Below are 105,283 nucleotides of genomic sequence, written 5' to 3'. Positions count from 1 at the left end.
TCCAACCATCAGATCCTCCGTATCAGCATAAGGAAAGAAAAGCAATTATGATCAAAATGCTATTTAATGGCTCAAGGTGCAATCATTACGTCCCCACTGACTGTTGCCGGCTTAGCATCTCAAAACAGCATCAAAGGACTTCGGAGGCATTAGCAGGCTAATGAAACGCCAAAACTCCTTTTCCCTGAGCTGGGCTTTGAACAAGCTGGTCATTGGCCCAGGAGCCTCCCAAGGAGTCTGCTGACCTCTCGGTTTTATGCTGAGATAGGTGAGAGGGTTTGATTGATTTCTCGCACTGCCCCGTATGGGACAATTTAGCATCCCTAAAAACAATCAGCCGCAGCATCCATCAGGCCCCATCCCAGGTTGATTTTAGGCAGGCAGTAAAGATGACTGTGGCTTTTAATGGCTTTTAATATGCAGCTGAAAGTTTAAACTCTGCTTCACTTTAAGGCTCCGGCTGGGTGCGGTTTGTATGAAAGGTAAGGCTCAAAGCAGGGGTCAGCAAACTTTTTTAGCAGGGGGCCGGTCCACTGTCCCTCAGACCTTGTGGGGGGCCGGACTATATTTTGAAGGGGGGAAATAAACGAATTCCTATGCCCCACAAATAACCCAGAGGTGCATTTTAAATAAAAGGACACATTCTACTCATGTAAAAACACCAGGCAGGCCCCACAAATAACCCAGAGATGCATTTTAAATAAAAGGACACATTTCACTCATGTAAAAACACCAGGCAGGCCCCACAAATAACCCAGAGATGCATTTTAAATAAAAGGACACATTCTACTCATGTAAAAACACCAGGCAGGCCCCACAAATAACCCAGAGATGCATTTTAAATGAAAGGACACATTTCACTCATGTAAAAACACACTGATTCTTGGACCATCCGTGAGCCGGATTGAGAAGGCGATTGGGCCGCATCTGGCCCCCGGGCCTTAGTTTGCCTACCCATGGCTTAGAGATACCCCCTGTATGAAACCCGGGAGCGCTGCTGCCAATCTGTGTAGACAATAGAATCGTAGAATTGTAGAGTTGGAAGAGACCCAAGGGTCATCTAGTCCAACCCCCTGCAAGGCAGGAATCTCAGCTGAAGCATCCATGACAGATGTCCATCCAACCTCTGCTTAAAAGGAAGGAGAGTCCACCACCTTCCAAGGGAGACCGTTCCCTTCTCAAACAGCTCTTACTGTCTGAAAGTTTTTCCTGGTGTTTAGCTGGAATCTCCATTCTTGTAACTTGAAGCCACGGGTTCGAGTCCTACCCTTTGGAGCACAAAGGGGAAGGGAAGGAGATGCAGCTGAAGGTTATAACGATATAGGATGAGGAACAAGCTGCAAAGTTTCAAATCATTTCCAAGCCCTCCTGTTCGGGGAATCTCTTCTTTTCCTTCCGTAGACATGCTGGGCATATATAAATACTGGCAGTCATAATAAGGTAGTTAAGGTAAAATCTGGGTGCGAGGCCACCCAGCTCGTCGGACTAAGTCCGCGGGTCCCTGCAGAGGAAAATGAGCTCAGCCGGAGACAGGAGCAAGCTGCAGAAGATCCAAGTTTATTGCGCAACAGGTTCAAGGCGAGATTGAACCCTGAGGAAGGGGTGACATGAACTTTTGAAACTTCCCTCCATGTCCCAGGATACAGTGCAAAATACATCACGGTTACATCATGAATACATTAAGAAGAGGTTGGGTTACCCAGGATTCACATATGGAGGAGGGAGGGGGGAATATGCAGAGCTGGAGATATGCACAGATAAGCACATCCTGAGTACCAGTGATGAAAGGACAATAGTCAGGTATGCATCGTCTGCCACCTGGCCCTGCCCGGAGGAAGGGCTTGGCAGGGTGATTTGAGAAGATTAGGGTCTTCCTGAGTTTACCTGACACCTCGTTTGAGGGATTATGGAGGACACTGGAGGTGTCATGGAGTCCTAGAGAAATTGAGCAAATTGGCACGTTGATTTTCTATGAATTTTATACAGTGGTGCCTCGCAAGACGAAAAGAATCCGTTCCGCGAGTCTCTTCGTCTAGCGGTTTTTTCGTCTTGCGAAGCAACCCTATTAGCGGCTTAGCGGATTAGCGCTATTAGCGGCTTAGCGGCTATTAGCGGCTTAGCGGCAAAGCGGCTATTAGCGGCTTAGCGGCTTAGAAAAAGGGGGGGAAAGCGGGAAAAAATTGCAAGACTTGCAAGACGTTTTCGTCTTGCGAAGCAAGCCCATAGAGAAATTCGTCTTGCGGAGCGCCTCAAAAACGGAAAACCCTTTCGTCTAGCAGGTTTTTCGTCTTGCGAGGCATTCGTCTTGCGGGGCACCACTGTAGATTTTAGTCCCTTTTGATATTGACAATTGGACTCGGAAATAAATGGATATATTGTAGCGAAGAAGAAGGTGAAGAAGACATGCCCCCCCCTCTTCCGTATCAAGGTAGAAGAAACTCATCCTGCAGAATTGCTTCTGTGGCTCTTGTCCAAGCCACAAGGAAGCACAGCCAGGACATGGCAGTCCATTTAGAGGCGACATTCGGAGACTCCTTAAGAATGTCAACAGCCTCTTGGCTGTTGCCATTGTGACTGCTTTTGGGGGACGTCAACCTAGTCTTCCTTTTAGCATTGTTATCCGTTTGTATTGAAACACTGTGTAAGGATTTAGTTTAACAAAACAATTTTTCCTGTACATCAGGAGTCACAAAACCCTGGGTCTCCAGGTGGTGTTATTAATTCCAGCCACGACCTGGTGGAATGCTCTGTCCCAGGAGACCAGAGCCCTGCAGGATTTAACTTCCTTCCGCAGGGCCTGTAAGACAGAGCTATTCCGCCTGGCTTTCAATCTGAACTTAGCCTGATCTTTTATTCCCCTTCCTTCCCTCCCCCTCCCCTTTTTATGAAGATTACCCACTCTGGGATCCCACAGTTGGTCTCCTCGCTGGTCCAAACAGGACTAATTTAGTCAGCTAGCCCTGGTGATCATCTAATGTTTATTGGATGGATTTCCCCCCTAAACTAATTTTTGAATTTTTGAATTTATTGTTATTCACGTTTTATACTGTATTTTATGCTGTTTTTTGTTGCATCAATTAAGTGTTTTAAATTTGTTGTTAGCTGCCCTGAGCCACATTTTCTGAACCAGGAAGGGCGGGGTATAAATAAAAATATATTATTATTATTATTATTATTATTATTATTATTATTATTATTATCATTATTGCAGCCAATGACCGGAGATGGTGGGAGCTGTGCTCCAGAAAAAACTGGAAGGATCAGACAAATGGATGGTGCCACGGACTGGCTGGATGACAAGAAGTGCCTGCGCAGCACCAGCCGGGGAACCCCCAAGGGAAACCCTAGAGGAACAAGGCTCAGAACTAGGGGGTTGGTGGTGGGACACCGAGGAGAGGTCAGAGGGGTCAGATTGGGAGAGGTGCCGGATTCCAAAGGGGCAACAGGGTTTGGTGAGCAGGAAGAGCTGGTGACAGGGAGCGGTTCCGACTCTAAGGATGAAGCAGAGGAGAGGGGTTGAGAGACTGCTGAAGAATCCAGGGGGGTGTCCCTCTCCTGCTGCAGCAAGCTCCCGTCCCCACTGGTCTCCAAGAATTTGCAGAGTCATGAGAACGGCAGAACAGAGGCCCGGAGGTATGCAGATGCAATTTGGGAAGAATAAGAATAAGAATAAGAGGAGGAGGAGGAGTTTGATTTGATAGGCAGCCCTGTTTAGGGAAGTTTTTAATATTTAATGCTGTGTTGTTTTTAACACTCGATTGGGAGCTGTCCAGAGTGGCTGGGGAAACTCAGCCAGATGGGCGGGGTATAAATAATAAATTGTTATTGTTGTTATTATTGATATTCTGCTTTATCACTACCCTAAGGAGTCTCAAAGCGGCTAACGTTCTCCTTTCCCTTCTCCCCCCCCCACAACAAACACTCTGTGAGGTGAGTGGGGCTGAGAGACTTCAAAGAAGTGTGACTGGCCCAAGGTCACCCAGCAGCTGCATGTGGAGGAGTGGGGAAGCGAACCCGGTTCCCCAGATTACTAGTCCACTGGTCTTAACCACTACACCCTACTGACTGCTTGGGAGAGGAAGAGCCTTGGAGAGGGTGGAAGACAGGGACCTTCAGCCCTGGCAACTGCTCCATAGGGGCAAGACCCACTGGGGAATGTGTTGCTGAGACCACTAGGCCACGTTGTATGTTCATTAACTGGCAATGCAGTTCTGCTTCCTTACTGCTGACCTGCATCTGACTCTTGACAGTGGGTAACCTATTAACGGCTATTGGTTATGACTAAGGCATCCTGTCTCCCGTAGATGGAAGCCGTATCCCTTTGAATACCAGTTCCTGGGATCACAAATCGGGAGAATGCTGTTCCGCTCAGGTCCTGCTTTCAGGCTTTCCGTAGGCTAGGTGGGCCTTCTTCTCCCATTCTAGGCCCATAGCTCAGTGGCAGAGCATGTGCCTTGCATGTAGAAGGTCCCAGGTTCAAATCCTGGCATGTCCGTAGGGGACTAGGAGGGTTCCCCGCCTGAACCTTTGTAGAGCTACTGCCCGTCAGTGGGGACAATGCTATAGGAGACGGAAGACTCCTACGTTCATGAACCAATGGGGCTGTGAACTTTCTCTTGTCTCTGAAAGAACCAAATTGAGGAACATATTCGGGGCTGCTCCCCTCGAAGAAGCTCCGCGTAAGCAGAATGAGGGACTCGTGCAAATGGAACCAATCCAAGTGACTGACATCTCCACTAAGCAGGAGAGTCAGAAATGTTAGCAGAAGCAGTTTTCATGCCGCGGGTGGGCAAAGGGCCAAGCGCAGGGAAGGGAGGGACTCTTTTGCTACGTTCTGTTGCAAAGGGGAGCAGAATTATCCACAGTAGCATGGCCAGCGTGTAGCAAGCAACCCAGGTGAATAATATCATTGCCTTTTAACAGGACGCAGTTGCTGAAGAATATGCGCGGTGTGCGCTTGATAGCCAAGTGAAATGCTACAAGGACCTCAACGTGGTTATCGCATTTCCAGAAACACGAGCATTTCCCCATGAGCTAAGGAATGCAACCTCATTCTGTGAACAAATCATTGCCTGCTCTCTTTCATTTTTAATGCACGTTGTAAGTTTTGGCAAGGCAGGGGAAAGGGCTGCGGCTCAGCGGCTCAGCCCCTGCTTCGTGTGGAGAAGGTTGACCATTCCTTCACGTTGGAGAAGGTCTTCTGGAGCTCACAGCAGCCTGATTCAGTGCTCACCGCCTTGGTGTCACCCTCAAACATGGCCTCCTAACTGCCCACTGTTGACTCCAGGTCATTTAGGAACAAGGAATCGTCAAATTGTAGAATTGTGTCCAGTTCTGGGCACCACAGTTCAAGAAGGACACTGACAAACTGGAACGTGTCCAGAGGGGGGCAACCAAAATGGTCAAAGGCCTGGAAACGATGCCTTATGAGGAACGGCTAAGGGAGCTGGGCATGTTTAGCCTGGAGAAGAGGAGGTTAAGGGGTGATATGATAGCCATGTTCAAATATATAAAAGGATGTCACATAGAGGAGGGAGAAAGGTTGTTTTCTGCTGCTCCAGAGAAGCGGACACGGAGCAATGGATCCAAACTACAAGAAAAAAGATTCCACCTAAACATTAGGAAGAACTTCCTGACAGTAAGAGCTGTTTGACAGTGGAATTTGCTGCCAAGGAGTGTGGTGGAGTCTCCTTCTTTGGAGGTCTTTAAGCAGAGGCTTGACAACCATATGTCAGGAGTGCTCTGATGGTGTTTCCTGCTTAGCAGGGGGTTGGACTCGATGGCCCTTGTGGTCTCTTCCAACTCTATGATTCTATGATTCTATGGGTCATCTAGTCCAATGTCCAGCTATGCAGGAATCTCAGCTAAAGCATCCATGACAGGTGGCCATCCAACCTCTGGAGCTGAAAGTCCACTTCTTTGTTTTCTTCATTGCAAAAACTGCCCGTTTACACTGATCTGTGCTTCAATGAGAGCCTTTGCTCTTGGAACTTCCAGGCCCAAATATGTGGCCTTACAGGACTCCTCCAGTTTGGAGGACATCCCATAACTCATCCTTTACTGGCCTTCTCCTGTAAGAGCCAGATACAGAGCAGGGCAGTTGTCCTTTAAAAGAGCAAGCAGCTCCTCAGAGGGGCCAGCTAGCCCTCCTAAGACCTGAGAAAACTTGCCTGGCCACACCTGGTACATATCTCCACATGTGGTGGGAATGCACAAAAACCCGGCCTTTCTAGAATTCGATATTCAATATATAAAATAACAGAACAAATATATTCGATATATAAAATAACAGAACAAGAAGTCAAACCAGAATTCGCTTTACTAAATATATTTCACGACAAGAAGCAGGATTTACATAATAAAGAATTAATAAACCATTTATTGCAAGTGTTAAGATGCAACATAACCAGACCCTAGAAAGACCTTTGCAGCATAATGGTAGACAACTGGTACAAAGCAGTTTGGGAGACAGCCTTCCTTGAGAGATTAACAAATAAACTATGCTTCCCTTTGTTTTTGTTTAAACTAGTTCACGAACCAAAAACTTACACATTGACCTTCAATAAGGAGTTATATGTCATGGACATTACTGCAAACGTATTGTGCTATTTTTGTGACAGACAAGTGACATGGGAAGACCTGGTGCATTTGTTTGTATCATCTACTATCCCTATGATCCTTGTTTATAAAAACCCAATAATAAGTTATTCCAAAAAAGGAGATGATTTGCCTTGCTGGATTTAACTACTTGAGAGGCACACCAGCTCCTATCCAGTCTACTCTGTGCATGTGTAGACAGAGCCTATTGGATCCAGCAGCCTACAAAATCTGGAAAGCCCAACAAATATGCATGGATCCAGAGGGGTTTGGAAGCAGGCCTCCTTGCTGCCATTCTGAGAAACGAGACAGCTTTTAATAAACTTTTCTCGCTAGCTTTGCTCGTAAGGAATGATTTGCACACAGTTGTCCTTGCAAGCCCTGCGTGTGTTTTGCAAAGGCCATTAATCGAGGGCTGCTGGTAACTCTTCCAGCAAAAGGAGCGCCACAGACATTTGTTGTGGCTGAATCTTCTCTGCTGTGCCTGTAACATTTTATACCCTGTCTGGCCTGGATCTGTGCTTTCGTGAAACAGATTGCTTTGCACATGTGCGTGACAAGGAGGAGAGCCAAGATGCCTGAAAACCAGCTGCAGCAATAGCCGCTATGACATTTTTCAGCAACCGATAAAACATCTCCCCACCAGCCTGCCTGGGAGATAGCTCCTTATCCCAGGTCGTACCAGTTTAGCTTTCTCTTCCATGGGCTGGTAACCTCCAGGCTGGATTACTGCAATGTGTTCTGTGTGGGGCTGCCCTTGAAGTTGGCCTGGAAGCTGTAACAAGCTCAACTCCTCACCAAGGCAGACTGTCACCTCCATGTTACGCCACTGCTGAAAGAAGTGCACCGGCTGCAGATTCGCTACCAAGCTAAAGTGAAGATGCTGGTTCTAGCATACACCTCTGGACCACTTATATGCCCAGTCCATTGCTGCCCTCTACAGGTGAGGGCCTCCAGCAGATACCCTCTGCTGGGCCTTTGGTGTGGTGGCACCTACCCCTGCCTTGGAGCTATCTCTGGTTACACATCAAGCAGGCACTGTCTCATTGCCATTGGACATCTGATTACCCGCGGTGAAAACCAGGTGCTGAACTAGATAGGCCCCTGGCCTGATCCCACAGGGCTCTTCTAATGAGCTGTTCTGTTATTTTATTAATTCTTGGAATACTGAATTCTAGAAAGGCCGGGTTTTTGTGCATTCCCACCACATGTGGAGATATGTACCAGATGTGGCCAGGCAAGTTTTCTCAGGCCTTAGGAGGACTAGCTGGCCCCTCTGAGGAGCTGCTTGCTCTTTTAAAGGACAATTGCCCTGTTCTGTATCTGGCTCTTACAGGAGAAGGCCAGTAAAGGATGAGTTATGGGGTGTCCTCCAAACTGGAGGAGTCCTGTAAGGCCACATATTTGGGCCTGGATGTTCCAAGAGCAAAGGCTCTCATTGAAGCACAGGACCAATGTAAACGGGCAGTTTTAGCAATGGAGAAAGAAAGACATGGACTTTCACCTCCAGAGATTGGATGGGCACCTGTCATGGATGCTTTAGCTGAGGGCAGTCCAGCATTCTGAGGCCTTGGGCAACCAGGTGAAATTTTCAGGAATGAGAGATCCTAGGGTCTCCCAAGGACATGTGCGTTTGTTGTAAGTTCAATGGGAATATACCAGCCTTCTCTGACGCTTTTGCCAGAGTGCAACCTTTTGGGCTAAGGTGCAGATCAGGGATTCTGCTAAACAGCTCTAACGATGTGTGGAATGGAAACCAAGAGAACAGAGAGCGTGAGCTGCTCCCCGGGGTGGTGGAGCCCATAGGAGACCTGTTCATTTATTTACAGCGTGTTTATCGGTTCCTCTTCATCCTGGAGAAGAGTGACTAGTGGGGTGCCACAGGGTTATGTCTTGGGCCCGGTCTTATTCAACATCTTTATCAACGACTTGGATGATGGACTCAAGGGCATCCTGATCAAATTTGCAGATGACACCAAACTGGGAGGGGTGGCTAACACCCCAGAGGACAGGATCACACTTCAAAACGACCTTGACAGATTAGAGAACTGGGCCAAAACAAACAAGATGAATTTTAACAGGGAGAAATGTAAAGTATTGCACTTGGGCAAAGAAAATGAGAGGCACAAATACAAGATGGGTGACACCTGGCTTGAGAGCAGTACATGTGAAAAGGATCTAGGAGTCTTGGTTGACCACAAACTTGACATGAGCCAACAGTGTGACGCGGCAGCTAAAAAAGCCAATGCAATTCTGGGCTGCATCAATAGGAGTATAGCATCTAGATCAAGGGAAGTAATAGTGCCACTGTATTCTGCTCTGGTCAGACCTCACCTGGAGTACTGTGTCCAGTTCTGGGCACCACAGTTCAAGAAGGACACTGACAAACTGGAACGTGTCCAGAGGAGGGCAACCAAAATGGTCCAAGGCCTGGAAACGATGCCTTATGAGGAACGGCTAAGGGAGCTGGGCATGTTTAGCCTGGAGAAGAGGAGGTTAAGGGGTGATATGATAGCCATGTTCAAATATATAAAAGGATGTCACATAGAGGAGGGAGAAAGGTTGTTTTCTGCTGCTCCAGAGAAGCGGACACGGAGCAATGGTTCCAAACTACAAGAAAGAAGATTCCACCTAAACATTAGGAAGAACTTCCTGACAGTAAGAGCTGTTTGACAGTGGAATTTGCTGCCAAGGAGTGTGGTGGAGTCTCCTTCTTTGGAGGTCTTTAAGCAGAGGCTTGACAACCATATGTCAGGAGTGCTCTGATGGTGTTTCCTGCTTGGCTGGGGGTTGGACTCGATGGCCCTTGTGGTCTCTTCCAACTCTATGATTCTATAATTCTATGATTCTATGATTCTACCTTGTTCTTTAATCAAGAAGGAGCAACTCACAAGCACAGCAGTCAGACAGTCCCTGCACTCAGGCTTAACAGTCTGAACAGACTGTACCGCTAGCCAGGTTGGATGCTGTGCTCTGCCTCCACAATTAGAAGCAGCAATGCTTCTGAACACCAGTTGCTGGAAACCATAGAAGTGGAGAGTTGCTCTTCTATTCGAATCCTGCTTTCGGGTTTCCCACAGGAATCTGGTTGGCCACTTTGAGAACAGGATACTGGACTTGATGGTCCTGATCCAGCAGGGTTCTAAGGTTCTTTTCTTAGAGACAAAGCAGATACCTTAATTCTGAATTGCTGTTGTTGCAAAACTGCCACACATGCAATTGTGCAAACTTGCAACGAGTGAAGCAGTAGCAGCCAGCTTAACAGAGCAAGATCTGTCCGTTCCCTTGTCTGCTCTGTATCTCAGCAGAAAAACTGGGATCCTGCTCCTCCTGGTGGCGAAACGTTCACCTGCCCTGCACTTGGCTTCAGATCCCTGCACCAAATTACAGGAGATGCTAACTGGAAGCAGGCAGGATGTGTGCCTGGCACCACAACAAACCAACATCGGCGGTCATGTAGGAAAACAGGTGGCTGCATTAGACTGAGTCTGACCATTGGCCCATCTGGCTCAGCCTTGCTTACACTGACTGGCAGCAGTTGCAAGCTCTGTGTGCTGGTCCCGGGGGCTAACCGAGAGGCAAGGTCCGAGTCCAGTCCGAGGTCAAGGGTGCGGAATGGAGGCTGTCCGTCAGAGCTGAAGCTGGGTCCAAGGCAGGGAGTCGGGTGAGGTCAGGAACTCTGGAAGGAGGGCAGGACAGAGTTCAGGCAGGACCAGGCTACTAACAATGTTGCTCCCGCAACTTGGGACTGGGGCTGGCCGGCTTTTATCTGCCCCGAGGCATAGGGCGGCCACGATCCTCTGGTGACTCACCTCTCCTGGCCTGGAGGCAAGCACTCCTCCTGCGGGAACTTAGTTCCCTCCGCCTCTCTGCCCTGAGCCTCTGCAGCTCAGGAGAGGCTGGAGGGTTACTGGACCCAGAGGCAACCTCAGCTTCCTCTGACGGGGCTGAGAGTGGAGCACCTGCAGGCAATGGGTCCTCCATCACCTCAGGGGCCAGAGCAGACTCAGCTGGTGTCTGCACCTGAGGACCCAGCACAGGTGAGGACCCTTCAGGCTCAAGCCCCAGCCCCGGCTCAGCTGGTTCTGGAGGCGGGGAATCCTATGCAGGCTGGGATTCCTCAGGTTCAGCCTCCGAGTCTGAATCCCAGGCCGTCACACTCTGTGTGCAGATGCTGGGGACTGACCCTGCATTTACAGGAGAGAAGCAGCAGCAATCTGAGAGCAGAATGGAGGAAGAGGAGTGAGTCCTTATTTTCTGAAGAGTCCAAGACTACAATGGTGGCCTCGGTCAGACTATAACCAACTCTGGGCACCCCGGTTTAAGAAGGATGTTGACACACTGGAAGGTGTGCAGAGGAGGGTGACCAAGATAATCAAGGGTCTGGAAACTGTTTTTTTTTAAAAAAAAAATAATGATATTTATTGAACTTTCCAATAAAAACATACAAATACAAAACAACTACAATAAAAACAAACACAAACAAAAAACAACAAGTATAATTCCAAAACTTATTTTCTCAACCTAATTTCCCCGACTTCCTCATACCTCACCGTTTTGTATTCTAGTTTCATTATCCCATCAGCAACTCCATTCCCTTATTTCCCAAAGGTTTTTTACGAATTCCATTCCTTTTCTTACTCTAATGTCTCTGAAAACCACAATATTTTTAGGTCCATGTCAATCTAACATTCTTAAATCTTATAGTATTTGTTGAGATAGTCCTTAAATTTCTTCCAATCTTCTTCCACTGTCTCTTTCTCCTGGTCTCGGATTCTGCCCGTCATCTCTGCGAGTCCCATGTAGTCTGTCATCTTCATCTGCCATTCTTCCAGAGTGGGTAGGTCTGATGTCTTCCAATACTTTGCAATAAGGATCCTTGCTGCTGTTGTGGCATATAAAAACAAAGTTCTGTCCTTCTTTAACACCACATGGCTGACCATACCCAGGAGAAAGGCCTCTGGTTTCTTCAAGAAAGTGTATTTAAACATCTTTTTCATTTCATTATATATCATTTCCCAGAAAGCCTTAATCCTTGGGCACGTCCACCAGAGGTGAAAGAATGAGCCTTCATTTTCTTTGCACTTCCAACATTTGTTATTTGGCAAGTGGTAAATTTTTGCAAGCTTGACTGGGGTCATGTACCACCTATAAGGGTCTGGAAACTGTTAAGGGAGAAATCTGAGGGCTCCCTTGGACAAAACAAAAAACAAAAAAACAAGGACACCAGCCAGGAATACCAGAGCAAAACAGCAGCCAGTAGGCTTGGTCTTTATTGAAGACTGTCGCGACAGGACTCCCACCTACCACAAGGTGGAACAAGATGGAAGCCCCGAACAAAAGAGCACCCGAACTTTTATTAGCTGCTAATCCCCATGGTACACCCCCCAAACTACATCACTCATACACCATGGTTACATCATGAAAGGGGAGGTCTGGTGGCAGTAATCTGAGCATCCTGGACCCTGCCCCATGGTTCTCCTTGCCCTCCACCAAACACCCATCAAGTGGAACAAAAGAGATCTTTACATTTCCCTGTTTCCCAGCCAAGTGAATCACACCCTTTTGTCTTCATCTGGGTTTGTTATTTCTGGAATGGCTACCTGTCTGGCACTCAGGTATCAGAATGCCAGGGATTATCACTCAGGCAGAGGGGCTGCTGAGTAGCTGAGCTCACATGTCTATATGAATTTCTGAAGTTTTCCCAGTGAGCCAGTACATAGAGACATTTATCAGTGAATTCTTACATTTGGTATTGTGCACCAGAGGCCCTTTGAACAGATAGGAAGAAAGTGTGACGAAGTGTTTTGTGGGGACAAATCACAAAAGTGATTGTGGTGATTTTGGTAGTGGGCTGCATGTGCATGATATCTGCTGGAGGGGCAACCTCCCCCCCCAAAAAAAAACCTATACATAAATTCCTGCAACAAAACCAAGCCTTATGAGGAACAGTTGAGGGAGTTGGGCATGTTTAGGCTGCAAAGGAGGAGACAGAGAGGAGCTACAATAGCCATCTTCAGATATCTGAAGGGTATGGAGCAAGCTTCTTTTCTCCTGCTCCGGAGGGTAGGACTCGAACCCATGGCTTCAAGTTGCAGGGAAGGATATTCCAACTAAAGAGCAGGAAGAACTTTCTGAGAGCGAGAGCTGTTTGAGAATGGAATGCCCCCCCAGGGAGGTGGTGGACTCTCCTTCCTTTTAAGCAGAGGTTGGATAGTCATCTGACACGGAGACTTTAGCTGAGTTTCCTGCATTGCAGGGGGTTGGACTAGATGACCCCTGGGTGTCCCTTCCAACTCTACAATTCTGTGATTCTATGACATGCCAGTCGGGTCAGGTTGATAAAGGCTAGGCTTATATGGACAGATATGGACTTGATATAAGGAAGTGCCTTACGTTTCTTAATCCAACCGACCTTTTTTTTTTTTAAAAAAATAATCTTTATTAACTGGCCAATCACATCAAATTAAATCACATCACATAAATTCTGAATTACCCCCTCCTGGGGGTCCTTGCTCCTTATCAGGTCCCCAGGTTTCTGGAAGAGCACCCACCTCTCTCCTACTCACGGAAAACGCAGCTGCGTTACAGGAATTAAATAAAATTCATTGGGATTCCTTCCCCGCCAGTCCAAGAGGGAATCTCTGGCGGTGATTTAAAGCTTTCCGTAGCCACGGGCCTTCTTCCCCCCTCAGAGACATTTTAATCAAGGTTCCTGTTACCATAATCTCTTCGCAAAATGTGTTCCCCTGATCTTGGAGGGGACGGCTTCGTTATTGTAAATCACCGGGCAATAACTCAATTATATCAGTGCCGACGTTGTCGGGCCGGTAATAAATTGCTGCCTTGCCAGGAATTTAATTATAGCATAAATCAGCAGCAGGCCAGTTTCACAAGGGAGAGCTGACTCCAAGCTTGTGCACAAGCACACACAATGAATGGGGAATTGTTGTTGTTTAGTCGTTTAGTCGTGTCCGACTCTTCGTGACCCCATGGACCAGAGCATGCCAGGCACTTCTGTCTTCCACTGCAACAGTAACCATTTTCTGTAACTATCCAATCACTGAACGTCACTTTCAATCCCTTATTTGCATATGTGGACCTGAGTGAGAACTATCTACAGTATCCCCCTGCTGGCCCAGGGTGAGAACTTCAGAGAAAGAAAGAAAGAAAGAAAGAAAGAAAGAAAGAAAGAAAGAAAGAAAGAAAGAAAGAAGCAGGCCTTTTTCTACCTGGCCTGGAAGGGCAGGGCCCTGACTGACTCCATTTCGTTTAATTAATGTTTAGGGAAACTTTTAATGTTTGATGCATTACTGTATTTTAATATTTTGTTGGAAGCTGCCCAGAGTGGCTGACGAAGCCCAGCCAGATGGGTGGGGTATAAATAAATTTTTTATTATTATTATTATTATTATTATTATTATTATTATTATTATTATACAGAACTGATGAACTTGATCCAGCTTTGCAAAGTCTGATAGCAATGTGTTATTGCCACCCCCTGCCAGTCCCTTGTTTCTTAGCATTCCTCCTGGAGGTGCGACTGTCCATTGGGAACCACTGATCTACGTGATCTTACAAACAGTGGCGTAGCATGGGGGGTGCAGGGGGAGCCGGCCGCAGGTTAGAGGTTAGGGGCGCAAATTACTTGCCTTGCCCCGGGTGCTGACAACCCACGCTACGCCGCTGCTTACAAAGTCTAGGCAGGGCTATCCAGGCCAATGCAGGAATCCCAACTAAAAAAAACCATCCCTGACGGATTCCCACCCACATCTTCCCCTGAGCAAATTCTCTCCTTCTCCATCTCTTCTTTCACTCACCACTCCTTCCCAGAGAGGACCTCTCTCCCATCCTAAAGCAGGATTGCCATATTTCAAAAAACCCGGACGCAAAAGTTGTTGATATGCCTGGGCTTCCCCGGACATTTTAGCTGTTTTATGAAAATTCTGCCCAGATGCCATTTTTGACGGACGAATCCCGGCTATGCCCGGGAAATTCTGGACATATGGCAGTCCTATCCTAAAGCCATGTGAAATGGTTCTAAGGGGGTTGCTCGTGCGTAAGTTGCCACCACTCCTGGCTAGGTTGCCTGGGTGAACCCTTTCTCTCTGGACAGCCACTCACCCGTGGCTGTCTCAGTCGCTGGCAGAATCCGTCAGTGGGCGTTTCTTGAACTTCTTCCAGCAAAGAAGCTCTTTGACGCCAAGTCTCCTCCTACTCTCCCTGCGCGGAAGCCTTCTGCGCAGGGAGGGTGTGGGCAGCGGAGGACCCGTGCTCTCCCCGCTGGTCTCCGGTGCGGAGTCCAGGAGCCTTCTCTCCGATTCCCCCATCTGCCCCCCTTCTCCACTGGTGCTACGCTGATTTCCTTCCCCAGCGGATGGACTGCCTCTCTTCCTACTGGGACCCTCTCCGGCATCCCTCTGGAGCCCTCTCTCCTCCTTTGGCTCCGATGGCAGTTCCCTGACACCATGTGATCCCCTTAAGAATCTGGGCTGCACCAGCTGCACCTTCTAGATCAGGGGTCCCCAAACTAAGGCCTGCAGGCCGGATAAGGCCTGAGGGACTCGTTTATCCGGCCCATGGCGACCCCTGCTGCCTGCTGCCACTGCCCACTCTTACTGGCGCTACACTGCACGGCTCCCCACTTCCGGGTCGGAGGAGCACCGGGAATACCGTATTTTTTGCTCTATAAGACGCACTATTTCCCCCTCCTAAAAAGTAAGGGGAAATGTGTGTGTGTCTTATGGAGCGAATGCAGGCTGCGCAGCTATCGCTGAAGCCAGAACAGCAAGAGGGATTAAGGTAAAGGTAAAGGGACCCCTGACCATTAGGTCTAGTCGTGACCGACTCTGGGGTTGTGGTACTCATCTCGCTTTAATTGGCCGAGGGAGCCGGCGTTTGTCCGCAGACAGCTTCCGGGTCATGTGGCCAGCATGACTAAGCTGCTTCTGGCGAACCAGAGCAGCACACGGAAATGCCGTTTACCTTCCCACTGGAGTGGTACCTATTTATCTACTTGCACTTTGATGTGCTTTTGAACTGCTAGGTTGGCAGGAGCAGGGACCGAGCAACGAGAGCTCACCCCGTCATGGAGATTCAAACTGCCAACCTTCTGATCGGCAAGTCCTAGGCTCTGTGGTTTAACCCAGAGCGCCACCCGCATCCCTGTAAGCCTGGCTTACAACACCCTAAATTTGTTCGTCTTTATTTATTTATTTTTAATGATATTTATTAGAAGTTTCAACAATTACAGAGAAAGAAAAAAGAAGAAAGCAACAACAACAAAAGAAAATTTTCAAAGCATATATAACAATACTTAAAAGAGGGGGAAAAGAAAAAAAAACATAAAAATCAATACAACAATAACAATAAAAACACAATATTCCATATCTTTATCTTTCATTAACTTGTTTCATCGACCTCCTCACACCTCCCTTTTTGTATTCTAGTTTAGTTATTTATTTCAGCAAATTCTTTCCATCCTTCTCAATTTTTTTTAAATAGTTTGTCTTAACAGTCTAACCTATTAATTAACTCAGCAAATCCTTTCCATCTTTCACTATATTCTGTCATTCAGTTTACCTTAGTTTATTTTAACCTTATCTTCCCAAAAATACCTTAAGACTTAAAACTTAATATTTATTTATACATAATTCCTTATAACATTTCTGCTAAAGCCAAATATTTTCATTCCAACATTTTTCCTAATACTCATTAATTTTACACTAATTCCCAAAATAAATTTTTAAAAGTTTTCTTCCAATCTTCCTCCAGCGTCTCTTCTTCCTGGTCTCGGGTTATGTCAGTCCTTACTGTCCATTCCATCTAGTCCATCAACCTGGTAATCTTATATCCGAGGCTCTTAAGTCTTTTCCATGTCCCTTCTGCAGGTCTTCTTCTTGTTTGTACTTGCACTTTACCTTGTCTTTTGTAGATCTCTTTCTTAATTTCTTTCCTTTCTCATTGAGGAGTAGGTCTCGGGGATGTTCCAACTCAAAAATATCTCTGTCTCTCCTCAGCAGATCGGCCCATTCCCCACAGTCCCATTCCCCACAGTCAACAGTGTAGTCCAGGAAATATTTAAAAGCATGTTTCAAAGTCCCTCCAAACTTAAGGGGCCCCACAACTCCAGACCCCCCTTGGCCCACTTCAAATTCAGCCTTCAACAACAATAGCTTATGCTCCTGTAGGGCCTCGGGCCTCTCCATTTGTGTTACTTGAGGTTCAACAGCAGCCTCCTCCATTATCTTCTGCGTTTGCACTTGCTCTATCAAAACAGATTCCTGAGTTGGCTCCTGGATGGTTTCTGTATACATATTCACTGTTTGTCCAAAGTTTCTGACTGCAACAGTCATCAAATCCATCTTCTCATGCATCTGCTCCAACAAAGTGCTTGTCTTGCAAAAAGCAAGCACCAAAACTTCTTCCAAACACATTTTTGTTCAAGGTCACAGTCTGGTCCCACGATCCTAATCTCCACAGCTGTAAAATCCCCAGAACGACTCCAGCAACAATTTAACAAGCTCCCTCTAGAGGAGGCAATTTCTATTTGTATCCATCTTTTAAAAGCAGATCCAACAAAGAAAAATTACTTTCATTTTCGGATTTTTTGTTTCTTTTAAATGCAAAAGGCAACATTGGAATCAATTTGTTTCTCTTCTTCAACTACTGTATTTTTCCTTCTATAACACGCAGATTTTTTCTCCTAAAAAGGAAGGGGAAATGTCTGTGCGTGTTATTGAGCGAATGTGTGGTCCCTGGAGCTAAATAGTGCAAGGGGAGGCAAAAAAAAGCAGGCAAAAATCAAACCGCGAGTCTCCTAGAAGGGAAACTTGAAAAGAGGAAGCGGCTGCTTTCCAGCATTCTGCCTCAGGGTCTTACTGCCCACCCACCTCTGTTTCCTTGCTGTGTTTGCTCAAACGGAACAAAGAGCAGGGAAAGCCCCTCCCCTCCAGGCAAGCAGAGGGGAAAGCTGAAAACATGCAGAAGGGAGAGAGAGAGAGAGCGTGCGAGCTGGCTGGCTTGGGTGGGTAGGTGAGGGAAAACTTTTGCCTTCCTTTCCTCCCTCCTCCTGTTATACCCCTCTCCTGCATTCTTAGCCAGCTGCTTCTCTGCACACCCCTCTCCTGCTCCTTGTCCCTTCTGTGTTTTTCCTTCCCTCCCCACTTAAAATGTGGTTAAAAAGCATGGATCCACATGGATCCTCAGGATCTTTGCATTGGGTCAGCCCAAATTCACCATCAGATCACATAGCATGTCCATGGCTACAGCCTGCCCCCCCAAAATCACGCACCCACTGTTGCCTGGGGCTGCAATGGTGCAAAAATGTGGTTAAAAAGCATGGATCCACATGGATCCTAAGGATCTTTGCATTGGGTCAGCCCAAATTCACCATCAGATCACATAACATGTCCATGGCTACAGCCTGCCCCCCCAAAACCACACACCCACTGTTGCCTGGGGCTGCAATGGTGCAAAAACGTGGTTAAAAAGCATGGATCTACATGGATCCTCAGGATCTTTGCATTCAGTCACCCCAAATTCACCATCAGATCACATAGCATGTCCATGGTTACAGCCTGCCCCCCCAAAATCACGCACCCACTGTTGCCTGGGGCTGCAATGGTGCAAAAACGTGGTTACAAAACATGGATCCACATGGATCCTCAGGATCTTTGCATTGGGTCAGCCCAAATTCACCATCAGAGCACATAGCATGTCCATGGCTACAGCCTGCCCCCAAAAAATCACGCACCCACTGTTGCCTGGGGCTGCAATGGTGCAAAAACGTGGTTACAAAGCATGGATCCACAGGGATTCTCAGGATTTTTGCATTGGGTCACCCCAAATTCACCATCAGATCACATGTCTGTGGCCACAGCATGAAGCACAAAAATGATACATCCACTGTTTCATTCAGAATGTTTTTTCCCTTGTTTTCCTCCTCTAAAAACGATGTGCGTGTTATGGTCAGGTGCGTGTTATAGAGCGAAAAATACGGTAACTGTCAAAAGATGTTCCATTCACAGTCAATGAACTTCACCAAAGATCTCCGTCTCTGACACCCCGTTCCCAGGTTTGAGACGGTGGAAATTTATCTTTCTTTACTCTCTCTCCTGCAGGCTTGAACAGTCAAATTTCCCCTCTTTACTCCTGCTTCCAAGAGGGGTTTAGATGATCAAAACAGGAGGAATTAAAAACCTTTATGTACAACTTTCCAGACTTTGGCTTGCACGATTTTTGCTTCAGACTATTTACAAAAGCGGAAGGCGGACTTCCTGTTTAGGACCTTCCCGCTGAGTGCCAAATTAAAGTGTTTCTTAGCCCAATTTTCCGTTCTACTCACGGGTACTTGTTTAGAGTCCAATTGTCCCCAGGAAAAAGTCAGTGCTCTCCGGCAACGGCTGTGCGGCTTCACTCCGTAAAAATAGTGGTCGATTCAAAACACCGCGCCGCTCACCCCACGTCGCTTCAGGTCCCCGAAAAAGGGGTTTCCTTGCGTGTAGGTGTCCTTGCTCCTGGTGTCAGCCGAATCCCACGTTCCCAGGCTTCCTCCGCCTGGGATTTTTAAAGGGTCTCCGCCTTCGCCGCGGCGGCAAGACCCAATTTTCGCGGAGCGGGTTCCTCTGGATCAGAGGAATTCCGCCATTGCCAATGGCGCTAACCCGGAAGTCCTAAATTTGTTCGTCTTTAAGGTGCCACAAGAGACTCTGTGTTTTGCTTCTTGCTACAACAGACTTAAAACAGCAACCGTTCCGGGAATTCTTCCAGCGCATTGGATCTGTGCCTGTGCTCCACCACACGGAGAGCAATCAATAGAAATATTTCATTTAGGTAGTAAATAATATGACAAGAGTAACCCAGGCTGTCAAGCAATAGATTGTCTATAGTCTAATGAAAAGACTCTCTGGGCAGCAACAATGCCCAATATTAAAAGCTCTCATTTCTGAGCTGCAGCTGGGCTTTAGCCATCTATCAAACACAGTGAAGTACATGACCGCATCCTTTCAGCCTCTCACCATCCCTGCAAGGTAGGTTAGGCCAGGAGAGAGATGGACTGAGCTATAGTCCGTTAGCCCTTATCCCAGTGCTCCACGGAGCCATTACGACTCTTAAAAAAAGTAATTTTTCTTAAATTTTCTGTTTTACAATTTAGAGTATTCGTTTAAACAACCTTAAAATGTCAGATGTCAAGGAAATAAAGAACTACCTGACTTTTCCAAGACATCTGAAGGCAGCCCTGTTTAGGGAAGTTTTTTATGTCTGATGTTTTGCTGTATTTTTTATATTTTGTTGGAAGCCGCCCAAAGCAGCTGGGGAAACCCAGCCAGTGGGCAGGGTATAAATCTATTATTATTATTATTATTATTATTATTATTATTATTAATGACTTCCCTTTTTTCTCTCTCCATGGTTCATTTTGGATAACATAAATCCCTGCATATTTTACATAAACTAAACCATTCAGTATTCCATTATTACATCCATCAAAACTTATTACACTGTTGAATTCATGCTGCCACCGTTTTCAAGTGTACACAATTCCCCCCCCCCATATATTCAATAAACATTTTCCAATCTTCTTTAAACTTATGAATTTATCTAATCCCCCCCTTAAATAGGAATGTGTGGTCGCCGTTTCCCTTTCGAGCAGCGCTTTGTTTGAGAAGGGAGGGATAAGGTTTCAGATGTCTTTTTGCCAAAAGCTCTCTGGGCCTCTGCGCACGATTGTGAAAAGGTGGAGGTAATTGTTAATCCGGCCAAGAAGCAATCGCTTTGAATGTGCTGCCACAAAGGGAAAAGCAAGTGGGGTGTTCTCTCTTTTGCAAATCTAGACTCACGGGTGCATCCAGCGGATAAAGCTTGAATCCGGGGGCAAGGACCACAGACAGACTTGTGGCTATACCTTGGACCGAATAAACAGTTCATTGGGGCACAAAGGAAAACGGACAAAACAGATGAACTTAAGTTGGCTGCATAAGGACATAAAAGGAAATCCATTAAAGCCAGGACGACGTGATAAAAATGTGGCAGTACAGCATAACTAAAAGAATAACAGCAGTTTGAACAAGAATAATTGGCACAGTGCTGGTCATAGGAATATAAGCAGTTGCCATGTATCAAGGCAGACCCTATTGTTGGGGAAATATTGGGGTTCAATACCCAATACCCTCTGGATTCAGTTCAGATGCCAAAAGAACCCAGACAGCAATTGTCAGTCAAACGCAGGGCCGGCCCACCCATGAGGCAAGGTGAGAAGACCACCTCAGGCGGAAGGATCCACAAGGACAGCAGATCCCAATGTAGATTGTTATTCCCTGCCTTGTTCCCAATGTAGATCTTCACTCGCCCCTTCTTCCCTGGCTGGAAGGGAAGGGACGCCATTTTGTGGTTCGCCTCAGGCGCCAAAATGTCTTGGGCCGGCCCTGGTCAAGCAGGATGTTGCCAGAGCAACACCATCTTAAGCAAGGAGCTGAGAGGGGGCACACCAAATACAGACACACATACCCCCAAGCTGTCCCAGGTTCTGATTTGATCCTGGAATGTCCCACTTATCCTTAGGATGTCCCTATTTTCATCGGAGAAACGTTGGAGGGTATGGAGTTATGCGAGCCCCCCTATCACCTTTAGAAGACATCTGAAGGCAGCCCTGGATAGGGAAGTTTTTAAAAGTTGAATGTTTTATTATGTTTTTATATATGTTGGAAGCCACCCAGAGTGGCTGGGGCAACTCAATCAGATGGATGGGGTATATTATTATTATTATTATTATTATTATTATTATTATTCCCATTTTCATCAGAGAAATGTTGGAGGGTATGCAAATATGGGGGGGGGCAAGCAAGCGTGTGTGTATATGTGTGTGTGTGTGTGTATACGGTATATATATACTTACAAGCAAAAGGAAAAACAAAACAAATTCCTTCCAGTAGCACCTTAAAGACCAACTAAGTCAGTTCTTGGTATGAGCTTTCGTGTGCATGCACACTTCTTCAGATACACCTGAAAGCATGCACACGAAAGCTCATACCAAGAACTGACTTAGTTGGTCTTTAAGGTGCTACTGGAAGGAATTTGTTTTGTTTTGACTATGGCAGACCAACACGGCTAGCTATCTGTAAGCAAAAGGAAGTTCCTGTTTTGTTTTTGTAAGGTTGATGTTGCTTAAATGTTTAGTTGGGGTTGGCAATTATCTTAATTTGGGTAAAAGTGTAAACTGTTTATTATTGCTAATATTGTTGTTGTTGTTGTTGTCGTTTTGTAATGTTTGATGCTTTGTTGAGTCGTAAGCCACCCAGAGTGGCTGTGGAAACACAGCAGATGGGTGGGAAATACATTAAAAAAAAAATTATTATTATTATTATTATTATTATTATTATTATTATTATTATTATTTAAAAGGGCAGTTATGTACCAAAATGGCAGCACTTTCTTCTCCTAGTTTCTACTGGCTTAATCACAAGGAATAGCAACTTTCTTATCTTTCCCTCCTTCCTCTTGCAAACTCAACCTTTGCGTTCCAAACTTCCCTTGCTCAGGCCTTCTTGTGCGTATTTTGAGTACCGTATTTTTTGCTCTATAAGACTCACTTTTCCCCTCCTAAAAAGCAAGGGAAAATGTGTGTGCGTCTTATGGAGCGAATGCAGGCTGCGCAGCTATCCCAGAAGCCATAACAGCAAGAGGGATCACTGCTTTCGCTGCGCAGCGATCCCTCTTGTTGTTCTGGCTTCCGAGATTCAGAATATATTTTTTCTTGTTTTCCTCCTCCCAAAACTAGGTGCGTCTTATGGTCTGGTGCGTCTTATAGAGCGAAAAATACGATACCTATAATTCCTAGGGCACTATTCCCGCAACTGCCATTCACTTTAACTGTTTCCAATATTGAAATTTAAGCAGCTGTAGCCCACCCTGGGACCTGATGGCGGATAATAAATTGAAGCACGATTATTGCTCCTACAAATGATAATCCAACTGGTTCAATATCCCCTGCACTGACTGGCAGCAGCTGTTCAGAGTTTCAGGCAGAGGCTATCGCCAGCCCTATTTGCGGATGATGCTGTGCTAGATTTGGTCTGACTCAACCTAAGGCATCCGCCCGTGTTTGACAGAGCCAAGCGCATCCCCTAATTGTCAGGTCTCCAAGCTTGGTACCCGCTGAAGAAACCTGCTGACTAGAGACAATGTCCTCCTAACTCAGGACAATGAGACAGTAAAACTGACAGGAAGCTAACTCAGTGTCTCTGCTTCAGCAAATGGGCCGATAGCATCAGTCGTCTTCCGTCTATCTATCCGAACGTGCGACAGGTTGCCTTGGAAAATGGGGGAGTTGATGAACAGCCCATCGTTGCTCTGCCTGGTTTCGCGGCTGCAATTTGTAATTTTTGCCCCAAAGAAATGCCTTGTTATTTATTTGCTTTGGGAGAGTTATCCATCTTTTTTAAAAAAAATAATACTTATTAGCAGTTTAAGAATTACAAAAGAAAAGAAAAGAAAGAAAGAAAAAGAAATTTAACAAAACAATACAATACAATACAAAAACCCTAACCCTAACCCTAACCCAAACACAAACACCACACAACACAAACCCTAAAACATTGAATCAACCAAACAAGACAAAAACAATTAAAAACACGTCCAATAATTACAATATCTTAACTTTCATTCACTTGTGTCAGCAACCTCCTCACACCTCCCTTTTTGTATTCCACTTCAATTAAATGTTTCAGCAATTCCTTTCCATCTTCCTCTATTTTCTGTCCTGTAACTTATCTTAACATATTCTAACATATTCCATTCTATTTTTCCCTTTAATACATTAATAATCTATATGTACTTAATTTCTTATAACATTTCTACTAAAGCCATATAACTTCATTCCAACGTTTTTCTAACATTCATTAATTTTACAATATTTCTGGAGAGTCATCCGTCAATCAGGCATCATTTAATGTCCAGGGAGCCTTAGTCTCACAGGACAAATATAACCCACCAGACCTCTTTTTACCTGGCTGCCTGGGGATAGGGGAAAAACCCAAGCCACACCCCTCTGGTTTTTTGCTTGCCTTCCTTGGAGGGTTCCCCCCCCCCAATAATTTTTTTTTTTTCCAAATACCTTAAACACAATATAGCTTAACAATATTATTGTCCTTTAAATCTATACAGTATCTTATTCAAATTAACTGGCTTGTCTACATTGCTCATGCTTAAGCGTGATTACTATATATACGTTCTATAAATGTCTATAATTCCTTAATAAATTTTTGTATTATACTTTAGACATACATTCCTTATTATATTATGGCATTGCATCTTGTGGTCTAACTAAATGCTTACAATAAACGTTATGAGTTTTATTTCAGTCCTGTGAGTGTCTTTATTGATGTACGGTTTTCTCCAAGTATGCCATAAATCTGAAGCATTCTTTTTGGATTTTCTCATTTCCTTGGAGGTTTTTAAGCAGAAGTTGGATGGGCATCTGTCATGGATCCTTTAGTTTTAGATGAGATTCCTGTGTTGTACCTTCCAGCTTGACGGTTCCATGATTCTATGAACGATGCCTCTTGAATGCTTGGAGGGAGAGAGGTGTAGAATAGAAACCCCTGACTTTTGCATGGGTAGGTTGTAGCCTACTATGCAAAGGTAAGAGTCGCTACCTGTTGAACTTCTGGCAGCTGCCGAAAACCTGAAACAAATATTCATGCAGGCATTTTAACCGAATTTTTATTTTACAGTTTTAACTGCTGGTTTGAATTTTTGTTGTATTAAGCCACTTATACACTGCTTAGTGTACGCGGGCGGTGCTGTGGGTTAAACCACAGAGCCTAGGACTTGCCAATCAGAAGGTCAGCGGTTCGAATCCCCATGATGGGGTGAGCTCCCGTTGCTCGGTCCCTGCTCCTGCCAACCTAGCAGTTCAAAAGCACGTCAAAGTGCAAGTAGATAAATAGGTACCGCTCCGGTGGGAAGGTAAACAGCGTTTCCGTGCGCTGCTCTGGTTTGCCAGAAGCGGCTTAGTCCTGCTGGCCACATGACCCGGAAGCTGTACGCCGGCTCCCTCAGCCAATAAAGCGAGATGAGCGCCGCAACCCCAGAGTGTCCGCGACTGGACCTAACGGTCAGGGGTCCCTTTACCTTTACACTGCTTAGAGATTATTTTAAGTGGTATGTTATTGTTATTGTTGTTGTTGCTGTTGTTGTTGTTGTTGTTGTTACAGTGGTACCTCAGGTTAAGTACTTAATTCATTCTGGAGGTCCGTTCTTAACCTGAAACTGTTCTTAACCTGAAGCACCACTTTAGCTAATGGGGCCTCTCGGTGCCAACGCACGATTTCTGTTCTCATCCTGAAGCAAAGTTCTTAAGCCGAGGTAATATTTCTAGGTTAGCAGAGTCTGTAACCTGAAGCATCTGTAACCTGAAGTGTATGTAACCTGAGGTACCACTGTATTATTATTATTATTATTATTATTATTATTATTATTATTATTATTAAAATTATTAGCTGCCCCACCCACCATTGGCATGTAGCCCTAAGAAAGCTGCCCACTGGGAAGAAGAAGGCCTCCAGGTTTAAAAACTCAACCCCCCCACTGCTTTAAAAGAAGCAAGATCTCCCCTTCTGCCAGAAGGTTCATGCTAGTTTAGCCTGATCCAGCAGAACTCTCCTAATGTTCTTATGTTAAATTGATTTTGCATAACAAATATGTCACCCTCCAAAACAGAAATCAGACTTTTTGCAGTAAGAAAAGTGTCCTGGAAATGTGTGGGGTGACACTTGTTTTTCACAACGTTTTGCAACCTCCCCGCAAACAAATCAACCTTGGGAACTTGTTGAAAGGCAGAGCATAAATCCCTAAAATAAATACAGTCAATAAATTATGGGGTATAACCTGTTATAGATTAGATTGTCTCTGTGTGTAGTTCCCCAGAGGAATGCCTGTGCAAAGTTTACATGGAGAATGGATTATACACGGATTATTCCTACTAATTTGTTTGTGGGGAGTTGATACGGCAAAGAGCATCCGTCGAGATTTGCTTGCATGGTGTTTACATGTCTTCCTGCTGATCATTCATTCATCCCACACTTTTCAGTTCATTTCCCCTTCTCTTCCCTATTTTCAAAAAGTCTGTTATGTCTTTCTCCATTGGATCGGTTGCACCACTTTAATTGCAAAAACCTAAAGTCTGGCAATGCATCTGAAAGCACAGATAGTCTGTGATTTGCCATTCTGGAGTGCAACCCTGGTGCTTCAGTGGGGGGTGTTGTTATTGTAAGTATCCTGGCAGCCGTTTGCAGGAAGCATCGCAGTCCAAGGAAATATCTACAAGCAGGTGAGCATCGGGCATTTGGGACATCTCTGAAAGCCAGGAGCTGGTCGGAAGCAAAGGGCCTCCGTTGTCAAAATGCCTGACACACAAAGTCTGCACGTTTCTCCCTTTGGAGGTGAAGCGTCACCTTGCCAGCTTCCTTTTTCCATCCTGAGACAAAACCGAGGCTCTACAAGATATCCTTAATGCCAGGTGGAGATGTCAACAAATAACAGACGGCCCTTTTCTGAGTCAGTAGATTATTGCTGCTGCAGCAACAGCAACACTCATCAGTTTCAGAAAGGTTGCAGCATAAGAGCCCAATCTGCAGGTTCACAGGGAAAATGTTCCTGGGGTTTAAGACTCTATCATCAACTGCAACGGCAACTGAGTAGCAAGGAGACCACCCTCCCAAGAGATTATTTTGGAAGGGAGCTCTATTCACCCTCACCTAGGGGTGGGAGAGTTTGCTTTCATATTTTTTAACTGCACAATAGAAAAATATTTTATTTTAAGCAAAGGGGACTGATTTATCTGCACCTAATGTTCAGAGCTTGCTTTCCTTTGAACCCACCTCATTCCCAGTTCCCAAACCAGTTTGTGCATCAAAATGCAGCCGTCCCTCAAAAATTCACACTTCTCCAGGCTTCGCAGTGGAGATTTCCAAGGAAAATTGTGTATTTTAAAAGAAAGTGTTGAGATATGTCTTCTTCTTTGGCGATCCCTCCTAGCCCAGTAAGATTGTCTTCCATAAATACGGTCTTAAAAGTAAGTCCATGAGTGACTGTGGAGGCCAGTTCTGAATCCATGCGTCCTTCCACAGTGGGGACATAGGTTTCTGGGCGGGAGCTGATCATGGTGGTTTGCTAAACGTGCCTTCCCTTTAGCTCGTTTCTCCCTTGCGTCCTGGGTTCGAGTGTCTTCAAAGCCCATGACACCTTTGGCAAAGGCTGTTCTCCAGTTGGAGTACTCACAGGCCAGTGTTTCCCAGTTGTCAGTATTTATACTACATTCTTTAAAAGATTTGTCTTGAGAGAGTCCTTAAACCTCTTTTGTTGACCACCAGCATTACGCTTTCCATTCTTAAGTTCGGAATAGAGTAGTTGCTTTGGAAGACAATAATCAGGCATCCGCACAACATGACCAGTCCAATGAAGTTGATGTTGAAGAATCATTGCTTCGACACTGGTGACCTTTGCTTCTTCCAGTACACTGGCATTAGTTCACCTGTCTTCCCAAGTGATGTGTAAAAATTTTCAGAGACACCGTTGATGGAATCTTTCGAGGAGTTGGAGATGGCGTTTAGAAGTGGTCCACGTTTCAGAAACATACGGTAAGGTTGGTAGTACAATAGCTTTGTACACAAGCATTTTGGTTTCCATGCGAATGTACAGTACATAGTGAGATATGTACATTAGGAGGACTTTTTCATGTGAACTTAAAAATAAATAAATCCACAAACTGATGAGAACGTAACATCGTAAGTTAGAGTCTGCCGGATCAAGCCATCCGTTCCAACATTCTGTTCTCATAGGGGCCATTCAGATGCTTCTGGCAAACTAGCAAACAGCACTGAAGGACTCCTACATGAATGTGTCAAATCCTTTTTCAAAGTGTTAACGGAAAAATCCGAGGGCTCCCTTGGACAAAAAACAAAGACACCAACCAGGATTACTTGGAGCAAAACAGCAGCCTGTAGGTTTGGCCTTTATTGATCTGTTGCAACAGTGTGCTCCCCTCACCTGCAGGAGAGAGGAAGGACCTAGAAAAATGGTGTGCAAGGCCTAATAAAGACTTTTGAAATTGTCACCCTGTAGATCAAGACCACCCCCAGAAACATGATACATACATGACAGAAGGGGTGTAACCTAAGACCACCCCCCAGATACCTCATATCTACATCACAGAAAAGGCGTTCTAAAACAGAAATTTTAATATTGTTTTTCTCCTGTTGTTGTTTATCTCCTGTCTGGCAGGTTACTTGATTGGATTTCCTGGGTAGCCTGGCCAGTCTTTTGTAATGATAAATACTTAGTTCCTGGGCCAGGACACAGGCTCACACCCTATTAAAATGCAGACATACCCTTAAGACAGAATTTGTGATGGAAAAGACAATGGGGAGGCTTTTCCAGTTTGACCTTGCAGAGAAAACATTTGCTTAGTTTAGGAATCAAAATGGTTCCAGGTTGGCCTTCCTCTGCTGATCTATGTATGTGCTTGGTTGGTACACTTATGAACATTACCATATATCTAAGACCATAAAATTCCTATCACAATTGCCATCCAAGTTGGTGGCTGTCACTGCCTCTTGTGGCGGGGAGTTCCAAAGTATAACTGTGTTTTCTTGTGAAGAAACACAGCACCAAGGGGATGCCCAGTTCTCCTCTCTTCCTGCCATCACTGTTAGCATATTGATGTTCCGTTCCACCTAAACAGATGTGTGGAGCTGTCATATGTCACATGTCTGTTTACATTCCAGCACAGCTTGCTGGGAACTTCCATTTGTGTATAGCTTTTGCCTTATGCCTTCTTGCTTGGACATGAAGGGGAGCAGACATGTTCTCTTTGTCCTGATCTATGCTGAATAAACTGCTTGTAAATATGCTTTACATATGCCTCTGTCCGCCCTTCCGTCGCGAAGAGTTTGTTATCTCTGCTGACTTGTGTGCTCAGCTTCTTCAAGGCTTCTGATCGCTGAGTCACTGATTGATGCAGAACCGAGAACTGGAGTTCGACCAGCCGGTGGGCTGGTGACAGCTGTGTGCTGGGCCAGGGGGGAGGTTACCGTGGGGCGAGGTTCAGGACCTGAGTTGAGGATCGGCAGACAGTCCTCCTCGGGCGAAGCGGGGTCCACAGAGGGAAGCAGGGCAAGGACAGGAACTCTGGGGGAAACAGGACTGGATGCTGGCCGAAACAGCTCATCAACGACAACATTGCTCCCGCAACCTGGGACCGGGCTGACTAGCCTTTATCTTCTCTGAGGCCAGGGGCGGTCCCGGCCCCCAGGAGACCCGCCTCTCCTGGCCTTAAGGCGAGCACTCCTCCTGGGAGAAACCAGTTCCCTTCGCCTCTCTGCCCTGAGCCTCTGCAGTTCAGGAGAGGCTGAAGGGTTACTGGGCCCAGGGGGAGACTCACCTGCAGGCACTGAGTCCTCAACCACCTCTGGAGCCAGAGTGGATTCACCTGGTGCCTGCTCCTGAGGATCCGGCACAGGTGCAGGCACTTCAGAATCAAGGCCCTGCCCCAGTTCAGCCGGCCCTGGAGGCGGGGACTCCTGTGCAGGCTGGGATTCCTCCGGTTCAGCCTCTGAATCGGATTCCCAGGCCATCACAAGCTGGGGGCCTGCCAATTGCCCCCGTTCCCCTGGACACATCACAACAGTCACTGCTCAAATGGGAGTGATAAGAGGTGTGCCTACACCCCTGGGTGTAAGCACTCTTGGCGTGCCACCTTGAAAGAGCGAGCCTCCGCCTTCCATCGATTTCTTCAGTTTTGGATTCCCTGCATTGCAGTCTCTTCCCATGTCTCTGCGCTCCTTCCTTGGCCAACAGCCAGCCCTTTTCACCTTTGCAAAGAATTCAATCCTCTCCCGCAATCAGATTCTCAAAACCCTTTATCTCTTCTGCCTCCCTCAGAGCCAGAGGGATTTAAGTAGCTAAATGAGCAGCCTCACTTCATTTGATTAAGGCTGTCTTGCCAGTGAACAGTTGCATTTAAGGGGGGGGGGCTGCCTTGATTCCCTGTAAGAGAGAGAAACTACTTTCTTGCTTGAAAGCCTGCAGCTGTGATGGCCTGGGATTCGGACTCCTCTCTTCCTGATGCTGAACCTGAGGGATCCCAGCCTGCACAGGATTCCCCGCCTCCAGAACCAGCTGTGCCGGGGCTGGGGCTTGAGCCTGAAGCGTCAAAAGTTATAGCCAAATAACCAGAAAAAGGAAGCACAACTTGCTTAGGTTGATATGCAGTAGTTTTCCTTCATTTGAATGTAGCCAATGAGCATGAGTGTTTAGGGAGCCAATCAGGTGTTATGAGCCATCAAACCTCACAAATACACTTTTCCCACAAGGTTTCCACAGTTTTGGCCACTAATGTATCTGCTTTCTCCGTGCCATGTATGATTTTATAAACTTCTGTAATGATGCCTCTCACTCGCCTTTTCTCTAAACTAAAAAGCCCGAAACGCTGCAACATTTCCTCGCTGGAATCATATAGAATTGTAGAATTGGAAGGGACCCAATGGATCCTCTAGTTCAGGGATCAGCAACCTTTTTCAGCAGGGGGCCGGTCCACTGTCCCCCAGACCTTGTGGGGGGCTGGACTACATTTTGAAAAAAAATATGAACGAATTCCTATGCCCCACAAATAACCCAGGGATGCATTTTAAATAAAAGCACACATTCTACTCATGTAAAAACATGGTAATTCCTGGACCGTTCGCAGGCCGGGTTGAGAAGGCGATTGGGCCGCATCTGGCCCCCGGGCCTTAGGTTGCCTACCCATGGTCTAGTCCAACCCCCTGCAATGCAGGAATCTCAGCTAAAGCATCCCTGAGAGATGGCCAGCCAACCTCTGCTTAAAAACCTTCAAAGAAAGAGACTCCACAACCTCTCGTGGGAGTCTGTTCCACTGCCAAACAGCTCTTGATGCCCGAAAGTTTTTCTGAAAGTTCAGCTGGAACCTCCTTTCTTGCAACTTGAAGCCATGGGTTCGAGTTCTCCCCTCCGGAGCAGGAGAAGACAAGCTTGCTCCATCTTCCATGTGACAGCCCTTGAAATATTTGAAGGTGCCTCTCCTGTCTCCTCTTTTCCAGGCTAAACATACCCAGCTCCTTCAACCGTTCCTCATCAGGCTTCAATTCCAGATCAAGGATGGATAGCTGTTCCATCCTGTTAGATCATTCTGGTCCAGCTCCCATCATCCCTGCCCAGTGCCCATGCTCAGTGGGACGACGGGAGCTGGAATTGAACAGCCTTCCGAGGGGCACAGTTTTCTCATCCTTGTTAGAAAACGTATTCCACTTTGGTTTGTGGGTTCCAGTGTAGTTCCCTCACTGAGGGGAGGGACACCTGAAAGGGCCCCTTTTAAAAAATATATATTTTTAAATGTGCTTGGAGAGAAAGATGTTCCCCTCCGCCTGGCTGTTTCCTCCCCACCCCACCTCACTAGGTTTTCATGCCTGCCTTGTCTCTGTCCCACAGGTTGACAGACAGGTTGGAAGCTGCTGCGCTCAGGCAGAAGCAAGGGCTTGCAAAATGGAAAGAGCAAGGTATCTGGGGAGGAAACCTCACAAGAGCCCAACTTGCTTTTTGCCAGATTCTCAAGGGGAACAAAAAATAAAAGGCAGCTGTGAGGAGGGGCAGGAGGAGTCAGTGGCCATGAGCTTTGTCTCTAGGTATTATATTTTAAGGCTGCTGTTTCTTTAAAGGTCAACCAACCAACCTGGGTGAGGTCTACAAACACAGGGAAGAAGAAATAGTCGCATTCAGGGCAGAATTCATCATGCGAAAGGCTGGACTGGATGAATCCCAAACCGGAATTAAGATTTCCAGAAGAAATATCAACAACCTCAGATATGCAGATGACACAACCTTGATGGCAGAAAGTGAGGAGGAATTAAAGAACCTTTTAATGAAGGTGAAAGAGGAGAGCGCAAAATATGGTCTGAAGCTCAGCATCAAAAAAACGAAGATCCATTCAAACAAGAACCTAGGAACCTGCCTTAACCACCTTCCGCACCATTGCAAAGGCTCCCAGGGGCTCCCAGTCCTTTGCTAACCTGGCGGTTGTGCCTCGCTGGCTTTTGGGGTGCCCCATACCAAATCAGATGGTGACAGCAGTCACGAAATTAAAAGACGCCTGCTTCTTGGGAGAAAAGCCATGACAAACCTAGACAGCATCTTAAAAAGCAGAGACATCACCTTGCTAACAAAGGTCCGTATAGTTAAAGCTATGGTTTTCCCAGTAGTGATGTATGGAAGTGAGAGCTGGACCATAAAGAAGGCTGATCGCCGAAGAATGGATGCTTTTGAATTCTGGTGCTGGAGGAGACTCTTGAGAGTCCCGTGGACTGCAAGAAGATCAAACCTATCCATTCTGAAGGGAATCAGCCCTGAGTGCTCACTGGAAGGACAGATCCTGAAGCTGAGGCTCCAAGACTTTGGCCACCTCATGAGAAGAGAAGACTCCCTGGAAAAGACCCTGATGTTGGGAAAGATGGAGGGCACAAGGAGAAGGGGACGCCGGAGGACGAGATGGCTGGACAGTGTTCTTGAAGCTACCAGCATGAGTTTGACCAAACTGCGGGAGGCAGTGGAAGACAGGAGTGCCTGGCGTGCTCTGGTCCATGGGGTCACGAAGAGTCGGACACGACTAAACAACAACAACAACAGCAACTGTACGGGGGGTATTCCCTCTTCCATAACACCAGAACTCCTGGACACCCTGCGAAGCAGAGCCTGGGAAGATTCAGGAATGGATAAAAGCAAGTCCTTCTTCACCCTATGAAACTTGCAGTGACGGCCACCAATTTGGATGGCTTTTTAAAAGGATTAGACAAATTCACAGGCACATTCCTGCATTGGAAGACTGGCAGATAAAGATGGTAGAATATGTGGAGATGGCAAAGCTGACGGGAAGATCCGGAATAGGCGAGATGAACTGTTTCAAAAAGACTGGAGCAAATTTATATTCTATATTAAAGAAAATTGTAACATTTGAAAACGTTTGTAGGTTTGAATTGAAATGCTTTGTAACGTGAAAATAAGGAACTGATTTACATATAAAGAGGTAATTTTTATTTAAAAAAATATTATTTGAGGTAAAAAAAAGTGGTTATAGAAATGCGAGAATTTAGTAAAAGATGTTTGGAAGTCAGAAAGATGGAAGGAAGGAAGGAAGGAAGGAAGGAAGGAAGGAAGGAAGGAAGGAAGGGGAGAAGAAGAAGAAGAAGAAGAAGAAGAAGAAGAAGAAGAAGAAGAAGAGGAGGAGGAGGAGGAGGAGGAGGAGGAGGAAGAGGAAGAGGAAGAGGAAGAGGAGGAGTTTGGATTTGATATCCCACTTCATCACTACCCGAAGGAGTCTCATAGCGGCTCACATTCTCCTTTCCCTTCCTCCCCCACAACAAACACTCTGTGAGATGAGTGGGGCTGAGAGACTTCAGAGAAGTGTGACTGGCCCAAGGTCACCCAGCAGCTGCACGTGGAGGAGCGGGGAAGCGAACCCGGTTCACCAGATTACGAGTCCACTGCTCTTAACCACTGCACCACACTAGCTCTGTCTGAGCAATGCTTCATCTTATAGATTTGTGTAATGAGATGTAATTAAATATGGAAAACTCAATATGGAAACCACAGGAGGGGAGAGTTGCCCTTCTGCTCAATTCCTACTTGCAGATCTCTCACAGGAATCTGGTTGGTCACTGTGAGAACAGGATCCTGAATTAGACGGATCCAGCCAGCTCTTAGGAGTCCAACAACATCTGTAGAGTCACCGTTTCCATATCGCTCAGGAGGAGCAGGTGGTTTTCTTCACAACAGAAATGAGGAAATCTCATTTTTGCCCTTCAGGTGTTAGTTGAACTGCAACTCCCATCATCCCTGGCTGCCTATTGAGTCTGATGGGATCTGGAGTCCAAACAACATCTCTAGAGCAGTGTTTCCCAAACGTGAGTCTCCAGCTGCTTTGGGACTACAATCCCCATCATCCTTGACCACTGTTCTTGCTAGCTAGGGATGATGGGAGTTGTAGTCCAAAAACAGTTGGAGACTCAAATATGGGAAACACTGATCTTATGGGTCTCAGGTTCCCTAGCCCTGCATTTGAAAGCTTCCAGGGCCTGGTCAGAGAAATAGAAGTATCCCCAGGAACAGAAACCACCTAGTTAATTTTCCACACCCTCTTCCTGCTCACTGGAACAGATTGTTCCTTGTTGTTTTGTGTTCACATAACTGGCTGTAGCCAGACCAGCTCACGTAGCCCCCTTAAACTGCGCCTTCCAAGTAGCGTTCCCCTCGGTGTCCATTTCCACACGTGATATTGTGATAGGAATTTTATGGTCTTAGATATACAGTAATGTTCATAACCGCACGTACATAGATCAACACAGGAAGACCGACCTGAAGCCATTTTGATTCCTAAATGAGCAAATGTGATGTAGGTGTGATGTATCTGAGGGTGGTCTTAGGTTACACCCCTTCTGTGATGTAGGTATGATGTTTCTGGGGGTGGTCTTGATCTACAGGATGGGAATTTCAAGTGTCTTTATAAGGCCTTGCATGCCATTTTTCTGGGTCCCTCCTCTCTCCTGCGGCTGAGGGGAGCACCCTGTTGCAACAGATCAATAAAGGCCAAGCCTACAGGCTGCTGTTTTGCTCCAAGTAATCCTGGTTGGTGTCTTTTGTTTTTGTCCAAGGGAGCCCTCGGATTTTTCTGTTAACAACACCTAAATCCATTTATTGTGGTGCCGCTGCTTCGCATCTCTCAGAAAGCCCTTTCCATTTGCCAAGTGCTTGTCAAGCTTTATTGTTTGTCCTCACAACAACCCTGTGAGGTAGGTCACTAAAATCCCCGCCGCAGAGGTGGGGAAACGGGCAGAAGTGACACGTCCCGAGGCCCTGAGGCGGTTCCATGACGGTGATGGGTCTCGGACCTTGGACCTGCCCCCCCCCATGCTGCCCCCTTCCTTCCTCCACTGCAGTAGGCATTGCATAATTCAAATGTAAAGTCTACACTAGCTGGGATATACATTTGCCATGAACTTTCTTTTTTCTTTTCTTTTGCCTTTCCACATTAAAAATATTCAGAGGCATCCCATTCCAGAACCAGGGGATATCAGTGGGCATTAGTGATTTCCTAGATCAGGGTTTCTCAAACTTGGGAAACTCCAGCTGTTTTTGGACTACAAATCCCATCACCCCTAGCTAGCAGGACCAGTGATCAGGGATGATGGGAACTGTAGTCCAAAACCAGCTGGAGAAACTGTCGCTCAATGACAGAGCATCTCCTTTGGCAGGTCAGTGTGGACAACACTAGGCCAATGATCTGGTTCAGGAGAAGGCAGCTTCCATTCCAGTTTAAACCAGCCCTTCCCTCAGAACCTTGAGGACTAGACTCTTACTATTAATTTTAAAGGAAGTGCCGTAGCTCAGCAGTAGCGCTTCTGATTTGTGTGCACCAAGGTCCCAGGTAGGGATAGGGAAACCCCAAAGAGCCTCTGCCAGTCTGTGTGGGCATTATAGAGCTGGATGGGCCATCCTGGTCATTTCGCACCATAGGGCGCACCGGACCATAGGGTGCACCTAGTTTTTAGGGGGGGAAATAAAGAAAAAAAATTATTACCCCCCCCCCAGCCCCCAGAACAGGTCCAGGAGCGGCGGCCAGATTGCCGCAACCTCGCCACCGCTCCCGGAGCTTGCGGGGATGGGGATGGGGGAAGCCTGAGCGTCCCACGAACCCAGCCCCCAGAACAGGCTGCTATCCGCAAGCCTTCGGAGCCAGGCGGATAGCTGCCTGAAGCCTGGAGAGCGAGAGGGGCTGGTGCGCATCGACCCTTCTCGCTCTCCAGGCTTCAGCGAAAGCCTGCATTCGCTCCATAGGACGCACACACATTTCCCCTTCATTTTTTGGAGGGGGGAAAGTGTGTCCTATACAGCGAAAAATATGGTAGCTTTCTAAGCCCTTCCTGTGCCAGCCTGCCGATTCTGCTCTAACCACCTTCAGCTAAATGACCCCGGTTAACAGGTGATGGGAAAGACCTCTCTCCTTCTACCTGAGACCCTGAAGAGCAGCTGCCAGTTGAGGAAGACAAGAGCTCCCCAACCTAGTAGCCTCTCCTCCAGCTGTGCTGACTGGGGCTAATGGGAGTTGTAGTCCCAAACAGTCGGAAGGGAGTACCAGGCTGGGATGGACAATGCTGAGCTGTGTGGGGTAAACAACCTGGTCCTAAGCTTTCTATCAGCAGAGGTTGGTCCATTAGGGCAAACTGGGCAATGCCCCGCTTACCTTGGCCTGCGAAGATGTTGGGGGACTACAATTCCTCAGCTAAGCCGGCTGGGAGCGATGGGAGTTGTAGTCCAACAGCACCCACCAATCCAGTCTGATGCACGGCTGTCACACCCCTGCAAAGCAGCCACTTGGCTTCACCCTGGCCTCGCCATCTGCCATCTTGGCTGGGAATCTGCTCTCGGCATATGTAGTCCACCTCCCTTGCACCTTTTTTCAGCGCAGCTCTACGAATTACTCACAATGGACTAGAAGCCTGACAGCCAGCTCCGATCCACTTCAGTCTTGCTTTTGAAACCGCTTCCCCTCTGCTACGTTATGGCTTCCTGGGGCCTTGTTTGGGCTCACGCTCATTCAGCTGACACTGCTTCTCTCCAGAAAGCAACCCAGAACATACGTTCCCCTTTCTCTACCACCCCAAAAGCCGCTTGCTGACTGCTGCTTCTCAGGTGGTTGGGGGCCCTGGGTGACCTTTCACAAGGCTGAAGGCATCAGCCGTTTGCAGGTGTCCTCCTCCAGTCCACTTCGATGGAGCCGTAAAGGAGGACCCATGAAATAACAGGACAGAGATGAGCATAGTCTTGGTAATGTTCCAAGTGATGGCGAACACATGTGGGGTGTATTTACACCAGGCAAAGTGCTGTGGATTTAAGTTCCAGGTGTAGGAAAAGACCTGATACTATTTCTGCAGAAGGGTACCTGTCTCCAGCATCTTAGAGCTGCGTGGTCAGCATAAAAGGAGAGCTTTTTATCCACTGAGAAGACATCTTCTCACCCTCTGTGCTGACCGGAGACAAGCAAAGGGAAAGGATGTGAGTTGGCCACGGAGGATGGGCTCCTGGGGGTCAATCTGGAGAAGGACCAAGAAAGAATGATTCTGCATGCTGCAAAACTAAGCATTTAGGAGCACTGAAAACGTAAGGTGCTCCAGCTTAAGAAAAACAACACTGCATGCTTGGAAGTTCTGCTACGTGGAACGGAACTTCACGGAAAATGCAACGTCAGTCTCTCCAATGGAAGATATTATTGGAGCCGCCCAAAATATTTACGTGCACAGAAAATAGCAGATCTGGCTGAAAGGCAACACAACGGAGATCTGCATTGATCGCTGCAATGCAACTCTATTTATTCTTATTCTTGTATCATTATAATATTATTGTATATTCTTAGAAGGTTGCATAATCTCAGAAGAGGTGAGTGGCTGCGACTATCACAAAGGGAACTCTGCGCTTCCGAATTTGACGCTACACGACTGCAGGTGACGGGCCGCAGAAGCCTTTGGGCAGCAGTTCCCAAGCCAACGGGCGGCATACTGGTAACGAGTTGGGCTGTCTTGCCAGAAGCATCCGCCACAGGGGAAGGGGGGGTGTCCCATGACAGCATTGATCCCAGCACCGTCATCATCAGGGTTGTGACCTCAGGGCCAAGCGAGACGTGGTGTTTGTCGTGCACTTTGACACCACGGTGCTGTCATGGTTAAAGAAAACTCAGCAGCTGGCAAGGGGAGGGCCTTGATGCACTGGGAGCATGTGGGGGGGCACAAAGGGACCCCACACACCATGGTTCCAAAAAGAATCAGAACCCCATGCACTTGCTATTCACAACGGGAGGAAAATCCCAGCGCTATCTCTCTAAGAAAAGGGGCACCGGAACTCACCGTGAATGTCTCTTGTTCTCTTATAATGGCAATGGCGACACGGGAGAGGTGCTGGAACTGAGCTCCGGCAAGTTCCAGCTGGGAAAAAAGCCCTGGAAAAACCCCACGTAGCAATGGGTTGTCTGTGTTTTAAATAAGCTGCTCTGCAATGTAGGCTGGCATGCTTAGAAGGCTAAACCTCACCATAAGTTGGAAGCACAAGAGGTCAGTAGGAGTTCAAAAAGCGGAGGGGATGCTTGACCCTTCCCCTTCCTCCTGTTTGTCCACTCAAAATCATCATTACACACACCCCTGCTGTTTTTCCCTTGTCAAGGAAAAAGATGCAGGGGCCCTGTATCTTTTCATCCACGGGTGAAAAAGCAGCTAGAGGGAGGGAAGGGGGGGAAAACAATGGAAAGGAAATGGGTTAAGCATTTTCCCCTGCCATTCTCTGCTCCCAGTTTGCCAGATTTGGGGAAGGAGCGGAGCTCGGCAGCAGAAAATCTGCTTTGTATGCAGCAAGTCCCAGGTTCAAGACCTGCTGCCAGCCAGTGGAGGCAGCATTGATCAGTCCTTTGTTCAGATCCACGAGGACTAGGACCTTATTGTTATTTTTTAAGGGATCTGTGGGCGAGAACCTGCTTTGCCTGCAATAGATCTCAGAACACAAGTTCTGGGATGGGGAAAGCCGGCCCATCTGAAACCCTGGAGAGCTGTTTTCCTTTCTCCTAACTGCAGCCTCCGAAACTGCTTTGCAGTTTACAAAAGTGGGGGGCCCTCCGTGTGTCTCCCACATAAATGTCTAGTATGGGCCTTCAGTGTATCTTAATCTACATATCACTCTGTCGTACTCTACCTAGTTCCTACCTGGACAGTGGGGTGGGGATCTGCTTTGGGGCGGCACTTCATCAATTAAACAGAGCTGCTAACTTTGGAAACTGCGAACTCCAGCTCAGGTAACGCAACGTATTCAGAAGTCGCTCCACAGCGAGAGAAAGAGAGAGAGAGAGAGAGGAGTTATCTGGGTTGAAGCTTGCCCTCTCCAGGGACTCACACCAGAAGGACGGCAGCACAACTGCCAGCAGATGGAATAAAAATCAAACACCCAACAAACGCCCTTTGTCTTTTGGGTCCACGCCTTTGCCCGCTGCGCATTCAGAACGGCGTGCTGTGCGTGGAAAATGAATGTGCGTGACCGTACAGAGATACATATATTTTAAAAATAACAATATTTGTGTGTTACACTGGGGCTGCAGCATGCTGTTATCGGTGTGTGTGTGTGTGTTTTCCTCTTATAGGGGCAGGTTGTGTAAAAGCACCGCTGCCCCGTGAGCGAGAGGAAGGTGGCCAGCCTCTGTGGTGGCGCAGCAGAAACGCTTGCGCACCTCCCTTGGCGACAAGAAAGAAGGGAAATGGGGGGGGGGGAATAAAAGTCCCAGAAGGGCAGGAAACGAGGCGCCGCAGCCTGGTTCAGAATTCATCTTCAGAGCTGTCCGCTAGAAGCATCACTCGGTCTTGCATGCTGTTGAATTCTCTCTGCTGTGGTGGGGGAGAGAGAGAGGGGGGGGCAGGGGAAGACATAAGCGCCAAGGAATGAAACTTTCTTTCGTTTGCTTGTTCCCCCCCCCCCTCCTCCAAACTCCTTGCCTGGCACGTTGGAACCTTTAAAAGGGGTGGGTAGGTCAGAAATAGGGACGCAGGTGGCGCTGTGGGTTAAACCACAGAGCCTAGGACTTGCCGATCAGAAGGTCGGCGGTTTGAATCCCTGCAATGGGGTGAGCTCCCCTTGCTCAGTCCCAGCTCCTGCCAACCTAGCAGTTCAAAAGCACGTCAAAGTGCAAGGAGATAAATAGGAGATAAATAGCGTTTCCATGCACTGCTCTGGTTCACCAGAAGCAGCTTAGTCATGCTGGCCACATGACCCAGAGGCTGTACACTGGCTCCCTTGGCCAATAAAGCGAGATGAGCGCCGCAACCCCAGAGTCGGCCACAACTGGACCTAATGGTCAGGGGTCCCTTTACCTTTTTTAGGTCAGAAACAGTTTCCGAGCACAATTCAAAGTGTTGGTGCTGATTTAAAGCCCTAAACAGCCTCGGTCCTGTATACCTGAAGGAGCGTCTCCACCTCCATCGTTCAGCCCAGACACTGAGGTCCAGCTCTGAGGGCCTTCTGGTGGTTCCCTCATTGCGAGAAGTGAGGTTACAGGGAACCAGACAGGGGGCCTTCTTGGTAGTGGCGCCCGCCCTGTGGAACACCCTCCCACCAGATGTCAAGGAAATAAGCAGCTATCTTATCTTTAAAAGACATCTGAAGGCAGCCCTGTTTAGGGAAGTTTTTAGTATTTAATGCTGTATTGTTTTAACACTCGATTGGGAGCTGCCCAGAGTGGCTGGGGAAACTCAGCCAGATGGGCGGGGTATAAAGAATAAATTGTTATTGTTATTGTCATTAGGATCGGACAGGACTGCTAGGGAGCCAAAGAAGATGGACTTTGGTTCTTCGGGGAGATCTGTGATGAAACCTGAAGCAGAAGTCCCAGCTTGGCCCCGTGTCCTCGGTGCCACGCAGCATGGCCCTGGCACAGAAATTACAAAGGCTGAGCAGCCGGAGGGTGGGGCGTTGGGAGCCTACCTTTCGCTTATGCCTCTTGAAGCCATTCCTTCGCCGGCGGTTCATGATCTTTATGCTGTAGAGAGCGCCCAAAATGAAAAGGGCCCCCGCAATGCCAACCCCGACGGGCACCAACATCCCAGACATGTAACCAGCCTGCAGAAGAGGGTAGGGAAAAGAGGCCGCCACTTCAGTGTTATAGGAATTCTAAGGTCTTATATATAAAAAATAAATGTTCACAAATGTACAAGGCAAACACAGACATAAGTATATAAACCACGTGTCTGAAATAGTACAGGAGAGCAATTCTGAAGCCGTTTTGACTCTCCCAAATTGACCTCAAATATTTCTCTGCAAGAAGCAAGGAAATGGGAAAAGCTTTCCAATTGTCTTTGGACTGTAGGGGCTTACACCTCCCTGTAAATACAGTCTGGCAAGTATCTATTAAGCCAGGGGCCAGCAATTTTTTTTAGGGGGGGCCGGTTCACCGCACCTCAGACCTTGTTGCGGATTGGACTGCATGCGCAGGAGCACACATGCACCGGAGGGGGCTTCTCTCTCCCCCCTCTCTCCCCCAGCCCCTCACCTCACCTCCCTTTCCTACCTCCTCCACTGCTCTGCCTGCAGTTGGGAACCAGAGCTGGTGGCAACACCTCTCCTTTCCAGGCCAGCTTTCCTGGGTGCCGGGCGCAGGGCCAGCAGGTGCACCCGTCACGATGCCCACAGGGCGGCCATGGACGGAGAGGCTGGGGGGGCAAGCGTGCAGCGAGGCTTCGGATTGGCTGGCTGCCAGTCCCAATCCAAGCCCAGCTGCCTTCCTCTGTAGGGCAGGGAGAAGCCAGGAGGAGGGAGGGGTGTCACCGTGGTGTGGGGGGGTGGAAATGGCGCCCCCGAAAAAAATTGCAAAAAAAAAATGGCGCAGCCTGAACGATCACAACGACCCAAGCGGCGATTCCAGGACTGTCCGTGGGCCGGATCCAGAGGGCAATTGGGCCTGATCCGGCCCGCAGACCTTAGTTTGCCGACCCCTGTGTTAAGCTGAGTACACTATTAATATGCGTAAGAGATTCAGGAACTAAGTCTTTACCATTTCAAATGAATGGCCAGGCTACCCAGAAAAGGCAATCAGATAATAAGGCATTATCAGGTATCCTGGCAGACAGGAGAGAAGCGACACACTCAAATTTCTGCTGAGGACCACTTCTTTATGTGATGTATGTATGATGTTTTGGGGGGTGGTCTTGAGCTACAGGGGAGACAGTTTCAAATGTCTATATAAAAGCTTGGACACCATTGTTCTAGGTTCCTCTCCTCCCTCCCTGCGTGGGGGGAATGGGGACCCTGCTGCAACAGTTTAATAAAAATCAGGCTTACTGATCTAGTCCAAAACCCTGTTCTCAGAGTGGCCAACCAGACAGATGCTCCTGGGAAGGCCTAAAACAGAATGTGAGCTCAATAGCACACACTCCTGCTGCTATTTCCAGCAACCACTATTCAGAGGTACTGCTGCCTCTGAAAGTGATGAATAGGATCGTGGATATTCAAGCAAGAATGGATAACAAAAATGGCAAATCCAAGAAGGGATGTCAGCACATGGGAACGCTACTCAGACTAGGTAGCTGTTTTGGTGGTGGTGTAGTCCACTACAGGAGTAGTCAGGAGATGAGTAACACGCCAAGAAGATGGGAAATGAGGAACAACCAAGATAGGAGATCTTAGCACAATGTTGAAACCCTCCCATAAATACCCCACAATCAATCCCGGCTCAAACACAACAGATGGCGTGTTGCCAAAATGAAGTGCAAACCAGCCCTTGGCCTGGGTATGGGGAAACTGTGGTCCTCCAGGTGTTGATGGACTCCAAATCCCAGAATTCCCGGCTGTTGGCAGTGGCTGATGGGACTTGGGGCCTTAGCAGCAGTAGAAGGACCACAAACGTTCTCCATTTTGGCTAGCGGTGATCAGCATGGGTGTCTTTCAGATTACTCCGATCAGTTGTGATCAGCGTGGGGAGAAGCTAACTTGAGGACCAGCACGGTCAAAATTCTCTGGTTCGCAGAGAGGAGGATCATACCAGAGACTCTCAGCAAGAGCTGCTATGGAAGCATGGTTCTGAGCTGCGTGTGTTGAGAAGCAGGAAGGAGACCGAAAATGGTCCAATTCAGATGCAACAGGATGGAGGTCAACAAGCTTAGGAGGTCCAGTGACCAGCTGAGCGTTCAGCGCTTCCAACTTTCTGCAAACAGCAGAAGGTCATCACCGCCATCCTTCACACCTATGCCATGATCTGCTCTCCAAGAAAAAAGCACACCAAGAATTCAGGCCAATGTAAGTTTCAATAGCTGATGAAGGTGAATACATTGAAACAGGGCCCTGTCCTGGTTTCAGATCCATAACTGACTTCTGACTTCTGCTCAATGATTGAAACTAAGACCTCCACGTCAAATCTTACTTTGGACTAACATGAACTTATCTCTACTCATAAACTCTTATCTCTAATTCTGTAATGAATTATGATGTTGTTGTTGTTTTCTCATTTAGTCGTGTCCGACTCTTCGTGACCCCCTGGACCAGAGCACGCCAGGCACTCCTGTCTTCCACTGCCTCCCGCAGTTTGGTCAAACTCATGCTGGTAGCTTCGAGAACACTGTCCAACCATCTCGTCCTCTGTCGTCCCTTTCTCCTTGTGCCCTCCATCTTTCCCAACATCAGGGTCTTTTCCAGGGAGTCTTCTCTTCTCATGAGGTGGCCAAAGTCTTGGAGCCTCAGCTTCAGGATCTGTCCTTCCAGTGAGCACTCAGGGCTGATTTCCTTAAGAATGGATACGTTTGATCTTCTTGCAGTCCATGGGACTCTCAAGAGTCTCCTCCAGCACCAGAATTCAAAAGCATCCATTCTTCGGCGATCAGCCTTCTTTATAATCCAGCTCTCACTTCCATACATCACTACTGGAGAAACTATAGCTTTAACTATATGCACCTTTGTCGGCAAGGTGATGTCTCTGCCTTTTAAAATGCTGTCTTAGAGAGCCAGTGTGGTGTAGTGGTTAGGAGCGGTAGTCTCGTAATCTGGAGAACTGGGTTCGAGTCTCCGCTCCTCCACATGCAGCTGCTGGGTGACCTTGGGCCAGTCACACTTCTCCGAAGTCTCTCAGCCCCACTCACCTCACAGAGTGTTTGTTGTGGGGGAGGAAGGGAAAGGAGAATGTTAGCCGCTTTGAGACTCCTTAAAGGGAGTGAAAGGCAGGATATCAAATCCAAACTCTTCTTCTTCTCTTCTTCTGTCTAGGTTTGTCATTGCTTTTCTCTCAAGAAGCAGGCATCTTTAAATTTCATGACTGCTGTCACCATCTGCAGTGATCATGGAGCCCAAGAAAGTAAAATCTGTCACTGCCTCCATTTCTTCCCCTTCTGTTTGCCAGGAGTTTGTAATCTCTGTTAGAGTTTGTAATCCTTGTCAGAATACATAGTTTTGAATGGATTAGTTTTTGACAATTGACTATTGATTTGCAAGTAGGGACTAACTACTCCCACTATTGAAACTTACATTGGCCTGAGTTCTTGGTGTGGTTTTTTCATGATCTGTTCTCCAGCTGCCCACCCAGAAGGACCCCCTGAACCAGAAACCACAAATTTCACCCTTTGGGAGCCCTGGTTTCTGAAAGCAAAAGACAGCACCTGCCTTCAAACGCAAAGCGAGACAAAGGTAGATCTCCCTACCTTATCTTTCAGCTTTTCCATCCAGCTTCTCACTAGAAAACCAACGACATAAACGTTAATGGCAGTCATAAACCTTAGAACAGCACTGTAGCAGCAGCAGGGCGTGAGATCGAAAAACAACTTTGTTAAAAGTTACTGCAGTTTGCCTGGCGGGGATAACATATATCTAGATTCTAGGAATGCAGGGAGAGGAGGTCAAGGGGTCCCCTGCCCTCACTGCCAAGCCCCCCTGCAGCCATGCTCCCTGCACATCATAGGCATGCACGCAGAGTTCCTTCTTGCATTAATTTATTCCATGAAAGTTTCTTCTCTACAGTCATACCTCATGTTACGTTTGCTTCAGGTTACATTCTTTTAGGCTGCGTCCTGCGGCGACCCGGAAGTACCGGAAAGGGTTACTTCCAGGTTTCGCCACTCACGCATGAGCAGAAGCGCAAAATGACATCATGCGCAGAAGCGCCGAATCGCAACCCGCGTATGAACAGACAAGCTGCTGTGAGTTGTGCTATTTTCATGTTGCAAACGGGCCTCTGGAACGGATCCCGTTCGCAACCAGAGGTACCACTGCAATAATAATATATTTATACCAATTATAATATATTTATAATGTGTCCTGGGTGCAGAAACCCCAGAGCCAGGGGGCGAGGCTAGACCACGAAGACCCAAGACACCTTCATGTGTCTGTGGGAGGGGATCTTTACCCTTGTGGGGCAGCTGCATGGAACCATAGAACTATAGAATCATTGGAAGGGACCCCAAGGGTCATCTAGTCCAACCTGCTGCAATGCAGGACCACTCAGCTGCCCTGTACGGGGATCATGTTGAATGGTTTCTTTAAATGTAAAGGTCAATCATTGTTCCACCCGATGTGTATGTCTTTAAGGGGCCAGAGCAAGGGCCAGAGCAAAATAACGAGACCCAGCTTTTACAGCTGTGAAACATAGCAGGTGCTGCTGAGTTGTATTGATTAAGCTGTGTCAGCAATTGGGTGTAGTATATAAGGAGCAGCACCTAGCTCTCCCATCCCCCTGGAGGATGGGTTGGTGGTTGGGTCTGGTTTGTTGTTGATGTATTTAGTGTAAATGGAGTTTTTGTTTTTGTTATTAAAGCCTTGTTTAAGTTATTTTTGAGTCCCTTTTTAATGCATGGTCTCCCCAGCAAGCTCTCTCCAGCGCTACTATACTGCAAATAGCCAACAGATCAAACCTGCAATTTTTGCATTATCAGCACCATGCTCCAACCCAGGGGTCGGCAAAAAAAAATCAGCCGCGGGCCAGTCCACTGCCCCTCAGACCGTGTGGTGGACCAGAGAAACAGTACGGGGGGGGGGAGCTGGAAGAAGAGGCGAGGGGGGACGAGTAGTCCTCCTCCCCACCCCACCCTCCCTCCAGCTGTTTTCAGACTACAGTTCCCATCAGCCCTCAGCCAGCACATATAGTCACAAATGCTCCAAGGGTTTTCAAGTGATAGGTAAAGGTAAAGGGATCCCTGACCATTAGGTCCAGTCGTGACTGACTCTGGGGTTGCGGCACTCATCTCGCTTTATTGGCCGAGGGAGCCGGCATAACAGCTTCCGGGTCATGTGGCCAGCATGACTAAGCCGCTTCTGGCGAACCACAGCAGCGCATGGAAACGCTGTTTACCTTCCCGCTGGAGCGGTTCCTATTTATCTACTTGTACTTTGACGTGCTTTCGAACTGCTAGGTTGACAGGAGCAGGGACCGAGCAACGGGAGCTTGTCCCGTCACGGGGATTCGAACCGCCGACCTTCTGATCAGCAAGCCCTAGGCTCTGTGGTTTAACCCACAGTGCCACCCGTGTCCCTTTTCTAGTGGTACCTATGTCCAAACCTGTGCCGGGCGCTGCAAAACACACAGGGCGTTTTTTTGCTGCAAAATGACTGCAAAGGTTTGGCCCAGGTTTGTAGGGGACTCCCAATTTCGGGAGTTGTACTTAATGTAGCTCTAAGGGTTGGCGAAGGCCGGTGCAAAAGGGAGAAAACCATTTTCTCTCCCAAGCAGCAACAGATGTGGGGGGCTTTGAACCACAATTTGTCTCACCTGCCAGCTTAGCACCGTCTTTCCTGGTGGCACTTACAAACCATCTGTGCTACTTTCCAAGCGATCAAAGCGACGGAACGGAGGGAGTTCCTTTCGCTAAGCCTACATGGAAGATAAAGCGAGGCTCCCCTTAGGAACTCACGCTGTGATCGCATAAATGAAGCGCTGTCCTTTCCGGGGAAGAATCAATGGCTTTCTATCCGGCAAGAGGCTTTGATCAAGGGGCAGATGTTGATATCAGAGATGATTCACACACACACACACACACACACACCTAAACACATATACAAAGGGCGCTACTATGAAGTTTATTTGACTGATGTGGGCATGAAAAGCATCTCCCCTGACGTCAGGTGACATTACAGGTAAAGGTGAAGGTAAAGGACCCCTGGACAGTTAAAGGTAAAGGGACCCATGACCATTAGGTCCAGTCGTGGCCGACTCTGGGGTTGCGGCACACATCTCGCTTTACTGGCCGAGGGAGCCGGCGTACAGCTTCCGGGTCATGTGGCCAGCATGACTAAGCCGCTTCTGGCGAACCAGAACAGCGCACGGAAACGCTGTTTACCTTCCCGCCGGAGCGGTACCTATTTATCTGCTTGCACATTGGCGTGCTTTCGAACTGCTAGGTGGGCAGGAGCAGGGACTGAACAACGGGAGCTCACCATGTCGTGGGGATTTGAACTGCTGACTTTCTGATCAGCAAGTCCTAGGCTCTGTGGTTTAACCCACAGCGCCACTCACGTCCCATGTTAAGTCCAGTCAAAAGCAACTATGGGGTTGCTGCACTCATCTCACTTTCCGGGTCTGACTCAACGGGACATTGTGACAGAAACCAGAGTGCACGGAAACACCATTCACCTTCCCGCCACAGCAGTACCTATTTATCTACTTGCACTGGTGTGCTTTCGAACTGCCAGGTTGGCAGGGGCTGGGGCAGAGCAATGGGAGCTCACCCCATCACGGGGATTTGAACCACCGACCTTCTGATCAGCAAGCCCAAGAGGCTCAGTCGGCCTTGGCATTATATATACCTTGGCTACTGAAACTTTACACACAAACCCCACTGCTGACACAGTGATGTTTGACGTTGCTGGAAGCTGCCCAGAGTGGCTGGGGGCAACCCAATCAGATGAGCGGCATCAACTCAACTAGTTGGAAGGGACCCTGAGGATCATCTTTAATGTCCTAAACGGCCTCAGCCCAGTATCCCTGAAGGAGCGTTAAAAGCTTCCCTAAACAGGGCTGCCTTCGGATGTCTTCTAAAAGTCTGGTAATTGTTGTTCTCTTTGACATCTGGTGGGAGGGCGTTCCACAGGGCAGGTGCCACCACCAAGAAGGCCCTCTGCCTGGTTCCCTGTAACTTGGCTTATCGCAGTGAGGGAACAGCCAGAAGGCCCTCAGAGCTGGACCTCAGTGTCCGGGCAGAACGATGGGAGTGGAGACGCTCCTTCAGGTATACTGGGCCTTTCGAGGCCATTTAGGGCTTTCAAGGTCAGCACCAACACTTTGAATTGTGCTCGGAAACATACTGGGAGCCAGTGTAGGTCTTTCAAGACCTGTGTTATGTGGTTTTGGCGGCCACTCCCAGTCACCAGTCTGGCTGCCGCATTCTCGTTCAGTTGTAGTTTCCGGGTCACCTTCAAAGGTAGCCCCACGTAGAGCGCATTGCAGTAGTCCAAGCGGGAGATAACCAGAGCATGCAACACTCTGGCGAGACAGTCCACGGGCAGATAGGGTCTCAGCCTGCATACCAGATGGAGCTGGTAAACAGCTGCCCTGGACACAGGACTAACACAACACAGTCTCATTCTGACAACGGAGGTTAAACACCCTCCTCTAACTCAGACTCATTTTCTTGCTTTCGGTCTCCTTGTCTGCTAAAACGAAAATTGGCAGGGACTTGCCTTGCCAAGTCGAAATAAAAGATCTGGGTACTTTGGGCAGGGAATAGATTTTCTATATTTCTAAGCATGAGAAAGTAAAGAAAATGAAATATGAAGCTATCCTCCCAACTCCAGAGATTGCACAGGTCAAAATCTAATAATTTGTTGAATTGTGTACACGGAATATTAATAGGATTTTTTTTCAATGAAGACAGGTGTCTATAATTATATGTGTAGCTATAGGAACAAGTTTTGTCTTTTTCAACTGGAAGTCCTTCTTCACCACATAATTTTTCTTGTGTAACTTAATTAATTGCCAATAATGCTTTCTCTTTTTTTGGAAAAAAAAATCAAATGAAAGAACAGAAGGCAGGCTACAAAATATTTGCAATTCCTATAAACACCTATGATCCCTGGCGGCTTTCATTAGGTGTGACTCAGCTCTCGAACATCCATTTTCCAATAGGGCAGTCAACTGACAAAATCATTTTTAGTGTATTAGTCACCGCCTTTCTCCAATTAATCAATTTAATTGAAATCAGTTTCTTTATTATGCAATACCCCAAGCGAGTGCCCTTTCTGAGAGAGGAATTGTGAAAAAACTTTAGATTTAATCAACAAAAGCCATCATTCCCTGTTAGACAGAAAGATCCCTTATTAATATTACTTTCTCTTCTCTCTGCTTTTTTATTCTTTCCCCTTGATCAGTTCGGTGCAGTGTTACTGTTTGAGCCATTAGCCATAACAACATGCGGCGCAGTGTGAAATCTTGGCTAGGCACCAGCCAGTTGCTGATTTAAAAAACACCCGAATGCTAAAGTCCTAATTTACAACACGATCGTGAACAAAACTGAATTTTGCTAGAGGCAGAACAAACAAAGCTACATGACAAGCTACCTAGATGTTTACTGTTAGCAAACTTTCTTAATTTTTTTTTTTTAAGGTAGACCGGTATTCACAGTTATTCAGCGCCCCATGTTTTCCCCATAAAAACTTGCTCTTTAGCATTCATTCATTTAGCGCCCAGGTTTTCTGTGGATTGCTGTTTGCTCCAATTGAGCTTTAAAGAGCAGGCTTTCGCAGGGAAATCTCTGGAGGAAAAGAAGAAGAATTGGGGGTCGATTTCTTACAAATGCAGAACTGGTATTATGTGGTACCTGGAACGGGGATAAGGCTGTAGGGAGACGATTATTTCTCTCAGATAAAACGCCCAAACTTTTTTCAAAGAGGGCCAGATCTGATGAAGTGAACATGCGTGACGGCTGATCAGAGTTGTTGAGCTTTCTTTTGGATTTAAGTTCTTGAGCTTTTTTTACAATTTTACCCCAAAGCTGTTGAACTTTTTTTAGGATTGAAGTTCCTGAGCTTTGGGGGGGGGGATTTTACACAGGGGCCAAATTAAATCGACCAGAGGGCCGGATTAGGTCCCCAAAATGGACTTTGGACATGCCTGCGGCGTAAGCCCATAACTTATGGCATCAACCGTGGCAACTTGCAATGACGGCTTTTTAAAAAGATTAACAGGGTTTAGGGGGAATATTAACCTCCCAGCTTTGGGTTAATAGCAAAACGAAATCTCCATCTAGGTTTGCAATCTTCTGATAAGAGAGAAAGGGGGGGGGCGACACACCACACATTTTTTAAAAACAAATTAACTTTTAATTACAATTGCTTTCACTTGCATTCCAGAACTGTAACTGTATTGGTTCATTGTACTTTTAAAAATTAAAAAAAAAATCATTCTGTATACTTCTTTTTTATTATTATTAAAGATCTTGTTGATTTACAAAAGTGTGTGCAATGTCCCTCTCTCTTATTCCCCCCCCCCCCATGTAACATTTTTACAAAGCGGTTTCATTTGTTGAGACATTAGGAAGAAAAGGGGGAAAGAGGGAGAGGGAGGGAAAGATGAGTGCTCCAAAATCCAACTATTCTAGACAACAACCATACGAGAAATAAGTAAAATAACCAAGCAAGTATTAGAAAGCACCCCAAAATTGGCCTTACTAAACATCTTCCAAGACAATAATGCCCACTTACACCACACCACACATTTTAAATAGCAAAGACAACCAAGTAAAACTGTGGTAGAAAACCTTCCCACATTTTACATGAAGCCTGGATAGCTCAGTGGGTTAGAGCATAGTCCTGATAACACCAAGGTTGCAGGTTTGATCCCTGCATGAGACAGCTGCACATTCCTGCATTCTACAATTCTATGATATTATTATTTTTATTTGCTTGCTACATTAACATCCCACTCTTCCTGCTAATAGCTCAAGGCGGTGTGCGTGCTTCCCTCCCTCCTCGTTCTTACTGTCGCAACCGAGAGATGGTGTCTAGCTCAAGGTCATCGTTTGAATTTCCCAGCTGAGTGCGGGAGCCGAACCCTTGTCTCCCAGGTCCTAATCGGATGCTGGCTGCACACCATGCAAAACAATTTATCAACGCATTGTGTCAGACTTTTGACAGACACTTCCTGGTTCCCTTAATCACAGGGAAGCTCCTCTCTCATGAGCACCGGCTTTTAACATATCCGTCACGGGACCGAGTGAAAGCAATAATTATTCCACCTTTCCCCGTTTAGAGAAACGCCGGGGCTTTGTAAACACAGAGTGGTGTTAATGTGACATTTCCCACCAAGGCTGCAATTACAACCGCAGCTATTCATTAAGATTCAAAGGGATAATGGGGGATAATGAACCAGAGCAGAGTTTGTGCAACTGAGCGGAGGAAAATGAAAATTTGGTTTTCAAAAAAAAGGTGAAAGTGTCGCTAAGATCTCATGAGTCATTCAGAAGCTCAGAAGCTCGTGTGGGAAATTGTAGTCAAATATAACCAGAGGGCACGGAGCTAGTTAATGCATGAAAGGGTTAAGACCACAGAGGTGTATTCCTAGACTCAATAAGGCCACGCCCCTCACCTGGAAGGAAGGAAGTTACGTTTCCTGCTTTTCCTGTTCCCTTTTGCCATGTTAACTCAGCTAGATAGTCATGCCTGAGCCCCCTCTCTACAAGCTCAGATCTGCATGCTCAGAGCTATTTCACTACATTTTGTACCTTATTCACGACAAATACAGACACGCAGGCCTCTGGACTCCACAGGACAATACAGGGCTGGATTTAGGTTTGATGGGGCCCTAAGCTACTGAAGGTAATGGGGCCCTTTATAAGTACGTAAAATATTTAATATAATTATAATATTTATATATAGTATTATAGTAGCAAGTGGGGGTAATAGGGAACTGTACGGGTAAATAATAATACAGTGGTACTTCTAGTTGCAGGGACGTGGGTGGCGCTGTGAGTTAAACCACTGAGCCTAGGGCTTGCTGATCAGAAGGTCGGTGGTTCGAATCCCCACGACGGGGTGAGCTCCCGTTGCTCAGTCCCTGCTCCTGCCAACCTAGCAGTTCGAAAGCACGTCAAAGTGCAAGCAGATAAATAGGTACCGCTCCGGCGGGAAGGTAAACGGCGTTTCCGTGCGCTGCTCTGGTTCGCCAGAAGCGGCTTAGTCATGCTGGCCACATGACCCATAGCCATATCCAGACGTTTCCATATAACATCACTTCCATACATCAAAACAGTCTTAGCGTCATTAATCTTCACCAATCTGCCCCTTTCTCAAAACCTCTGAGGAGATTCACCAGGAATGCAGTCTGGAAACAAGTCCGTTCTTCCTCCCGGCTATAAATCCTTTGGCAAGATGGTGACTCCGAATTAATTGCTGCGCCATTCCCAAAAGCTCTTATTGCTTCTCGGTCTCCATAAAGCATACTTTTGGTTAAAATTTATCTCCACACAGACCTTAATCATCCTGCTTGGGTCAGTTCAACCGATGATTCTAATGAGGAGGGGTTCTTGTAAATCACATAGAAGGAAAGTAAAAAAGGTTCCCCCCCCCCATTCAGCCCCGTTGTCAACATACCCAGCCTTTGGTGTATCTTCATCGTAAAATATTCCTGTTTCTCCAGCCCGTCGTCTTCTTTCGCAGAGGTCACTTAAATTAGCAGACTTCACTCCCCTTCTTCACTTGAAATATGTGCATTTGCTTCTTTTGTAATTAATTATTCCAAATTGCTGCAACTAGTACGCGATCAGAGACAGCGTCCAGGAGAGCCGAGGTCCACACGGGGGCATTCTGCCTAGGGCCCTCACCCTCTTCTTTCGAATTAGGGGGTGATTTATGGGCACAGCAGGCAAGGGCAGTGTTCCCCATTTCCTTGGGGCAACAAGGGAGGCTGCCTACTCCCATAACAGCCTCTTAATTACCCCGTGTGGGTCGGAGAGATGGTATTGTCGGCCATCTTCCAGTGCGCCCCCTAGTGGCCCCCAGTCCTGGCCTTTACATCCCTATACCTTCTTCCAGAAGGCAGAAGCTGAAAGAGATCATTTCTGGGGTGCTTACTACCCTATGCTATCTCTGCCGCTTTCTTATGGCACCTGACAGCATAGATTTAATCTAAGGTGGGAAGAGTGCGCCCAATTATTCTCTCTGCAGTCTTTACAACCCTGGATAGCATTGTTTTTTCCGTGGCCATGCAGCTCCCAAACCACACACACGGACCATAGGTTAATACGCTCTCCTCATCAGGCTTGGCTTTCAGACCCTTGATCACCTTCCTCTGCACACCTTCCAGCTTTCCAATGTCCTTCTTGGCAGCTGGAGGGCACCAGGTTGGAGGAGACTGTGCCACGATCCCCACGGATCAATAAACCTTCTTGGCCAGCCGCTGCTGACAGCAAAATGCCGGGTGGTTCCAAATTGCTAATAGACTAATGGGAAACAGTTTGGAGCTTGGGAAGCGCTTTGATCTCTATTTATCAGGTACCAATGCCAGAACAACCTCTCTGCAAAGACCCGCTCTATCGATTCCGCCTGCTGATTAATGCCGATCTCCAAGTTTTGAAAGGCAACGGCCGCTCGAGGTCAGAGGCAATTATCCTGTTATTGGAAACCCAGAACTACATGGTTTCGTGCATTTTTTTTTTCCTAATGGATTCCAGCGCAACCCTCTCTCGGAGTCTCAGGGCAAACAAAATGTGATTGATTTGTTTACCAAAAAGAAAGGCTTCTGTGGGAGGTTTTCATATCCCTTCCTCTCGAGGTGGCCCACCCACCCCTTCCAAGCTTTTCACACAAAAAGGGCAAAATATCATAAACGGAAGGAAGGTATCGTGATGATAGGAACGTGGTGTGTTGACGTTTGTGCTGCTACGAAGACTTTTCGCAAGACAGCTACATCACACATAATGCTCCTATTTCTGTTCTGGTTTTTTAAATATCATTCCTGGCGGAACTGCACTGGCTACCAGTTAGTTTCCAATTAAAAGTGTTGGTTTCGACCTGCAAAGCCTTGTGAAGTTCAGGACTCCAATAACTCAAGAACCACATCTCCCCTATTATTGTTGTTGTTGTTGTTGTTGTTGCTGCTGCTGCTGCTGCTGCTGCTGCTGCTGCTGCTGCTGTTGTTATTTCCCACATTTTGCCTTGTGCCTTGTGCAGTTCAGGGCCCCAAAAACTCAAGGACCATCTCCCTCCCATATTATTATTATTATTATTATTATTATTATTATTATTATTATTATTCCACCTCACTCTTTCCATTAAAGATATATATATATATATATATTGGCACTTTTTGATGTAAAATACAGTAAGAATCAAACTAGTTTGGAGAACAAGAATATTAAAAAGAACCAAAAGATATAAAAGCAAGAGAAAAAAGATGGGGGGAAATACCTATAAGGCCCTTCATTCTCTTTATATCATATATAGGTAAAGGTAAAGGGACCCCTGACCATTAGGTCCAGTCGTGACCGACTCTGGGGTTGCGGCGCTCATCTCGCTTTATTGGCCGAGGGAGCCGGCGTACAGCTTCCGGGTCATGTGTCCTGCATGACTAAGCCGCTTCTGGCAAACCAGACCAGCGCATGGAAACACCGTTTACCTTCCCACCGGAGCGGTACCTATTTATCTACTTGCACTTTGATGTGCTTTTGAACTGCTAGGTTGGCAGGAGCAAGGACCGAGCAACAGGAGCTCATCCCGTCGTGGGGATTCGAAGCACCAACCTTCCGATCGGTGAGTCCTCTGTGGTTTAACCCACAGTGCCACCCGCATCCCTTATATCATATATATCCTGTCATTTATCCACAAACAGAGATATAGACCTTCTTATCTCCCACCTGGGAGATCCTTTCTACCCTGCTTTTCCTGCAGTGACTCCCCTCCTCTGACTGTCCCCTTCCTGTTTGTGTCCCTCTCAGTCCAATGAAAAGGAATTCTTTCTCCACACCGCCCCCGCCCCTCCCCCCAGCTTTTTATGAACGTTAAAAATACCAAGAGAAAACAAGAGAAATAGGAAATAGAAAAAGAAAACAAACAGAACAGTGGTCCAAACACTGGAAGTCCTTCCCGGCTGTGCACAAACACCGAACATGAGGGCTAGAAGCATGGTTTCATATTTTAAAAAATAAGGGGAAATGATGGACTGGAATGGACAGGTTTGCCCAGCCATATTTAGATGCCTTCCCCAACCCCAAATCCACACAAAACATGCTCCAAACACCTGTAATGTGGCCCCAGTGCAAGGCAAACATCGCAGTATGTCAAATTCCCAAACTGGAGCAGCGTTTCAGTCAGGGTGCTAAACAGGGTGTTGGTTTTCTACACAGCCAAACATCTGGCTTAACTCTGAACTGCTGCCTGAAACATTTACAATGGGGTTTGGGGGTGCGGGTATTCTGTTTGTGAGAATGAATCCCACCCCGGCAAACTTTCAATAATAATAATAATAATAATAATAATAATAATAATAATTTATTATTTATACCCCGCCCATCTGGCTGGGTTTCCCCAGCCACTCTGGGCGGCTTCCAACAAAACACTAAAATACAATAACCTATTAAACATTAAAAGCTTCCCTAAACAGGGCTGCCTTCAGATGTCTTCTAAAAGTTTGGTAGTTATTTTTCTCTTTGACATCTGGTGGGAGGGTGTTCCACAGGGCGGGTGCCACCACCGAGAAGGCCCTCTGCCTGGTTCCCTGTAACTTCGCTTCTTGCAGTGAGGGAACCGCCAGAAGGCCCTCGGCGCTGGACCTCAATGTCTGGGCTGAACGATGGGGGTGGAGACGCTCCTTCAGGTCTCCTGGGCCTTTGAGGCCGTTTAGGGCTTTAAAGGTCAGCACCAACACTTTGAATTGTGCTCAGAAAAGGACTGGGACGGATCGCTGCCGCAAAACTTGCCCGCTGCAGCAGAGAATTCGTGTTGCTTACCTAGTCCTTGGTTCTGTTGTTCCCATTCGATGGCGCTTGGCACTTGGTAGGAGACCCCAGAGAGCTCCCCGGCTGGGTTCTCAAGCCCTTCCAGGGGTTCCTGAGACGCCTCCCCAGGAAGAGTGAAGCTGGACAGGTTAGCGTCGTCGTCCAAGCTTTCGTCCATGGAATTTGGGTCCCTCTCCTCTTCGTTGCCATCGTCTTCCTCATCTTCTTCCTCCTCCGGCTCCTCCTCTTCTTCTTCCTCCTCCTCCTCTTCTTCCTCCTCCTCCTCCTCCTCCTCTTCCTCTAGAAAGGCAGGAGAGAGAAAAACAAGCACAATATTGAGAAAGACACAGCGGTCCATTGATATAATTGGAGTCCGCGAGAGGACAGCATCTATGCAGAAAGGCTGGACAGTTGATGACCATTTTGTTGTGCTAGAGGCCATGCAGGAATCTCAGTTACAGCATCCAGGGCAGATGATGATGATGATGATGATGATGATGATGATGATGATAATAATAATAATAATAATATATTATTTATACCCCGTCTTCACTGGTTCCAATTTGAAAGAGAGGTAGAGCTGGGTATCATCCGCGTACTGGTAGACACCCAGCCCAAACCCCCTGCTGATCTCTCCCAGCGGCTCCATGTAGATGTTAAAAAGCATGGGGGAGAGGACAGAACCTCGAGGCACCCCACAAGTGAGAGCCCAGGGGTCTGAACACTCATCCCCCAACACTACTTTCTGGACATGGCCCAGAAGGAAGGAGCGGAACCACTGTATGACAGTGCCCCCAGCTCCCAGCCCCTCTAGACGGTCCAGAAGGATGTTATGGTCGATGGTATCAAAGGCCGCTGAGAGATCCAGCAGAACATCGACCAGCGCGACCAAGGCGGTTTCAGTCCCATGATGAGGCCTGAATCCCGATTGGAAGGGATCCAAATGGTCCGCATCCTCCTGGCGTGCTTGGAGTTGTTCAGCAACCACCAGCTCAATCACCTTGCCCAAGAATGGAAGATTTGAGACTGGGCGATAGTTGGCCATATTGGCCGGGTCCAAATATGTTTTTTTTAAGAAGCGGTTTAATAACTCCCGTCCCTTTCAGTATTTCCGACCAGGGGATCTCACCCAGAAGCTCCTCAATCTGACATGTTGCAGGATAAAGGAAAAGCCCTCCAGGAAGAACATAAGTCTTTCTGGGCCATACCAATGCCCAATTAGGTCCAGTATCCTGCTCTCAGTGGCCAATCAGATACAGTGGTGCCTCGCAAGACGAAATTAATCCGTTCCGCGAGTCTCTTCGTCTAGCGGTTTTTTCGTCTTGCGAAGCAAGCCCATTGACGGCTTAGCGGATTAGCGCTATTAGCGGCTTAGCGGCTTTTAGCGGCTTAGCGGATCAGCTGATAAGCGGCTTAGCAGCTTAGGAAAAGGGGGGGAGGGGAAAAAACCCGCAGGAACTAGCAAGACATTTTCGTCTTGCGAAGCAAGCCCATAGGGAAATTCGTTTTGCGAAGCGCCACCAAAACGGAAAACCCTTTCGTCTAGCGGGTTTTTCCGTCTTGCGAGGCATTCGTCTTGCGGGGCACCACTGTACCTCTGGGAAGCCCAGAAGTGGGACCCATGAGCAAAGACACCTCTCTTGCAATTCCTTCCAGCAGCTGCTCTTGGGGGCTTCCAACTGTGGAAGCCGAGCAAAGCCATCGTAAGTAGCTAGTATCCATTTCCTCCATGGGGCAGCCCAGCCTGGAGATTTTTTTAAAAAAATTGTTAACAGAGAAATCTGAGGGCTCCCTTGGACAAAAAACAAGGACACCAGCCAGGAATAGCAGAGCAAAACAGCAGCCAGTAGGCTTGGTCTTGATTGAAGACTGTCGCCACAGGACTCCCACCTGCCACCAGGTGGAACAAGATGGAAGCCCCAAACAAAAGAGCCCCAAAACTTTTATCAGCTGCTAATGCCCATGATAGGGACGCAGGTGGCGCTGTGGGTTAAAGCCTCAGCGCCTAGGACTTGCCGATCGAAAGGTCGGCGGTTCGAATCCCTGCGGCGGGGTGCGCTCCCGCTGCTCGGTCTCAGCGCCTGCCAACCTAGCAGTTCGAAAGCACCTCCGGGTGCAAGTAGATAAATAGGGACCGCTTACCCAGCGGGAAGGTAAACAGCGTTTCCATGTGCGGCTCTGGCTCGCCAGATGCAGCTTTGTCACGCTGGCCACGTGACCCGGAAGTGTCTCCGGACAGCGCTGGCCCCTGGCCTCTTGAGTGAGATGGGCGCACAACCCCAGAGTCTGTCAAGACTGGCCCGTACAGGCAGGGGTACCTTTACCTTTAATGCCCATGATACACACCCCCCCCCAAAAAAAAACTACATCACTAATACATCCCGGTTACATCATGAAAGGGGAGGTCTGGTGGCAGTAATCTGAGCATCCTGGCCCCTGCCCCATCGTTCCCCTTGCCCTCCACCAAACACCCATCAAATGTAAACAAAAGAGATATTTACATTTCCCTGTTTCCCAGCCAAGTGAATCACACCCTTTTGTCTTCATCTGGGTTTGTTATTTCTGGAATGGCTACCTGTCTGGCACTCAGGTATCAGGATGCCAGGGATTATCACTCGGGCAGAGGGGCTGCTGAGTAGCTGAGCTCACATGTCTATATGAATTTCTGAAGTTTTCCCAGTGAGCCAGTACATAGAGACATTTATCAGAGAGTTCTTACATTTGGTATCGTGCAGCAAAAGCCCTTTGAACAGATAGGAAGAAAGTGTGACGAAGTGTTTTGTGGGGACAAATCACAAAAGTCACAAAAGTGATTGTGCTTATTTTAGTAGTGGGCTGCATGTGCAACCCCCCAACCTATACAGTGGTGCCTCGCAAGACGAAATTAATCCGTTCCGTGAGGCTCTTCGTATAGCGGTTTCTTCGTCTTGCGAAGCAAGCCCATTGACAGCTTAGCGTATTAGCGCTATTAGCGGTTTAGCGGCTTTTAGCGGATCAGCTGATAAGGGGCTTAGCGGCTTAGGAAAAGGGGGGAAGGGGGGGAAACCCACAGGAACTCGCAAGATATTTCGTCTTGCGAAGCAAACCCATAGGGAAATTCGTTTTGCGAAGCGCCTCCAAAACGGAAAACCCTTTCGTCTAGCGGGTTTTCCGTCTTGCGAGGCGTTCGTCTTGCGGGGGACCACTGTACATAAATTCCTGCAACAATTTTAATCAGGGTCACATGGAGGGAAAGGGTTAAAGGACTGCAGTCCTGATTCTGCTCGAGAAGGGCTGTGCGGCTACTCCCATTTAGGAACAAAACACCAGGCGTATTGATGCAATGACACATTTAACACCATGGTGCTACGAGTGGCAACTAGCCCCTGTCATGGCTGGCTGGGCTGGGTGCTTCCGATGAGTGGGGGGGGGGGCTTCAGCTGGGGAACCCCCCAAGGGAACAAAAAAGAGACAGGAACCACAGTCATTGGGAAGTCTCATCGGGAAGTTGTGGGTTGCTGCAGCCCCATGCTGCCTGGCATTTGGGGCCAGTAGATAGCTCAGCTGGTTAGAGCTTGGTGCCGATAACGCCAAGGTTGCAGGTTCGATTCTCCGTATGGGGCAGCTGCATATTCCTGCAGGGGGTTGGATTTAGATGACCCTGAGGGTCCCTTAGGGACGTGGGAGGTGCTGGGGGTTAAACCACAGAGCCTAAGACTTGCCGATCAGAAGGTCGGCGGTTTGACTCCCCGCAACGGGGTGAGCTCCCGTTGCTTGGTCCCTGCTCCTGCCAACCTAGCAGTTCGAAAGCACGGCAAAGTGCAAGTAGATAAATAGGTACCACTCCGGCAGGAAGGTAAACGGCGTTTCCGTGCGCTGCTCTGGTTCGCCAGAAGCGGCTTAGCCATGCTGGCCACATGACCCAGAAGCTGTGCGCCAGCTCCCTTGGCCAATAAAGTGAAATGAGCGCCACAACCCCAGAGTCGGTCACGACTGGACCTAATGGTCAGCGGACCCTTTACCCTTTACCTTTACAGGGTCCCTTCCAAACCTACAATTCACCGATTCTATGCAGAATGGCTCTGTTTTCTCCTAAAATATTTTGCTCTAACGCTCTGCTCCTGGTTAAATTGCTCAGAAACAATAGGAAACACTGCCATCTCTTGGGCACCAGGAAGCAGTGCAGTCTTCCAGATAAAGTTTCGCCAGCGCAGAGGTTGTCGGCACCTACTGTTTTTTTCGCTCCATAAGACGCACCTCGTTTTTAGAGGGGGAATGCAAGAAAAAAAATATTCTTTAAAGGGAGCTCTGAGCAGAGCCTGTATGCATCCCAGGCTCTGCTCAGCACTCCCTTTCACAAGCCGTGTGAAGTTTGTGTGCGGCGCTTGCAGGCTTTTCCCTGAGGAGGGAGGAAAGCCCCCAAGAGCCGCACACACGCTCCACACGGCTCTTTAAAGGGAGCGCAGCACCCTTTAAAGGGAAGGGAATGAGGGGTTAAGCCAGAAGCTAGAACAGCAAGAGGGAGTGCTGCGCAGCATTGCCTCTCGCTGTTCTGGCTTCTGGGATAGCTGCGCAGCCTGCATTCGCTCCATAAGATGCACACACATTTCCCCTTACTTTTTAGGAGGGGAAAATTGCATTTTATAGAGCAAAAAATAGGGTAACTGCAAGCAGAAATGCAACAAAATTGGAACCATAGAATTGTAGAGCTGGGCTAGGGTTTCCTAGTCCAACACAGGGAACTTTTGGTCCAACGCAGGTCTCGAACCTGCAACCCTGAGATTAAGAGTCTCGTGCTCTACCGACTGAGCCAAAGGTTCCTTTAAACAACCTCCTTTACTGAATATTCATCCTGGTTTTCTCGACACAAAGCTTGTGCGTTCATTCGGATTTGCATGCAGGGATTATTCGCCAGACGAGGGGCTGTGTGGTATTGCGGTTAGAGCATCAGAGGAGAATCTGGGAGGCCAGGGTTCAAATTCTTACTTGGCCATAAAGCTCACTGTGGAAGGTCAATATTCAATGGCATCTCAAGGTAGGGCTGGGAAATATTCCCTGCCTGACACCCTAGAGAGCCACTACCAGCACAGGCAGCCCTGAGCAAGATTAGACTGGGCTGCATCAATAGGAGTATAGCATCTAGATCAAGGGAAGTAATAGTGCCACTGTATTCTGCTCTGGTCAGACTTCACCTGGAGTACTGTGTCCAGTTCTGGGCACCACAGTTCAAGAAGGACACTGACAAACTGGAACGTGTCCAGAGGAGGGCAACCAAAATGGTCAAAGGCCTGGAAACGATGCCTTATGAGGAACGGCTAAGGGAGCTGGGCATGTTTAGCCTGGAGAAGAGGAGGTTAAGGGGTGATATGATAGCCATGTTCAAATATATAAAAGGATGTCACATAGAGGAGGGAGAAAGGTTGTTTTCTGCTGCTCCAGAGAAGCAGACACAGAGCAATGGTTCCAAACTACAATAAAAAAGATTCCACCTAAACATTAGGAAGAACTTCCTGACAGTAAGAGCTGTTTGACAGTGGAATTTGCTGCCAAGGAGTGTGGTGGAGTCTCCTTCTTTGGAGGTCTTTGACAACCATATGTCAGGAGTGCTCTGATGATGTTTCCTGCTTGGCAGGGGGTTGGACTCGATGGCCCTTGTGGTCTCTTCCAACTCTAGGATTCTAGGATTCTAGACAATGGTCTGATTCAGTATCAGGCAGTTTTCATACATCACACAAGACCCTGCCTTTCACACAAGTTTGGGATTCTTTGGGTGCTGTTTGAAAATGCAGGGAGAGAGAGAGAAGGTAGAAGTTTGCTGAGCCAAACGACCTTCTTTGCAAACTCATTTTCATTTTCAACAGCACTGCAGAGAATCAGCAGAACGTTTGCTTTTTGGAAAACAGTTTGTAATTAGGGCTCAGATGGCCTTCTAATTCTTTTCTCTTCGTATACATGCATCTCCCTCCCAATGATTTGCATTCAGAACAAAAACGTTCTTACTTTTTGCATCTTTTTTTTAAAAAAAAGAAGATTGAGAGGCCGCACGGGAAAGCCTCCGTTGAAAGACATATGTAGATTCATGTAGAATTGGGAGGGGGAGACACCTGTGCCCCCCCCCCACGTTTCTTTGTTTGTTTTATTGTATATGCCACCATTCATACATAGATCTCAGTGCGGTTCACAATATGTTGTTGGACTACAACACCCATCATCCATGATCACCGGCTGTATTGGCTGGCGATGATGGGAGCATTTTCAGGCTGAGGAAGCCAGTGTTTGTCCATAGACTAAACGCTTCTGATGCAACGAAACACCGTGACGGAAACCAGAACGCATGGAAACGCCGTTTACCTTCCCGCTGGAGCGGTACCTATTTATCTACTTGCACTGGCGTACTTTCGAATTGCTAGGTTGGCAGGAGCTGGGACCGAGCAACGGGAGCTTATCCCGTCACGGGGATTCGAACTGCCGACCTTCTGATCAGCAAGCCCAAGAGGCTCAAACCACAGCGCCACCCACATCCCTACCTGTACTGTGCTCTTTTTTGGTGCCTACTGAAAACACTTTTGTTTAGACAAGCCTATCCAGATGCTTTTTATTTGTTGTTTGTTTAATATGGGTTCTTATCTTTTTGAATAATAGGTAAAGGTAAAGGTAAAGGTAAAAGGACCCCCTGACCTTTAGGTCCAGTCGTGACCAACTCTGGGGTTGCGCGCTCATCTCGCTCTATAGGCCGAGGGAGCCGGCGTACAGCTTCCGGGTCATGTGGCCAGCATGACTAAGCCGCTTTTGGCGAACCAGAGCAGCACATAGAAACACCGTTTACCTTCCAGCTGGAGTGGTACCTATTTATCTACTTGTACTTTAACGTGCTTTTGAACTGCTAGGTTGGCAGGAGCAGGGACCGAACAACGGGAGCACACCCTGTCTTGGGGATTCGAACCGCCGACCTTCTGATCGGCAAGTCCTAGGCTCTGTGGTTTAACCCACAGAGCCACCCACGTCCCTTTTGAATAATAGCACACTAATAATAATAATAACAATAATTTATTTATACCCTGCCCATCTGGCTGGGTTTATCCAGCCACACTCCCTTCCCAATGTTTGCAGCAACAGTTTTCAGAAGCATTACTGCTTCCAGCACACACACACACACACACACACACAGCCACAAACCACCCATTAGGCTGCAGCGGTTCTTAATAAGTTGCTTGGGAGAAACCAGTCCTTGGAACGAATCCTGCTCAGAAGCCCATTAGCACATTAATTATAAGAGCCCAAATGGGATGCTGGTTATTATATCAAAGGAACAAGCCTGCAGCGCAGTCCAAAGAGTGATTGCTAATTGGAAGAACAAGCAGGAAACAAGTCCAGTCCTACCCTCAAGCAAAGAAAATCATAATTGGAATGTCCTATTTCTCTCTCTCTCTCCATGATTCATAGTCCATCTGTCCCACTAGGGCCCAGGCAGGTAACAGCTTTCATAACACCGTTCTGGTGAACATGTTGTAAACGAGAGCTGATGTAGAACAGCCACGAAGAGCAGGAACTGGGCTCAGCCTTCCCCAACTCAGTGCTCTCCAGATGTTTCAAGCTGCTGCTGCAGCCACCATGGCCAGGATTTTTTGGGGGGTTGGGAGTCGTGCTCCGCAACAGGCTTCCACCCTGGCTACCCCAGTTCTACTCAACTGCTTGTTTACAAAGCTATTGTAACACCAACCTTACTGTATGCTTGCGAAACATGGACCACTTATAAATGCCATCTCCAACTCCTCAAAAGATTCCTGGTGTCTCCAAAAAAATGTACACATCACTTGGGAAAACAGGCAAACTAATGCCAGTGTACTGGAAGAAGCAAAGATCACCAGTGTCGAAGCAACAGTTCTTCAACATCAACTCCGTTGGACTGGTCATGTTGTGTGGATGCCTGATTATCGTCTTCCAAAGCAACTACTCTGTTCCAAACTTTAAAATGGAAAGTGTAATGCTGGTGGTCAACAAAAGAGGTTTAAAGACTCTCTCAAGGCAAATCTTTTTTAAAAATGTAGTATGAATACTGACAACTGGGAAACACTGGCCTGCGAGCGCTCCAGTTGGAGAACAGCCTTCACCAAAGGTGTCATGGGCTTTGAAGACACTCAAACTCAGGACGAAAGGGAGAAACGTGCTAAGAGGAAGGCACGCTTGGCAAACCCTCACCATGATCAATTCCCACCCAGAAACCTATGTCCCCACTGTGGAAGGATGTGTGGATCCAGAATTGGCCTCCACAGTCACTTACGGACTCATTTGTCAGGTGTGCATGCAGGAGCCAGGCCCCGTGACCAATAGGACTCTGCAGGACTGGGGCCTTCCTAAGTTTGTTCTGAAGAGGCAAGGTGTGGCCACACAGGTGAGGCCGATTGGTAACTCACAGCAGCTGATGGCAAGAACTGGGAAGGGATATAAGGTTAGCATTTCCCTTCGGCTCTTTGCCACAGCAACATGCTTCCTGATCCTTGAACCTCAGCTTCTTGACTCCTTGCTCCTCAATCCTCAGACCCCTGACTTCGTGACTCCTTGCTTCCTGACCCTCAGACCCTTGGTTTCTTGACTCCTGGCTCTCTGACCCTCGGACTCTTGGCTTCCTGACTCCTGGCTTCTGGACCCCTGTTCCTGCTCCCACCCCGCCATCTTGCCCCCGGTCCTGAAGTCCCCTGCAGGGACTTTGATCGCCCGTGAACCGGACGGTGACATCATTGTTAAAACTGTGTTTATGGAAGACAATCTTACTCAGCTACGAGGGATCGCCAAAGAAGAAGAAGACTGGGTAGAGGTGAATGGTGTTCAGTAAAACTAGGAATGCTGTGCATAGTTAAACTATGGAATTCCCTCCCACAGGGATAACCACCAATCTGGAAAGTTTTAAAAGTGGGCTGGACAAAATCAGGGAGGACAAACTGCCCATGGCTACTAGCCAGGATGGTGTTCCTATGCCTCCATGGTTGAAAAGCAAAAGAGGTTTTTTTGTGCTTGGGTTCCCCACAGGCATCTAGTTGGCCTCTGTGAGAACAGAGTGCTGGACTAGATGGGCCACTAGAAGATTCAGCTGATTCTTCTACTTTATTTCCTGTTAAATCCCTTTATCAATATAAGTTTTTATTAAGACCTTTCCTAATATATTACAGTAAAAGAGCAACTAATCTAAACAAAAACATAAAAAGGGGGGATCGTCTTTCGCAGATAAATCTCAACTTTTTTATTTTTTTTATTTTATTATTATTACTCTTTTATTTTGACAAAGTAATAAGAATAAATAAGAATAAAAATGTGCACCCCACCACTGAGACCATTCCATTGGAACTATGCAACCTCCCATAATTTCAACACCTCTTGCGATGGTTTGACCCCTTTCTGTTTTAACAGTACAAATTCTACAAACACCCTCCATATCTCCTCAAAATCATTTCTCCTGCGTATTCCCCGTCTTACCTTAATGGCACATGTTGATTTATGATTAATAGCTACCGTCTTTTTCGCTCTTTTTCCCCCCTCCAAAAATTAAGGGGAAATGTGTGTGCGTCCTGTGGAGCGAATGCAGGCTCCTTGGCTTCAGCGATAGCAACGCGAAGCCTCCGAAGCGCAGAGGGAGTGCTCCCTCCATGCTCCAGAGACTTCGCGTTGCTTTCGCTGAAGCCTGGAGAGCGAGAGGGGTCACTGCGCTCCGGGGGCTTCGGGTTCCTTTTGCTGAAGCGGGGAAAGCAAGACTCTCCTGGCTTCAGCAGAGAGGGAGAGCTGCGCGGCGCCCCTTCAGCCAAGCGGGAGGAGAAATGTAAGCGGCTCCGTTTCTCCTGCGGCTTCACTGAAGGGGCGCTGAGCAGAGAGGGGGGGATTTTTTTTTTTTTCTTGTTCTCCCCCTCTTAAAACAAGGTGCGTCCTATGGTCGGGTGCGTCCTATAGAGCGAAAAATACAGGGTATCCCACACCTCTTGCTAAATCTTAACTTGTCCCATACAGAGGAAGATGGACCCCACCAGCTCTCACCTTTCTTCTCCCATCTTCCTATCCCGGGAGATCTCTTCTTCCCTGCCTCTCACACAAGGTCCTTTGACAACTATCCATCACTTCTCCACACGTTAACAAACAGAGGTGTTTTCCATCAGCTACTCCCTGATCCGTTCGGCTGGAGGTACCAGGGTCTGACTGTGTGCACCTTCTGTGTGCAGAACGTAAGCCCTACTGTCCTGTCTTAGTCAGGCATCCTTGCCTTCCAGAGCCAGCATTCTGAGTGGTCTTTACCTCCAAAGTAAAGCAGAGAGCTTTTAAGCACAGGGGCTCTGAGATGCTCCTCTCGCGAGATCTCACGGGGGCTGTTCGAGCTCCTGTGAGATCTCACAAGAGCATCCCAGTGACCCGCGCTGAGTGGGACTTGCGCAGTAAGCAAGGAGGAGAGTTCAAAAGCTCTTCCCACACCGGGAAAACTCAGTGCCAAAAGAGCTGAAATGTGTGCATGTAATCTGGACAATTTCAACCGGTGGAAAGTCAAAACGCACAAGTTAACTGAGACTGTACTGGACCTGGGAACACGATAAGCTTCCTTATACCGAAGTCAAACCGACGGTCCACCAGACGTGAGTGTTGTCCACCTAGTGTTTCTCAAACTTAGGTCCCCAGCTGTGGTTGGACTACAACTCCCATCATCACCAGCTAGCAGGGATCATGGGAGTTGTAGTCCAACAGTAGCTGGGGAACCAAGCTTGCAAAACACTGACTCTCCAGGCAGGAGAGTTTCTCTCGGCCCTACGTGCAGATGCTAATAGGGACTGAACCCAGGACCTTCTGCACATAGAGCAGGTGGTCTGGTGCTGAGATCCAAGGCCTTAACATAGATACCTTCTGATTCCAGCCTATCCAGCTCATAGGTTGCAGCCGTGGTGATCCGATGCGTGGCTGGGACAGTGGTCCTCTTCGTCAAGGACGCCAAGGTCGGCGGAACTGTCATGGCTTCGGTCGCTCCCAGAATCCCTTCGTCCTGCGCTCTCCGGTCCCCCAGAGTTGCAGGAAAGCCGGCAACAGAAACATCCTCCTCCTCCTCTCCGCTAAGGGCAGTGACGGACCCTGTGCAAGAGGAAGAGAAAACAAGAGATTGGTGTGTACCCGACACCCACACCGATAATGAGCACAAACCCATGTGTGATCTCATTTTTATTTTTTACTTCTTCCGTCTTGTTGTGTTGTTATAGTTTAATCCTTGTTTGGCTGATTCTTTTATTATTTCCTTGCTTACCCCTGCACAAGGGGAACAGGGGGGACAGGGGAATTTGAAATATTATTTATAATATAAAAGCTTTAACATAAAATTTCTAACTGTGTTGTGTTTGTATACAGCAAAGAGAAGTTTAGAGTAATTAGGTATATTTCAATTTAGTTAATTATGTAATAGGTTTATGTTAGAAAAGGAATATGGATGTTGAATTTGATGTTTGTAATTTTTCTTTTTTTCGGTTTTGGAAATAAATAAAAAAAGGATAATGAGCACAAACTAGCCCAAGAGCATCACTCACAAGCAACATTCAGGGTGGCAGAAAAGGATATGTTGTTTATTAATATCCTTCCTAACATGCGTTGGCAAGTTTCTTTATGTAGCAGAGTTTACATTCCCCCTTTTATATGCACAGCAGATAGCTGGTTGCAGGCTTGTGTAAGCCTCTCACTATTATACAATTCAATATTGAATTGTATGTTCCTGGTAAGTTCCCTTTAATCGCTCTTAAAAGAATAACGACACGACAATCTTATTCAAAGTCAATAAAAGAAGTTTACTCACATCAGTTCACAGTTGGATTCCTGAAGGCAGATTTAAGTTACAAATATATACATGAGGATCTACCCCATATGGAGGAATAATCCCAGTGCTCCTGAGAAGCTAGCAGAGTATTCCTAGCTAAGAAGCTGGTCAAACGAAGAAGTGAAAAAGAGGGAGAGAGTGCTGCGTGACTTGTCCTTTTGTTACCTGGGCAGGTAAGGTTACACCCACCTTCTATCACATGCAAAAGGAAGGATGCTCCAGCCAGGAGGAAACAGGAAGTTTTCGACTGGCTGGACCAAACATTACCCGGCATGTCTTCTCTAGCATTACAAGGAATGTTGTACTTGACTGCTCTCAGTGGATTACATCCCACAGATGCTATTAACTAAGGCAACTTTATTGCATACTAGAGTTTAGGAACAAAGTATTCTCCCAAAGGATTTGTCATCATCATGAGTCAGTCGTCCTGGTTCAGGCTGAGCTGTCCTGCCTAGTCTGGCATTCTCTTCTGAGGAGCAGCCAGACAGAGTATTTGTTTGCTGCATTTATCTTCTTTTAATTTCCTTTAGTGATCTGAGTTGTGCTTTTTTCGGGGAGGGGGGGGGGATAAAGAATGAGCTGCCGGCATGCGTATCTTGATAAAAGTGCTGTGGCTGCCATCCCAAAATGGCTGGAACAGGGAGCAAAAAAATTTGAGACCAGTGAGTCACCAAAAATAAAGGCATAAACATATACCGTATTTTTTGCTCTATAAGACACACTTTTCCCCTCCTAAAAAGTAAGGGGAAATGTGTGTGCATCTTATGGAGCAAATGCAGGCGGGAGGCTCTGCTCAGCTGCCCTTCTCCCTCCTAGGGGAAAACCCTCCGCACACTCTTTAAAGGGAGCATGGCTCTTGGGGGAGCCTGCCTCCCGCTGCCTGGGAGAGGCTGCACGCGGCTATCCCATAATCCAGAACAGCAAGAGGCTATCCCAGAAGCCAGATCCCTCTTGTTGTTCTGGCTTCTGGGATTCAGATTTTTTTTTCTTGTTTTCCTCCTCCAAAACCTAGGTGCGTCTTATGGATCGAAAAATACGGTACCAGTCGAGTAAACACAGCGCACAACAGACGTACTGAAAGGCATCGCTCATTCTCTTTTTCAGTTTTCCCATTTCTGCAAGATCCAAAGGATGTTATGCCAACAGGGTTAACATGTCCCAGGTGTTGGTATTATCAACAAAAAATGTTGATACGATTCTGCTCTCCTTACCTATTTTTTTTTTATAATAATATTTATTAATTTTATAAAACAAAAATCAACATAGATAACAACATGATCTTTCTCATTAACCACGTTTCATTCTCATCTTTGGACTTCCTCACATCTCTTGTTCCTGCCTTCTAAGCACATAAATTTTCCTAGCAAATTATTCACTTAGTTCAGTTTGTATCATATAATTATCCAATATTAAATCTCAAATCTTAGAATGTAAATCACTCTTAAAGTCTTAGAATTAGAAAGACCTAATTCTAGCATATTGTTCATCCAAAATTTGTCTTTTCTTTCAGTCACATTTAAATTTATATTCTTTGTTACTAATTTGTTGGAATCCTCTTATTGCAGATCTTACATCTTTTTTAACATTCATACAATTTACAGTGTTTTTGTAAATAGTCCTTAAATTTCTTCCAATCCTCCTCCACCAGTTCTTCTCCCAGGTCTCGGATTCTGCCAGTCATCTCTGCCAGTTCCATATAGTCCATCAGTTGCATCTGCCAATCTTCCAGTGTGGGCAAATCTTGGGTTTTCCAGCTTTTAGCGATGAGTATCCTTGCTGCTGTTGTGGCATACATAAAAAAGGTTCGGTCCTTCTTTTGCACACTCTGGTCAACAATGCCCAAAAGGAAGGCCTCTGGTTTCTTAAGAAAGCTGCTCTCCTTACCTATTAAGTACAATGGAAGTCTTCCAGCGGGTGGGATAAACACGAAAAGCTCCTCCACCTTTGATTGTATCATGCCCTAACTAACAAATTGCATTTCAATGGGGGGGGGGGGGAGTAAGGTTCGACACTTAGTCAGGAAAACCAAGATGCACAAATATAAGATGGGGGACACCTGGCTTGCCAGTAGTACACGTGAAAGGGATCGAGAGCTCTTTACAGATCGCAAGCTGAACACGAGTCAACACTGATTAGGATGGAGGAATTGAGGGGATACTCATCACGTTGGCAGAAGACACCAAACTGGGAGGGGTAGCTGATGCTGCAGAAGAGAGAACCGGGATTCAAGATGACCTTAACAGATTGGAGAACTGGGCCTGAACTAACAAAATGAATTTCAATGGGGACAAATGTAAGGTTCTGCACTTAAGGCAGGAAGAACCAGCTGCACAAATATAGGGTGTGGGACACATGGCTTACTAGCAGTACATGTGAAAAGGATCTAGGGGACTTGGTGGACCACAAGCTGAACATGAGTCCGCAGTGTGATGCAGAAGCAAAACAAGCTGATTCTATTCTAGGCTGCATCAACAGAAGGGAAGTCATAGTGTTACTCTATTCTGCCTTAGTCAGACCACACCTGGAATACTGTGTCCAGTTCTGGGCACCACAGTTTAAGAAGGAGGTTGACAAGCTGGAAGGTGTGCAGAGGAGGGCGACCAAGATGATCAAGGATCTGGAAACCAAGCCTGAGGAGGAATGGTTGAAGGAGCTGGGTATGTTTAACCTGGAGGAGAGGAGTGAGAAGATATATGAGAGCCATCTCATATCAGGAGGTTAAGGGGTGATATGATAGCCATGTTCTAATATATAAAAGGATGTCACATAGAGGAGGGAGAAAGGTTGTTTTCTGCTGCTCCAGAGAAGCGGACATGGAGCAATGGCTCCAAACTACAAGAAAGAAGATTCCACCTAAACATTAGGAAGAACTTCCTGACAGTAAGAGCTGTTGGACAGTGGAATTTGCTGCCAAGGAGTGTGGTGGAGTCTCCTTCTTTGGAGGTCTTTAAGCAGAGGCTTGACAACCATATGTCAGGAGTGCTCTGATGGTGTTTCCTGCTTGGCAGGGGGTTGGACTCAATGGCCCTTGTGGTCTCTTCCAACTCTATGATTCTATGATTCTATGAAATATCTCAAGGGCTGTCACACAGAAGAGGGAGCAGTTTTGTTTTCTCCTGCTCTGGGGGGTACTGAACCTATGTAGTCAAGTTACAAGACAGAAGATTCTGACTAAACTAAGAGGTGTTTGACAGTTGAACGAACTGGAGGAACTGGAATTGGAGGTTTTTATATATGCCCAGCATGTCTATGGAAGGAAAAGAAGAGATCCCCAAACAAGAGGGCTTGGAAATGACATGGAACTTTGCAGTTTGCTCCTCATCCTGTGTCATTATAACCTTCGGGGGCATCTCCTTCCCTTCCCCTTGGGCTCCAAAGGGTAGGACTCGAACCCATGGCTTCAAGTTACAAGAAAGGAGATTCCAGCCAAACATCAGGAAGAAATTTCTACGCCAGAAGCTCAGCTCTGCCCTCGCCGGTCCTGGAAGGAGCCTTTAAAAAAGTCCCATACACTCAGAGACTTTGCGCCTGTTCATTGGGGGATATAGGAAGTCCAGAGCACTTGTTCTTTAGATGTCCCTTTTATGAAGAGGCACGTAGTGAGACTATTGGACTTCCGGGTTACCGCCATCGACTAATGGTGGATTCCCTCCGAGCTCCGGAGGGAATCGGCTCCGCAGGATCGGGTCTTGTCCGCGGCGGCGACGCGGGGACCCTTAAAAATCACAGGCGTGGATGCCTGTGAGCGTGGTGACTCGGTGGGCACCATTTGCGCCCCCCCAAGCTGCGAAGGAGCCTTTTTAAAGGCTCCAGAACGGGGACGGGGTGCGGCACGGTGCTGTGAGTAGACTGCTCCTTCTGCGGAGTGAAGCCGCAAGCCATTGTCGGAGAGCGCTGACTTTTTCCTTGGAACAACTGGACTTTAAAGCAACAACCCGTGAGTAATACGGAAATTGGAATTTAAAGAAATTTTTGTTGAATCAGGAACGAGTCCCCCCCCCCCTTTGTAAATAACCTAAAGCAAAGGACCTGCCATCTAAGGTCGAGAGAATCCTCTTTTTTTCTTTTTTTCTAAAAGACTTTAACTTTCACGGTTTGACATTATAAGAAACTTTACTGGAGGATAAAAGATTAACTTTGGGAGCTGAAGTTTGACCCCCCCCCCCTCGACCCAGGAGCGTCCCGTGAGAGAGCCTGTTGATGAAGTATTCGAGAGTTTGACAGCTGTCAAGTTAGCTGTCAGAAGGAAAAAGAGAACTTTGTTTCTGTTGTTTCTGCTGGTTATATTGGTTACAATTTGTTGAAAATAAGGAAGGGCTGATACAAACTAACTTGATTTTTGGATTTTGAGCTGAAAGGTACATTAAGGAACCAAAATCCCCCTAGAGGGGATTTAGGGACATTACAAGAATGGCTGGAGGAGGGAAAATCCAGGCTGAATAGGATAGAGCATTTGTTCTCTTGGGAAAGTTACAAGGCCAAATCGATGTTTTGGCTACAAACGTCACAACTCTGGACTTAACAGTAAACAACATGGTTAAATCTGATAAGAAGCAGGAAGCCTATTCAATTGGACAATTAGAGAAACTTGAGAGCCATGAGAATATGGAGAATGAGACTTATGTCCCCTCTGAAGAAAAGGAAGGAGGAGCTGTAATTTTGCAGATGTTAAAGGAGAGCTACAATTTGTGGCCTGACATGATGGCAACAAAGGAAAATAAAAACCTGATGTGGAAAGCCTGGCCTGAATTGGAAAGCGGAAAACTGAGAGATCTCCTTATGTGGAGATCTGAAGACCGAAGGATTATAAATTTGACTAAGGTGGAAGTTGGAGCTTTGGGGACATTTGGACTTGAAAGGAGTATGAAACAAGATTTGGAGTACCCCATAGGCCTTACTTTTAAGTATGGAGGTCTGGCTGGAAGAAACATGGATCCTGTTGGGCCGGAGCCTCTCCGAGATTTGGGGTTTAACATTAAGGACTATCAAAAAGACCGGCAGAGAGGAATTGAAAGAGATTTAAGAGCCTCGGATGTGAGATCTCCAGGCTAAACAGTATATTGAGACTGATGGACACTTGATGGGGACTGAAACCGGGAAAGGGGTGGGTGGAGTCTGGGAATCCAAAGGGTATATAATTATAACTTGCTTTGTTTATATTTTGTTTTGCTATCTGTATGGAAATTGGGAAAGTCGTGGAAGGGAAATTTTGGTCGACTTTAGGAAAAATGTTTAAGAATGAGGAACGATGTATAAGTATTGATGTTTAAGTTTGGATAAGTTAAAATTGGTTATCAAAACGGTTTAAATTATATGAAAATAAGGTTTGCAAAAATAAATTGAGGAAATGGAAGAAGAGGAAAAGTAAAATAACAACATGCTAAAATAAATTATTAAGTTAAAGTTGAGAAATAAGTAATAAGGACTTGCTGAGATAATAATTCAAATTGGAATACAAGAAGGGGAGGTGTGAGGAGGTCTGAGAAATAAGTTAAATGAAAATAAGTAACTGAAATTTTATGTGTTTTTTAATTGTTTTTTAAGTTTTGGATTTTTGTAATTTTGTTATTCTTTTTTTTGTCTATTTTTGTTCTTCTGTGGTTTTTGAAAATGCCAATAAATATTCATTAAAAAAAAGAGAGAGAGAGAGACTATTGATCCCCCGCTGGTGAGGCTTGCCGACCTCCTGGAAAAGCAAATATTTGACCATGTCCTTTTAGGCAAAGATCATAAGACGACCCGGATGATCGCCAGATTCTGTGTACTGATCTGTAGGCGCAGACCACCACCACCCCGACCCAAACTAGTTCGTGAAGAAAATCCCCAAACTCAGTTCCATGGGTGACCATGCAGTAAAAAGGTAAAGGTAAAGGGACCCCTGACCATTAGGTCCAGTCGTGGCCGACTCTGGGGTTGCGGCGCTCATCTTGCTTTATTGGCTGAGGGAGCCGGCGTACAGCTTCCAGGTCATGTGGCCAGCATGACTAAGCCACTTCTGGCGAACCAGAGCAGCACACAGAAATGCCGTTTACCTTCCCGCCAGATTTATCTACTTGCACTTTGACGTGCTTTCGAACTGCTAGGTTGGCAGGAGCTGGGCACCGAGCAACGGAAGCTCACCCCATCGTGAAGATTCGAACTGCCGACCTTCTGATCGGCAAGACCTAGGCTCTGTGGTTTAACCCACAGCGCCACCCATGTCCCACGACCATGCGATAGCTTATCTTAAAGTTTTAAGTATCTATAAAGAAGAATTGATGCTTTTGAATTATGGTGCTGGAGGAAACTCTTGAGAGTCCCATGGACTGCAAGAAGATCAAACCTCTCCATTCTGAAGGAAATCAGCCCTGAGTGCTCACTGGAAGGACAGATCCTGAAGCTGAGGCTCCAATACTTTGGCCGCCATATGAGAAGAGAAGACTCCCTGGAAAAGACTCAAATGTTGGGAAAGATGGAGGGCACAAGGAGAAGGGGAAGACATAGGACGAGATGGTTGGACAGTGTTCTCAAAGCTACTGGCATGAGTTTGACCAAACTGCGGGAGGCAGTGGAAGACAGGAAAGCCTGGTGTGCTCTGGTCCAGGGGGTCATGAAGAGTCAGACACGACTAAACAACAACAACAACAACAACATGCTTATCGCATTTATAAATTTTAAATTTATTGTTGTACATTATTTTAACTGTTTGTTCTCTTTCTGGGATTGTACCCCCAAGTGTGTTTTATAAGCTGGTCTCTGACCGTAATAAATTATCTATCTATCTCTCTAAGAAATTTCTAACAGTATGAGCTGTTCAACAGTGGAACGGTCTCCCTCAGGAGAAGGTGGAGTCTTCTTCCTTGAAGGTTTTGAAGCAGAGGTTGGGTGTCCACCTGCCATGGATGATCTAGCTGAGATTCCTGCGTTGCAGGGAGTTCGACAAGATGACACTCAGGATCCCTTCAAACTCTATCATTCCATGCTTCTATGACAGCCATCCCCAGATGTTTTGGGACTACAACTCCCATCATCCCTAAGTAACAGGACCAGTGGTCAGGGATGATGGGAATTGTAGTCCCAAAACATCTGGAGGGCTGAGTTTGGGGATGCCTGTTCTATGACAAGCAAGAAGATAAGATGCTGATAGGGTAGGACGCAATTTTTAAAACACACCAGATCTGCTTTTATATGCAGGAAACACAATGTGAACTGCCAAAAGAACATGGAATGAGCCAAAAAGTTTATCTCTAAAGTGGGGTCAAAGCACCAGGAATCACATGCTCTAGCTATGAGTCCTGGTAGAGGCTGTTACCCAGCTCCCTGTGGGGATTTTCACTTGTAAACACTGTGTGTGTGTGTGTGTGTGTGTGTGTGTTGTTGTTGTTGTTGTTGTTGTTGTTGCTGTTGCTGCTGCTGCTGTTTAGTCATTTAGTCGTGTCCGACTCTTCGTGACCCCCTGGACCAGAGCACGCCAGGCACTCCTGTCTTCCACTGCCTCCCACAGTTTAGTCAAACTCATGCTTTGAGAACACTGTCCCGCCATCTCGTCCTCTGTCGTCCCCTTCTCCTTGTGCCCTCCATCTTTCCCAACATCAGGGTCTGTGTGTGTAAATGCCTTCAAATGAATACTGTAATAATAGCTTAAAGGTCCCGGCGCCCTAAGGAAGCCAGACTATCCTCCACCAGGGCCAGGGCCTTTTCAGTGATGGCTCCGACCTGGTGGACTGCTCTGTCCCACAAGACTAGGGCCCTGCAGGACTTGATCTCCTTCCGCAGGGCCTGTAAGACAGAGCTATTCCACCTGGCCTTCAATTTGAATTAGCCTGATCCTTTATTCCCTTTTCCCTTTCCTCTTCTGTGAAGAAACCCTTTCTGGGATCCCACATTTAAATTCTTCCCTGGTCTCCTTGCTGGCCCAAGTAGGACCAATTTGGCCAGTTGGCCCTGGTGATCATTTGATGTCTACTGACTGGGTTGTTGTTTTTTCTCCCCAAAATGACCCCTGAATTTTAGAATTTTATTGATATTGATGCTGCAATGTATGTTGGATTCTATGCTGTTTTATGCTGTATTTAAGTCGCATTTTAATCAATGCTTTATATTTGCTGTTAGCCGCCCTGAGCCCGGTTTTTAAACGGGCAGGATATAAATAAAAAAATATTATTATTTATTATTATTATTTAAAGTCTTCTTTGTGGTGATCCCAAGGAGCTGGTCTGAGCCACATCAAGGGCCCATCGCTAACAGATTACCGTCAGAGTCCCCACGCAATTAGTTTGCTTCCAGCAAGCTTAATTATAAATGCATCCCTATTAAATATTTTAGCAGCATGGTAAGAAAGATGCTCCCCTTGGTTTTTTTAATTTTCCCTCTCCAAAGTGTTCCGTTTTCATAAAAAGATTTAGAACCTAAAGGAAAGTGAAGAAATTTTATTTTAATTGGAATACTTTTTAAAAAAAAAAAATCATACCAGAAAACTGCTACATTTTAATTGCAAGGAAATTCAGATGGGAGGGCTCAGAGGAAGCCCAAAATATGTTTATGAGGTTAGAAATCTAAATAATAATTAATTTGTGTTGTTTAGGTGATTAGGTTGTTTAGGTATTTAGGTACCTTGTTTTTATTTTCTTTTTTGTTTATCTTGTCTTTTTTCTTTTGTTTTTTCTCTGTATTGCTTTTGTTGTCATATGTGTTATATCTGTAAGAAACTTAATAAAAAATATTTTTTAAAAAAGAAAAGTGTTCCGTTTTTGTGCACCATGAGGCAAAGCGAACTAAACCTCCGGGGAAGGCTCTGGGCTGAAATGCAAGCTCAGATCTCAATTGGATCCTCTGCCTTTACAGCTTGGAACATGCAGATGGAAGGAGGAGCTGAGAATTGGACTACATCTATATAGGGTGCACCTGACCATAGGGCACACCCAGGGGAAAATCAAGGGAAAAAATATGATCCCCCCCCCAGCTCTGGGAGCAGTGGACAGGCTGCATGCAGCCTGTGCGCTACTCCAAGACCTTCTCCCTGCTTTTGCGGGAGGTGGGGGAATTCCCCCACCTCCCGCAAAAGCCCACAGGAGCCGCGCACCCTTTAAGGAGCGCACAGCTCCTGCGGGCTTTTCGACCAGGAGGGAGAAGGGACTGATGCAGCCAGTCGGTCCCTTCTCCCTCCTCAGGGAAAAGCCTCAAAGAGGTCGAGGAGCAGCACAAAGGCGGTGCGGCGCCTTCCCACTGCCCCCCGAGCTTGTGGGGCTGGCGGTGGGGGGAAGCGCTGCTTTCCCCCACCCCCAGCCTCAAAGACCCCTGAAGCCTGTGGAGCGCAGCGGGAGTTCGCGCTGCGCTCCAAAGGCTTCGGGTTCCTTTCGCTGACCCAAAGCCTTTGCAGCGCAGCACGAGTTCCCGCTGCACTCCAAAGGCTAGAGGCTTCCTGGGACAGCCTTTGTAGCCTCCGGAGGGCAGCGGGGCCTTTGCGGAGGCTTTGCAGAGGCTTTGCGCAGCCGTCCCCAAGCTAGAACAGAGATACGGAGCGCTGCACAGCGCTCTGTCTCCCTGTTCTGGCTTTGGGCTTAGCCACGCAGCCTGCATTCGCACACACATTTCCCCTTAATTTTTGGAGGGGGGGGGAGTGCGTCCTATAGAGCGAAAAATACAGTAAGTGCTGGAGAAACTCTGGCCCTTGGGCCTAATCCGATGCACCAGGCTCCCTATTTGGCCCTCTGCATGACATCCTATATGATGTCAGGTGTGCAGGGCAATTCCTGCAGAGGCCAGAACTTCTGCCAGCGCATAAAATCAGCTGACAGTTGCAACGGGCTGTCCCTTTGCCCGCACCACTGGATCTCAAACTGTGCAGGGAAAGGAAAACGGTTCACTAAGATTGAATGTTTAATTATTAAGATACAAAACTACAATCTCAATAATAGTTACAAAATAATAACGAGGAAGTTACACACGGGTGGAGGGAAGACACAGGGCAAGAAATAAGAAATTGATAAATGTTGGTACATAATGAAATGTGAAAATGTGAATTTAGGTATATAATGTATATGTATTTTTTTTTATTTAGTTTTTTATTATTTAGTTTTTATGATTAAAATAATTCAACATTAATACACACATATTGTGAATATACAAGCATACAAACATACATTTCATACAGTCCTTAAAAATGTTCAAACATACCTACACTCAATCCCACAGATAATTCCTTTTCCCATCACCATCCACCACCCCTCACCCCACCTTTGTGTTAGACTTCCAATCTACTCAATTGCAATTTCTATCCACTTCTGTTACTTTCCATCACACACTTTTAACCTAATTTCATGCTTTTTCTATTACACATTGTTATCAATCTTATTTAGTATTTCAGTATTTAGAACGGAACTTGTTTGTTCTAATAGGAGTTCTGATTTTTCAATATGGTTTTGCAAGTATCCTTTAAATACCTTCCAGTCCCTGTCTATCTTCTCTTTTGAGATCCTTCCAATTTCTCCCATTGTTTTGGATATATTGTAATACTCCAATAATTTGGCAAGCCACTCTATTTTTGGCGGTATAATACCACTTTTTCCAATTTTCCAATCAATTATTTGATTGCGAAAAATTGAATAATGTATATGTATCAATGTGTAAAGATTTCATATATGTATCGCGACATCAATAATAAATAAATTAAGGGGGGGAGGAAAATGGTTCACATGACATCATCGGGATGCTAAGATGATTGGCAGGGACCTCTAGACTTGCAGAAGTACAGTGGTACCTCGGGTTAAGAACTTAATTCATTCTGGAGGTCCGTTCTTTCTCTTTTTTTCAATAGATTTTTATTAAGATTTTAAAGGTTACAAAGAGGAAAATAGAAAAAGAAAAATTTCCATTTAAACCAAAAAAAAGAAGAAGAAGAAAAAGAAAAAAAGAACAAGTCAAACCTTTACATAACTTTCTTTCCTTTGCTTATTTCCTTGACCGCCTCACACCTCCCTTTTTTGTATTCTAGTTCAGTTAGATATTTCAGCAAATCCTTTCCAACTTTGTTTTTATCCTAATAATTTATCTTAATATACTGTAATTTTACATTCTCTTCTTTCACCAATTAACAATCCATTTTTACTTAATCCTTTATATCATTTCTGCTAAAACCACATAACTTCATTCCAACATCCTTCTAACATTCCTTAATTTTACAATGTTTCTGTAGATAAACTTTAAATTTCTTCCAATCTTCTTCCACCAACCCTTCACCTTGGTCTCGGATTCTGCCAGGTGGAGGTCCGTTCTTAACCTGAAACTGTTCTTAACCTGAAGCGGCACTTTAGCTAATGGGGCCTCCCGTTGCCGCTGCATAATTTCTGTTCTCATCCTGAAGCGAAGTTCTTAACCTGAAGCACTATTTCTGGGTTAGCGGAGTCTGTATGTAACCTGAAGCGTATGTAACCTGAGGTACCACTGTACCACAAAATCTTTAGGAGAAACACCCGAAAAGAGTGAGGGGAGGAACCCTCTCAAAACAGCCCAACAAGAACTGAGCATGCTTGGTGGGGTGGAATATTGATTATTGGCAGAGGTCGGAAACAACGTCTTACACAGGATCATAGAGTTGGAAGGGACCCAGAGAGTCATCTAGTCCAGTGTTTCCCAACCTTGTGCCTCCAGCTGTTTTTGAACTACAACTCCCATCATCCCTGACTAGCAAGACCAGTGGCAAGGGATGATGGGAATTGTAGTCCAAAAACAGCTGGAGGCACAAGGTTGGGAAACACATTCTAGTCCAACCCCGTGCAATGCAGGAATCTCAACTAGAGCATCCATGGCAGATTATTATTATTTACTGTATTTTTCGCTCTATAAGACGCACCAGACCACAAGACGCACCTAGTTTTTGGAGGCGGAAAAAAAATATTCTGAATCTCAGAAGCCAGAACAGCAAGAGGGATCGCTGTGCAGTGAAAGCAGTAATCCCTCTTGCTGTTCCGGCTTCTGGGATAGCTGCACAGCCTGCATTCGCTCCATAAGACGCACACACATTTCCCCTTACTTTTGGGGAGGGAAAAAGTGAGTCTTATAGAGCAAAAAATACGGTGTTTTGGTTTGTTTGTTTGTTGGTTGGTTGGTTGGTTGGTTGGTTTGTTTATATCCCGCCCTCCCCAGCCGAAGCCAGGCTCAGAGCAGCCAACAACAATAAAAGTAACACACTTTAAATAAAATCACAATCAATTGATATAAATGCATTCTAAAACCAATTCACTCTAAAATCAATTAAAAATCAAATTGATGGCAACCATTGGGCTAGAGTTCTGTGAGGATCACCAAAGGAGGGGGTCAGGCTGTGCCTTGGCCAAAGGCCTGGTGGAACAGCTCTGTCTTGCAGGCCCTGCGGAAAGATGTCAAGTGCCGCAGGGCCCTAGTCTCTTGTGACAGAGAGTTCCACCAGATCAGGGCCACGGCCAAAAAAGCCCTGGCTCTGGTTGAGGCCAGCCTAACCTCTCTGTGGTCCAGGACCTCCAAGATGTTTTTGTTTGAAGACTACAAGATCTTCCGTGGTCCTCCTCCCAAGGGAGTCTGTCCCACTGTCGAAAAACTCTTACTGTCAGAAAGTTCTTCCTAATATTGTTGGTTTAGTCATAGAATCAGAGTTTGAGGCATGCTAATTGCTATACAGAACAAAAGAAAGAAGGCCGAATGAACTGAAGTCTTTCAGCATGCATGCAAGGCCTGGTTACTGGCTATACAATATGGTCTACACCGCTTGGACTACTGCAATGCGCTCTACGTGGGGCTACCTTTGAAGGTGACCCGGAAACTACAACTAATCCAGAATGTGGCAGCTGGACTGGTGACTGGGAGCGGCCGCTGAGACCACATAACACCGGTTCTGAAAGGCCTACATTGGTTCCCAGGACGTTTCCGAGCACAATTCAAAGTGTTGGTGCTGACCTTTAAGGCCCTAAACAGCCTCAGTCCAGTATATCTGAAGGAGCGTCTTCACCCCCATCATTCACCACAGACATTGAGGTCCAGCTCTGAGGGCCTTGTGGTAGTTCCCTCCCCGCAAGAAGTGAGGTTACAGGAAACCAGGCAGAAGGCCTTCTTGGTGGTGGCGCCCAAAGCAGGAGCAGAGAGCGGCAGGCTCAGCTCCGCGCCGGGCAGCTTTCTCCCGGCACGGAGCTGAGCCCGCCCCCTGTTTCTGCCCAACGTATTAGGCAACTGGGGTTATAAGACAAATCCCCAAATTGCAGCTGCCAATTTGGGGAGTCGTCCAATACGCCCAGTCGCCTAATATGCCGGAATCTACGGTATTTACCATCTCAAAGGAATAGCCAGGCTACCCAAAAAAGGCAATCAGATAAGGCATTATCAGGTATCCTGGCAGACAGGAGAGAAGCAGCACACTCAAATTTCTGCTGTAGACCATCTCCTTCTGTGATGCATGTATGATGCTTTGGGGGGTGGTCTTGAGCTACAGGGCAGGCAATTTCAAAAGTCTATATAAAAGCTTGCACGCCATTTTTCGGGGTTCTTCCTCCTTTCCTGCGTGTGAGGGGATCACCCTGTTGCAACAGTTTAATAAAGATCAGGCTTACTAGCTGCTTTGCTTCTCAATATTCTCTGGTTGGCCTCTATTATTTTCTCCTACCGATAGAAAACCTACATAAGGACTCTATACGGGCTCTTAGATACCCCATAAGGGAAAGAGAACAGTATTTTTCTTATAACACAAGCTGTGGGCGGGACCATGTATCAAGAAGTGTTTTTTTATGTTTGCTGGTTTATCATGTTTTTGCATATACAGTGGACACTCGGGTTGCGAACATGATCCATGCGGGATGCACGTTCGCAACCCGCAGTGGCGCGTCTGTGCATGCATGGGTTGCAATTCAGCGCATGCGCAAAGCACAATTTAGCACTTCTGCGCATGGGCAGCCGCCGAAACCCGGAAGTAACCCATTCCGGTACTTCCGGGTTTCGGCGGTCCACAACCCGAAAAAACACAACCTGAAGTGGCTGTAACCCGAGGTATGACTGGATTGGAAGCTGCCCAGAGTGGTTGGGGCAACCCAGCCAGATGGGTGGGGTATAAATAATAAAAGTAATATTATTATTATGGAGTCACAGCCAAGAAGAAAGAAAGAAGAGTCTACCAACCTTTTGCATCCGGTGTTTTAAGAACAGGCAAACTGGTGGCAAGGGGGGAAGCAGCAGCCACAGAGTCTTCTGGCAGCTGGGAGATTCTGAAAACTGTTGGTGTTTCTCCCTCCATCACCCTCTCTGGCCCTGCAGCTTGCTGGGTGCTAATGTCGCCTTGCGTCACAGCTGGAAGAAGCACGGCACCCACCTCGTGGAAGGATGTTGCTGCCCCAGGAGTAACGCCTGGAGGGTGTGGGGTGGCAAACACAGAAGAAGATAAAATATCTGTTACTGGACCGACCCATTTAGGGAAAGCCGAATGCATTGAGAGCACCCTTATTCATTCATTCATTCATTCATTCATTCATTCATTCATTCATTTTTTATTATTTTTAAAATGTATTTGGAGTAAACTGATTTCCTAGGTCCATTCCAGTCGGGGTTTAGGCCCGGTTTTTGGCACAGAAACTGTATGATGTGTCCCTGTTAATTCTCCTCAACCTCTCAGCGGCTTTCGATACCATTGAATCCTTCTGGAGCGGCTGTCCAAACTGGGGGTGGGGGGGCACCATCTTGCAGTAGTTCCAGTGCTACTTGGATAGACATTTCCAGTAGGTGATACTTGGGGCGCAACTACTCTATTCCAAACTTAAAAATGGAATATGTAGTGCCGGTGGTCAACAAAAGAAGAAGGAGAGTTTGGATTTGATATCCCGCTTTATCACTACCCGAAGGAGTCTCAAAGCGGCTAACATTCTCCTTTCCCTTCCTCCCCCACAACAAACACTCTGTGAAGTGAATGAGGCTGAGAGACTTCAGAGAAGTGTGACTGGCCCAAGGTCACCCAGCAGCTGCATGTGGAGGAGCAGGGAATCGAACCCAGTTCACCAGATTACGAGACTACTGCTCTTAACCACTACACCACACTGGCTTTCTCACACTGGCTTAAACACTTTCTCAAGGCAAATCATTAAAAATGTAGTATAAACACCGACAACTGGGAAACACTGGCCTGCGAGCGCTACAGTTGGAGAACAGCCTTGACCAAAGGTTTGCTTTGCTTCTCAATATTCTCTGGTTGGCTTTGAAGACACTCGAACTCAGGACGCAAGGAAGAAAAAAATCATAAGGAGGAAGGCACACTTGGCAAATCCTCACTGTGATCAACTCTCACCCGGAAACCAATGTCCCCACTGTGGAAGGATGTGTGGATCCAGAATTGGCCTCCACAGTCACTTACGGACTCGTTGCTAAAACTGTGTTTATGGAAGACAGTCTTACTCGGCTACGGGTGATTGCCAAAGAAGCAGCAGCTTGGAGAGTGCTCTTAAGCCACATGGAGCCTTGGAGCCACATGGACCCACATGGGATTCTTCCGGGTTCAATTTTATCCCCTATGCATATTGTACAGGAGACAACGTGTGCAAGAAGTTGGCAGGAATTTTCCCCTTTTTTCTTCTTGCAGCAAGCGTTTGCTGACCTGTTCCTCCCGCTGCAGAAACAGCCGTTCATTGCAGGAGCCGAGCCGGATATGTTCCAATAGCCTCACACCCACATGGTCTCCATTGATCACCCGGCCTCCCCTCCGGAAAGCGAGAGCTAGACAGATAGCAGCGATTGCCATCTCTCCAGCTGCGTCAGAGCCTAGCATGATCAAGGCTCCCCTCCTGCAATGACACTTTCTTTGTGTTTGTTTTCATTTTTCATTTGGGGACATTTCCGTCAAAGCAGCCAGCCGCCGCCAGAACCTGGGCCTGCCCAAACTAGCTCACTGCAGTGGCATCGAAACAGCCAAAAAACACTGGATCGAGGCTGCAGAAGTTCTGTGCTGCCTGCAGGAAAAATTCCACAGCGGCAGCAGTTGCTCCACAATGCAGAGCCTGAAGGTCAAAAAAATCTCCTCCTGCCAGAGCAGCATCTGATTGTGGCAGCCGGCTAAAAATGCAAACTTGCCAGAATTTTGAAAGCTCCCCTGCCTCTTCTTTGGGAATCAGGAGAATGAAACTTTAGGGGAACCAAAATATATGCCCTGGCAATCCTATTCACCAGTCTCTGTTTCCTGCCAGGGCATCAGGAATCCTGGGAGCTGTAGAATGCAAACCTAAGACCACTTATCCTTTGTTGAAACAAAATAAAAAAATTCCTTCCAGTAGCACCTTAAAGACCAACTGAGTTAGTTCTAGGTATGAGCTTTCGTGTGCATGCACACTTCTTCAGATACCTGAAGAAGTGTGCATGCACACGAAAGCTCATACCTAGAACTAACTCAGTTGGTCTTTAAGGTGCTACTGGAAGGAATTTTTTTATTTTGTTTTGACCATGGCAGACCAACACGGCTACCTATCTGTAACTTATCCTTTGTTGTTTAGTCATTTAGTCGTGTCCAACTCTTCGTGACCCCATGGACCAGAGCACACCAGGCACTCCTGTCTTCCACTGCCTCCCGCAGTTTGGTCAAACTCATGTTTGTAGCTTCAAGAACACTGTCCAACCATCTCGTCCTCTGTCGTCCCCTTCTCCTTGGGCCCTCCATCTTTCCCAACATCAGGGTCTTTTCCAGGGAGTCTTCTCTTCTCATGAGGTGGCCAAAGTACTGGAGCCTCATCTTCAGGATCTGCCCTTCCAGTGAGCACTCAGGGCTGATTTCCTTCTAAATGGAGAGGTTGGATCTTCTTGCAGCCCATGGGACTCTCAAGAGTCTCCTCCAGCACCATAATTCAAAAGCATCCATTCTTCGGTGATCAGCCTTCTTTATGGTCCAGCTCTCACTTCCATACATCACTACTGGGAAAACCATAGCTTTAACTATACGGACCTTTGTTGGCAAGGTGATGTCTCTGCTTTTTAAGATCCTGTCTAGGTTTGTCTTTGCTTTTCTCCCAAGAAGCTGGCGTCCTTTAATTTGGTGACTGCTGTCACCATCTGCAGTGATCATGGAGCCCAAGAAAGTAAAATCTCTCACTGCCTCCATTTCTTCCCCTTCTATTTGCCAGGAGGTGATGGGACCAATGGCCATGATCTTCGTGTTTTTTTTATGTTGAGCTTCAAACATCAAACATCACTTATCCTGCTCTCATCAAATTCAGCAGGAGTGGCTTCTGAGCAGGCATGGTTCAGCTTGCAGTATAAGTAAGCTAAGATTTATTTGTTTGTTTAGTTTTTCATTTACATTCCACTTTCCCTCCAAGTAGCTCAGGGTATTGTTTCCAGGGGTTGCTCGTGCGTAAACCGGCGCCACACCTGGCTGAGTTACCTGGGTGAACCCTTTCTTGTCAGGACAGCCACTCACCCGTGGCTGTCTCAGTCGCTGGCAGAATCCGTCAGTGGGCGTTTCTTGAACTTCTTCCAGCAAAGAAGCTCTTTGACGCCTAGTCTCCGCCTACTCTCCCTGCGCGGAAGCCTTCTGCGCAAGGAGGGTGTGGGCAGCGGAGGACCCGTGCTCTCCCCACTGGTCTCCGGCGAGGAGTCATGGAGCCACCTCGCCGATTCCCCCATCTGCCCCCCTTCTCCACTGGTGCTACACTGATTTCCTTCCCCAGAAGATGGGCTGCCTCTCTCCCTCCTGGGACGCTCTCCGGAATCCCTCTGGAGCCCTCCCTCCGCCTCTGGCTCCGATGGCAGTTCCCTGACACTCAGGGTGCCATGCATCATTTTCTCCCCCCTCCCCATTTTTATTTTCACAACAACCCAGTGAGGTAGGTTAGGCTGAGAGTGAGTGACTGGCTCTTAAGTCACCCAGTGAGCTTCATGGCTGAGGGGGAAGGATTTGAACCCTGGTCTCCCAGGTGTTAGTCTGACAGTCAAACCACAACCATTCACTGAGCACTCACTGCAATTCCAGGGCTGGGTTTTTAGTGTTGCAGGAATTTAAATATAGGTTGGGGGGGTTGCTCCTCCAGCAGATATCATGCACATGCAGCCCGCTACCAAAATCAGCACAATCACTTTTGTGACTTTTGTGATTTGTCCCCACAAAACACTTCATCACAGTTTCTTCCTATCTATTCAAAGGGCCTCTGGTGCACAATACCAAATGTAAAAATTCACTGATAAATGTATCTATGTACTGGCTCACTGGGAAAACTTCAGAAATTCATATACAGTGGTACCTCTGGTTGCAAACGGGATCCGTTCCAGAGGCCCATTCGCAACCTGAAAGGAACGCAACCCACACCTGCGGGTGCGCAGGTCGCCGCTTCTGCACATGCGCGTGACATCATTGTGCGCGTCTGCGCATGCGCGAGTGACGAAACCTGGAAGTAACCCTTTCCGGTACTTTCGGCTTGACGTAACCTGAAAATGCTGAACCTGAAGCAAACGTAACATGAGGTATGACTGTAGACATGTGAGCTCAGCTACTCAGCAGCCCCTCTGCCTGAGTGATAATTCCTGGCATCCTGATACCTGAGTGCCAGACAGGTAGCCATTCCAGAAATAAAAAACCCAGATCAAGACAAAAGGGTGAGAAACAGGGAAATGTAAAGATCTCTTTTGTTCCACTTGATGGGTGTTTGGTGGAGGGCAAGGGGAACCATGGGGCAGGGGCCAGGATGCTCTGATTACTGCCACCAAACCAGACCTCCCCTTTCATGATGTAACCATGATGTATGAGTGATGTAGTTTGGGGGGCTGTACCATGGGGATTAGCAGCTAATAAAAGTTTGGGTTCTCTTTTGTTGGGGGCTTCCATCTTGTTCCACCTGGTGGCAGGTGGGAGTCCTGTCGCGACAGTCTTCAATAAAGGCCTACTGGCTGCTGTTTTGCTCTGCTATTCCTGGCTGGTGTCTTTGTTTTTTGTCCAAGGGAGCCCTCAGATTTCTCCGTTAACATTAGTCTGTGTCAACATGACATTATCCAAAATGCATACATCTCCATTGGTTGATGTAACTGGTTGTTTCTCCAACCAGTTTCACACCAATTGGAGTCCTTAAACCTAATTCATCTCAAGCCAAGGTGTGAACACCTTTCAGTAGGATAAACAGCATCCCTGCCCTGTCAACACTCTGGAACCACAGAAATTAATCTACTAGGGATAACAGAAGATCAGAAAATATTCCTCTATGCCACAGGAGCGGCAAGGATCCTAATTGCTAAAAACTGGAAAAAAGAAACTGTGCCAACAAAAAAGGAATGGCAAGACAAACTGTTAGAGTATATGGATAGATTAGGCTAGATTAACAGAGGCAATTAGAGATCACACTAGACAAGTGTTTCAAAAAGCATGGGGGAAATGCAGAGAATACTTCACAAAACAGTGCCCTAAAATACATACCTGGACTTGTTTTGATTAATGTCTGCAGGAGACTTTGTGGATATTTAGGTTATAATTAGAAAAATCTTAATAATTATTCATAAAGGAAACAGATTATAAGAAGTAAATAAGGAAGCCAGATAAAGGAAGTCTTTTATTTGGTTGTTTATATTGTTGTATGTTATGCTCACTGTATGTTATGTTCACGTTTAATAAGGCTGGATTTGTGTATTGTGGGTGGGGGGGGTTGTGTTATGTTGTAAATAAAATTCCTGAAGGGCCAGGAGATTCCATACAAAAAAGAAATGACTCCGAGACTAATGAAGCTGTGCTGATGTGAGCAGAAAGGAGATGTGAAAAAAACACACACAAAAAAAAAAGAGCCCAGCAACTTACCCCTTGAAGGCAGTAATGCGAACACACCCTCTAAACTGAAAGCAAAAGGAGGAAATTATCTACCTCTTGCCGAATCTCTCGGGGTTTGGAAGACATCTGATTTGGTTGCGTCCGTCGTAGCGGTGGTCTCTGCGACGGATCTGGAACGGGAAGTGGCAATGGGGTCTCCATTTTCGACTGTGCTCCCAGAGGGGGCTGCAGCTTTCGCTGACGGGTCAGCAACACGGGCAGGATCCAGGCTAGCAGAGGGTGAGGTGGGCTCCCTGCTTGCCGCGGATGCGAGGCCCAACCCGGTCTGAACATTCTCGCTTCCTTTGGCCGTGGCTGCCAATAACCTCGGCGGCAGAGCCTTCTTCACATCGTCTTCCTCTTCTTCTCCCCCCACAGCAGGATAAAGCTCCGCCACAGGTCCCAGAGCACCCACCCGACTGGCGGTCCCAAATTTTGTATCATCCCAGTCGTCGCTTTGCGGCGTGACAGTCGCCACGGCACCAGGAACGCCTTCCAAGAGCTCCCGATCCGTGGAGATCCCCTTTTGCAAACCCGAGGCGGCGTCAGTCGGAGCCAAGACAGGACCCTCTGTGCTGCTCAAAACCGAGGGGTCGTCTCTGTCCGGCCCTTGCTCAGAATCAACGTATTGACCCGCTGGAGGGGAAGGAGTCACGGAGCGGCCGCTGGCTATCGTTTTGGAAATGGGCGCTTCTTCTGTGGCCGGTCGCCATGTGGTGCTTCTGCCTCCTTCCAAGACGCCTGGCACGAAAACGTCCACCGTTGAACCGACCCCATCTCCTGCCCCGCCACCCTCCACCAGCTCTCCTGCGGTCGTGCTAAACCCATCACCCCTGGCATTCGGTTCTGGAGCCATCACAGCTGGGGAGAGCAGGACTTCGCTTTGCCCATTGCTCCCCAGTTCTTTACTGGGCACACTGGGGTCCAACTGCTGCTCTCTGCCACCCACCTCTGGGGTTGAGGCAGTGGCGTCAACATCCAAACCCTGGTGCCCTGAAGGACCTTGAGCATCCAGGCTGGTTGGTAGCGTGGCTTTGATGGTGGTGGCGGTGTTTAACGGCTCTCCGGCCAGCTCGGCTGTAGCGCCTTCGTAGAGGTTTCCAGAAGCCGCAGTGCCGGCTGCTTGCGCAGGTGAGCTGAAGGGGCTTTCTGGACCCGGGACGCTCACGTTTCCAGGATCTTCCAGAAAGGCCTGGCGTAGTTGTCTCGCGGGCCGCCCCTCCGCCTCCCAGAAAGCGAGGCATTGCGGGCTGCAGGAGCTGAGCAGGATGAGGCAGAGGGAGAGGCAGATGGGGAAACCCATTGGATGGGGGCCCATTCCGGCGGAGCGCCGTGCGGGGGAACGAGGAGAGCAAGCGGTGCCGGGGAGCAAGACCTGGAAGCGAGAAGCAAAAGAGAGCTCTCAGTTCAGTTAAGCTCTTGAAATAAAAAATTTAAGGTCTTATACATATAATAGGTAAAGGTAAAGGGACCCCTGACCATTAGGTCCAGTCGTGGCCGACTCTGGGGTTCTTGCGCTCATCACGCTTTATTGGCCGAGGGAGCCAGCGTATAGCTTCCGAGTCATGTGGCCAGCATGACTAAGCCGCTTCTGGCGAACCAGAGCAGCGCACGGAAACGCTGTTTACCTTCCCGCCAGAGCGGTACCTATTTGTCTACTTGCACTTTGATGTGCTTTCGAACTGCTAGGTTGGCAGGAGCAGGGACCGAACAACGGGAGCTCACCCTATCGCAGGGATTCGAACTACCGACCTTCTGATCGGCAAGTCCTAGGCTCGTGATCTAACATGGTTGCCCTTCCTGCCTCGGTTCCTTTCCCTTCTTATCTCTTGTTACCTTCTTTGATGGCATGAGAACAGCCTTTAATGTCCTAATCAGTCGGGAGGTTAATTGATAGTGCTGGGTACCTTCTTTGCTGTTGGACATTGTTTTGAGAAAGTGAGGGATTGGGAGGGGGTGGTCAGTTTGGGAGTCAAAATGGTTTCAGGCCTGTTTTCCTGTGCTGCTTCAGACATGTGGTTCATATATTTATATACGTGTTTGCTTGGTACATTTATGAACATTTATTATATGTATTTAGGGACGTGGGTGTCGCTGTGGGTTAAACCACAGAGCCTTGGACTTGCCGATCAGAAGGTCGGTGGTTCAAATCCCCGCCACGGGGTGAGCTCCCGTTGCTCGGTCCCTGCTCCTGCCACCCTAGCAGTTCGAAAGTACGTCAAAGTGCAAGTAGATAAATAGGTACCACTCTGGCGGGAAGGTAAACGGCGTTTCTGTGCGCTGCTCTGGTTCGCCAGAAGCAGCTTAGTCATGCTGGCCACATGACCCGGAAGCTGTACGCCGGTTCCCTTGGCCAATAAAGCGAGATGAGCGCCGCAACCCCAGAGTCGGCCACGATTGGACCTCATGGTCAGGGGTCCCTTTACCTTTACCTTTACCTACAGTTCAGATATGCCACCAAAAGGATGCAGATTTGGAAGCTGGGATAAAGGTTTGGTTGCCATTTGTCGGAACTAGGTCCCATGATGATCGCAGATGCTTGCTCTGCTCATCGCAAACACCTCCATGCTTGATGTTCAAGGAACATGACAGCCTGTTGACAGACTTGATGGAGAGAACTGCAAGCAGCTGTCATCTCTCAGCGCGCCACCCTGTAGTGCCAGGCTCAGTCAGGGACACTGGTAGGTGCAGCAATTAAAGCATCCCAACAGTGCTTCGCTACAATACGTTCGCCCTTAATCCATGGTCAGCTGCTTTGCAAAGGGATCAGAGGTGGGAGAAATTTAAATGCAAACATGCTAAGGTGCATCCTCTCCATAAAAAGAAAAATAGGAAATCTCCTTGCATGTGGAAAACTAGCACATCAGGGAGAAGGTCAGGCCAAGACACTTCTCCAGGAGAGGCTAGCTTTCTACGTGCAAGGGACTTTTCTACTTCACAAGACACTCAGTTGTGGCCTTAGACCGGCAATTTCTGTTTCATTGAACCTATACTGCACTGCTTTTGTTGGGAATTGTTTTGTTTTGTTTTTTTAATAATCCATCAACTCTTTTATTAGGTTTTCTGTTGTATTATTATAAACTCGCAACCCTTACTGGTACCTTACGGCGAATAGCAGGTAAGTAATCTTATAAACAGGCAAGTTAATAATGATAATTTCTCCTGCATATCAGATTTCTACAGACTGAAGAGGACTGTACCATTCTGTTCTAGACTGAACCATGCAAACAAGCCCTTTAAATTACTGGTTTAATGTTTATTATCATGTTATGTTATGTTATGTTATGTTATGTTATGTTATGTTATGTTATGTTATGTTATGTTATGTTCATATATTTATTTATACCCCATCTTCTCCCCTGACAGCATCTCAAGGCAGCTGACAGATAAAATCAGTTACAGATAGGTAGCCGTGTTGGTCTGCCATGGTCAAAACAAAATAAAAAAATTCCTTCCAGTAGCACCTTAAAGACCAACTGAGTTAGTTCTAGGTATGAGCTTTCGTGTGCATGCACACTTCTTCAGATACACTGAAACAGAAGTCACCGGACCTTTCTATATAGTGAGAAGGTGGGGAGGGGTATTACTCAGAAGGGTGGTGGGAATGGGTGATTGGCAGATAGCTGCGATGAGCCTGTTGACGACTCTTAACGACTGCAATAGGTCTAACAGGAAAAAGCAAGGGGTGAGAAGGTGAAAAATGGCTTTGTCATGTATAATGAGATAAGAATCCAATGTCTTTGTTCAAACCAGGTCTCTCCATAGTTTTAAGTTTGGTGATAAGTTGCAATTCAGCAGCTTCTCTTTCCAGTCTATTTCTGAAATTCCTTTGTAATAGAACAGCTACTTTGAGATCTTGTATAGAATGTAATCTCATTCAGAACAGCTAAAATCAGAACAGCTAAAAACATGGAAATAATAATAATATTTTTAAAAAACAAATCAAACATTAATAGAAATTTAAACTATATCTGTTCTGCCTTCACTACCTCCAACCATGGAGGTAGAACGTATTGATCTGAAACTATTTAAAACAAAACAAAGACATCTCTCTGCACCCAAAAGCAGAAGGTCAGCTTGTTTGGCAATCGTCTTCCTTAGTGATTTCTAATTAGAAAAGGATGGAGGCGAGTATATTGTGTAAACCAGCAGATCAATAATACCCCGCGGCACAAGTCCATCTTCCCTCAAGGAAAGTGGATCATTTCCACACTCCTGCTCAGGGCCCCCCAGTTAAGGGTGTTTGGAGACCGTAGATAGGGCAAAAGGTCTTCATAAGTGGAACGAAAAGCTCAGTTAATGTTAATAATAATAATAATAATAATAATAATAATAATAATAATAATAATAAAATAAAATTATACCCCACCCATCTGGCTGGGTTTCCCCAGCCACTCTGGGCGGCTTCCAACAAAACACTAAAATACAATAATCTATTAAACATTAAAAGCTTCCTTAAACAGGGCTGCCTTTCAATGTCTTCTAAAATTTTGGTAGTTATTTTTCTCTTTGACATCTGGTGGGAGGGCATTCCACAGGGTAGGCGCCACTACCGAGAAGGGCCTCTGCCTGGTTCCCTGTAACTTGGCTTCTCGTAGCGAGGGAACCGCCAGAAGGCCCTCGGAGCTGGACCTCAGTGTCCGGGCTGAACAATGTGGGTGGAGATGCTCCTTCAGATACACTGGACCGAGGCCGTTTAGGTCTTTAAAGGTCAGCACCAACACTTTGAAGTGTGCTAGGAAATGTACTGAGAGCCAGTGTAGGTCTTTCAAGACCGGTGTTATATGGTCTCGGCGGCCGCTCCCAGTCACCAGTCTAGCTGCCGCATTCTGGATTAGTTGTAGTTTCCGGGTCACCTTCAAAGGTAGCCCCACGTAGAGCGCATTGCAGTAGTCCAAGCGGGAGACAACCAGAGCATGCACCACTCTGGCGAGACAGTCTGCAAAGCAGCCTTGGAAAGCTGCCGTTCTGAGCTGATAGCAGGAGCTGAGTGTGCTTAACCCCTTTCTGGTGAAATAAAAAAATTAAGGTCTTTTTTATATATATATAATAAATATTCATAAATGTACCAACCAAGCGCATACGTAGATGTGTGGATCACATGTCTGGAGCAGCACAGGAGGACCGCCCTGAAACCATTTTCACTTCCAAACTGATCAAATGTTTTCTCTGCAAGGAGGGAGGAGATGGGGGAGTCTCCCCATTGTCTTTTTGCTCACAAATCCTGTCTTAAGGATATGTCTGTGTATGAATATGGTGAGCCTGTGACCTGGCTCGGGAACTAAGTATTTGTCATTACAAAAGACTGGCCAGGCTCCCCAGGGGATCCAATCAAGTAAGCATTAACAGGTAACCTGCCAGAAAGGAGGCAAGCAACACACTCAGATTTCTGTTGTAGACCGCCCCTTCTGTGATGTAGGTATGATGTATCGGGAGGGTGGTCTTGGACTCCAGCGCGGGCAATTTAAAATGTCTATATAAGGGCGGACACACCTTGGTTCTGGGTCTCTCTTCCTTCTCCTGCGTGTGGAGGGAGCACCCTGTTGCAACAATTAGTAAAGATCAGGCTTACTAGCTGCTTTGCTTCTCAATATTCTCTGGTTGGCCTCTGTCATTTTCTCCGACCGATGGAGAAACTGAAAAAGACTCTTTAAGGGCACTTGTGTCCCCCATAAGGGAATAAGGGCTGATTTATGTTTATTACACTGGTAAGCTATTTTGATACACAAAATCTCCCGCTCCCTCACCGGGACATATCCACTCCCCTGCACAATTACAGGTTGAATAAGCAGCTAGAATGTATTTTGATGTATTACGGTATTTTAATATTTTGTTGGAAGCTGCCCAGAGTGGCTGAGGAAGCCCAGCCAGATGGGCGGGGTATAAATAATATATTATTATTATTATTATTATTATTATTATTATTATTATTATTATAGAACCCAGCAGCAGGGAATGATATTGGGAGGGGAGTTATTTGACTAGAAATGAATGGCGGGGAGAAAATTTAAGCAGCTCCGCATGCACACAAACAAACAAACACACACGCTGCTTCTCACTTTAAAACTGCAGCCTCCCCAGATTGCTTTTCTATTTATTTCTTTTTAAAGGCATCATTACACGATTTGAAGTTTTGCTCCCGGCCTCACAAGAAGCAAAAAGTTTATCACACAAAAAGAGGGGTTCTTTGAATCCCAGATAATCAATGCATCGCAACAGCAAGGCAATACAACAATGCTATGGTTTTTGTCAGGGCATGGAGACACTGAGTGTTTGGGGACTTTGCCTCCTTTGAGAGTAAATCAACAACACTTGTAAGAAGCTACGTGAACCAGTGGAGGGGCAACGGATCAAAAGGAAGCCTGCTACCCCTCACCGATTCCTCCTGTCTTCGTAACTAATTCTTGGTGAAGCAAATCGCTTCCTTTACTTCGCTTCCTCCTGCTTCTTCAGTCGGTGTCAGAATGAGCTAGCACAGGCATGTCCAGAGTTCGTTTAGGGGGCCTAATCCGGCCCGCCGGTCGATATAATCCGGCCCCTGTGTCAGTTTATTTCCTGCAGTAAAATCCTAAAAAAACCCTCAACAACTGGTGTTATGTACTGAAGTTCTCACCCTGGGCCAGAAGGGGGATACTGTAGATAGTTTTCACTCAGGTCCACATATGCAAATAAGGGATTGAAAGTGACGTTCAGTGATTGGATAGTTACAGAAAATGGTTACTGTTGCATTGTAGTACAGCTCTATATAAGCAGGCTGGCTGAACCCTTCAGTTCAGTTCAGTTCTGGCCTGTGAATAAAGAGCTGTTTGAAGAATCGCTGTGTCGTCTGATATGTTCACCCACAACTTCAATCCCAAAAAAAGGCTCAACAACTTTGGGGTAAAATCATAAAAAAAGCTCAACAACTTCAATCCTAAACAACTTTGGTTGGCCCTCGCGGCTCTTCACTTCATCAAGTCTGGCCCTCTTTGAAAAAAGTTTGGACACCACTGAGCTAGCACATGTTTGTGTTAACTTCTTTGCTCTGCCTTGACCACATGTGAAAACCTATGTGTTATGTACTGAGTTGAATAGGATCCAAAATGCAGCAGTCTGATTGGTCCTAGAACAATAGGATCCAAAATGCAGCAGTATGATTGGTCCTAAAACAATAGGATCCAGAATGCAGCAGTCTGATTGGTCCTAGAACAATAGGATCCAAAATGCAGCAGTCTGATTGGTCCTAAAACAATAGGATCCAAAATGCAGCAGTATGATTGGTCCTAGAACAATAGGATCCAAAATGCAGCCGTCTGATTGGTCCGCAGGAGCCACCCAATCCAGCTCCAGGTGGAAGTGAATCCACAACCCGATTGGCCTACAGGAGAATCCCAGAATTAGCCAATCACGTGCAGCCCATTGTGTAAATAATGTATATAAAGCAGATACTTTGGGGGAACTTTCATTCCTCCTCACCACTATGAGCTGGATAAAGAGCATGAAATCCACTCTCGACTCTGAGTATATTTCACTACGCATAAAAATATCTTTGTTTGATAAGAGCAATAAACTTCAAGTTTTCTTTAATCCTTCCAGACAGCAGTCTTACCAGACTATTATTATTTTTCTTGCACGGCGCTGTATTGTATTTACCAACTTGTGATACCCTGAGACTGACAAAAGTTCCTCACCTCTTCAGATTAATGTTCTGTTTGTACAAGAAGAGTCCAGCTCAGGTCCCCACTCAGGCACAAACCTTCCCTGAGTGACTTCGGGGGAATTAAGCCCCATCTGCGCTATGCATCTAAAAGCAACTTTAAACAGTCATGGCTTTCTGTCACCCCAAAGAATCCTGGGAAGCCCTCTGTGTGAGGGAAACAAAGGGATTTCCTAACAACTCTCATCACCCGTCACAAACTACAGTTCCCAGCCATGGCTGTTTAAAGTTGTGTTACACTGCTCTAAATGTATGGAGAAGATGGGGTCTACTTTGCTAGGTAGCCTTACTGTTCAGCCTAGTCCGCTTTGCAGGGCTGCTGAGAAGATAATATGCCATCAACCTCCACAATTTGGACACCTTAGAGAAAAAGCAGGAAATTAGCGTGACCAAGAAGTACGCAGTATGAAACTAATTTCATACTCCGCAAGTGCTGTGGAAAAAACCAGGGCGTCCTGCTTTCTCGCACGAAAACAAGGTGGCCATTTTGGGGGCTGCGATTTTGTTATTTTGTGCCCAGATCTCGCCCGGAAAAGGAGCTCTCTTTCGGGGCTGCAATCTTATGTTTTGGAGCGCCTGAAAGCATAACCCCAAGTGCATCTTTGGGGTTCCATGATCTTGGGCGGGCCACATGTGACTCAGGCGGGAAGATAAGCACACTGGTTTTGGGACTCAAGATGTTGGAGGGTTTGTAATTTCAGCTTTTGAGAGAGAGAGAGAGAGAGAGAGAGAGAGAGAGAGAGGGAAGAAGAAGAAGAAGAAGAAGAAGAAGAAGAAGAAGAAGAAGATAATAATAATAATAATAATAATAATAATAATAATAATAATAACAACAACAACAACAACAACAATTTATTTGTACCCCGCCCCTGGGTGGCTTCCACAAAGACGAAAAATACACTAAGATGTCATACATTAAAAACGTCCCTGAACAGGGCTGCCTTAAGATGTCTTCTGAATATCAGGTAGTTGTTTATCTCTTTGACATCTGATAGGAGGGAGTTCCACAGGGAGGGTGCCACCACCGAGAAGGCCCTTTGCCTAGTTCCCTGTAACCTCACTTCTCGCAGGGAGGGAACAGCCAGAAGGCCCTCAGAGCCGAGGCCGTTAGGGCTTTAAAGGTCAACACCAACACTTTGAAATTGTGCTCGGAAACGTACTGGGAGCCAACGTAGGTCTTTCAAGACCGGTGTTATGTGGTCTTGGCAGCCGCCCCGTCACCAGTCTAGCTGCCGCATTCTGGATTAGTTGTAGTTTCCGGGTCACTTTCAAAGGTAGCCCCACGTAGAGCGCATTGCTGTAGTCCAAGCGGGAGATAACCAGAGCATGCACCACTCTGGCGAGACAGTCTGCAGGCAGGTAGGGTCTCAGCCTGCGTACCAGGTGGAGCTGGTAAACAGCTGCCCTGGATACAGAATTGACCTGCGCCTCCATGGACAGCTGTGAGTCCAAAATGACTCCCAGGCTGCACACCTGGTCCTTCAGGGGCACGGTTGCCCCATTCAGGACCAGGGAGTCCTCCACACCAGCCCGCCCCCTGTCCCCCCTAAACAGTACTTCTGTCTTGTCAGGATTCAACCTCAATCCTATATCTCAGGGCTGCACAGCTAAGCCAAACCCAGCGCACAAACCCGGGGCTAAAAAAACCTTCCTTTTCTGCATGGGCCTGGGACCAACACATGGCTAGCAGCTTATGTTCACCGAACCTGTCATAGCCCCAGGCAGAATATCAGCACTGATGGCATTAGATCTGGGGTTGGGCACAGGTGCCCCCGCCCCCCCAAAAAAATTGTTTGCTTTTTTTAAGCGTGAATCTGTGGCTAGCTTTGCAGGCCTCGCCTCCCTCTTCCTCCAACCTTCTCCAAAATCTGGCGATCCATTTGCTACAGGGATACATGCAAACAGCACTAATCCACTTAGCCATTTCTTTGTGGGGAAACAGATGGCCCCTTAAATTTCCGGGACGCAGATCTGTTGGTTTTTATGAATTAAAACACACACGAAAATGACCGTCCCTTCCTCCAAAACACCCCCATCTGCAAAGATCACAGCATGTGTCTCTTGTTATATATCATTGCACCAGAGTGCCGCCTTATGTTATTTTTAAAGTGGGGTGTAGCATCTCTGCACAGCAGACAAATGGCAAATGGTCTGAAGTTTTGCTCCTCCCCCACCAGCTCGCTTCCATCTCCGAATAAACCAATTCCCTGTGGCTGTTCTGAACATTAAATGCCAAACACTTATTTTTATTATTATTTTCCTTTCTGAAGAAAAGGAGCTGTAAGGACAGCAGCAGACAGTAACCTTCAGAGGTATTTCTGCGACGCACAAAAAGTTCAAAGAAAGGCTTGCAATTCTCATCTCTTGTTTTTCTATCCCTTTCTTGCCATCGTCTAAACCTTGGAAATTCCACAACGAGGCTCTTGCTCCAAAGTCTGGAGAGCTAGAGAAATGAATGAAATCAAAGCCATGAATCGGAGGGGGATATTCGATCTTTGCCCAAGAAACTTGGCAGGAAAGGGGAGAGAGAGAGAGAGGTGGAGAGAAAGAGAGGTGGAGGGATGGGGGAAGCAAATCCCCAAACAAAAGGCAGGCAGAGGCAGAGGCAGCAAGCCTCCATTTGCTCAAACAGTACACAAAGAAGCTCTGCTGCTGTTCTTGTGGAATGCAAGGCTTGCAAGGGGGAAGGACCGGGCATCCTCCCATCAAGGCCTCCTTCCATCCCCAGCCCTCAAAAAGCCCAGGGCAGCGAGCATCCCTTGTCTAGGGATCTTTTAGCTGCGACTGGGCAAGTGACTTGGGAGAAGTCTCTCTGCAGACAAGATCTCGGCCTCCCTTGGACCTAGACTTCTCTCCCTCGTTGCCAGGAAACAGGGCAGCCTCTGTATCATCCCTGCCTTACCTGAGCGCCCTCCATCCTTTCAGCTAGGCAGCATCTTCAGGAAGATGCTCTCTGGGCTGGTCCTCAGCATCCTTCTCTCAGCTGCTCTGCTGCTGCCTTCATGGCCAGAAGAGACTGGGAGGAGGAAAGGAGAAGAGGGAGGGGAAGGAAGAGGCTGCTGTTCATATTCATCAGCCACTCCTCCTCACTGGCTCTGGGATTGGGCCAGGCGGCAGTAGCAAGACTCCCACCCATGGGGACCCTCCTTCGCCCCGCCCACCAGCTGCAGACCTTGTGCTGTGCTTATAGGAGTTGGAGGGGGGGTGTTCCTAACGCCAGCAGGTTCCTCCAGTGGACTCATAAATAGCAGGAGCTTGGACAGCACTTTCAAGTCTTAAAAACAAAGCAAAAAACGCTTGGGTTGCAAAAGGGAGGGTCCATATAGCTCAGAGGTAGCGCACCTGCTTGGCATGTAGAAGGTCCCAAGTTCAGCATCTAAAGGAGCAGAGTGCAGGTGAAGGACAGGACTCCTACCTGAGACCCTAGAACATGGGTAGGCAAACTAAGGCCCGGGGGCCAGATCTGGACCCATCGCCTTCTCAATCCAGCTCACGGACGGTCTGGGAATCAGCTTGTTTTTACATGAGTAGAATGTGTCCTTTTATTTAAAATGCATCTCTGGGTTATTTGTGGGGCCTGCCTGGTGTTTTACATGAGTAGAATGTGTCCTTTTACTTAAAGTGCATCTCTGGGTTATTTGTGGGGCCTGCCTGGTGTTTTTACATGAGTAGAATGTGTCCTTTTATTTAAAGTGCATCTCTGGGTTATTTGTGGGGCATAGGAATTTGTTCATTTTTTCCCCAAAAATATAGTCTGGCCCCCCACAAGGTCTGAGGGACAGTGGACCGGCCCCCTGCTGAAAAGGTTTGCTGACCCCTGCCCTAGAAGGATGCCGGATGGGCAAATCAACAACCACAATAATAACAGAAACAATGTGTTATGTACTGAGTCGAATAGGATCCAAACTGCAGCAGTCTGATTGGTCCTAGAACAATAGGATCCAAAAGGCAGCAGTCTGATTGGTCCTAGAACAATAGGATTCAGAATGCAGCAGTCTGATTGGTCCTAGAACAATGCAGCAGTATGATTGGTTGGCAGGAACCACCCAATCATGCTCCAGATTGAAGTGAATCCACAACCTGATTGGTTTACAGTACAATTCCGGAATTAGCCAATCATGTGCAGCCCATTGTGTAAATAATGTATATAAGGCAGATACTTTGAGGGGACTTTCATTCATTCCTCCTCACCACTATGAGCTGAATAAAGAGCATGAAATCACTTTGCGACTCCGAGTATATTTCACAATGGCTTCCTCCTGGATTCGATGCATCCCACGATGGATTACAGATGTGCAGCCTCTATCCAGGTGCGCTTACCAGGAGATCGAGCTTGAGAGTTTCTCGATGCAAAGGATGTGCTCTACCAGTGATCAGGACCACTGGAGAATTCTGAGAGAAAAGGAAGCAGAAACGGCTGCAGTTTGCGTGTTCGTCTGCTGTCAGGAACAGAATTCAATAAGTGAATGCGATTGGTTTTCACTCAGATTGTTTTTTCACCTAATTGTTATTATTATTATTTATTAAATTTATATACCGACCTGCATCCGAAGATAGTGGTTCACAAGATAAAAATACATGGCAGGAGCTCAAAATAGGTAAAACGAAACAATAACACACATTTAAAAAGCTGTAGAATAATGGCCTCAGATGATGATCACAAGGTCTGGGTCAGTTTATATGGGGAGAGTTGGTCCTTGAGGTATTAAAGCCCTGAGCCATTTAAGTGTGCAGAATATATGCATTTACTTTCTTTTACATTGTTTAGAAGTTTCCATTACATCGGTTACATAAATAGTTATGTAATCTGCATAACTTAACTTTAGGTAGGGGATAGCAATACACATAACAGTGTACATACAGTATTTGACGGAAACCAAACTGCAGCAGAAAGGAAAACGGTGCTGATAGTGATGAATACAGGACAGAACAGAAATTGCTGCCTTCTTACAGTGAGCTACAAGGGACACGGGTGGAGCTGTGGGTTAAACTACAGAGCCTAGGGCTTGCCGATCAGGTCAGCGGTTCGAATCCCCGTGATGGGGTGAGCTCCCATTGCTCGGTCCCTGCTCCTGCCAACCTAGCAGTTCGAATGCACGTCAAAGTGCAAGTAGATAAATAGGTACCGCTCCGGCAGGAAGGTAAATGGCGTTTCCGTGCGCTGCTCTGGTTCACCAGAAGCGGCTTAGTCCTGCTGGCCACATGACCCGGAAGCTGTACGCCGGTTCCCTTGGCCAATAAAGCGAGATGAGCGCCGCAACCCCAGAGTCAGCCATGACTGGACCTAATGGTCAGGGGTCCCTTTACCTTTACCTTTACCTTACAGTGACCTACACCCCTCGCCCAACTTCTCACCTTGTGTCTCCCTTCCCCTTCCATCCATAACAATATGCATATAATGTTCCTTTAGCTCACCTGGATTTTCTTTCTTAATTATTTCCACAAGAACATCACGAGCAGCAAAGCAGAACCTGCAAGCCAGTTTATACCTGATCTGCCCAGGCCACCCCCTTATGGCACGGCAGGTGGGTGTTCTTGAGATTTCCATTTTTGTTTTTCCCCAAAAGAACAAAGTCCAGCTCCGCTCCTGATCTCTCCAGTGCTGATGGAAGTAGAAAATATTTTACTTGGTGTGAATAAAGTCAGCAGTTACAACCTGGGAAGCAGAACTGCTGAGTAAAAAGAAATACTCAGATACTCTCGCTGAACTACCCAAGGTCACACGAGGAAGTTGCAATTCTGGGAAGGAAGCCTGGAAGAGATATACCCTTACATTTTCCAGGGCTAACCAGGGTTTGTTAGAGTCTGTTAAGAGTGTACATAAATCAATGGAGCAAATAAGTGCTCCGAAGTAAAGAGAATAAATCTCGGGGGTGGAGGGAACCCACTAAAATAGTCACACCACACGGTAGCATCTCAACTTAAATTTAAACCACCATCTGTCGGTTCCCTGCAGTACTGAGCTATTTCCTTCCTCTCCCTGTCCTACATAGCGAGTTGCAAAATTAGACAAGCACAGCAAAGAAAGAAATAAGCAAGGGGAAAGGAGGGAGAAGGGAAGCCGACCCAAGAAGATGTTCTCAAGGGCATCTCAAGAGGCCAGCCTATTAATTAATGCTAATGGAAACAATATCAGACTGTGCCTAAGGAGAGCCCTGCTGTGGGATGAGATCAGAAGTGGCCCATCTTCTTCAGCATCTCCTTTCCCACAGCGGGGCAGACAGATCCCTCTCGGAAAGCTCACAAGGGGGACACGAGTGCAATATTTCTCATGCATTGTTTTCCAGCAACTACTACATTTATTTCCTCTATTTGATACTGAAGCTTGTATGTAGGATGCACATGGCCAAAATGGCAAGTAAAAGGTCCAGTCATGACCGACTCTGGGGTTGCGGCGCTCATCTCACTTTATTGGCTGAGGGAGCCGGCGTACAGCTTCCGGGTTATGTGGCCAGCAGGACTAAGCTGCTTCTGGCGAACCAGAGCAACGCACGGAAACGCCATTTACCTTCCCGCCAGAGTGGTACCTATTTATCTACTTGCACTTTGACGTGCTTTCGAACTGCTAGGTTGGCAGGAGCAGGGACCGAGCAACGGGAGCTCACCCCATCGCGGGGCTTCGAACCACCAACCTTCTGATCGGCAAGTCCTAGGCTCTGTGGTTTAACCCACAGCGCCACCCGCGTCCCTTAAAATGGCAAGTAGTAACCACCAATAGCCTTTTCTTCCCTGCATTTGTCAAATCCCCTGGAGGGAGCAAATTGCCTAGTTTAACTATGTGCTGTGTGAAAATGCACAGGGAGTCCGTAACTTATGCAGGGATTATGTTCAAGGGATTGTGCCAAAAGCCATAAAGTCAAAACAACCGGCGGTCAGTAGCAGGTGGTTGCTGAAGTCATTTTTCCCTGGATGCCCACCCATATTCTGCCCCCTTTTAATTTTTTAAAAATGTTTTTCCCAAGCACATAAAACTGAATGCACAAAGTTAAATGTGTGTTAAGTCTCAAGTTTACTGTGTTTCCTTTTGACCACATTGACCACATTGAATCTTCAGCTTTACTGGATAAGTCCCATGAAGTGCCATTGTACAAATTTTGCCTTATTTTTATTGATTATAGTTTAGTAATTATTTATTGTAATTGTTAAGTATAAACTGTTTAATTATTATTTGCTGATATTTAATTTTACTGTTTAGTATTATATTCTAATGGATGACTGAATATTGCTTTATTTGATATAAGTTGTTTCTTTTAAAGTTATGTTTCTATTTTGACTTTTCTGTGTTGGATCAGATTGTTATTAGGTGTGTGATCTTTGCCGTCTATTTTGTTGTTTCTTCAGCTTGTAAACCGCCTTGTGTATAGCAATACAGAACTGTGGTGTACAAATTAAAAGTGAAATAGGGAAAAAATGAAATATGAAATTTTGTATCTGCCCATTCTTCCATCGGAAAGAGATTCTAATAATCCTGAGAGTTTCTTCAATAACCTCCAGCCGTATTCTTAACTCTCTTCTTCCTTATCCCACACTATTCTTCAAATACTCGATCTGCCAAGCACAAATTTCTCAAACCTTTCAGTTTTGCTCATGGTACCTAACCATTCAGTTTGACCTCAACCCGCAAGAGCACACTCTTCCATTGTGTGCATGGAGTTCCAAAATGATATCTCCAAACTGCGTGAATAGACAGTAAAATAGCAAAGGCAATTCAATGTAAGCAAGTGCAAAGGGGTGCACATCAGGGCAAAAAATAATAATCCTAATTTCACATATACATTCCTGAGGTCTGAGCTGGCAGTGACTGACCAGGAACAAGACATTGGGGTTGTAGTGGATAGCCCAATGGCGATGCAGACCCAGAAGTTAGCAGCTGTGAAAAAGGCAAATTCAATCATTAGAGATCATTAGGGAAATGATTGAAAATAAAATTTCCAATATCGTAATGCCATTGTACAAATATGTTGGTGAGACCACACTTGAAATAGTGTGCACAGTTCTGGTCACCTCAAATAAGGAAAAATCTTTAGAGCTAGAAAATAGTAAGAAAAGGGCTACCAAGATGATGATGATTGTTATGTACTGAGTTGAACAGGATCCAAAATGCAGCAGTCTGATTGGTCCTAGAACAATAGGATTCACAATGCAGCAGCCTGATTGGTCCTAAAACAATAGGCTCCAGAATGCAGCAGTCTGATTGGTCCACAGGAGCCACCCAATCCAACTCCAAGTGGAAGTGAATCCGCGACCTGATTGGCCTACAGGAGAATCCCATAATTAGCCAATCACGTGGGACTCATTGTGTAAATAATGTATATAAAGCAGACATTCTGGGGGAACCTCCATTCCCCCTCACCACTATGAGCTGAATAAGGAGCATGAAATCCACTCTCAACTCCAAGTACCGTATTTTTCGCACTATAGGACGCACCGGTCCATAGGACGCACCTAGATTTTGGGGGGGGGGAAATAAAGGGGAAAAAATTATTCCCCCCCCAAGCGCGGGGCTGGGGCGGGGGAAGCCCGAGCTTCCCCCTCCCCCAGAACGGGACTCAGAGCCATGCCGAAGCTTGGCATCGCTCTGGGAGCTTGTGGGGCTGGGGGAGGAGGAAGCCCTCCGCCAGCCTCCAAACCATGTCAGGAGACAGCGGGATGGCGCGCTGCGCCTCTCCCGCTGTCCCCCGAATTTGCGGGGCTGGCGATGGGGAGGAGCAGGCTTCTCCCCCCCCCCCCCGCCGCCAGCCTTCTAGCCAAGTCGGGGGACAGCGGAAAGGGCGCGCTGTGCCTCTCCCGCTGTCCCCTGACTTTGCGGGGCTGGCGACGGGGAGGAGCAGGCTTCTCTCCCCCGCCAGCCTTCTAGCCAAGTCGGGGGACAGTGGGAAGGGAGCGCTGCGCCTCTCCCGCTGTCTCCTGAGTTTGCGGGGCTGGCGACGGGGAGGAGCAGGCTTCCCCCCCCCCCGCCAGTCTTCTAGCCAAGTCAGGGGACAGCGGGAAGGGCGCGCTGCGCCTCTCCCACTGTCTCCCGAGTTTGCAGGGCTGGTGACAGGGAGGAGCAGGCTTCTCCCCCCGCCAGCCTTCTAACCAAGTCAGGGGACAGCGGGATGGCGGCGTTCCGCCTCCCTGCTGTCCCCCGAGCTTGTGGGGCTGGGGGTGGGGCTCTCCAGGCTTCAGCGAAAGCCTGCATTCGCACCATAGGGCGCACACACATTTCCCCTTCATTTTTGGAGGGGAAAAAGTGCGTCCTATAGTGTGAAAAATACGGTATATTTCAATGATGATGATGATGATGATGATGAATTGAATTTATATACCACCCTATACCTGAAGGTCTCAGGACGGTTCCCAGAACAAAAGATGACTAAAGGGATGGAACAATTGCCCTATGAGGAAAACTGGGTTTAGAGCATGGGTAGGCAAACAAAGGCCTGGGGGCCAGATCCGGCTCAATCGCCTTCTCAATCCAGCATGTGGCTGGTCCGGGAATCCGTGTGTTTTTACATGAGTAGAATGTGTCCTTTTATTTAAAATGTACCTCTGGGTTATTTGTGAGGCATAGGAATTCATTCATTCCCCCCCCCCAAAAAAAATATATAGTCGGGCCCCCCACAAGGTCTGGGGGACAGTGGAGCGGCCCCCTGCTGAAAAAGTTTGCTGACCCCTGATTTAGAGAAAAGGCAAGAAAGAAGAGACATGACAGAGGTATATAAAATAATGCGTTTTTCTGGAGGATGAGACGTTTTTCTCCCTCTCTCCAATACTAGAACTTAAGAGATAATTTGATGATGCTGAATTAAGGGAGATCGTGCCTAGTTGTCCTGTAAGCAACTTTTTCCTTTTTAAAAGAGTGTGTGTGTGTGTGTGTGTAAAGAAGAGGCGGGAAGTCTAGGGTTCAATGCAAAAGATGCAGGACTTGACAAAGGATTTATGAAGTTTGTTTAGTCGTTTAGTCATGTCCGACTCTTCGTGGCCCCCTGGACCAGAGCACGCCAGGCACTCCTGTCTTTCACTGCCTCCCGCAGTTTGGTCAAACTCATGCTGGTAGCTTCGAGAACACTGTCCAACCATCTCGTCCTCTGTCGTCCCCTTCTCCTTGTGCCCTCCATCTTTCCCAACATCAGGGTCTTTTCCAGGGAGTCTTCTCTTCTCATGAGGTGGCCAAAGTACTGGAGTACTTCAGGATCTGTCCTTCCAGTGAGCACTCAGGGCTGATTTCCTTAAGAATGGATACGTTTGATCTTCTTGCAGTCCGTGGGACTCTCAAGAGTCTCCTCCAGCACCAGAATTCAAAAGCATCAGCCTTCTTTATGGTCCAGCTCTCACTTCCATACATCACTATTGGGAAAACCATAGCTTGAACTATACGGACCTTTGTTGGCAAGGTGATGTCTCTACTTTTTAAGATGCTGTCTAGGTTTGCCAGAGCCTTTCTCCCAAGGAGCAGGTGTCTTTTAATTTTGTGACTGCTGTCACCATCTGCAGTGATCATGGAGCCCAAGAAAGTAAAATCTCTCACTGCCTCCATTTCTTCCCCTTCTATTTGCCAGGAGGTGATGGGCCCAGTGGCCATGATCTTAGTTTTTTTGATGTTGAGCTTCAGACCATATTTTGCGCTCTCCTCTTTCGCCCTCATTAAAAGGTTCTTTCATTCCTCCTCACTTTCTGCCATCAAGGTTGTGTCATCTGCATATCTGAGGTTGTTGATATTTCTTCTGGCAATCTTAATTCCGACTTGGGATTCATCCAGCCCAGCCTTTCGCATGATGAATTCTGCATATATGTTAAATAAGCAGGGAGACAATATACAGCCTTGTCATACTCCTTTCTCAATTTTGAACCAATCAGTTGTAGTTAGCATCCCTAAAACACGCCAGGGAATGTTTTTTTATTCTTTTGCAGTTTCAATCATTTATGATCAAAAGTATATTTCATGACCACTCTTCATCCTT

The 105,283-nt window shown here is 46.9% G+C and overlaps 1 protein-coding gene across 5 annotated transcripts; it reads right to left on the bottom strand.

Annotated features, from left to right (window-relative positions):
• Nucleotides 1-37,003: 37,003 nt before the first annotated feature.
• On the bottom strand, nucleotides 37,004-97,432 carry ARMH4 (armadillo like helical domain containing 4). 5 transcript variants are annotated; one of them, XM_081860634.1, is made up of 8 exons: nucleotides 97,243-97,424; nucleotides 86,699-88,019; nucleotides 81,007-81,231; nucleotides 65,934-66,158; nucleotides 55,095-55,376; nucleotides 43,869-43,900; nucleotides 40,171-40,305; nucleotides 37,004-39,077 (listed from the first exon to the last, which is right to left on the bottom strand). In XM_081860634.1, the coding sequence occupies exons 1-8, from the start codon at nucleotides 97,255-97,257 to the stop codon at nucleotides 39,009-39,011; spliced, it is 2,304 nt and encodes a 767-aa protein (XP_081716760.1). In that variant the 5' UTR covers nucleotides 97,258-97,424; the 3' UTR covers nucleotides 37,004-39,008. The 5 variants fall into 5 exon arrangements, with proteins under 5 accessions (XP_081716760.1, XP_081716759.1, XP_081716758.1 ...); XM_081860633.1 differs by having other exon boundaries at nucleotides 55,095-55,371; nucleotides 65,926-66,158; nucleotides 97,243-97,423; XM_081860632.1 differs by having other exon boundaries at nucleotides 55,095-55,382; nucleotides 97,243-97,423.
• Nucleotides 97,433-105,283: the final 7,851 nt, after the last annotated feature.

This window comes from Podarcis erhardii (assembly GCF_964252035.2).
Source record: "Podarcis erhardii genome assembly, chromosome: 1".
In the NCBI taxonomy this organism is placed as follows: Eukaryota; Metazoa; Chordata; class Lepidosauria; order Squamata; family Lacertidae; genus Podarcis; species Podarcis erhardii.
This window is presented reverse-complemented; position numbering and strand designations above follow the sequence as displayed.

Coding starts and splice junctions, on each gene's coding strand:
- ARMH4 (XM_081860632.1), bottom strand. Junction 55,383..65,933: donor GGATAGGCTGGAATCAGAAG/GTATCTATGTTA, acceptor CTGCCTTTCTAG/AGGAAGAGGAGGAGGAGGAG. Junction 40,306..43,868: donor TGGAAAAGCTGAAAGATAAG/GTAGGGAGATCT, acceptor CCTCTTCTGCAG/GCTGGTTACATGTCTGGGAT.